This window comes from Bidens hawaiensis, unplaced genomic scaffold, assembly GCF_021521415.1.
Source record: "Bidens hawaiensis isolate Kalapana, Puna unplaced genomic scaffold, B.hawaiensis_p1.1 tig00004722_1, whole genome shotgun sequence".
NCBI classification, from domain to species: domain Eukaryota; kingdom Viridiplantae; phylum Streptophyta; class Magnoliopsida; order Asterales; family Asteraceae; genus Bidens; species Bidens hawaiensis.
Window position 1 is genome coordinate 1,586,008 of NW_027491291.1, and position 144,179 is coordinate 1,730,186.

Genomic DNA, 144,179 nt, shown 5'->3' on the forward strand with positions numbered 1-144,179 from the left:
AATCCCATGGACCTAAGGCCCATTCTCATTTAACCCATCTCAATTATTCCAAGTCCATGATCCGCTCCTTACTCGATATTAATTAATTACGCGAAATCACTAAACATAACTTCCTTTATTCAACATTATAAATTTTAGGATGTTACATATATAATATAAGCAAATTTTATAAAGGCGTTCAACGACAAGAAAACACCAATATTGTTGTCGGTTTTTTAACAAAGTAATGATGGTCTAGTATGATTATACACTTATTATATATATATAAATATATATATATATATATATATATATACGAAAACTAGTATGCGATATTATTTGCCAAGACATGTTAACTAAGTGTGGTTTTTTTAATAAAATAACGTTTATTTAATATTAAATATTATTTATAACAATTTATAATATTATTTAAACATGAAGAAAACAAAAATAAATGATCAAACCGCGTCCAGGGGCACTCGAACCCGCGCCCATGGCCGTTTCATATATTTAAAAATCCCGAATGGTATTTTTCACTCGACCGTATATGTGACTGTCATCATATTACTTATTGGCTAACTCTTTGTCCAATAAGTAATGATATTTGAGTATTGTTTACAAACCCACCCCCCACCCGAAAAAATACCAGTAATAATCATTTCGTAAGTCTACAATGACTTAATCATTGTAATGTGAACATTTGGACTGTTATACTCTGTCATGAGTTATACATGCTTAAAAATCTTAATGACAGTGGGAAAATGGGTTGTCTCATTAATAATGTGATTTTTAAAGAAACTCTAATGTCTCACCTGGAATGTTTACAAATTACGAGGTTCCTGGTGTTAAGCACCTAATTTAATACAATGTAGTATGTATTAGTGTAAACCCAAAACCTTTAACTATAACCATGAGATTGAAAACTCTACATGATTGCACAAAATCTCACCTTGTTCATGCAGAGATTTGGAGTTCGTGTGGCAAAGTCTCAATCGATCGGACAAGGCTTCATTGCGGCGATTAGTGGTGTTATACCAACAATCTATTCTATAAGAGATGGAGAGAGAGAGAGCAAAAGTGAAATGAACGATGAATACATCATTCTTCTCCATCTCTTTATAGCTAACCTTGGAGTCGGTCGCGTATCGAGACGGCCACAAACATAGGGTGTCGCATAGTGCGAGACATTTATAGGCTTGCCGAGTCAGCCCTAGCTATGCCACGTGGCATGAAACGTATTATGGTTACTTAAGCTACACTTGGTGTAGCGCGATGGGCGAGTTAAATAGTTATACGTGGCATAGCATGACAACTGCCAAATTATCAGGATAATTACTAGTCTTCGTGTATCGCTATCAAACTTGTTATTTTTTAGACCAGCTTAAAACTTTTGTATAAGTACGTGAGCTAGTTGTATATTTTTAGCTTTTAAATCTAGGTGTATAGTTTCAATGGTTTGGACTTAATTTATAACATTTTATTTTACGTATAGGAACTGAATTGTAACTAAGAGTATTCTCAGCAGCTCCTTTAAAAGTGTTGTGTGAGAAATCTCTAAATGTTTTAGAGGATTGTAAGTGATTATGATTGGAGGAGACATTTTGAGAAAATTTGGAGGAACACTGTTCATGCTCTACTTATTTTTAAATATATTTTTTGAAAGTAGTTGTGAGTGCAGGATAGAGATTAGATAATAATAAAGAGGTAAAAAATATTATTTAATTATATATAAGAGAGAAAATATAGTGTTTTTAATGTAATTATAGAGATACAAATAAAGAATGTGTTGGGAATGCTACGAGCCATTGTAGTTAACTCTTTTTCTTTTTAATTGATGGGTGTTGCTAATGATATGTTTAAATTTGAATTGATTTGATTGGAATCTGTAATAGAAAGTAAGAGGCAATTCTCATAATCTATAATCTGAGATTATAAAATGAAAGTGTTAGTGACGGGTGCTTCCGGTTACTTAGGCGGCAGACCAAAATTATTAACATACCATAATCAAAATCAAATCTAAACAATTGTGTTGGGTTTCTCATGAGCTTTCCATGCATTTTGTTTCCCCAACTTATTAGCATACCAAAATCAAAACAAATTTGTAAGTTAGCATCCCATGAGCATTGCATGACAATTTGAATGACCCAACTTAATTAACGAATTAATGTATCAATTGAGTTTGTCGGCCCATGAGCGTTACATGGTGATTTAACTGACAAAACTAAATGTATAAACGAACTCAAACATAAGTAGTTGAAACATCTCCTATATCACCACAGATGATAATGTTTCAACAAAATATCGCAAATATAACGAATTGTGCAAATGTACAGTTGGTGTGTCCATGGCGTCCCATGGGTTTTACACACGACTAGTCATTTTAAAAACAATAAAACACAATAAATAGTGTAACCATTTTGTCGATTGCGTTAAACATTTAAAGTGTCGGTTGTATGACAATTTTCACTATGGCAGGGAATCTTGTCACACTCCCTATTTCTAAGTGAAAAAGAGCATAAACCAAGCTAGGAAATTCTCAATAAAATTTCCGACAATAAAAGGCAATTTAATAAAATTAAATAGAAATATTTTGAGATTGATCCGTAGCCTTAAAGTTATAAAAATATTGTGAGAATGAGACGTAGTCTCGAAGTAATAAAATATTTGGAGAGTGAAGCATAGCTTCGGAGTTGTGTGTGTGTGCATGACAAATAAAATAAAAAATTAATTAAATGGTTAAATAAGTATTTAATCTAGCAAGTAATTACGTAAGCTGTAAGCAATCAAATAAAACACATAAGGTGAACAAATAAGTACTTATGGGGCTCCTAAGCATGTTACTAAGGCACCACTAACGACCTATCTTAAACCTTCGGCTCTGATACCAATCTGTCACACCCCAACCTACGGCGGAAATGCCGGGGCGTGAGCTGATTGCTCACAGTTCTCAAGGTACTATCATGCTATATTTAAAAGTGGAAATATCTATTTAATTTGATTAAATGAATCAAAAAAATCAAGTACATAGTAAAAATTCCATAATCAAACAACAATACAACCGATATCAAAAATGATCTTAATTAAAATTTTTCAAACTTAAAATCTTCACTAAGTATTCACCAAATCCTGCAACTAGCCAAACAATAACCTGCATATACGAATAAAATAGAAAGGTTTGTCAACAACACATGTTGAGTGAGTAAAAAACCAGTTTAAGACACAACAATAATAATATATAATAAATAAAGAAAGATGCAAATTGTTCCTGTGAGAATAAAAAGTTAACCAAAAATGAGTTGTCGGTAAGCTCGATGCCAGATAAACTAGACGATGGGTACTACAAAGGTCGTATGATCATACTATAATGAGTATATGTTGGACCTCTCCAAAATGTATTCAAATAAAGCAAGTAAGCACATAGAAACTTAGGCACAAACTGATATTCACACAAGGATTAAACAGTTACGGTTTTGAATACTAGATAATGGATAAATACTAGCAATACCCATATGTCCCCAAAAGATTTAAAATAAGTAAAAAGATGGGAGTGATTTCTCACCTGCTTGGATGAACGAAATATAAGTTATGATGTGAGAGAGATATACCCTTCGGGATATACCGTCAAGGATTCCTAGATAAATAATATAATATTAAATTAATTATAAAAGTTATAACATGATGTGATGAATTAAGATTTCGATGTGATTCGTTAGGTTTGGGATTATAATTTTTATTAATTGATCAATAAATTTCTATAATAAGTATTATTGCAAACATTAATATTATTGTTTCACATTTATTTATTAAAGTCATTATTTTTAATATTTATAGAATTACCCTTGTTTACTTTATATGAAAAATATATAATCAAATTTATAAACTAATAATTTAGATAACTAAATTTGATGTAATATATACTTATAATTATCCGAACAAGTATAATACTAATGTATAAATAAGTAGATAATCATAATAATAATACGTAATTATTTAATTCTAACAGGTGGTAATATATAAATAAATATTGTGTTTGTATATTTTAATAAAAATCTATTTAATACGTTTATTTAATATATATATATATATATATAATACAAGCAAATTTATAAAGGCGTTCAACGACGAGAGAACACCGATATTGATGTCGGGTTTTAATAAAGTAATGATGGTCTAGTATTATTATACACCTATAATACATATATATATATATATCCTTACTACTATATAATGCATATAGGAAGGACTGTTTGGTAATTTTTCACAAAAACTCTTAAGAAATAAGATGTACAACACATTCCAGCCTAATGTACAAGAGTGTTTAGCATGTGTATAGTTTAAGCGGTTAAGAAAACAAATTTCAAATTCAAATCCCAAATAGCAACCAACTGGCGGAGAGAGAGAGAGAGAGCATGCAGAAATCCTAAATCTCATCCACCACAGCACGTTTTCGTCGCCGTCGTGCCTGCTACTCTCCCACCTTCTTCTTTATATTGTTAAGCAGGTAATGTTTAGTTTTTATGTTGTCTTTGTACTTTCTTTTGGTATTTGATTGGTTTTTTTGTATTGGTGGTTCTATGGTCCAATAACAGGTTGTTTGGATTTCACGAAGCCATGGTATTGCTCTCCATCTGAACCTCATACTTTCGTCAACATAGGTAAGTATAACTTAAGGTTTATTTTTGTGTTCTTGAGACTAATTTGTTAAATATTTTCAGAAAATACATATTAACTATGCTTGAGCAGGACGTAAGATGCAACCATAGTTTATGCGTCCAATGCAATTGAGCTTAATTGTAACGAGGTATTGTTCAGCATGAGAAAATTTTGATATTTTTATGATTCTTTATCATTTCGCTTTATCATATGATGTCAAAAATTGTTTGATGTTATGATGAACAATTAAGTGGGTTGTTAAGCTACAAGATGGTACTATGCTCAACAAACAAAAGGCCATGATAATGATGATTCGGAGCCTTTGGAATTCAAGTCAAATAAAGCCATGAAGGTATGTACAAACATAATCTAAAGTTTGTTTTTTAATATGTTTTATGTTATGTAACCTGTTTTATTTAATATACATATTTGTATTGGCATAAAAAGAGCAGCAGGTGAAGTAGCTCTTGTGACAATTGCACCTGAATACACCTTCGGTTCTTCTAATTTTGAGTAAGATTTAGCAGTGGCTCCACCTAATTCCACCGTTATATATGCAGTTGACCTATTTCCACTTATGAAAGTATGTTAGAGGTATTTGCTGTAAACGAGTCGCGCCGAGCCAGGTTGGGATTGGGCTTGGCTTGCTTATTTTAACGAGCTGAAATGTTAAGCTGGAGGTTGGTTTATAAAAAGCTCGAGCTGAAATGCTAAGCTGACTCGTTTATTTAAAAAAAAATTACACACATTGATATGTATGAAAAGAAAAGTTAGGATGCCCTTTAACATTATCGCCTTATGTTACAGTTGTGGTTTGCATCTAATTTTAAAATTTAATATTGATAACCTTTGGCTAATATTTATCACAGTTTTGCTGGAAATATTCATGATTTTGAAACGGCAGGGAAAACGGAAGGAGGTGTCACAGGAGACGGTGATGGCCATACCCGAAGATGACGCCGCCGATGGGGAGAGGGCTTTGGATAAGACGTTCGGGTACCCGAAGAATTTCAGGTCGAAATACGAGCTCGGGAAGGAGGTGGGACAAGGGAATTTTGGTCATACTTGTTGGGCAAAATGTAAAAAGGGTGTTCTTAAAAATTGAACAATTGCAATAAAGATTAGATTATTTCAAAATCAAAGGTTACCTGATTTATAATAATATCAATATTCGAATTTTGAATCTCTTTGTAAATTGATCTAATATTGGTATGTAAATTGTTCATGTAGATGACAACTGCTATATAAATTGAAGATGTGCACCGAGAGATTGAGTTGTTAAAGAGTTTATCGGGTCATCAACACATGGTTCAGTTTCATGATTCTTTTGAAGATAATCAGAATGTATACATAGTTATGGAGTAAGTATTACTTATTTGCTTTTATATAAATAATATTAATAGTTTAGTTTAGTTAGTTATGATATTAATATAAATAAATTTGTGGTATTTGGTTGATTGTGTGAATGGGGAGAACTTCTTGACCGTATTCTAGCAAGGTGATAATATTAACTATTTATGAAATATACGCTAGTTTTTATCTTGAGGTTCGTTTGTTTGTTTTCTGAATTATAGTGATTTTTGTTTTTGCAAAGGTAGAAGATATACAGAAAATGATGCGAAATCTATTGTTGTTCAAATTTTAAGTGTGGCTTCTTTTTGTCATCTTTAGGGTGTTGTGCACCGCGATTTAAAATTTGAGGTGTGTATAGTTTCCTGATTATTTTCGGTTTGATGATAGCAGACGCTAATTAGATGGTATTATTTTTGGGCTGAACTATCTTTTTAGCACGCGACAAGAAGATTCGCCTTTGAAGGTTATAGATTTTGGTTTATTTGATTTTACAAGACCAGGATAATATAATTTCTAAATAGAAGTTTTTAAATCTTGCTGGCAAAATGACAAAAATGAACTGCAATGAAAACCCAAAACCAAACTGTTTCAAAAATCCACAAACTGAAGTTTCAGTTTTTTGTTCGGTTTTATCCTAAAACTGACCCAAAGCGAATAGTTTTATAATAATTTTTAAAATTTTTTATTGTATTTATTTTCTTTTATATAAATATAGTCAATGTTTTAAAACCCGGACCGGGCTAACCGGTAGCCACAGTATTTTTGACCCATACTTATTTTGGCCACACCCGTTCTGATCCAAACAAATCTACCTTTTCTTTTTCAAATGGATCGTTGATCCTAACAAATCGACATGTTCTTAAAAATCAACTCTTTCAAATGGTTCTGACCCGAACTGGGTGAACTTTTCTCAAAAATGGCCCGGTCTGACCAAATGGGTTTGGAGCAAGATATGTCATTTTGTACATTATTTACTCGTGTTATGTGTATATTTATTTCTGGGTGCAGGTCAACAAACACGGAACAAGATTTTTGCAAGTATTGGACAAGAAATATACAGCATTCTATTACTTTCAAAATTTTGTGCCAGTCTTAGCATATTCAAAGGTTTAAAAAGTTCAACAGTTTCTAAATAGTATTGAGTTATGTACCATTTTTACCGACATTTTGCAATTGAATTCATGATTCATACACTAAGCGTAGGACACCAACTTCATTGTAATGAGACAATTGTTGGCATACTAATAATTTATGTTTCTTTAGTATCTGCATAAGGCAATGAATGAAACGATGCTTTTTTTTTGGGTTTAGTCAGATCACATATCTTATTCATCAGTGCTCATTTGTTGTAATTATATTGCTCCACTACGTCCTTCATAAAACCATACATTGAGATTGGCTATTGAATTATATAAAGGCCATGCAATTAAGTTGTAGTAGATAATTATATATTGGATGGTGATTATGAACAAGTCATAATTTTTTCCCCACTAATGTGGCATAACTATGCACAAAAGTAAATAACACGATTGAGCATAATAAGTAGTAATTATACAAAAAACTGAAGTTGTTCGAAATCAAGAAACCCAAAACCAAATATTCTTATTTGGTTTAGTTTTAATTATCTTCCATTAAGTTATACATACAACCTAACATGTTTTAGAGATGGTAACATAAGTTTTTGATGTGATACCATAGCTTGAATTTAGCCACTACATGCTGGTTCTTTTCTCTTTTTTATAACTCTACACATTCTAAATAACCCAATCGATACCGTAACGAACAGACGCAATACCAACCAACATAAAACAAGTACCGTGTTGTAAAATGTCATGTCGCCGCATCGCGTGTTCTTTTACTAGTGTGTGTGTGTGTGTCTCTCTCTATATATATATAGATATGAAAACTAGTATGCGAGATTATTTGCCAAGACACGTTAACTTAATCAGGTCGGTTTAATAAAATAACATTTATTATATATTAAATAATATATATAACAATTTATAATATCATTTAAACTTGAAGAAAACAAAAATAAAATATCAAACCGCGTCCTAGGGGTTGTAACCCACTGTCACACCCCGACCAAAGGCGGCAGAACATGTCGGGGTACAACGGATTGTCCAAGAACACAAGACACCATTAAAGTGACAATATTTAATCGACTCATTAATTTCATAAATCAATACAAACACATCTTGTTCGTACAAAACAAATTTGAATACAAGTAAACAAATATAAATTGTTTATTCGACTAATTAATTAGTGGTCTCAAAACAAACTACGTTACTCAATTCTTCGTTCAAGCAATTATCAAACCTAACATTGCATAAAATAAACTTTGTCAACATGAATGTTGGTGAGCAATTTTCATAGTTTTTGAGTATATGAATACAAAATGAAATCCACAAACTCGTATATGAAACAATAAATAATAGCACACAACTTGGATAAACAACTTGAAAATAAATAAATGTGGCTCTTTTCGAATCGGTAACAACCATTCGTACTCGGAGAAATGAGGCACCTTTCTATATGGTAACAACCAAATATACTCAGAAAATTAGGCCCTATTCTATTAGCACTTAAGCTAAAATAGTTAGGGGAGCGTATGATCATACTTATTAAGGCAAACCAACCGAAAGCGATAAACACGTTAGCAAGTAATCATATAGAGCATATAACACCAAATAGTGCATTTATTTAAGTTAACGTATACTATAGAGTTTTGCGGTTTGAGACACAATGTATAAATCACTTTTGTTTGAAAACGTATGCAATGTCACCCCCAAAACGTAAAGATGAAAACGGGGGATGAAAAGTACTCACATGAAATAAATAACTTTAAGGGTTGTTTGTGATAAACCAGGATAATAAGTTCAACGAGTGAGGTCTAGGTTAAAAGGGGTTTCGGTTTAGAAGATGGTCTTGAAAGACTTTAAAGTAAAATAAAGTGACAATTTAAATAATTAATTAAAGTTTAAGGTTTAAAATGTGAATACTTGAGAAATTAAAGTAACGGTTTTTGAAAAGTACGCTTGCTCGAAATTGGGTCTCGATATTCAACTCATTCGTTTTACTTAACCATTTATAAGTAAATATGTTGGGATTGGTTTAATGCAATCGTGAACGACCCCTTGTTAGATATACCAAAACGTGATTTTAACAAGTGTTCGGTTAGTCGGTTCGGGGCTTGATAAATAGTCAAGTCTGAACCGACATTCCAAAGTGATAAATATCATGAGATAAATTTTTTAAAACAAACACTTAACTAATGTTAGAAGTTCTATTAAAGGAGAAACTCTAAATATCATCTTTAAGCGAGTGTTTGGTTTTTATCGGTCCAAACTTGTTATAAGATCAAGTTTTATTATACATACCAAGTACTTTAAGAAAACAATTAAAAATTAGTTTATAAAATAGTTTTAGAGAAAATATGAGATTTGGTGGCTCAAAACACACTAGTGTGTCTTAAGCGAGTGAACTCTATTTAGTTCGCTCTTGGTTCGGTCTTTGACTCGGAATAATACCGAGGATGGTTGCCACATACCCAATACCATATAACTTATTAAAATGAACATAGAAATTATAATAAACAAATCTAGCTTGTAACATATAAATAAATCATTTTAAATATAAAGCATTTAAACAATAGTTCGGTTTTGGTTCGGTCCTTGACTCGGAATAAAACCGAGGATGGTTGCCACATATCCAATACCATAAAACTCTTAAGATAAACTTAAAATAATAATTCTCAAATCTTTCATAAAATATGTTAACAATAAAGTATTAAACAAAAGTTTGGTTTTGGTTCGGCTTTTGACTCGGGATGAAACCGAAAATGGTGGCCACATACCCAAATACCATTGAACTATTAAAATGATTTGGAAAATAAAATAATTAATAACTAAACAATATTAACAAGCTTAAACAAAACCAAAGCATAAATTAAAGTATTTAAAACAAGGATTGCAATAATCCTCCATGTAGCCTTGCCTTATAAGCATTTCACCTCAACCGACCATGACTGGAGAATTGAAAACCGATGGAAACAAGGGGTATATATTATATATATGTTACAATAACAATTTTTAATTATATGGAGTTAGTTATAAACAAGGAAGTGGTTCTTATTTGATTCTCAGAAGTCAAACCAGAAAGAACTTGAAAGATGCAGCTTGGAGCTTAGGTTGAGAATGTTTGGAGAAGAAGGAACATCCAAAAAATGGGTGAGACGGTATTGTTTATATAGGCAAAGAGTAAGGGTTTGTGGGTAGTGTTTCTTTCAAGAATTTACATGCAAATGGGGAGGTTAATTTGGTCAAACAAACCATAAAACAACAAAAATGAGCTGGGAAATACTGCAGACACCCCTAGGTGCTGCGCGACCACCCTTGCATTTGGTGTCCGCGCGGCGCGAAGCTCTAGGCGCCGCGCGACCACCCTTTACCTTAGTGGCCGAGCGGCGCGGCGCCACTAATGGTTGGGGTTGGTCTCCAACTTTGATCAATTGTCGATTTGGATCCCTAAAGTTCGTTTTAAGTCGTTTTTAGTTATAAAGAGGTGTTTTCGCGATTCAACAAGCGTGAGATGATTATGAAACATAAAATCTATCATTTTAATAATCTTGAAGGGTTCAGGATACAAATCGGGTCGGTTTACAATGCGAACGCAAAAATGAATCGAAAAGGAAAATGATGAGTCACAGTCTTCCCTACTTAAGAAAATTTCGTCTCGAAATTAAAATAAACTTAAGGAAAAGAGGTAATTACTAACGAATGTCATTTTTAGTAAAGCAATTGTAAGAAAAATTTTAAGCAAGAGAATAACGTCAAGTCCTTGCATGACTCGAAAAAAGCCACAAATCATAAACACAATAAAGGCACGTATATATAGGATGTACCCGCGGCGTATCCACCATGCTTTATCATCTTGCATTTATACCATTTATCTGCTATCATTCTCGGGTCCGAGTTATCACACACAAGCGTACTTACAATGGCTTCCATGCGAGGATGTCGATAACTAAGTGTGCACCCATAATTATTTAGATCGTCATATGGTCCACATTGTTCGTCCCATTTTGTGGTTTAAAAGGCATATTTGAAATCTTAAATATTAGAAACGTACATAAAATTTGTTGAATTTTACCAATATTGACAATCCAATACTAGCGGTTGAAAATTTTTGAGGTTGGCTTTTAAATACGTGGAAAAAATGGGATAAATAATTGAAACAACTAAAATCTTAAGATATAAACCAATGTGAAAATAACATTCGGTTTAAATAAGTAAAAACGATGGAACAAATAAAAAAATTAGGGTAAACAATATGAAATGAGATTTGAAGTTAAAAGTCATCAAGATAAATGTCAATGTCTATAAATCGCTGTACTAAATAAAATCGATAAATGAAACCTGATAATGAGGACTGCAATAAGTGAAAAGGAGAAATCCAATAAGTGAGAATGAGAAATAAGTGTAACTGAGAAAAATCCAATAAGTGAGTACATGAGGTTGGGATAAACAACGATACCATTAACAATAACATCGTACGATGAGTTTCATACGTGAACAAACTTGAGGTTATAAGTATTGGAGGATATGATTGCGTGAAATACAATTAAATATCGTGAGGATGAAGTGAGTTCTTTGGGGTGACATATACATGTATAAAACATAAAACAAACAAAAATTTGATTAACTTGACATAATTATCGATGAAATGTGATAAAATGTGAACACGGCTTCTATTGTGAAACCATTTATATAATCATGATTATAGTAACGGTTTCCAATAGGGCCAAAACATGCGGACAGCCACACATATGTCGTTGACTGAGTAAATTAAATGATGTGGAAAAATGCATAGAATTGTGTTTTGCTTGAAAAGCATAATACTCAAACATGAACAAACATAGTCAGGAAAATATCGTTTAAAAATGCAAACGGAATTTTTTTAGCGAAAATGATGTTTTGAAAGTAGTACACAAATTGTTATTGAATAACTTGAATTCGGTAATGAATAATCAAAACACAAAATGAAATCTCATGGCATAAAATTACCATCAAAACATCACATCAAGTGAAAGGAAAATCGTAATAACAGTGAGACTCGGAGTAATGACAAAATATGTAAATCGCGTATCATATACTCTTTTGAAAATATAAAAGAGAAAGTCGAAAATGAAGTCTCAAGTAAATCCGTTCTACCTCCAAGAAAATGTATATAATAACAAAGAATCGCGGTAACGCGTAGTTAGCGAAACATCTAAATTGCTATTAAATGAAAATCTTGTAAGTTAAATTGTTAAAGGAATTTTGCATACGTAAAGCTGTTGGATGATAATAAATCATGAAAGAATTGATGCTCGCGATAATAAGAAGTAATAATTCGCATAAATTGTTATCAAACAAAATTCATGTTACAATATTTAGTGTATGAAGCATTTATGAGTGTGTCCCAAAAAGGATTTGTGAAGCTGTAATCATTGAGTTTATGCAAAATAATGAAAGTTGTAATTTGTTGTTGAATAAATCTCGAATTCAAAATTCAAAATAAAACCTCGTATTTATAAATTTATTATGGGATTATCACCTTAGATGACAATATTTATAATCTTGAAAAAACGTATATAATTGTTTAATAATCTTTGAAAACAAATCCTCATAATAGAATTTTATTTTCATGAAAATATTATATTCTACAAAGATGATTTATAAAATATGAGCATAATACGTAAATCGTTATTATTGAAAGAGTTTAAAAAAATAAAAAATAAAAAAACTATATTTGGGTACATGAGGTCGTTATAAATACACTAGTTGTATATATATAAAAAAACATTTTGGGGAAAAATGAAGCTTGTGTGTATATGGAGAGGTTTAGGCACCGAATAGTGAGTGGTTTGGACATTATGTGTAACGATTCCGACGAAACCCGGTATACCCTAACCGGTAGATAATAGTTACGTCATATTTAATGTCGGATACATGAATTACCATAGTAATTATACGAGGATACAGGGTTCACTGTATTGATTGTACGTGAATATATAATTCATCGTATTGATTATGCGATTAATCGATCAATAGTTATTGAAACCCGAACGAATTGAGGGTTCAATTATAGACGATATCTATGATATTTAGTGATGTTATGAAGCATTAATGCTTCGGGATAAGTAAAGTACGGCACAGAAAAAGAATTTCGATTTAATGGTACGTCGGTACGTTAAACGAAACCTTTAATACCAAACCGAGCAAGAGATGATCGATCAAGCCGAAAAAGATGCGCGATAATTAATGATATGATGTTTTAAGTTAATAAATGTCATGGTTTAAGTTTTTAAAGTTTTTAAATCGGTTTTATATAAATTTCATTTTTAAGCCGAAAAAACGACCGTTTTAGCCTCGTTTTAAGCCGAATTAGACATTTAACCGAAAAACGAACTGGACCAGATTATCCAAAACATTATCCGGATTACGAGAATCCAAATATGTGGCCTAGGATGAAAAGGTGGGTCCCACCCCACCCTCTCAAAATCCCGATCGGATTCAATGGGTTAATCCCATTCCTTTTTTCTTTTTTCACACAAACAATTCAACAATCCATCAATTCTCTCAACAATTTCATCCAAAAACCGAGAGTTCTAGCAAGAAAAACAAGGTAATGATCGAGTTATTCACGTGTTCATCTTCGGTTCTTGAGTTTAATTGCAAGAAAATGAGGTTTCGAAGATGAAAACCGATTCTTGCATGATCAAGTGATGTATACGGGTTATACAAGGGATCTTGGTCCAAGAAAGGAGTTAAACGAACCAAGAACGAATTTTTACGGTTAAATCTTTGTTTTTAAAGCAATAACCGAAACTATAGTGTAAGAGGCTTGATCGTGAGTGTAACTTGCTTGGTATTGTGGTATGTTGTTTCTAGGCTCTGTGTTTAGTGGTAGATAAGGCGGAAAGACGAGTTTGTAGCTTGTAGTGGCGGAAAACGAAAGGTATATTCGGTTTATGTTCGGTGTATGTGTTTTGGGACAGATTGTTTATGGTTTAGAGGTAGGTCATGAAATTTTACAGGGATGTTCTACACATGAAAATAAGAGTTCTGTGAATATTTGGTAATTTTTGGATAAAGGATGAATATTTGGTGAATTTAATGCTCGGTTTTGGCCAAAAATGGTTAAAAATAGTTAAATATCATGAAAAATTCTGGAAAATTTCAGATAAGCTTTTTATATCATGTATAAGTCACACACAAAATTTGCGGTCCGTTGGAGAAGTCTAAGTAGGCTTTTCGGTTAAACGAGTTCTAGGGATTTCTAGCTCGGTTTTAGTGAAAATGGCATGTAAAAGAAGATTTTGGTTCTGGAAAAATTACAGAGGACTATGTGGATGGCAGGGGACATCCAGGAAAAATTTGGGATTTTCTAAGATCGTTTGGTATTTACGACATATTTAGTGTTTAAATGGTGTTTAAAAATAGATAAATAAATTTTAAATATAGAAATTAATTCTGGAAATATTTTTATAAAATTCCCCACTGTCAAAAAGTGATTTGTGCAAAATTTCAAGATCCGAGATCAAAAGGATAATTATTTGTGCAAAAACAAACTTTTAAAGTTTAAAAAGCGTAAACCGGTAAAGTTCGCATAAGCGAGCTGACTGGTGAATAAAAATCCTAAAAATGAACTATCTTCTTATAATGGAGTTAAACAAGTAAAAATAAATCATCCGAAAATAATTCGGATGATTTGGGTAATTTTAAACGATTTAACAGTTTCCGGTACGCTAAAGACGGAAACGGGTCCCGCGGCCAAACGGGGCGTCTAAACCGAGCTTTAATTTCACAACATAAACTAAATTATCAGTCAACCACTACTTTCGGGTCGTGTGTGACCAAACTCATTTTTGAAACGTAAAAACGGATAACCGTGCTAGGCACGTAAAACGAGAAAAACGACTAATAGTAATTGTGACCATGGAACTCTAAACGACATCACAATCTGAGTCCGGAGAAGTGTTTCTGGGTTAACCTTGCCCCCAGAACGGGTACAGTGCTGGGTTAACAGTGTCCCCAGATGTACCGGTTAACTTGGTTAAAGTTATATTAATATGAGTGTATAGTAACGATCGTAAGGGATCATATTACAGATTGGACATGTTAACTGATAATGATTGTTGTTACCTGCTTGCATGTGCTAAGGTGAGTTTCACGAGCCCCTTTTTCTGAATTGTTTTTAAATAGTTTCTCGGGGCGGAAGCATGTTATTACTGAAATGTTTAAATACATACTGAACGCATGGATTTGCGTGGATTTACATATATTTTATTGTACGGGAATCGTACGGAAATGTACTAAGATGGTAATTGTCTGAGTTGCTAACATTCTAAGGCCCCGGAACACGAGTGATTAACTGAAAGCCGGTAGAGTGTGGATAGTACTATTGGTCTGACAAACCCAACTGGTCCGGCATGGATTTGCTGATGTTTCCCAGCCAGTTGCACATGTCTATTTTGGGTTTAATATATATTTTGCTATGTAATGTTAGACATAGCGGTTTGGGGCAGTTCCGTGGGTGGGGGATATGCCACGGGTCCGTGGGCGGGGGATATGCCACGGGGGTTGTGTGTGATAGTCAGAGGTTTCACTTGTGGGCTCAGCATAATTACATCGATAATAATATTATTATATGATAATGATTTATCATGGTTTACTCGAATTGTGAAACTCACCAACTATTCGTAGTTGACCCGTTTTCTCACATGCTTTTCAGGTACAATTAAGATGAAGTGATTGCTTACGTGCTAAGTGCTTGATGTGTGTAAGATTTGCGTGCAGGATGTTAGGATACATTTTAACAAATAGAATTGTGTATCGTATTGTATGATGTGTGTATCACCTAGACGGTAACGAAATACAAGATAATGTAATTTGAAGTATATTAATGTATTCAGTTTTCTTTATAAACAATGTGGTTGATATCAGAGGTGTCTGTTGCATCCCGTTTACGTTTCCGCTGCGGTTGCGGGGTGTTACATTATGTGAAGGGTGAGTGTGTTTCGGGTGTCTTGCGTATGTAACATCCTGTTCTCTCGTTTCGGTTAATAAAATGAAAGTATGAGTTATTACGAGTTGGGCTAGTATTGGGTTAAATGGATATTGGAGTATGGACTTGGGTTATGTAGTAAAGAAGAAAAGACCATGGGCTTAAACCTATGATCCATAATTATATAAACCTTTATTACCAAATAATCCACTCATTTACACATATTCCATACACCACCCAAAACACACACTAAAGCTAACGTGGTCGTCTAGCGCTACGTCGCAAGAATATGGAAGTCATTGCAACAGTGAAGTCATACCAGCTGATTATGAATTCAAGTCTTTTTGAAGAAATCATCAAAGTGCAGTCAGAGGTGTTAGTGGATGAAGGGCTTGATGTATATAAAAATATACATCTTTTGAGCATCAAATCATCTCTAATAACTGCAACTTCTATCATAATATAGTTAAAATAACTACTTATCATGTAAAAATGTATTTTCAGGTGAATACAAGCCTCAAACGAAGAAACCAATGAAAAGCCAAAGAAAAACCAAAGAAAACCGAAGAAAACAGCAAAATATAGGGTTGTGCTTCAGAAAGCATGGGGCTGTGCTTCTGGAAACACGGGGAGGTGCTTTTGAAAGCACGGGCTGTGCTTTTGAAAGCATGGGGCCGTACTTACCTTTCAGAAAAGATAAAAATCTACAAGAAAAGACAAAATAGTAGACAACTAGATACGAGGCCTTGCTTCAATGGACACGGGGCCGTTGTAACACCTAGCTAAAGAGGAATACGCCCGAGTGTGATGTACAAATTGCTCAAAACACATGTGACACTATTAAGTGACAATATTATCTTTAATTAATTTAAACATCAAACACACATGTTTGTAACAAGAAATACAATGGAAATACAAGAACAATTAATAACTTCTCCATTTATTAATATAACCTAAGTTCTAGTGTCTTCTTCACGACAACATACCTCTACATAAGGTACCTGTAGCTTATATATAAAATAAATGTCAACTATATGAATAGTTGATGAGCTTCCACATTTTGATATAAGTACAGAAAAATCATACAATTCTATGAACAAGTGTAAAATGAACAAGTAAGGTCCTTTCCAGTTGGGATTGTGCACCAACGTACTCAGATAAGCGCAAGTAATGTCTTTTCCAATTGGTAAAAACCAATGTACTCGGATCGGGGGGTCCCTATTCCACTCATAACATCGAGGTCCTGAGTGCATAGGGGGGCGTATGATCATATTTATTGAGGAAACCATGAGCAAGTAATATTTGATCAAGTAAGCAAATACACACACAATTCGATGTAACGAATTGTAGTTTGTAAATAATAAATAAACGAAATTGTAATGTTGATAAGATATATATGCTACCCCCAAAATATGTAAAAGCGTTAAAAAGGTGGTGTGAGAAACTCACCTTGATGTTTAAGACAAATTTGAAATAAAACCGAAAGTACGTAAATGAAATCGAAGCAATTGAACGTCACGAACTAGAATTAAAAGCATAAAAATTAATATTAACTGATGACATAATAAAAGTAGATATTCATACAGGCACTATAAGTATTTTCTAAGCGATTCCTAGAATCCTTAGTATCAAAACAATCCCACGGATTATTAAAAGTTTGACCAAAGTTTGACTTTTCGTCGACTTTGACCAAAAGGTCCAAGTTGTTGACCATTGACTAAAAATATTGACCGTTAACCAAAATATTGACCGTTTGCCATAAATGTTAACTGACGACCCGTTGGTGACTTTTGACCAATTATCTAGACTTAAAATAGTCATAAGATATTCATAGTCGCAACCTAAAAATCGATTATGTAATTTGTAGTTAATCATTTTTTTCATGCAACCCTACGACTAAGTCACACTTTTACCAATATAATTTCTCATAAGTAAGACTAACCACTTAGTCAAATAGTTCTAAGTTGACCCATAAAGTCAAAATTCAATTTACCACAATCATTCTATTACAAATTACAATTATTTTTACTAACCAATATGTTGATCATCCTTAACAAGTTTTCAATCATCAAAACTGATTTTTATAACCAACCAAAACTTGTGATTAAATTACCAAATAATTCACACATATTCTTTCAAGTATCATTTATAAAATATATTTTTCTAATAATTTTTCAATTCACACAAATATACAAAATATTCACACTCTACAACAACCTAATTGCAGTCTCTGTTTTTTTCAATTGATGCAAGACCAATTGGATTATATTCCCACTTCAATTTATAACATTCTATAAGTGGAATAACACCAATATATATTTTCAATCTCATGTTATACAATTTATAACACAGCTCAGAAAATTTCTCTTTCAATCATGATTGCAACCCGATTTTATAAATTAATAAACACTAGTCAAACAAAGTCCAAAAATTACGATTCTTGACTTTTTGAAAACTTGATTCAAATTAATTAATCATAGTATCAAAAATCAATCAGAAACACCAACTTATCATCAAGTTATACAATCTACAATCTAAAACATAGAATCTGTCAACAAGAAGATTCAAACCAAAAGTAACAAAAATCATGATCCTTATATCCTTATGATATTTAATCATCAAGGAACAATTTTTTATAACCAAATCTCATATATTTCATTATTTTACTGATTTATGAAATAATATTTATGTACAAAAGGTTTCCATATTTTCTTTATTGACAAGACACACAATTTCTTTTAAAACCATCAAGTTGATCATCTTTTTATTTCTTATGATTACATGTGTTTCGATACTTAATCCCACAATTTCAAATCAAAGAAAAATAAACAAAATATATATTAACCATGCTTACTTACTTTCTTGATCAATGCTATATCACTATTTGTTTCAAGAATCACCCAACTTGGTTATGATATTTTGAGAGTGTTTTAGAAAAATAAAATATGTGTGTGTGTGATGTGATATAGACGGCCAAAAGGAAGAAAAATAAAAGTTATAACCTTATATGTTATTTACTCATCATTAACACAATCATTAAGACATAATTAATTTTATTAAACTTTAGGTTATGTCATATTTTATTACATGTGACATGTTACATTCTATTACAAACATTTTCTAGTAACCATATGTTGTGTACTAGTCTTTTTGTTACTTGTCATGTAATATAACATAGGTTATGTTATTTTAATTATTCACTTCTCCTACAACATATAAGTATACAACAACTAATCATGTTGCATGTAACACAATTTCACCCACCACATATAATACATGTAACATATCATGTAACACAATTTCACCCACCACATATAAAACATGTAACATATCATGTGTGACAAATTTATTATAACCTACCATATATTATAACATGTGTGACAAGTTTATTATTCTAGTTATCAATAACTAGTTACTCTCACTTAGGTCACCAACGACACTACTAACTCAATGTATGCATACATGACACTATATGCATGGGAGTTCATTAACTTAGTTAACAGAACTAACTGGGTTTACTGACACAGCCACGGGATTTAACTGAAAATGCCGGGTGTCACATCGGGGATTAGAAATGTTGAATGTTGAATGTATATTTTATTATGGACTTGAATATTATAATATGTTTTTATACATATATTATAAATAAATACCAAAAATTTAAAACGTGTCGGATTTTCGGGTTTGAAAAGTAAAGAATGTTACAGGACTTACAACTTTTGGAAATTTCGTCCCAAAATTAAAATAAAAATAAAATTTTAAAAGAGAACAACTAATATACGAAGTTGTTAGAAGTTTAAACAATTTTATACATACATAATAAAAAAATAGAATAACGCTGATTTTTAATGACCCAAGAGAACGCCACAAATAGAAAATATGACAAGGAAACTTATATAGAGGATGTACCAGCGGCGTATCCAGCATGCTCTTATCATATTGTGTTTGTCCCGTTCCCCAAAAACATTTCAAGTTCCGAGTTATTTCACACAATAATTACCTCTATCGTCGGATGGTCCATATAATATGCCCATATTGTGTGGTTTTAAGACATAGACCTTAGATATTTAAATAAAATTCTCATATATAATGTTAAAAATAAAAAATAATGAAATAAAAGGGTAAAACATTACAAAACACATTGTTATACCATTCAGGCCAAGGATAACGCGAAAATACTAAGTCAAATAAATGAAATCACCGTAGTCTGAACCAAGTAAACGACGTTGTAAACAAAATAAAAGAGGTAATGAAATTAAAGAATGAAAACATTTGAATTCTGAACATCGTAACATGTAATTGAAATAATGGGGTTGAGAATAACGTGGTAAGTAAACTTAGCATTTAACCAACGAAATATGAACATGTAATTTGTTAACGCATTGGGTTCGAGAATAGTTTAAATGAACGAAACTTTTAAGTATCAAAATACCATGATGTTTAAAAAAAAATGAAAATCTCCAATAGAATATTGACGTGACCAATGGCAGCATTGAGATGAATAAACATTTATATCTTAATAACATGTAAATTGATAATAACTTGAAATGAAATGGATAAACGAAAATGTTAATATTAACTTATTGAAATCGATTAAGTTTTTGAAAAGAAAAATTTTCAATAATAACTTTGTGCTTATCAAGTATATAATTAGAACTTCGAAATTAAAATAAAGTATTTGTCTAGATTTATAAAATCAAGAACAAGAAAATGGTTCAAATAAAACATTGAGTGGAAGAGAAGTACAAGAATAAACAAAACAATTTGTGTAAAAATATAACATCAGATAAACTCGGCATGTACATGAGACACAATCCTGGTTCTAAGTAAACGAATTCGTTTGGAGAGAACCGGTCACCGATAGTAAAATATAGAAATAAAATGAAAATACGGTTTACATTTGGTAACTATGTACACCTACATGTTCATAGTTCCAATTTCCACTTAACGGTTACGTTGATGGGAAATTGGTCATTGATCTTAGAATTCGAAATAACAAAAGTAAACCGATTTAATAAAGCGAATAAGAATAATGTACGAATTTACGTTTCGTAAAATACAAACGAATATGGATCAAAGATCAATGAACAATCAAAATAAACTTCGTAAACAATATTCTAAAGACGTGGATGTAAAATCACTTTGGGTATGTTCGAAAACAATACGTGAATGATAAGTTAAAGAAACGAAAATGTTGCTTGTGACGCTTTTCTTCTCGAATGTCGATTTATTTTGGGCAGGAGAGGTTGACGTGGGAGGTGGTGCCATGATTTCTTAGCCGAAACTCATTGGCGTTAATGAAGGGGAATGAAAAGAGAACTTTAATTTATGAAAATCGGTTGTAAATCGTGATGCTTTTAAATCTAATGGTGAAATAAAATTTATTTAGACCAAAAGTTTTTTTTAGCTATCGCAAAGACTTGCAAATTTTATGAAACTTTCACATAAAAACGAATGTTTTCTTTTGGCCTGCGGCCTAGGTAGAAAGGAAAGAAATGATATGATGAGTTTTGTAAAGATCTAAGTATTGTAACCGGAAAATCATGTAAGGTCGATAAAGGATGCGGTGTTAGGATATTACATGACGGAAACAAGTTAGGCCTTCCAAAGAATGACAGATGTGCTCGGGTCACCCTAATGATGGCAGACTTGAAGCATGTGGTCAAGGATATAATCAGGACAAATGGTTAAGTACATGTCTTGCAATTGGGCGAGTGGCGTTGAGTTTGGGTAAGTTTTAGCAATAAGTGGGTAATTGAATGTACCACAAATTAAAGTCTATCAACGATGCAGGGAAGTAAAGTGGAGGAAAAATTTACACATACTAAACAAAGGTCGTGTTTCTGTACGAGACTTTTCGGTTGGGATTGGTTTAAGTTTCCAAGAATTGGGCTGAGTTTGAATTTGAATTTATCATAGCGATGAAGGTGGGTGCGGTTATATGTGGGGTGATCAGGATCGCGGAGACCAATTTTCTTGATATCTTGGATTGTCATTTTGCGAGTTGAGTGTGATAACTAGGAAAACGAGAAGGTACGATACGAAACGTGAAGAATTCGTGTGACTTGGGACATTAGTATGAAAACGACTAATAGGTACATCAATAAAAACAGGTACAATCGCATGAAACAAATTTGAAATCGAAATTGGAATCCCCATGAAAAGTCATGAGTTTTCACCTTTCAATAAACGAAAAGCTCATAAATTATTGAATAATCATATGGAAAAAGTATTAAACTTAACAATAAATAGAAATATCGAATTGAAAATCGAGTGTTCATGAACCACCATGACTTTTAAATTTCAATTCTAAAACATAAGAGCAAATGAGTATATGTTAGTGCACGAAATTTTTGTCCGTAGCATTCGAATAATGTATATATAGTCTAGATTGTTTATTTATTGTAAAATGGCCATTCGCTATGGATTGTATAGCGAATGCGTCCATTCGTTAGTGATCTAGGCTAGTTAGTTAAGTTTATAAGCCCATTCGTTATGAAATATAACGAATGGAGGCTGGTTCATTAAGTTATCATCATTCGTTATGGAATCATAACGAATGGAGTCTAATTTGTTTATGAAAATATAACGAATTAGACATAAATTAACGAATTGGTGCTTTGGCCTATAAATAGGCATATCCATGCTCATTTGTAGGTGTACATATTTAGAGAGAGATCTAGATCTAAATTATGCTCTCCATAAGTTATTTCCGTCCACCATAATGTATTCATCCATATTTATCAATAAAGTAATAATTTAACGTTTAGATCTTTTACATAATCGATGTATCGTATTAGCGGCTAGATCCTTAACGGGTTTCTACAGTATAGCAATAAGGTAATCGAATTGAAATTCGACTATTCATGTATCACCCTGACCTTTCGAATTTTCAATTCTAAAACGTAGTAGTAAATGAATAAATAATAAAATGATCGAATCGAAATTCAACCATTTATGTATCACCATAACTTTTTAAACTTTCAATTCTAATACGTAATAGTAAAATAACAAATTAATCGTATTGAAATTCGGTTATTACATTTCGAAATTCTAAAATTTTAAACCGTAAATGGATGTATAAATAAAGAAAATGAGTAACAAATTTTATTTTTTTTAAACTTAACTATTGTCGTATCAAAATGCGTAATTAAATCGAACTTAAAGCTGAGTATTCGTGGATCACCACGACTTGACAGACTTTCAGTTAAAACACATTGTAAAACATAGCGAGTCGGACGTCAAACGTCGCATAAACCATCAAAAACTGAAAATCAAAAATCTGATTATTAAAAATCCTCGAGAATCTTTACGTTAGGCATAAGCCTTGGACTTGTGTGTGCTTGTGTAAATGAAGTAATTGAATAATCAGTATAACAGTATTTGCGTACATGAAGCATTAACAAATCATTATTAACCGAATAATGTGCATTGAATATTCAAATAAGGCTCACATAATTTCTAATAATGCAACCTAATTAGAGGTGGCAAATGGGTTGGGTTGGGTCGAACGAGTCATGGGTTGAAATGAGTCATGGGTCGAAACGAGTATGAGTCAAAATGAGTTCGGGTCAAAACGAGTCAATTAAAAAAAGGGTTATTTTGATTTGGGTCAAAATAAGTTAGGGTCAAACCGGGTTTTGAGTTTTTTTTTTTTTTTTTTTTTTTTTTTTTTTTTGTGAGCGAGAATAACGGCGGAAACATTTTAGTTTTTTTAGATTTTTCCTTTTTTACTTATATTTTAAGTTATGATTTTTTAATTATTTTTCTTTGAATTTTTTTAGGGGTTTTCTATTATCAAAAACCCACAAAAAAATATTCAAAAATAATAATAAAAAACTCAAAATATAAATCATAAACAAAAAAAGTAAAAACACTAAAATATTTCATACGTTGTCTTCGTTCCATAAAAAAAATCTAGAATCGCAACGAAACCGAAAGAATCGACGAAAATGAAACAAAGAAACAAAAAGCCAAAATCAGACCACATAAATCGAAATCGAAAAACCAATCAAAACGAAACTAAAAGAATTCAAACAGAACAAAAACAAAACTGAAAAAACGAACAAAAACGAGTCCGGAATCGACCAGAAAGAAACAAAAGAAACCAAAACCCAACACGTCACGGGTGAAAACTCGTGTTGACTTGAAACCTAAACCAAACCCGTTCTGATCAAAAACCCGTTTCGTGCCGAAACCTGTCTTGCGAAAACCCGTTTCGATCTGAAACCTGTCACATTTCCTTAGGACACTAACCCACATCGACCCATTTCTTTGAACTTGTCGACCCATTTTGACCAGAAAATAAAAGGATGAAATTTCAAATGACTCATTTTGACCCATTTATTTGAAACATTTTACCAAACCAACTCATTTAACTTTTAAAACAACTCAAATTGACTCATTTAAAAGGGTTTGGGTCAAGATTGCCACCCCTAAACCTAATCAATAAAGCAAATAAACTATAACCAACTAGAACACCACGTCTAGTGTCCCATCTTATAGTCATGACTCTGATACCAATCTGTAACACCCCGGCTAAAGCGGAATACACCCGAGTGTGACGTAAAAATTGCTCAAAACACATGTGACACTATTAAGTGGCAATATTATCATTAATTAATTTAAACATCAAGTACACAAGTTTGAAACAAGAAATATAAGGGAAATACAAGAACAATTAATGTAAGGCCCCGTTACCGGTGCCCTATTTTAGACGTTGAATTTACTCATAAACACAGTTCATACTATCAGAGTTAATAAAAACATTCGCGGAATATTAAAACATTCAAACCATTATAATACATGACCATTAATCCTTGTCTTAACGAGCATTTCAATTATTTAAACATAAAACTTTGTCGTTTAAATATCATAACATAACACTTCATTGAGATGCCAGTGCCTTCAAATCCATGCCATGTGCTTCCCCTCAAGCAAGTTGCCTCATTCTACTCACCTGCGTGCATACTAAAAGTCAGCTATGCTGAGTGAGTTCTAGTTAATCAGGCGACATACAATACATTCACATACTAACATATGCACCCGAACGTAATACCTTCATATTTACTTACATACTTACTTACATACGTACTTTCATTCTTTCTTTCGTACTTACATACATACTTTCATTCATACATATATGTTTTAAAGAGCATTTCGCCCTATAACCTTCGCTGATATTATTAGGGTCGGTTCCCTACATTCACCGATAATATTAGGGTCGGTTCCTTACATTCGCCGATACTATTAGGGTCGGTTCCCTTTATTCACCGATATTATTAGGGTCGGTTTCCTACATTCGTACTACTATAACATACTTGTCCTTTACATAACTACCTTGACAATATGTGCAATCTCCGAAGAGCGTTCACGTAACATCAACATATCATACATACATTGTTCATACATCATATATATTCATACATACATCATTCATACATCACACATATCAATCATACCTTTAACTACCACTTGACGGCACGTGCAATATCCTAAGATTGTTCACACACCGTCAAGCAATCATCATACATGAATCACACAAGGCATACACTTATCACCTAAGGTAAGTGTATTAACTATAACATCGAGTATTCACACAGCCCCGAAAACATAACAAGGAAGTGGGGCTAGAAACTCACCTGAACTCGATTACATTCACCATTAATTGTTATTCCTTTCCTCAGTTGTGCTCGACTAACTGTATAACAATTACACGTATCAATTAATTATCACTACTCACATCGCGTTTCTAGTCTAGTTATAACCCTCAACGAACAGGGATCCGGGAGCAGCGCCCCTGGCAGCAGGGTCTACGGGCGGCAGCCCCTAGCAGGGTCCAAGGGGCAGAGCCCCTGGCTGGGGTGGAGCTGTCTTATCACATTTTCCATTAGAATTTTGAATCATTAATTAATTTGCTAACTTAAAAGTTTAAGGGCTTCGTTGTAATTAAATCATTCTTTTTCTAAGTCTAGGGACCATTCTGTCATTTTGTCAAACTTTTAATTCTTACTTGGTTCTTAACGAACTGGCTTATCTTAGAGAACTAGTTCTTATAACGAATTGAACCCTTTAATGAACTGGTTTTTAACGAATCAGTTCATGTAGCGAATCAGTCCATGTAACGAACTGGACCTTCCAATTCGTTATCTCCTTTAACGAATGACTATAACGAATCAAGGGTGATTTGTTATCCTTCCCTTAACGAATTGAACACGAACTGAAGCTAGTTCGTTATGCTCTCATTGACGAATCAGCTAACGAATCACCTTTTAATTAGGTAAGTTCCCGTTAGAGAACAAGGGTTAGGTCAGAGAATGTCAGAAACATTTTCTGACATTCCCTTCCTCGTATTACCTTTTCCAGCGCCACCGCCGAAAAACCGTGGATTCGCCGGAAAAACTGGTTTTAAGTCGTTTTTCACCGTTTTTCGTGCCGTTTGATCCAGATCTGAGCTAGGGTGATCCCTAAGCTCATCTTAGGTTCGGTTTATACCCGATTCCATCCGGATCTCGTGACGTAAACGGTTTAACGGTGTCGGCTCGTCGTTTCGTGACCGTAACTAACGAGTTTAACATCATACTATCATTACCTTAGGTCGGTATCGATTCCTCTTCTATGTTCGGCTAGAGAGAGAGAGAGCTTAAGTGTGTGTTTTAGGAGGTGTATGGAATATGTGTAAAATGATATTAAATGGGTATTAATGACTTATATAATTATAGATCATAGGCTTAAGCCCATGGTCATTTCCCTTTTCCTTCATAACCCATGTCCATTTAACCCAACATTAGCCCGACTAATAATAACTCATACTTTCGTTTGTTAACCGAATCCAGAAAACGGGATGTTACAAGTCTTCCCTCCTGAAAGAGGTTTCGCCCTCGAAACCTAACTATTACATAAACAACTTTGGATAAAATTTGCGCATCTCTTCTACAACTTCCAATGTAGCATCCGATACCTTGCGATGCTTCCATATCACTTTAACGAGTGGGATAACTTTATGATGAAGCTGCTTTCCTTGTGGTCAACAATCTCGATTGGTTGCTCAATGTAGTTCAACTATTCATCAACCTCAATGTCCATTAATGGCACGTGCGACGTGTCATCGGCCAGACATTTTATCAGATGAGAAACATGGAAGGTTGAGTGAATTCCTTCTAGCTCTTCAGGCAATTCTAGCTTGTAAGCCACATCACCTACACTATCCATAATCTTAAACGGTCCAATGTACCTCGGACTCAACTTTCCTCTCTTCCGAAAATGAATAATTCATTTCCAAGGCGAGACCTTGAGCATCACATTGTCACTAACGTTAAACTCAATCGGTCGTTGCCGCTTATCAGCATAAGACTTCTGTCTGTCTTGAGCAGCTTTCATTCTTGCCTTAATCTGATCAAACTTTGAAGAAGTTTCTTGAACAACTTCCAAACTTCCCATCTCCTTTTGACCAATCTCTCCCCAACATACCGGAGTCCTACAGCGTCTTCGATATAACATCTCGAATGGTGGCATACCAATACTTGAATGGTAACTATTGTAGGAGAACTCTGCTAGATGTAGATGATCATCCCAACTTCCACCAAAGTCTAAAACACAAGCACGTAGCATATCCTCAAGGGTTTGGATCGTCCTTTCAGACTGTCTATCTATGTGAGGATGATATGAAGTACTGATGTTCAATCTCGTTCCCATGGCTTCATGGAACTGCTTCCAAAACCTCTAAGTAAAACGTGAATCTCTATCAGACACGATCGATAACGGTACTCCATGCTTGGATACAACCTCCTTAATGAACAAGCTTTCCAACGTTTCTGACGAGATTGGATCTTACGTGAGTCACTTCTTTAACTCCTGAAAAGCCTCTTCTTGAAACTTACCCAACTGAATACTATCGACTTTCGGGTCATACCGGTCAACGGTGTGGCTATTTTGGAGAAACTTTCGATGAATCTCTTATAGTAACCAACTAACCCTAGGAAGCTTCGTATTTCAGTCGGATTCTGTGGAGTATTCCAATTAGTTATCGCTTCAATCTTAGCTGGGTCCACGGTAATCCATTCAGAATTAATCACGTGACCTAGAAATTGCACTTCTCGCAACCAAAACGCGCATTTCGAAAAATTAGCGTAAAACTTCTCTATCTTCAGAGTCTCCAATACCTCTCTCAGATGCTCAGCATGATCAGACTCACTTCTGGAATAAATCAATATATCAATGATAAAGACGATAACTGACTTATCCGACATTGGCCGACACACCCTATTCATCATGTCCATAAATGCTGCGGGAGCATTCGTTAGACCGAATGACATTACGAGGAACTCGTAGTGTCCATACCGCGTCTGAAACGCCGTTTTAAGGACGTCTGCCTCTTTCACTTTCAGCTGATGGTACACTGATCTAAGATCTGTTCGTGAGAACCAACTTGAACCTTGCAGTTGGTCAAACAGATCATCAATCCTGGGCAAGGGATATCTATTCTTCACCGTAAGCTTGTTCAACTCGCGATAGTCTATGCACATTCCCATACTTCCATCCTTCTTCTTCACGAACAATACTGGCGCGCCCCAAGAGGAAACGCATGGTCTTATGAAACCTTGTCAAGGAGTTCTTGCAGTTGGGACATCAATTCTTTCATGTCTATCGGCGCTAGTCGCTAAGGTGCTTTCGCGACAGGCTGGGCTCCTAGTATTAAATCTATCTGGAATTCTATCTCTCACTCCGGTGGCAACCCTGGAAGATCCTCTGGGAATACTTATGGGCAATCGCGCACTATAGGGACATCCTTCATTTCTTTTGTCTCGGCCGTTGCGTTGACAACATACGCCAGGTAGGCACTGCACCCTCGCCTTAACAAACCTTCGGCTTTCATCATTGAAATGATGTTAAACCCTGAACTTTCCTAATCACCATAAACCGTCACCGCGTTACCATCTAAAGACTTTATCTTTGTTATTCTACTCTTACATACTATCTAAGCTTCGTATTCAGATAACCAATCCATTCCCAAAACTACATCGAACCCTTCTAAGGTCATAACTTACAAAGTAACAAGGAACTCATGTCCCTTTAACTCTATCTTACAATCCTTAACCATTTTCATTAGTTTCACCGACGTGTCTGTAGCGGTTTCTACTATGAAGGTTACAGACACTAGACAACTTTTCATTCTAGCTAGTTTACTAAACGTCGTAGCTAAAAAACTTCTATTCGCACCCGAATCAAATAATACTTAAGCAGAAATATCGTTTACTAAGAACATACCCGTCACAACATCAGGATTCTGCCTAGCTTATTCCTGGGTCAGCTTGTAAGCTCTAGTTCTCGGCCTCGCTTGATCAGCATCTTTCTTCTCACTCCCTCCAGCTTCACCACTCGTACAAGTCCTCGCCAAGTGACCTATCTGTCCGCACTTATAACACGAGGGCTTCATATAGCAATCTTGAGCAAAGTGCCCCATTTTATCACATTTGTAGCAGGCATTTGACCATGATCTACACTCCCCACCATGGGACTTCCCACACTTGCGGCACACCTCAGACCCAGTGCCCCACTTGCATTCTCTAGCGTGCATCTTTCCGCACATCCTACATGACCTTTTCTCCCACACTATCGGTTGCTTGTTCTTGGGGTTCCACATCTGAGTATCAGGTCGTTTGGTAGGCGCGACCCACTTTTTCTCATTCTTCTCTTCCATAGCCACCTCATCTGTCAAGTCCTCATAAACCGTTTCCGCGACGCCACATCAGAATCAAAAGTACCTGGTCTACCAGTGTGACACCCGACTAAATATTAGCCTAAACCGCGACTAATATAATCTCGATTAGAAATAAAATTTCGTCGTTATGAGAAAAATATTCTTTATTGGTGATCTAGATGTTTCAAAAAGTGTAAAAATCTCCACGAAACGAGCCTGACGTGGAATAACCTCGGGTAACGAGTCAAAAGTAAATAAATCCTTAAAGGGGCTAAATGATCTCAAAAAATTAAATCACACATTAAAGTAGTCGAGACAATGTATAAACTTAGTTTTATAAGACTCGAATCGCAAAAATTGCAAAATAAGTAACCCGAGTGTCGGTGGACGACCCGATAAGGACCCAACGTCAACAATTTCCAAAAATTAGTTTCTTAGTCTTGTATTATCTAGAATCCAACTTCGTTCAAAGTCTGACAAAAATTAATTGAAACAGGTATCGTTTGATTAGCTAAAATTCGTTAGACGTTAAAACGGAAACTAAAGATTATTGTTTAACACCCACATTTTTCACACCGCCATGACACCTCACCCCGACACCTCGCCCCTTCTCCTCCTTTCTCATCCAATAAACATCCAACAACAAAACCCCATAATGATTACCTTAATCATTACTCTCATGTGTTGGCCTAATCATCATCACCCACTTGTCAATCTATCCCTTACATCTCACCACACTCATCTCTCTTTCTCTCTATATCTACGGCTCAAGCACACACACATACACACACTCAAAATTCAAATTATCATAAAAATATTCAATCAATAATCAAAGATCCATGGAGAAGTAATCAAGAAACAAGCAAGATTGGAAGAGATTAGGAAGGAAAACCACCACTCTCACACCTATAACATCAAGAAACACCATTCTCATCTTTCAAATCTCCAAGTAAGTTTTGATTTAAGGTTGATTTTTAGGATTGAAAGTATTAAATTAGGTGTCCTTGAGTTGAAATTGAGCTTGAAAGTTTGAAATTATGAATGGTGATGTATGTATGTATGAATCGTAGGTATGTACGTATGTGTTGGTGGAAGGATTAAACCCACTTACACATGCATACATTCATCTTAAAGATCATACATTGATTGCTAAGTTTGATTAAAAGTATTGTTGGATCTCTAGATTGTTTGTTATAAACTTGAATAAACTTGATATTAGAATAGATTTTGGATGGATTGTTGAATCAAAAAGTGATATTGGATAACCTAATTTAAAGTAAGATAGGTTATATGTTAGAATTAATAGTTGGAACATGAAGATTAACAAAGATTGTGAAAATTAATAAATAAGGAAACTTTAATTTAAGAAAAGTTGAATTTTAATTTTGATGTGGATACTTGTGATGAATGTGATCAATATGTTATTAATATCAACTTTGAACTAAGATAGGGTGCATGATTAAAGAATGGATTAGTTAGTGCATTGATCAAATTAAAAATTACTTACTAAAAATAAAAACTTTGTTACTTAACTAATTGAAAGATCAATACTTGAATTGAGCATTAGGGTGCATGAAACTATATCAAACAAGTTGGATGACATAAACTTGGATCCATACTTAATCAAATTTGAAAGATTGGATTAGATAGAATTATAAAAAAATAAAAGTTACTATAATAGGAAACTTTGTTAGTTAAACACTTAGAAAATTCATATCATGATTGGTAAATGAACTACTTGCACTTATACAAAAATGTTATGATGATTTGAACCTCTACATTTAATTATTAATATGATTTCTTTTTCTATGTAACGATAAGCTTGATTAATAACATTATTAACACACTTAGAATACGAACTAGGAGCTTAAAACTCGAGAAGGTATCTTATGAACATACATGGTCAAAAGTGCTATTTATGGTGAATTGTATGTTATTATATGTGTGTTTAGTTTATAGGATGCTTAGTATATACTTGTGTAATTCATTTGACTCATCGGTAACTTAAACGGTCGAAAAATCGGTTTTTTAAGCAAAACCGACACAACTATTAGGGACTGTTTTAGAACAGCCCCTAAGGTTATAAAATACCCATGTGTAACATAAGTTAATACGAGAAAAGGACAAGATGATAAAACTTAGTCCTAAACGGTTCGTGTCGCGAAAACCGACACAAAAACATTAAAAAGTTGCTATTTTAAGAAATAATTAACAAATATGAAAATAATGTATTTTCACAAGTAAACTTGTAAAACTTAATTAATATTTATGTAACAAGTATTTTTCATAATTTATAAGTTACATTTTAAACGAAAAACCGAATTAACGCATTTTAATCACAAAACCGACGAACCGTCAAGGTTTGTGAAAAATAAAAGATTAATATTTTCTTAAAAATTCCTGCAACTAAAACTTAAAAATATTTTATTATATTATTTAATTAATTAATTAATTTAATTAATTAAATAATAACTAACTGAAAACCGAACTATGTGTATTCGCTATGTGATATGTGCTTATGTGTACATTAGAATAGAACTAATAAATTTAAAGGTATTTTTGTATAAAAACTAAAATCAAGTTTTTATTAACAAAACATGTTCTAATATAGGACACGGGAATTTTGGAAAAGCTACAAGACAGTGAGTTTCTCTATCGAACCCCCTCTTGATTTTTAACTGGAAATGTTTTTAAAACGATATATAATTGTGTTTTGGGGGAAAAACATATTCTTTATTACATATTATTTTCGTTAATATTTTTCTTTAAAAGGCATTTTTTTTACAAATTGGTGTATAATGCGGGATGAGTCTAGTTGGCTAAATAACAGTTAACCCTAGAAAGGGGCACACAAATATTAGTAGATATATTGGGGTGACGCCCCCCACTTCCAATCGCGTTGGGTTAAAAGTGGGAATATTTTGAGTATGGTATGTATCGGGTTATCAACTATGATAGTCATACGTAATTTTGTATTCTTTGCTCGTCTACAACAGCTCAATTTGTTTAAGAAATAAAATACCTATTGTTTTGTGATGTAATTGCGGTGGATCATCACACACGGATTTCTTATATAATGGCGGTAGACCATTATACACGGAATATTTGGATATAATTCGGGGTGTAGTGACGATTACACATGAATTGATATCATATTTAATTATTTAATGGATTGTGTTTTCGATTCATATATATATATATGGACTATTTTTAATATAAAGGGAAACTCATCAACACATTGTGTTTATCGATATTTTAATATGATTTTCAGGTAATAAATGAAGTATTGAATCTTCGCGAAGAGCGCGGGAAAATAGTGGTGTGTGTTTGAATGAAAAATGTTAATTTTATGTTGAACTCGTAATCTGAGTAAAAATCGTGTAATATGACACATGTAATAACTCTGATGGTTTAATCAGGTTCAACTTTTATTTTAAATCTGTTATTGAATGTGATTGCCTGAAACGGCGTATGTCACCACCCGAATGACTTGGTCAAAGTCTTCCGCTGTTTAATTTAAGATTTTAGGTGTGTGACAGAAGTTGGTATCAAAGCCAATGGTTATAGTGAATTAGAAATTTTTGATAAAAATTTCTAAACTATAACCCGTGAAGCAAAGTTATAATCACAAAAGCTTATTATGTTACGTCACTACATTTGTAAAGTTATAACCCGAATGACTTGGTCAAACACACGATTTTCCCTACTCGCGAAGCAAAGTTATAATCAATTAAATGATTATACATATTTTTTTTATATAAATGAAATTGATAATAATAATAATAGGTTAATAAATAAATAAAGTTGTAAAGTTTAAAGTTACAGTTCGAATATATATATATATATATATATATATATATATATATATATATATATATATATATATATATATTATTTACTAGCGATTACTTAGTACGTATTATGTTACGTATCACAAAAGCTTAGTTCACATACTATTATCAAGATTCGCAACATCAACAGGTCGAAGGACCGCCCCCAACGACCTCTGTTGTACCATCAATCGTGCGCTGCGCCAGAGCCTCTTCGGTGAATCTTAATATTCGTTTTAGAAAAATTATTCACACACACTCGTAGAGCCTAGGTCTCACTAACTTTAGGCTATGTTTCATCTTTGTACACTAGATCGTTAAAAATAGTTGCTAATTAGAAAATAAGGATGCGAACCTATCTCTCCAGATTCTCACGATGTGTAACTCTGTTAACGATGTTGTTGTTTTAGTTCTTAGAACCTATCTATGGAATACATGTACTTCTAGTAACTCCCTCTTATTACTCTAGTTAGATATCCTATAACTTAGCTAATCTGGTAAGGAAAATTTGAAAACTTGTGATTGGTGCTGATACGTAGTCACACCTATTTAGTAGTTATTTTAGTAACTTTAAACAAGTACGATAATTTCCATTATCACGATGATCTTTTGGGTTGATTTATTGATTATTATGTGGTTGTGAATATTTCCTATATCTATTCTCACGCATTCAATAATTAATAATGGCCTTGTCAATTTCTGTTATTCAAAAATAATTGTAAACCACCTAAAATAACACAAACCCCTGCCTTTAAAAGATCTAAGTTATCGACCTTCTTTGAAAAATTAGTTCAACAAGTCACACAATACATTAACGTTAAAGTGAAGCAACAATCAAAGACGTAGTGCAAATAAAGACACAAGCAATGGAGCTACTATTTGAAATCCATTTGGAAGAATAAGATTGAAGGTATCTATGATGATTCCAAGAGTTATTATGACCCAATAGTATATTCTGAGTAGAAAATTTGGTAACCAAGAAATTCGATAGATAGCGATAAGCAAACACAATGCTATACACGGAATTCAGTAGCTAGCAATAAGCAAACCCAATGTTGTTTTGATAAATGAGCGACACACCCAAAAAAGGATTGTTCCAAGTTCAAAAATTAGAATGCTAGAGAAAGATTCATGGAAGCTCGTAAGGATTCACTTAGTTGTTACTGAATAACCATTATGTTCTTACACCTATCTATACTAGAGCCGAGTTACGTTCGTCTTCTAAACGATTAGGGTTATTTCTTGCCAGAAGACTAATAAATTTAGATAAAAGGTATTTATTAAGTTTATTTTTGGAAAACCGCTATAGTCATTAGTGGCTTTAACCCTTCAATAGAAACCCATAACCTCGATAATAAGCTATATCCATCAAATTAGACAACCTCAGTATAGGCATAAGCTAATTATATGAAAATCATGCTAAGATCGTGGTTTCGGAAAGGCTAGTACGTTTACCACTCGCTAATGGTGAACTCTATCAATCCGTGGTGATTAGTGTGATACCAAATTAATGATTGTTACCAAGACACGCAAGCTATTGCACGAAGAATACCCTACGTCTTGAGATATGCCTACAATTCAAGTTTATGTAGAAGTTTTTCCCGTATATTTTCCTAGATAATTCCCGTCAAGACACACTAAGTTTTGACTAGATCTTGTACAAGACAATGCACCGATATCTAGATCTCCGTACATATTGACGTAATTAGAAAAACAAAATCTATTCAAACAACTCCAAGAACTGGAACTGAACGACCTGACCATTAAAATTCGTTGCCCATTATCGAGAATTGATGATCTATATGATTAGTTTCAAGGTTGACCAGATCCATACCCGAAGATCGACTTACCAACTAGATATAAATAGAAAAAGACCCTCTAAAGACATTTAGAAACACGATAGGATCATTATAAGTTTGTAAGTCATACCGGTAAGATTGACAAATAAGTTGTAATCTCATGAATAGGATATGCAAATCCTACTTGGATGACATAAGTACATTTATTCACAAACCATTAAAATTCACGAACAACACTTTTTGAGAATAGTTAAAGGTAGAAATTCTCTAATTATGATTTATGAACTTGGGAAACTCATTATGTTGGACACATATTCAGTAAGAAAGGTATACATGTAAAGATTGAAGCAATTGAAGATGTGGAGACACCAAGGTCTCCTACCGAAGTGAGACAATTTATAGGCCCTACTGGGAATTATTGGAGATGCATAGTCAAGATTAGGTTGACCTTCGACTATATTAACCCAAAAGGATAAGAAATATGTCTGAAACAATAAGATAAGAGGAACCTTCTAAATTATTGAGCCAATATTTTGTAATGCACTATCTTGCCCCTCCCAGAAAGAGCACATAGATTTGTAGTGATTGTGATGTTCTACGCTTAGGTCTTGTATGTATGCTTAGGCAGAAAGACAAAAAATGATAGTCCATGCATTCTGATAACTCAATGTGCATAAGAAGCATTATACAACTCACATGTTGAGCTAGGAGTTGACGCTTTTACTCTTAAGACTTGAAGAAACCCCTCTTTTTATAGAACAAAGTATACACCAACTATGAGGGTTTTCTATGTGTTGTAGATCAAATGGAATTCAAAATGGGGCAGCCCATTGAAGTAGAACTACTCCATAATTACAATTGCGATATTTGTTACCATGCTAGTAAAATGAATTTTGTGGCCGAGGATTGAGTATAAAAGAAAAGCCTTCACATATATGTACTTTTTGATTAATGTTAAAAACAAGTCTTACAACTCAGATTGGAAAAGTATAAGGCAAAGCCTTGAAGAAATAGAAATCTAAAACTGATTGAATAAAGTTTAGATGCCTAAATATGAAAATTTATATGAATTATTATTTGACGAACGGATAAGACTAAATGCTCAATTCATCATAGATTTCATAAATGAAGTCCCACAAACACCTAAGTAAGCACGACACTCTCTAGGTAATAGCAAAACGATTAGTTCATTCTCTAACCATTTGGAAAAAGATATGATGGAGAAAATAGTTGATTCCTAACATAAAGAATGCTAGAGTAATCTTGTAAGGTAAATTGAAAATTATGGTCCGGAACATAATTGTGAATTTACAGGTGCATTTGAACTCTAATATGGATTTCTATGTCAAGGATTGGGTTAACTCTCCAAGAATCTGTGAATACTCACCTACCATTGGCATATTTTCTTTAAGCAATTATCTTCTAGCGTTATAATTTCTCAATTGGGAGTCTTATACGGAAATAGAATTTCTCAACCATCACATTACTAAGCTAAGCTAGAGGGAAGTTAAGTCTTCATTATATTGGACTCTTTCTAAATCGCCAATCGAGCTGGTCCAATTGTGTGTAGGCTCGAATGTGACAATCGTCAATTTCAGGTTAACTCCGTTAACTCAACTCCGTCAATTCAAACTTAAGATCACTGAATCTATAATGCACACTTCATTACATTTAAACTAGGGTTTAAATGACGCTTAACACTTACTACATGTGTAGTCTTTTGGGATTTGCACCGAAACGCAAACGAGTTGACGCAAACGATTGATAAATAAACGATAAACGTCAACATAATAATTATGTGATAATTATGTGTTAACATATGTGTTACTTGATTATATTGTGTGTAATGCTAGACAAGAAACAAGAACTAAGTTAGTTAAGTAAGAAAAACAACAATTGAAAGTGGAGGGACTTGAGTGTAACTTGTATGTCTATAAATATATCCTTAACACTTAACCCTAACTTATTATTATTAACCCCAAAGCTCCGATCGGCCTCCCTCCCTTGCTCTCCTTGGCTGCCGTCCACTTCCACACACACATACATCAAGAAATCAAGCGTTTAATCCAAGAACTAGGTGCTAGGAAGGTATAATTGATCATCCTTTACATTCTTGTTGATTGATTTTGATGTTTGTTGGGTTAATAACAAACCCTAGGCTGCCGATTTTGAGTGTATACATAGCTAATATGATTGTTGTTATTTGGATGATGATTTGATAACTAGATTGAATCTTGTTGTATGGTGATTGTTGTGTCTTTGATTTGAGTTCAAACACAAACCCTAATCTTGTATGTAATGTGAAATTGATGTGCATGGATGGTGTTTATGGGTCTAGAGGGTTATATGGATGCATGATAGTTCATAGATTGTTATTATGTTGAGTTTGGATGTAAACAGATTCTGGACAGAATGTGTATACGATGTTTAAGTGACTGTAACGAAGTGTAAACGTGAAAATTGGTTGAGATTGTGGGTACTGCAGTAAACTAGGTTGAGTCTAGTTTCTATAAAGTATAAGTTTGTAATTTTTGGACAAGTAGAAGTTTACTTTTATGATTTTACAAAAACGTTGTGCAAAGCTGAGCTGTTAGACCTGCTGTTAGGTTATGTTGTAAATGTTATATCTCATGAACTACGAGACCAATTGGGTTGGTTCCACTTCTGGAAGTTGACTCATTGAGTTAGGAACTAAACCCAAGTGGTCTTGCATTTATTGGATTTTTCGTTTAACAGGAATTGCAAATAACATTCTGTTGTGCATGAATCTGACTGTTATGAGTTTGCTGTAATGATTTGATGATTGTGAGAAAACTATGAGGAATAAAAAAGTAATAAAATATGTTCTGGAAACCTAAGACATATGTGCTTCTGTGATGATTTTTGGTAAATTAATTGAGATGCTATGATCGGTGAAATAGTACAATCTTTCTAGTAGGATTTCTGTCTCGGTGAAACTAGCTGCTGAGTTGTGTAAAAATGCATGAAATATGATATTTGTTATATAATTGTTATGTTTTGACCAAAATACCCTTGCGGGGAATAGTTGCTAATTGATTGCCATTATTTGACCAAATTGCCCTTATGGGGAATAATGGCTAGTTAATTGTTATTTGTTGACCAAAATGCCCTTACGGGGAATAATTGCTAGTAATGTACGTTATGAATACATGACACGTATATGATTGCTTACACATGTGATGTGTCACAAAAACACTTGTGAAAGTCACACACGATTCACAAACGAAACACGAAACATGTTATGTGCATAGGTATTATGTGCCGGGTCTAGAGACTCGATAATATTCCGACACTTAGAAAAATCTCTTTGTTGTTTTAGAACGTTAGAGAGAGTTTTTCGGTGACGCGTATCTTGGTGATTTATTTTGGGAAATTCTTCGCAAACAGTGAGTTTCACTTTCCCTTCTTTAAACTGTTTTCAAACGCTTTTCACTTGGGGGAGATAACATACTCCACAACGCATTTAAGATTTTGTTATAAATTATATATCACTTGTAAAGGCTAAGTGGCAAACGAAACATTTGAAGTCCTACACATCGAACCGGTTAATATCTTGGATAGCGAGTCACTGTTGAGTAGTACTACTGGGTTTGACAAACCCCACCCAACGCTAAACTCGACTAGAGGTCGAACGGGTGTAATTTTGGCTAACACATACCATGGTCTGGAGGACTTGGTGACAAGGCACTTACTAAACGAGTCAGCTTCGGTGTCGAACACTTAGTAATACTTGTTGTATAGACTAGCTACCTATCGATATATAATATGACATAACACTATCTGGTAACGCAAAACGCCGTAACGAGGTTACGCAAAACGCTTAACGCAAAACGCCGTAACGAGGTTACGCAAAACGCTTAACGCAAAACGCCGTAACGTGGTTACGCAAAACGCTTAACGTAAAACGCTGAACGCAAACGCTAAACGATTTATTTTATATAACTTGTGAACTCACCAACCTTGTGTTGACACTTTTAGTATGTTATTCTCAGGTAGCCGAGGCGGGCGTGCGGTTTAGGAATATGCATTGTGTGATAAACTTTTAACTATGCAAACTTGTTTTAACTGTTATCCTTGGTTTTTAAATCGTCCTGCGTGACGTAACTTTGTTCTATGGTTTTACGCTTCCGCACTTATTTTCATTTAAACGTTTTTTTTATGGTTTGATTATAACTGATGATTCCGATCCTGTTAGTTCACACCCTCTGATGGTAAAACTCCGTTAGTGGATTTTGAGGGTGTGACAGATTGGTATCAGAGCCATTGGTTATAGCGAACTAGAAGCTGCATGCATACTAGACTATAACCGCGACGACCCATTAGTTATAATGATACGCACTGCATAGGTTTGTGTAGTCTTGTAATCTTATCTCTTTACCTCTTTCACTCATACGCGCGCGCATACACGGCTTACCTGTAGGAATGTCGACGCCACCCTCATCATCATCCGATTCGATGACTCATGCTCACAGGAAGGAACCGCAGTTACCTACCGCATCGCCACCCCGAGTAGTCCCGGAACTCGAAGCTCCCGCACCGAAGAGGTACCGCCTATCCGGAGGCATTTATGAAAACGACGTTAGCTGGGATTGGTACCCTAACATGATCAGACGTATGGTCTATCGCGAACAAGTTCCCCCGTTGCCTCACCCGAACCACCCTGCTTATCCCAACACCCTACCACCCATAACCGAAACTGTAGAGAGGGTTCTCGCAGCTGTTGTTTCATGCTTGGAGCGTGACGTGGGTTACATGCGCTATACGAGGGAGAACGTTTCCAGAATGTTAAAAGACGGAACCGAGACTAAGGAGGAGATTGCCTGCATGGCAGCGGCAATGAAAGAAATGCAAGAGACTAGTGATCAGCAGATGAAGGTTATGATGAAGATGCAAGCTGAGATGATAGACTTGAAAGAGCAACTCCAAGAAGCAAGGACCCGAACCGAGATAGCTTTAGAGCGTTGCGATGTCTTACAAATGCAACTTGCTCAGAACGCAGCCGAACCTGAGGCAGAGCCTGAGGCCGAGCCTGAGGCAGAGCCTGAAGAAGAACCTGAGGAAGATCCCGAGGAGGAACCAGAAGAGGAACCGGAGGAAGAACCGGCTGAGCCAGAGGCACACTCAGAGGTGTCCCCAGACGATGTGCAGATGTGCAAATTCTTGGATTGGAACTGGCTAACGTGATGAACTGGGAGGAGTTCAAAAACATGATGCGAGAGGAGTATTGTACGAGAGAAGAGATTTCAAAGTTAGAATCAGAATTTTGGTCGTTGAAGATGGTGGGTTCGGAAATCGAAGCCTACACTACTCGTTCGCACGAGTTGGCTGTGATGTGTCCGCGGATGGTGGATCCGCCGAGCAAGAGGATAGAAATGTACATTGATGGATTAGCACCGCAGATTCAGGGCATGGTGACGTCTTCCAGGCCAGCCACGATCCAACAAGCGATCCGTTTAGCTCACAAACTGACGGATCAGGCTATGACCCAAGGTGCGTTACCACCTAGGGGTTCGACCGTTAAAGCCCGTGACAACCAGAGTAACGACAATAACAGCAACAGCAACCCGAACAGCGGGAAGAGGAAGTTTGACAACACCAAATCTTCATCCTCGAACCTCCCACCGCAACAACACTACCGTAAGCCCGAATTCACTCGGAGCTTTAACACTCAGAATCACAACAACAACAACAACAACGGTAGCGGGCAGGTTTCGAGCGGATATGCTGGGAAATATCCAAAGTGCAACAGGTGCAACTATCATCATGTTGGCCAGTGTGACCGTGTCAAGTGTCAAAGATGCGGAAAGATAGGTCACCAAGCGAAAGAATGTAGAGGAGACCTTGCGGCAAAGGGTGCTCCTAAGCCACCGATGACGACGAAGGGATGTTTTGAATGTGGGCAGGAAGGCCACTTCCGGAAAGATTGCCCCAAGCTGAAACAGAATGACAACAATGGGGGTAATGGAAGTGGCAATAATGGTGGAGGCAATGGCAAGGGAAGAGCGTTTGTGATTGGATCGGGTCAAGCCCGCAATGATCCGCATGTGGTGTCTGGTAAGTTCCCTGTAAACGATTGTTTTGCTTCTGTTTTGTTTGACACTGGAGCTGATAGGAGTTTTGTGTCGAAAGCCTTTAGCTAACTTTTAGACTTAACTCCAACCCCGTTAGATGCTAAGTTTCCTGTTGAATTAGCTGACGGTAAGACTATAATAACGACTCATGTACTTGCGGGATGTATGTTAAAACTGTCAGGTCATGTCTTTGATATCGACCTTATTCCTTTTACGCTTAGTAGTTTCGATGTCGTTGTCGGCATGGACTGGTTATCCGAGAACCGAGCGGAGATTATATGCCATGATAAGATAGTCCATATTACCACCCCTTCCGGCGAGATCATTTTGGTCCGAGGCGAGAGAAGCGGCATGACCACCAGCGTCTTTACCCTTATGAAGGCGCAGAAGTATCTACGAAAGGGTCATCCGGCAATTTTGGCACAGATTGTTGAGAAACCCGCGGAGGAGAAACGAATTGAAGATATACCGGTTGTGCGAGACTTCCCGGAAGTTTTCCCGGAGGATTTGCCCGGACTCCCTCCTATTCGTCAAGTCGAATTTCAAATCGAGTTGATACCCGGTGCAGCACCCATAGCACGAGCCCCGTATCGGCTCGCACCGGCGGAACTTCAGGAGTTGTCCACTCAGTTGCAAGATTTGTTGGATAAGGGTTTTATCCGACTTAGCTCATCGCCATGTGGAGCCCCTGTCTTGTTTGTCCGAAAGAAATACGGGACTTTCCGCATGTGTATCGACTACCAGGAGTTGAACAAGGTGACGGTCAAGAACCATTATCCTTTACCCCGAATTGATGATTTGTTTGACCAGCTTCAAGGATCGAGTTACTACTCGAAGATCGATCTGCGATCTGGTTATCATCAGCTTAGGCGAAATTGAATCAAGTTAGTCAAAGTCAAGTGGAATTCAAGACGTGGTCCTGAATTCACTAAAGAATGTCTACAACAGATGAAAATAATATACCTTCATCTACCTCTTGTAAGATCAGACTCGAGTATTACATCCTAACTTTTCGGGACGAAAATTCTTAAAGGAGGAGAGAATGTGACACCCGGCTAAAAATTAGCCTAAACAGCGACTAATATAATCTCGATTAGCAATAAAATTTCGTCATTATTAGAAAAATATTCTTTATTGGTTATCTAGACGTTTCAAAAAGTGCAAAAATCGCCACGAAACGAGCCTGACGTGGAATAACCTCGGGTAACGAGTCAAAAAGTAAATAAATCCTTAAAGGGGCTAAATGATCTCAAAAAATTAAATCACATATTAAAGTAGTCGAGACAATGTATAAACTTAGTTTTAGAAGACTCGAATCGCAAAAATTGCAAAATAAGTAACCCGAGTCGGTGGACGACCCGGTAAGGACGCATCGTCAACAATTTCCAAAATTAGTTTCTTATACTTGTATTATCTAGAATCCAATTTCGTTCAAAGTCTGACAAAAATTATTAGAAATGGGTATCGTTTGATTAGCTAAAATTCGTTAGACGTTAAAAAGGGAAGTTAAGATTATTATTTAAAAACCCAAATTTTTCCCACCCCCATGACACCTCACCCCAACACCTCACCACTTCACCTCCTTTCTCATACAATCAACATCCAACAACAAAACACCATAATGATTACCCTAATCGTTACTCTCATGTGTTGGCCTAATCATCATCACCCACTTGTCAATCTATCCATTACACCTCACCAACCTCATCTTTCTTTCTCTCTATATCTACGGCTCAAGCACACACACATACACACACCCAAAATTCAAATTATCATAAAAATATTCAATCAATAATCAAAGATCCATGGAGAAGTAATCAAGAAACAAGCAAGACAGGAAGAGATTAAGAAGGAAAAACACTACTCTCACTCCTATAACATCACCATTCTCATCTTTCAAATCTCCAAGTAAGTTTTGATTTAAGGTTGATTTTTAGGATTGAAAGTATTAAATTAGGTGTTCTTGAGTTGAGATTGAGTTTGAAAGTTTGAAATTATGAATGGTGATGTGTGTATGTATGAACCGTAGGTATGTACGTATGTGTTGGTGGAAGGATTAAACCCACTTACACATGTATACATTCATATTAAAGGTCATACATTGGTTGCTAAGTTTGATTAAAAGTATTATTGGATCTCTTGATTGTTTGTTATAAACTTGAATAAATTTGATATTAGGATTCGATATTAGAATAGATTTTGGATGGATTTTTGAATCAAAAAGTGATATTGGATAACCTAATTGAATGTAAGATACGTTGTATGTTAGATTTAATAGTTGGAAGTTGAAGATTAACAAAGATTGTTAAAATTACTAAATAAGGAAACTTTAATTTAAGAAAAGTTGAATCTTTGATTTTGATGTGGATTCTTCTGATGAATGTGATCAATATGTGATTAATAACAACTTTGAACTAAGATAGGGTGCATGATTAAAGAATGGATTAGTTAGTGCATTGATCAAATTATAAATTACTTACTTAAAATAGAAACTTTGTTGCTTAACTAATTGAAAGATCAATACTTGAATAGAGCATTAGGGTGCATGAAACTATATCAAACAAGTTGGATGACATAAACTTGGATCCATACTTAATCAAATTTGAAAGATTGGATTAGATAGAATTATCAAAAAATAAAACTTACTATAATAGGAAACTTTGTTTGTTAAACACTTAGGAAATTCATATTTTGATTGGTTAATGAACTACTTGAACTTATAAATAAATGCTATGATGATTTGAACCTGTAAATTTAATTATTAATATGATTTTTTTTTTCTATGTAACGATAAGCTTAATTAATAACATTATTAACAAACTTAGAATACGAACTAGGAGCTTAAAACTCGATTACGGTATCTTATGAACATACATGGTCAAAACTGCTATTTATGGTGAATTATATGTTATTATATGTGTGTTTAGTTGATATGATGATTAGGATATACTTGTGTAATTCATTTGACTCGTCGGTAACTTAAACGGTGGAAAAATCGGCTTTTTAAGCAAAACCGACACAACTATTAGGGACTGTTTTAGAACAGCCCCTAAAGTGTTAAAATAACCATATGTAACATAAGTTAATACATGAGAAAAGGAAAATATGATAAAACTTAGTCCTAAACGGTTCGTGTCGCGAAAACCGACACAAAAATGTTAAAAGGTTGCAATTTTAAGAAAATATTAACAAAAATGAAAATAATATATTTTCACAAGTAAACTTGTAAAACTTGATTAATATTTAAGTAACAAGTATTTTTCATAATTTATAAGTTACATTTTAAATGAAAAACCGAATTAACGCATTTTAATCACAAAACCGACAAAACCGACGACACCGTCAAATTTTGTGAAAAATAAAAAATTAGTATTTTCTTAAAAATACAAGCAACTAAAACTTAAAAATATTTTATTATATTAATTAATTAATTAATTTTATTAATTAAATAATAACTAACGGAAAACCGAACTATGTGTATTCGTTTATGTTCTATGTGCTTATGTGTACACTAGAATAGGACTAATAAATTTAAAAGGATTTTTGTACAAAAACTAAAATCAAGTTTTTTTTAACAAAACGTGTTCTAATGTAACACACGAGAATTTTGGAAAAGCTACAAGACAGTGAGTTTCTCTATCGAACCCCTCTTGATTTTTAACTGGAAATGTTTTTAAAACGATATATAATTGTGTTTTGGGGGAAAAAGCATATTCTTTATTACATATTATTTTCGTTAATATTTTTCTTTAAAAGGCATTTTGTTTTACAAATTGGTGTATAATGCGGGATGAGTCTAGTTGGCTAAATAACAGTTAACCCTAGAAAGGAGCACAAAAATATTAGTAGATCTATTGGGGTGACGCCCCCCACTTCAAATAGTTATTATTAATTAAATAATAACTATTTTTTGAGTATGGTATGTATCGGATTATCAACTATGATAATAATACGTAATGTTGAATTCTTTGCTCGTCTACAACAGCTCAATTTGTTTAAGAAATAAAATGCCTGTTGTTTTGTGATGTAATGGCGGTGGATCATTACACACGGATTTGTGATATAATGGCGGTAGAGCATAATACAAGGAATATTTGGATATAATTCGGGGTGTAGTTGTAAGTCCCCCCGCGCGGGGCGTTGCCGATCGATATGAGATCCGCACGAGGTCTAGGAGTGCGGAATCCTCCTAGACTCGTTAATGGTGTACAAGACGAAGACACGATTACACACATACACATACACGAACAAAACACGAACGGGATAAACAAATCTGCAGATCTTTTATAATAATAACCATAACTCGTTACATACCAAAACATGAAAACAAAGACGGTCGACCCGAGGTGAGCTCTACCTCGAGCCGTCCCACACGACTCTCCCTCTCGGTTTCTCTGTAGACAAATAAACTGATCACTCAAAACTCTAACTTTCTGCATACACAAACCTAACCAAGACACACACACATATATATATATATATAAACAACTTCACGGGCTTGGGCCTGTAGGCGAAGTTGTTACAACTTCGCCTAAGGCGAAGTTGTTCTAACTTCGCCTATGGCAGAAGTTGTTACAACTTCGCCTATGGCGAAGTTGTTCTAACTTCGCCTATGGCGAAGTTGTCCTAACTTCGTACATCGTTTCCGCTGATCGGAATTGCATAGCGATGGTCACAAAATGCACCAACAGACTCCCCTTTGACCATTGCTCTCAATTCTAACAAACACAAAAGATCATCTGTTACAAAACATGCACAAACAGTAGTGACGATTACACACAAATTGATATCAGATTTAATTATTTAATGGATTGTGTTTTTGATTCATATATATATATATGGACTGTTTTTTATATAAAGGGAAACTCACCAACACATTGTGTTGATCGATATTTTAATATGCTTTTCAGGTAATAAATGAAGTATTGAAGCTTCGCGAAGAGCGCGGGAAAATAGTGGCGTGTGTTTGAATGAAAAATGTTGACTTTATGTTGAACTTGTAATCTGAATAAAAATCGTGTAATATGACAGGTGTAATAACTATGATGGTTAAATCAAGTTAAACTTTCATTTTAAATCTATTATTGAATGTGATTGGCTGAAACGGCGTCTGTCACCACCCGAATGACTTGGTCAAAGTCATTCGCTGTTTAATTTAAGATTTTCGGGGCGTGACAACCAGCCTTGACCAAGACGCGAACATTCTGTGGCAGTTCCCTAAGGTAGCATTTGATCCGCTTGGCCTCAGTATTCACCATAATTTACACCAACCTTGACAGACGGTTGAATTCAGTGAGGTATTCGCGGTGCGTCATATTACCCGCCTTCTCTACCTCTGCATCAGCATAGAATCTTTTCATCACTAACTCCTTCAGATCGTCTCATCTCAAGGCCTTGATCTCTTCTCGACTCTTCCTCTATTCAACTGTCTCCCACCAGTACATCGCCTCCTCACCGAATGATTGGATAGCATGCCCCACAGCTTGGTCGAGACGGCATTCGCTAATTCGGATAATTTTGTCCATCGCGATTATCCATTGGAGAGTAGCAATTGCGTCTCCCAAGCCAGTTAGCTTTGGTGGATCACAGCCTTTGAAATACTTATAGTTGCATCCACCACGGCCCCTTTTCCTATCATCAACCTTTACCGATTTAACCACGCTCGATTTTTTCCTCTCCCCTTCATCATCCTTCTTACCATCACCTTCCACCCTCTCAGCGGTTCCTTCTCGGCCTCCAGAAGACTTATCGGGATTCATGTTTTTCACAGCAGCTGCTATCGCCTGAGTAATGGCAGTTTGAATTGCGGGATCCAGTTGAACTTCCTCGTTGTTACTCTAATTTTGACCAGCTGCACTTCCTTCACCTTCATTGTTAGTGGCTGCCTCTACTGACGGTTCTCGGACAAAACGTGGCCTACCACGACGTCCTGTACGCCCTCCTTTTCCAGCAGCTTTCTTAGCTCCAGCCATTCGTATTCTATAAGGAAACACAGACGTCATCACTTAAGGAACCATTTAGTACAAGGATAGTAAAGCAAACATGTAATAACAGTGGCCAGCTGTGATTAGCTGCTCACGTTACCTTCCATGTCCTATTCACTTCCTCTTATGAGTCTATTTGTGCTATTTCTACTCCTAACACTTAGACACTCAAACAGTTCATCTCTTCACATACTTCTATCCCTAGCCATTATACTAGCATTCATACATTCTATATTTAGAAATTACGCAAACATCCAGTCATCATTATACTTTACACGTGATGTTAATCACATACTTTACCTTTACTTAGCTTGCTTGAGTGACACATGGCATTCTCGTACTGGCATCTTCTTTCTTTTCTTACTTTTATCCCATTCTCTGTTCGAGTCTAACCATGTAGGATGCTTAAATCTCTTGAAATTTGCTCTAATACCAACTTGTAAGGCCCCGTTTCCGGTGCCCTACTTTGGACGTTGGATTTACTCAAACCCAGTTCATACTATCAAAGTTAATAAAAGCATTCGCGGAATATTAAATCATTCTAACCATTACATTACATGACCATTAATCCTTGTCTTAACGAGCATTTCAATTATTTAAACATAAAACATTGTCTTTTAAATATCATAACATAACACTTCATTGAGATGCTAGTGCCTTCAAATCCATGCCATGTGCTTCCCCTCAAGCAAGTTGCCTCATTCTACTCACCTGCGTGCATACTAAAAGTCAGCTACGCTGAGTGAGTTCTAGTTAATCAGGCGACATACAATACATTCACATACTAACATATGCACCCGAACGTACATACCTTCATATTTACATACATACTTACTTACATACGTACTTTCATTCTTTCTTTCGTACTTACATACATACTTTCATTCATACATATATGTTTTAAAGAGCATTTCGCCCTATAACCTTCGCTGATATTATTAGGGTCGGTTCCCTACATTCACCGATAATATTAGGGTCGGTTCCCTACATTCGCCAATACTATTAGGGTCGGTTCCCTTCATTCGCCGATATTATTAGGGTCGGTTTCCTACATTCGTACTACTATAACATACTTGTCCTTTACATAACGACCTTGACAATATGTGCAATCTCCGAAGAGCGTTCACGTACCATCAACATATCATACATACATTGTTCATACATCATATATATTCATACATACATCATTCATACATCACACATATCAATCATACCTTTAACTACCACTTGACGGCACGTGCAATATCCTAAGATTGTTCACACACCGTCAAGCAATCATAAATAAATCACACAAGGCATACACTTATCACCTAAGGTAAGTGTATTAACTATCACCTCGAGTATGCACACGGCCCCAAAAACATAACAAGGAAGTGGGGCTAGAAACTCACCTGAACTCGATTACGTTCACCGTTAATTGTTATTCCTTTCCTTAGCTGTGCTTGACTAACTGTATAACAATTACACGTATCATTAACTATCACTACTCACATAGCTTTTCTAGTCTAGTTATAACCCTCAACGAACGGGGGTCCGGGGGCAGCGCCCCTGGCAGCGAGGTCTAGGGGCGGCAGCCCCCCTCCCCCAAGGGCCAGATCCCCTGGCTGGGGTCGAGCTGTCTTGTCACATTTTCCATTAGAATTTTGAATCATTAATTAATTTGCTAACTTTAAAGTTCAAGGGCTTCGTTGTAATTAAATCATTCTTTTTCTAAGTCTAGGGACCATTCTGTCATTTTGTCAAACTTTTAATTCCTTACTTGGTTCTTAACGAACTGGCTTATCTTTGCGAACTGCTTCTTATAACGAATTGAACCCTTTAACGAACTGGTTATTAAACGAATTAGTTCATGTAGCGAATCAGTCCATGTAACGAATTGGACCTTCCAATTCGTTATCTCCTTTAACGAATGACTATAACGAATAAAGGGTGATTCGTTATCATTTCCCTTAACGAATTGAACACGAAATAAAGCTAGTTCGTTATGCTCCCATAGACGAATCAGCTAACAAATCACCTTTTAATTCGTTAAGTTCCCGTTAGTGAAATAGTTTTAGGTCAGAGAATGTTAGGAACATTCTCTGACATTCCCTTCCTCGTATTACCTTTTCCGGCGCCGCCGCCGGAAAACTGCGGATTCGTCGGAAAAACGGGTTTTAACTCGTTTTTCACCGTTTTTCGTCCCGTTCGATCAAGATCTGAGATAGGGTGATCCCTAAGCTCATCTTAGCATCGGTTTATACCCGATTCCATCCGGATCCAGTGACGTAAACGGTTTAATGGTGTCGGCTCGTTGTTTTGTGATTAACTAACGGGTTTAACATTATACTATCATTACCTTAGGTCGGGATCTATTCTTCTTCTATGTTCGGCTAAAGAGAGAGAGCTTAAGTGTGTGTTTTAGGAGGTGTATGGAATATGTGTGAAATGAAATTAAATGGGTATTAATGACTTATATAATTATAGATCATGGGCTTAAGCCCATGGTCTTTTCCTCTTTCCTTCATAACCCAAGTCCTTTTAACCAAACACTAGCCCGTCTCATTATAACTCATACATTCGTTTATTAACTGAATTCAAAAAACGGGATTTTACAAGTCTTCCCTCCTTAAAGAGGTTTCTTCCTCAAAACCTAACTATTACATAAACAAATTTGGATAAAATTTGCGCATCTCTTCTTCAACTTCCCATGTAGCATCCGATCCCTTGCGATGCTTCCAAATCACTTTCACTAGTGGGATAACTTTATGACAAAGATGCTTTTCCTTGTGGTCAAATATCTCGATTGGCTGCTCAATGTAGTTCAACTGTTCATCAACCTCAATGTCCATTAATGGCACGTGCGACGTGTCATCGTCCAGGAATTTTCTCATATGAGAAACATGGAAGGTTGAGTGAATTCCTTCTAGCTCTTCAAGCAATTCAGTTGTAAGCCACATCACCTACACGATCCATAATCTTAAACGGTCCAATGTACCTCAGACTCAACTTTCCTCTCTTCCTAAAACGAATAATTCCCTTCCAAGGCGAGACCTTAAGTATCACATTGTCACCAATGTTAAACTCAATCGGTTGTCGTTGCTTATCAGCATACAACTTCTGTCTATCTTGAGGAACTTTCATTCCTGCCTTAATCTGATCAAACTTTGAAGAAGTTTCTTGAACAACTTCCAACCTTCCCATCTCCTTTTGACCAATCTCTCCCCAACATACCGGAGTCCTACAGTGTCTTCCATATAACTTCTCGAATGGTGGCATACTAATACTTGAATGGTAACTGTTGTTGTAGGAGAACTCTGCTAGATGCATATGATCATCCCAACTTCTACCAAAGTCTAAAACAGAAGCACGTAGCATATCCTCAAGGTTTTGGATCGTCATTTCAGACTGTCCATCTGTGTGAGGATGACACGCCGTACTGATGTTCAATCTCGTTCCCATGGCTTCATGGAACTTCTTCCAAAACCTCGAAGTAAAACGAGTATCTCTATTACACACGATCGATAACGGTACTCCATGCTTGGATACAACCTCCTTAGTGAACAAGCTTGCCAACGTTTCTGACGAGATAGCCTCTTGTATAGGCAGAAAGTGAGCACCCTTGGTCAAACGGTCAACAACCACCCATATGGTATCATGATGCATAGCTGTACGAGGTAGCTTAGTTATGAAATCCATGGTGATGTGTTCCCATTTCCATTCTGGTATCTCCAAAGGTTGCATCTTCCCATAAGCCTTCTGATGCTCTGCCCTGACTTGTAAACAAGTTAAGCACTTACTGACATAATCTACCACGTCATTCTTCATTCCTGGCCACCAATAGTCTCTTTTCAAATCTTGGTACATCTTCGTAGTTCCTGGATGAATCGAATACCTTGACTTATGAGCTTCATATAAGATTCTACCTCTGAGATCTCCATGGCATGGAAACCACATACGGTCAAACCTAGTCTTAACACCATGCGTGTTTTCCATCAACTCGCCTTGCTGACCGAAAATCCTTTCTTTCTTTACTAGCCCTTCATCTACCAGCACTTCTGACTGCACCTTGATGATTTCTTCAAATAAGCTTGAGTTCATAATTAGCTGATATGACTTTACTATTGCAATGACTTCCTCATTCTTACGGCTTAGCGCATCAGCGACCACGTTAACTTTACCAGGGTAGTACTTAATATCACAGTCTTAATCCTTTATCAATTCTAACCATCTTCTCTGCCTCATGTTCAATTCCTTCTGCCTGAAGAAGTAATTTAAACTCTTATGATCTGTGTAAATGGTACACTTAGTACCATACAGATAGTGTCTACATATCTTGAGAGCATGCACTACTGCTGCTAGCTACAAATCATGCGTCGGATAAATACTCTCATGGACTTTCAACTATCTAGACGCGTAAGCTATCACCTTTCCTCGTTGCATCAACACGCAACCTAACCCACGATGCGAAGCATCAGTACAAACAACCAAATCCTCATCACCATCGGGTAAAGCAAGGATTAGAGCTTGCGTGAGTCTCTTCTTTAACTCCTGAAAAGCCTCTTCTTGAAACTTACCCCAACTGAATACTATCGACTTTCGGGTCATACCGGTCAATGTGGCGGCTATCTTGGAGAAACCTTCGATGAATCTCCTATAGTAGCCAGCTAACCCTAGGAAGCTTCGTATATCAGTCGGATTCTGAGGAGTTTTCCATTTAGTTATAGCTTCAATCTTAGCTGGGTCCACGGTATTCCCTTCAAGATTAATCACGTGACCTAGAAATGGCACTTCTCGGAACCTGAACGCGAATTTCGAAAACTTACCATACAACTTCTCTTTCTTCAGAGTCTCCAATACCTCTCTCAGATGCTCAGCATGATCAGACTCGCTTCTGGAATAAATCAATATATTATCGATGAAGACGATAACTGACTTATCCAACATTGGCCGACACACCCTATTCATCATGTCCATAAATGCTACGGGAGCATTCGTTAGACCGAATGACATTACAAGGAACTCGTTGTGTCCATACCACGTCCGAAACGCTATTTTAGGGATGTCTACCTCTTTCACTTTCAGCTGATGGTACCCTGATCTAAGATCTATTCGTAAGAACCAACTTTAACCTTGCAGTTGGTCAAACAGATCATCAATCCTAGCCAAGGGATATCTATTCTTCACCGTAAGCTTGTTCAACTCGCGATAGTCTATGCACATTCTCATACTTCCATCCTTCTTCTTCACGAACAATACTGGCGCGCCCCATGGGAAACTCTTGGGCTTATGAAACCTATGTCGAGGAGTTCTTGTAGTTGGGACATCAATTCTTTCATCTCTGACATCGCTAGTTGGTAATGTGCTTTCGCGACAGGCTGGGCTCCTGGTATTAAATCTATCTGGAATTCAATCTCTCGCTCCGGTGGCAACCCTGGAAGATCCTCTGGGAATACTTCTGGGTAATCGCGCACTATAGGGACATCATTCATTTATTTTGTCCCGGCCATAGCGTTGACAACATACGCCAGGTAGGAACCACACCCTCGCCTTAACAAACCTTCGGCTTTCATCATTGAAATGATGTTAAACCCTGAACTTTCCTTATCACCATATATCGTCACCGCACTACCATCTAAAGACTTTAGCTTTATTATTCTACTCTTACATACAATCTGAGCTTCGTATTCAGATAACCAATCCATTCCCAAGACTACATCGAACCCTCCTATTGTCATAACATACAATGTAACAGGGAACTCATGTCCCTTTAACTCTATCTTACAATCCTCAACCATTTTCATTATTTTCACCGAGGTGTCACTAGCGGTTTCTACTATGAATGTTTCAGACACTCGGCAACTTTTCATTCTAGCCGGTTTACTAAACATCGTAGCTAAAAAACATCTATTCACACCCGAATCAAATAATACTGAAGCAGATATACCTTTTACTAAGAACGTACCCGTCACAACATCAGGAATCTGCCTAGCTTGTTCCTGCGTCAGCGTGTAAGCTCTAGTTCTCGGCCTCGCTTGATCAGCATCTTTATTGTCACTCCCTCCAGCTTCACCACTCGTACAATTCCTCGCCAAGTTATCAGTCTGTTCGCACTTATAACACGCAAGCTTCGCATAGCAATCTTGAGCAAAGTGCCCCATCTTACCACATTTGTAGCAGGCATTTAACCCTGATCTACACTCCCCACCATGGGACTTACCACACTTGCGACAAAACCTCAGACCCAGTGCCCCAGTTGCATTCTCCAGCGTGCATCTTTCCGCACGTTCTACATGACCTTTTCTCCCACACTCTTGGTTGCTTGTTCTTGGGGTTCCACATCTGAGTACCAGGTCGTTTGGCAGGCGCGACCTTCTTCTTCTCCTTCTTCTCTTCCATAGCCACCTCATCTGTCATGTCCTCATAAACCGTTTCCGCGAGCCCCACAGCGGAATCTAAAGTACCTAGTCTACCAGCCTTGACCAAGACGCGAACATTCTGTGGCAGTCCCCTAAGGTAGCATTTGATACGCTTGGCTCGGTGTTCACCAACTCTGGCACCAACCTTGACAGACGGTTGAATTCAGTGAGGTATTCGCGGTGCGTCATCTTACCCGCCTTCAGACACAAGAACATCATCTCAACCTTCTCTTCCTTTGCATCAGCACATAATCGTTTCATCACTAACTCCTTCAGATCGTCCCATCTCAAGGCCTTGATCTCTTCTCGACTCTTCCTCTGCTCAATTGTCTCCCACCAGTACATCGCCTCCTCACCGAATGATTGGGTAGCATACCCCAAGCTTGGTCGAGACGGCATTCGCTAATTCGGATAATTTTGTCCATCGCAGCTATCCATTGTAGAGTAGCGATTGCGTCTCCCAAGCCAGTTAGCTTTGGTCGATCACAGCCTTTGAAAGACTTATAGTTGCATCCACCACGGCCCCTTTTCCTATCATCAACCTTTACCGATTTAACCACGCTCGATTATTCCCTCTCCCCTTCATCATCCTTCTTACCATCACATTCCGCCCTCTCAGCGGTTCCTTCTCGGCCTCCAGCAGACTTATCGGGATTCATGTTTTTCACAGCAACTGCTACCTCTTGAGCAATGGAAGTTTGAATTGCGGGAACCAGTTGAACTCCCTCATTGTTACTTGGATTTCGACCAGCTGCACTTCCTCAACCTTCATAGTTAGTGGCTACCTCTACTGACGGTTCTCGAAAAACACGTGGCCTACCATGACGTCCAGTACGCCCTCCTTTTCCAGCAGCTTTCTTAGCTCCAGCCATGCGTATTCTATAAGGAAACACAAACGTCATCATTTAAGGAACCATTTAGTACAAGGATAGTAAGGCTAACAGGTAATAATAGTGGCCAGCTGTGATTAGCTACTCACGTTACCTTCCGTGTCCTATGCACTTCCTCTTATGAGTCTATTTATGCTAGTTCTACTCCTTACAGTTAGACACCCAAACAGTTCATATCATCACATACTATCCCTGGCCATTAAGCTAGCATTCATACATTCTTTATTTAGCAATTACGCAAACATCCAGTCATCATTCTTCTTTACATGTGAATTTAATCACATACATTACCTTTACTTAGCTTGCTTGAGTGACACATGGAATTCTCGTACTGGCATCTTCTTTCTTTTCTTACTTTTATCTCATTCTCTGTTCGAGTCTAAGCATGTAGGATGCTTAAATCTCACGAACTTTGATCTAATACCAACTTGTAAGGCCCCGTTACCGGTGCCCTACTTTGGACGTTGGATTTACTCATAAACACAGTTCATACTATCAGAGTTAATAAAAACATTCGCGGAAAATTAAAACATTCAAACCATTACATTACATGACCATTAATCCTTGTCTTAACGAGCATTTCAATTATTTAAACATAAAACTTTGTCTTTTAAATATCATAACATAACACTTTATTGAGATGCCAGTGCCTTCAAATCCATGCCATGTGCTTCCCCTCAAGCAAGTTGCCTCATTCTACTCACATGCGTGCTTACTACAAGTCAGCTACGCTGAGTGAGTTCTAGTTAATCAGGCAACATACAATACATTCACATACTAACATATGCACCCGAAGGTACATACCTTTATATTTACTTACATAAACTACTTTCATTCTTTCTTTCGTACTTACATACATACATTCATTCATACATATATGTTTTAAAGAGCATTCCGCCCAACAACCTTTGCCGATATTATTAGGGTCGGTTCCCTACGTTCGACCATATTATTAGGGTCAGTTCCTTACATTCGCCGATACTATTAGGGTCGGTTCCCTTCATTCGCCGATATTATTAGGTTCGGTTCCCTACATTCGTACTACTATAACATACCTGTCCTTTACATACCTTCCTTGACAATATGTGTAATCTCCGAAGAGCGTTTATGTACCATAAACATATCATACATACATTGTTCATACATCATATATATTCATACATACATCACACATATCAATCATACCTTTAACTACCAGTTGACGGCATGCGCAATATCCGAAGATCGTTCACACACCGTCAAGCAATCATCATACATAAATCATACTAGGCATACACTTGTCACCTAAGGTAAGTGTATTAACTATCACATCGAGTATGCACACGGCCCCAAAAACATAACAAGAAAGTGGGGCTAGAAACTCACCTGAACTCGATTACGTTCACCGTTAATTGTTATTCCTTTCCTCAGCTGTGCTTGATTAACTGTATAACAATTACACGTATCATTAACTATCACTACTCACATAGCTTTTCTAGTCTTGTTATAACCCTCAACGAACGGGGGTCCGGGGGCAGCGCCCCTGGCAGCGGGGTCTAGGGGCGGCAGCCCCTAGTAGGGTCCAAGGGGCAGAGCCCCTGGCTGGGGTCGAGCTGTCTTATCACATTTTCCATTAGAATTTTGAATCATTAATTAATTTGCTAACTTAAAAGTTCAAGGGCTTCTTTGTAATTAAATCATTCTTTTTCTAAGTCCAGGGACCATTCTATCATTTTGTCAAACTTTTAATTCGTTACTTGGTTCTCAACGAACTGGCTTATCTTAGCGAACTGGTTCTCATAACGAATTGAACCCTTTAACGAACTGGTTATTAAACGAATCAGTTCATGTAGCGGATCCGTCCATGTAACGAATTGAACCTTCCAATTCGTTATCTCCTTTAACAAATGACTATAAAAAATCAAGGGTGATTCGTAATCTTTTCCGTTAATGAATTGAACATGAACTGAAGCTAGTTCGTTATGCTCCCATAGACGAATCAGCTAACGAATCACCTTTTAATTCGTTAAGTTCCCGTTAGCGAACTAGGGTTAGGTCAGGGAATGTCAGGAACATTCTCTGACATTCCCTTCCTCGTATTACCTTTTCCGGCAAAGCCTTTCCTGCGCCGCCGTCGAAAAACTGCGGATTCGCCGGAAAAACTGGGGTTAACTCGTTTTTCACTGTTTTTTATCCCGTTCGATCCAGATCTGAGCCAGAGTGATCCCTAAGCTCATCTTAGGTTTGGTTTATACCCGATTCCATCCGGATCTCATGACGTAAACGGTTTAACGGTGTCGGCTCGTCGTTTCGTGACCACAACTAACGGGTTTAACATCATACTATCATTACCTTAGGTCAGGATCGATTCCTTCTACTATGTTTGGCAAGAGAGAGAGAGAGAGAGAGACTAGAGAGAGAGCTTAAGTGTGTGTTTTAGGAGGTGTATGGAATATGTGTGAAATGAAATTAAATGGGTATTAATGACTTATATAATTATAGATCATGGGCTTAAGCCCATGGTCTTTTCCTCTTTCCTTCATAACCCATGTCCATTTTACCCAACACTAGCCCGACTAATAATAACTCATACTTTCGTTTATTAACCGAATCCAGAAAATGGGATGTTACAATTAATACTTCTCCTTTTATTAATATAACCAAAGTTCTGGTGTCTTCTTCACGACAACATATATATAAAATAAAGGTCAACTTTTTTATATGAATAGTTGGTGAGCTTCCACAGTTTGATATAAGTACAGAAAAATCATACAATTCCATGAACAAGTGTAAAATGAACAAGTAAGATCCTTTCCAGTTGGGATTGTGCACCAGCGTACTCAGATAAGCGCAAGTAATGTCTTTTCCAATTGTTAACAACCAATGTACTTGGATCGGGGGTCCCTATTCCACTTATAACATCGAGGTCCTGAGTGCATAGGGGGGCGTATGATCATACTTATTGAGGAACCATGAGCAAGTAATCTTTGAGCAAGTAAGCAAATACACACACAAGTCCATGTAGCGAATTGTAGTTTGTAAATAATAAATAAACGAAATTGTAATGTTGATAAGATATATATGCTACCCCCAAAATATGTAAAAGCGTTAAAAAGGGGGTGTGAGAAACTCACCTTGATGTTGAAGACAAACTTGAAATAAAACCGAAAGTACGTAAATGAAATCGAAGCAATTGAAGGTCACGAACTAGAATTAAAAGTATAAAAATTAATATTAACTGACGACTTATAAAAAATGTAGATATTCATACAAGCACTATAAGTATTTTCTAAGTGATTCCTAGAATCCTTAGTATCCAAACAATCCCACTGATTATTAAAAATTTGACCAAAGTTTGACTTTCCGTTGACTTTGACCAAAAGGTCCAAGTTGTTGACCATTGACTAAAAATAATGACCGTTGACCAAAATATTGACCATTGGCCCTAAATATAAACTGACGACCCGTTGGTGACTTTTGACCAATTATCTAGACTTAAAATAGTCATAAGATATTCATAGTCGCAACCTAATAATCGATCATATAATTTGCAGTTAATCATTTTTTTCATGCAACCCTATGACTAAGTCACACTTTTACCAATATCATTTCTCGTAAGTAAGACTAACCACTTAGTCAAATAGTTCTAAGTTGACCCATAAAGTCAAAATTCAATTTATCACAATCATTCTATTACAAATTACAATTATTTTCACTAACCAATATGTTGATCATCCTTAACAAGTTTTGAATCATCAAAACTGACTTTTACGACCAACCAAAACTTATGATTAAATTACCAAATAATTCACACATATTCATTCAAGTATCATGTGTAACTTATATTTTTCTTATAATTTTCCAATTCACACAAATATACAAAATATTCACACTCTAGTACAACCTAATTGCAATCTCTGTTTTAACACAATAGTACACAAATATTTCCCAAAAATTCTATATTTTTCCAATTGATGCAAGAACAATTGGATTAGATTTCTACTTCAATTTATAAAATTCTAGAAGTGGAATAACACCCATATCTATTTTTAATCTCATGTCATACAATTTACATCACAGCTCAGAAAATTTCTCTTTCAATCAGGATTGCAACCCGATTTTGTAAATTAATCAACACTAGTCAAAAAAAGTCTAAAAATTATGATTCTAGACTTTTTGAAAACTAGATTCAAAGTACTTAATCATAGTATCAGAAATCAATCATAAAAACCAATGTATCATCAACTTATACAATCTACAATCTAAAACATATAATCTGTCAGCAAGAAGATTCAAACCAAAAGTCACAAAAATCATGATTCTTATATCCTTATGATCTTTAATCATCAAGGAACCATTTTTTATAACCAAATCTCATATATATCATTATTTTTCTGATTTAAAAAATAATATTTATGTACAAAAGGTTTCCATATTTTCTTTTATGACAAGACACACAATTTCTTTTAAAACAATCAACTTGATCATATTTTTATTTCTTATGATTACATGTGTTTCGATACTCAATCCCACAATCCCAAATCAAAGAAAAAAAACAAAATATATATTAAACATGCTTACTTACTTGATTGATCAATGCTATATCACTATTTGTTCCAAGAATCACCCAACTTGGTTATGATATTTTGAGTGTGTTTTAGAAAAATAAAATGTATCTGTGTGTGATGTGATATGGACAACCAAAAGAAAGAAAAATAAAAGTTATAAACTTAATTGTTATTTACACATCATTAACACAATTATTAAGACATAATTAATTTTATTAAACTTTAAGCTGTGTCATATTTTAATACATGTGACATGTTACATTGTATTACAAACATTTTCTAGAACGTGCTTAATAAAGCACGGGGTCGTGCTTCTATCTCCAGACAGCCTATAAATAGAGGCTCTTGTGTCTTTTGATAAGTGTGCATTGAAGAGTGTTCTATTCAGTTTTCACTTATAAAAACACCCACTAACACTCATATTGAAGATCTAGTGAAGAGTTTGAAGGCTTGGAGATCATCATCATCAACTATCATCATCATCCATCATCATCATCATCATTAAGAAGGAAGATTCATCCACATTTGGTTAGATTGTTCTAGTTTAATCATGTGTTTGTTATCGTCATCCATTCTAATGTTCATGACTATGCTCATTATGAGCTAAACTCCATTTACCATCTAATATCTATGAAGAAGCTTTATTTTACTTGATAATTATATAAAACATGTGGGTTAGTCTAGTAAAGTACATGGTTATCTTGCAATTATCTTTTGATGAGAAATGTTTCACCATCTTGAATCAACAATTCAAAGTTGGTGATTGTGAATTCTATTGGCAATCATTCATGATCGATTCATGTTCTTGAAACATATAAATACTTTGATAAATTATCGAAACATGGATCCTTATATTTTATTTAGAAATGATGAGATATAAGTTATGATCTGTTTCTCTAAGTCTTGGTAATCCGAAAATGGCTTTGCTTAGGATATCATGCTAGTTAAAGAAATCATATGTTAATGGAATGTGTAAGTATAACCTACTTAAATCAACCAAGGGGAGGTTGTGTGAGTTAACTACAACCACCCGAAGTTGTTAGAATTGGTATTTGAGAAATCAGAGTCAATCCTAATCTTTCTACTTTACGAAACTACTTGCCAACATAAATTGACATTCTCGAGGTAGCATGATATTAGGAAAGGGTCGACTATAAAATACGCATGCTACTCCCTTTTTGTGGTAGATGCTCGCTTAGAAATGAGGAGCTATCTATCATATATTATTACGGCATGTTTTACCATATGTTTACGTATTAATTATCAATGATAAAATGGAGTGGATTCTTGATTTTAGATGGTAACCTTCATACAATTGAATTACTTGTTTAGAATCTCTCGTCTTGGTCACCTATATATTATATTTTAGTAATTATATTTTATAAAAGTTCAGAAATTAACCTAAAAATGATTAAAACCTCCGATTAAAGTAAAACGACGGTTCATTATTACAAACATTTGTGTCCATGGATCGATACTTGGTTCTTACCAATACTATTCTACATATACGATAGGTACACTTGCCTATTTTGTGTGTGTTTAGTCGTTGTAAAAATAATTTTTATAAATTTAAAACACGATCTTGTGCAAAAGCTAAATAATCCAATCCATCCTTTCATAATTTCACCACACTAACGCAGCACACCGCACATCAAGGTTTTGGCGCCTTTGCCGGGGACACGGTACGTTTTTAAGAACGATCCAAGTTTTAATTTAATCATTGTCTATAATTGTACAAATTTTTCTTAGCTTTTATTTTAAAAATTTTACTAAATATTAAACTATAAAATTTTATGGCTAGCCTAATTTTAACGTTTATTTACATAACCTTTACTTTAGTATAACTAGTTTAGACCTTAGTCTAGTTTAAAATAGCTTAGCTTAGCTCGTAGTTTAGCTTAGCCTAACTTTTGTTTAACTTTAACTAACTTTTGCTTTAGTTTTAATTTTGATTAGTCCCATGTATGTCCTCTACTTTTGAGCCTGAGCTTGTTTCTCCAATTTCTGAACCGGAACGACTCTTTCGTCGACGAACGCGTAAACAGACTGGAGGAATCGCCGAAGCAATCAAGGACGAATCAGTAGGTTCCACCACATCAAGAGAAAATCAAACAGAATAAATGATAGCGGCCCAGAACAATGAGCCGAACTTGAGCCAATATGCCAAGCCCACTCTCGAAGGCTACGGTAAAGGAGTGGCTCCACACAAAATCACCGAATATTTCGAAATCAAATCAAGCACCATTCATATGGTGGAAAATTCAGTTCAATTTCATGGTCTCCTCGACGAAGAGCCTCTTTCTCAAATATCTCGAATCCTTCAGATCTGCGGAACCTTTAAAATCCAAAACAGTTCAGAAGATCAAATCAAGCTCAAACTCTTTCCTTTCTCTCTAAGGGGTCAAGCCCTGGAATGGATATAATCTCTTTCCTCTGGTTCCATCACTACTTGGTGTTGGGTTTTATACAAGTTTATCAAAGTCAAGTTAACCACATTTAACTAGAAAACGCAACGGAAGCTTAGATTTTAAATCTTGTTATGAACATACCATTATGTTAAAATCAAAACCCAATGAACAAGGATCAATATTACAAGAACAATATGCTCACAAATGTAAATATACCTTTTCTACCTTTAGAAGAAGATGTAGGTGAATGAAGAAGATGATGACTCGAAATGGCAAGGTTGCAAGGTAGAAACCCTCAAGCTAGTATACCCCAAGCTTTGTAGCAACAACACCAATTAATTGCTAGGATTAGAACACTTGAACAAGCTCAACAAAACCCCTAAAATCTGCCCACTTTGGCCGTGGGTTTTAGAGAGAAAGAGAGAGAGATTGTAACTTGATTCAACACACTTGAAAATTCAAAATGAAAGATTACTTTTGCATGTCTTGGATGTGGAGATAAATAATAAATTCATCACATGGAGACAAGGGATTTTATTGGGTAAAACCACCACCCCACATGGGTGGCCGGTTTTGATGTTATTTATTATTATTTTTTTTTTTTTTTTTTTTTTTTTTTTTTTGTTTTGTTTTGTTTTAACAATTAAAACATCTCCATCTCCATTTATTTTATAAAACTCATTTTTATAAAATGCACATACATTTATGTAATTATTTAACCAATTAAATAATTAATTTATATAAACAAATTATCCAGATAATTTATTTAAATCCTCAAGTGTGTTTGTTTAGAAAACCAATTTTCTAAACACGTAGTGTTCGGTATTCGTTTAAATGATCAAATCATTAAAAGAATACATTTGGTGTTGTCTAGCTTGTTATTGGGTATGACCCGACTTGGATTAAACACAGTTAGCCACATTAATATAAATATGTGTCTCGGGCATACGTAATTCCAACAATCTCCCACTTGTACGAGATACATAGAAAATTAATGCAAGTGGTGAATACCGCCTAACAACAGTTCACCACCCCTAATGTGTTTGACGAAGTGCCATTCAATAACATCATCCCTTCAAGTCCCTTACTTGATATGATTTAGGTGAATCTATCATTATATCCCTTTGTTACTAGATGTCATGTTGGATCTAAGAGACATAGGTGATCATTCTCTTTACAATTCAACTTTATCAGGCCTTAGACATCTAAACTCTCAACACATAAGAGGAACAAATTCCGTCTTGACTGTATACGCCTCTCACTATCACTTTATACTCCACCCGAGCTCATCCTTATGTACCATCTTTTACGAATAGCGAAGGGGAGAGTCAAAGTGTAATACTCGGTGAAAATCAAGACCCAATATACATCTCAGGTCTAAGGATAATATGAAATTCTCCTTTACTCAAGATTACTAATGATCAAGTCAATCGACTCCATGTAGTAATATTGAGAGCGGGTCAGTCCAATATTTGTATCCCATAAATATCTATGAACTTTGGCAGCAAACCTATGCTCCATATTCATTTCTTATGAATATCCACCAAACCTAGTTCATAATAGTCTTGCTTCATATTTGTTCCCACAAATGTGATCGACTACGGACTTTTAGAATAAGATAACTTATTCATGGATTAAACATGCAAAATTAGAATTTAACTCAAGATTCCATAATCATATAAAAGAGTTAAATTACAAAAGTCTTTTAAACTTTAATACAAAATAGATCAAATCCAATTACTAGAATATCGAAGTCCTAAGCCACTCGCATGACGCTCATGTTTAGGTCTTTCTAGGAGCTTCGTGAATGGATCCGCAAGATTTTGATCAGTTCCAACTTTGCGAATACATATCTTTCCCTTTTCAACTTCATCCCTTATGTAGTTGAATCTCCGCTCTATGTGCCTTGTCTTTTGGTGCGAACGAGGTTCCTTGATTTGTGCAATCGCACCCTCGTTGTCACAAAAGATTTCTAGGGGGTCTTGAATGGAAGAGACCACCCCTAGATCAGTAATGAATTTCTTCAACCATGCAGCTTCTTGAGCTGCCAATGAAGCGGCGATGTATTCTGATTCTGTAGTGGACAATGCTACCACTTCCTGTTTTGAGCTCTTCCAAGAGACAGCTCCTCCATTAAGAGTGAACACATACCCAGATTGTGATCGAGAATCATCTCGATCAGTTTGGAAGCTCGCATCTGTGTAACCTTTTATAGCGAGTTCCTCCTCACCAGATCCATATATCAGAAACATATCCTTAGTTCTCCTAAGGTATTTCAATATGCTCTTAACAGCCATCCAATGACTGTCTCCTGGATTCTGTTGGTATCTGCTTGTCATGCTCAAAGCGCATGACACATCCGGTCTAGTACATATCATCGCATACATGATGGATCCTATAGCAGAAGCATATGGGATTTGTTTCATCATGTCTTGCTCACCCTTTGAGCTTGGACATTGAGCTGAACTCAATATGGTCCCTCTTTGAATAGGTACAAAACCTTTCTTGGAGTTTTCCATCTTGAACCTTTTCAAGATTTTATCAATGTATGTACTTTGGTTCAAACCTATCAAGCGCCTTGACCTATCCCTATAGATCTTTATTCCCAAAATATAGGCAGCTTCACCAAGATCCTTGATGGAAAATCTACTTCCAAGCCAAGCCTTAACGCTTTCCATGGTTGGAATGTCATTTCCAAATAGTAGAATGTCATCGACATACAATACTAAGAAGGTAATTATACTCCCACTAGCCTTTTTATACACACAAGCCTCATCAGCGTTCTTGATGAATCCAAAATTTTTGATTTCTTCATCAAAACGATGATTCCAAGTTCTAGATGCTTGTTTCAATCCATAGATTGATTTCTTTAACTTGCATACTTGATTAGGATGTTTCGGATCGACAAAACCTTCAGGCTGAACCATATAGACATCTTCCTCAAGATATCCATTTAGGAAAGCGGTCTTGACATCCATTTGCCAAATTTCATAATCATAATGTGCAGCTATGGCAAATAATATCCTAATAGACTTTAGCATTGCCACAGGCGAAAAAGTTTCATCATAATCAACCCCTTGAGTTTGAGTGAAACCTTTAGCTACAAGTCTTGCTTTATAAGTATCCAAGTTTCCATGCATATCAGTTTTTCTTTTGAAAACCCACTTACTTCCAACAGCTTTGGTGTTAAGTGGTGGTTCAACCAATTCCCAAACTTGGTTGTCATACATGGATTGCATCTCAACGTTCATGGCTTCAAGCCATTTGTCACAATCATTCTTGGACATTGCATCACGGTATGTGGTTGGTTCATCCGAATCTACCACGTAGCAACCTTCTACAAAAAATCCATATCTTTCGGGTGGATTGCTAGCTCTACCAGATCTGCGAACGTTTTGTGTGTTTTGATCAACCACTTGATCACTTTCAACAACCTCTTGTTGAGTGCTAGTATCAACCAATTGTGTATCATCTTGTGATTCTTGATCCTCATCAAATTTCACTGTTCTACTATTAGTTCCTTCCTTAAGGAACTTAGTTTCCAAGAACTTACCCTTTCGAGCAATAATAACATTTTGCTCACTAGGATCGTAAAAGTAATATCCTATATCATCTTTAGGGTAACCAATAAAGATACACTTAGTGGATCGGACTTCTAATTTGTTTGGGGTGTATTGCTTTACATAAGTTTCACAACCCCAAACTTTTAAGAATGATAGCGATGGAGCCTTTCCATGCCATATTTCAAAAGGTGTCTTCTCCACTTTCTTGGTTGGAGCCATATTCAATATGCGAACAGCGGAAAGTAAAGCATAGCCCCAAAATGATAGAGGTAAAGTGCTTCTAGCCATCATCGATCGAACCATATCTAATAGGGTACGATTTCTCCTTTCAGACACACCATTATGTTGTGGTGTTCCAGGTGGAGTAAGTTGTGAAATAATTCCACAACTCTTAAGATGATCTTGAAAAACACCACTTAGGTATTCACCTCCTCTATCACTACGAAGTACTTTGATTGTTGTCTTAAGTTGTCTTTCTACTTCAGTTTTGAAGTCTTTGAACATTTCAAAAGCTTCATCTTTGTGTTTCATTAAGTACACATAACCATATCGACTATAATCGTCAATAAAGGTAATGAAGTATCTTTCACCATTCCTAGTCATTGGTCTAAAAGGACCACATACATCCGAATGTATGATACCCAATAATTCTTTTGACCTTTCAAAAGTCTTATTAAAGGGTTGCTTTGTCATTTTGCCTTGTAAACAAGATTCACATACATCAAATGAATCAAACTCATTGGTTTCTAGAATACCACTCTTGCGAAGAGTTTGCATGCGATTCTTGCTTATATGTCCAAGGCGACAATGCCAAAGATAGGGATCACCCAAGTCCTTCTTGAGTTTCTTGGTGTTGACATTATACATTGAACTACTATGTGACATACCACTTTGATCTATTTCATATATACCATTCATGGGTATAGCTTTAAAATAAAATATGCCATTCATCAAAACATGAATATCATAATCCATAAATTTAAAATCAAAGCCACATTGTTTCAAAAGGGACACGGAAATAATGTTTCTCCTTAACTTAGGAGCATACAAAACATTCTTCAAAATTACTTCCAAACCACTTGGAAGCTTTAACAAGTAGTCTCCTTGAGCTTGGACTTCAACTCTTGCTCCATTGCCCATAAAGAGACTAATGTCCCCTTTGTTGAGTTGTTTATTTCTTTTGAACCCCTGCAACAAATTGCAAATGTGAGTTCCACATCCGGTATCAAGTACCCATGTATTTGAAGAAATAACATTTAGTTCAACATATATAGTAAAGATAGTACCTGAGGTTTGCTCCGCATCCCTCTTATCTTTTAACGCTTTGAGATAGGTCGGACAATTTCTTTTCCAATGACCTATCTCTCCACACTCAAAGCATGGATCTTGCGTCGCAACCTTTTGCTTCTTTTCCTTCGGTTTGTAGGGCGTAATGGCTTTCCTCTTTCCCTTTCCTTGGACGTGGCCCTTGCCCTTAGCAACACTTGCTTTGGGTTTGGAGTTATGTCCCTTTTTGCCTTCATTGATTGTTAGAACGGGTAAAACCCTTTTACCCATTCCCGCTTCGGCCGTTCTTAGCATTGCGTGAAGCTCTCCAATGCTTTTGTCCCACCCATTCATGTTATAGTTCATGACAAAGGTTTCAAACCTTTTGGTCAAAGAGTTGAGGATCAAATCCGTAGCCAACTCATTAGAGACGGGACAATTCAACCTACGAAGTTTTTCAATGTAGCTTTTCATCTTTAGGACATAAGATGAGACGCTTTGGGTTTCCTCCATACGACATGCATGAAACGCTCGAACCGTTTCGAAACGTTCCGCTCTAGCTTGTTGAAGGAACATTTCCTTCAATTGAGTTATCATGTCGTATGCCCCATGATGCTCGAAATCCTTTTGGATTTCGGGAATCATAGTTCCCAACATGAGGCAAGAGGCTTGCACCGAATCTTTGGTGTACTTGACCCAATCGTAATAAGCCTCCTCATCTTCCACGTTAGGCTCGTCGGGAATGGGATCGTCTAAGACATATGATATCTCTTCTTGCTTGAGAACTATTCTCAAGTTGCGATACCAATCCATAAAGTTATTATGGTTTAGACGATCCTTTTCAAGGATGGTTCTTAAGGATAGGTTACGGGTGTTATGGGTAGAGGTGTTTGCATTGTTAGCGGCCATCTACAAAATTTTAACAAAGTTTTATTTAGTATTATAAACAATTTAATTATTAATACCCTTTTATTCCAAATTTTAAAATAATAATTAAATTCTAGAATCCAACGATAAATCAAATTTCGGTTAGGTGACCTTTATCCCGTTATTTGATTTAACAAGGTAGTCAACCTTGACGATTGCAACCCTTTGCAACTTCTAGAGGTATGGGACCATTCGAAATCCTTATTTCGTGTTGGCATGTTTATCCCATCAACACCATTGGACCCCATGCTTAGGTGACCTTTATCACATGGTTTCCAATTCAAGTCGTCCTACTTGTAAAAACATGTAAGATTAACATACAAGTGGTTAGGTGACCTTTATCCCACAAATATGTTAATATTACCTTAAGTATATTAGTTTGCTCTAAAATGGTTAGGTGACCTTTATCCCATTTAAAGTTTCCTAATACGTTAAGTGTCTTACAAAAGGATGGTGTTAGACTTGTTTCCTTGGTAATTATGAAAAAAAGATTTTTAAGTTTTCCAATATTCTAGTTTGAAAAACATTATGCCATATCCTAACATGCATTTAGTAATATGGCGATTTTGAAAACCAATTTTCAAGGTTCTAGTTATAATAAAACCAATTTTATTATATGTGAGTAATCGCTTAGTTTTTAATAAATCCATTTAATTAAACTAATTGACGCGATATTACCAAATATATATTAGAACCCGTTTTATGCTTGTTGTCGTTCCTATGTGACGGTTTGGATATCCTAATATCTATCAACCACACATTACATAAAGTAAAACAAACAACCAAGCATACATGCAAAATATAGTCATAACCGAGAACCGCTAAGTTTGACCATACTTGTTAGCCGAAACAAGTATAGGTCATAAGTCACACCTAAGGGACAAAACATGACACAAGGATGGAATGTTGACTCCCACTTGATCTTGCATCCAAATGCTTCAAGTATCCTTTCAAAGTTGTTGTGTTCTTGTTGGGCTTGTAAATGGGCTCCAAACTTCCAAAAGTCTTCTTGGGCCCAAGAGTGAAATTTATGGGCCTAATGGGCTTGAATCCCATGATGGGCCGGTGAGGCCCAACAAGCCCAAAATTTCGGTCCAAGGCCCAAATCCACCAATTCTTGCATCTTCAATTTTTACAAAATGTATCCTAATACATATTTTTCTAAAAAAAAAATGCAACTAATCTATTTATTACAAACCAATTTATGAATAAATAAATTACACAAGCCTAAGATTATGAATTATTACAACCATATTGAATAATAAACATAATCAACATACACAAACAACAATCAACACATCCAAGGTCTAGGTTTCGGTTATGACACAATCAAACATACCAAATGTTCTAAGCATGCAACCTAAGCAACCAATGCCTAAATACATCAAAAAAAAAGGGCAGCCCCCCCCCCCCCCCAAAGAAGGCTACGGCTCAACCCCCCCCCCCAAAATTTTTGCAATTTTGATATTTTCAACATCCAAATGTTAGTAATGGTTTCCTAAGATCTTTGCATGCATGTCAAGATCTTACAAAACCATGAGGGGTAAAATCCACCAAAATTTCGGACCCCTTTTTCACCCATGAAAAACCCGAAATCTATGAACATGCAAGGAGCATAAGTCCTTGTAACCGGCTCTTGATGCCATTGTTGGGTTTTATACAAGTTTATCAAAGTCAAGTTAACCACATTTAACTAGAAAACGCAACGGAAGCTTAGATTTTAAATCTTGTTATGAACATACCATTATGTTAAAATCAAAACCCAATGAACAAGGATCAATATTACAAGAACAATATGCTCACAAATGTAAATATACCTTTTCTACCTTTAGAAGAAGATGTAGGTGAATGAAGAAGATGATGACTCGAAATGGCAAGGTTGCAAGGTAGAAACCCTCAAGCTAGTATACCCCAAGCTTTGTAGCAACAACACCAATTAATTGCTAGGATTAGAACACTTGAACAAGCTCAACAAAACCCCTAAAATCTGCCCACTTTGGCCGTGGGTTTTAGAGAGAAAGAGAGAGAGATTGTAACTTGATTCAACACACTTGAAAATTCAAAATGAAAGATTACTTTTGCATGTCTTGGATGTGGAGATAAATAATAAATTCATCACATGGAGACAAGGGATTTTATTGGGTAAAACCACCACCCCACATGGGTGGCCGGTTTTGATGTTATTTATTATTTTTTTTTTTTTTTTTATTTTTTTTTTTTTTTTGTTTTGTTTTGTTTTAACAATTAAAACATCTCCATCTCCATTTATTTTATAAAACTCATTTTTATAAAATGCACATACATTTATGTAATTATTTAACCAATTAAATAATTAATTTATATAAACAAATTATCCAGATAATTTATTTAAATCCTCAAGTGTGTTTGTTTAGAAAACCAATTTTCTAAACACGTAGTGTTCGGTATTCGTTTAAATGATCAAATCATTAAAAGAATACATTTGGTGTTGTCTAGCTTGTTATTGGGTATGACCCGACTTGGATTAAACACAGTTAGCCACATTAATATAAATATGTGTCTCGGGCATACGTAATTCCAACACTTGGGACCAGATGGTTGAACAGTTTCTCCTCAAATATTTTCCGCCTGATAAAACTGCCAAATACCGAGCCAGCATTACCGGATTTCGGACCGATGATGATGAGTCATTACACGTAGCATGGGAGAGATACAAAAGTCTTATGAGAAGATGCCCACATCATGGACTGAGCGTATGGTTACAAGTACAAACATTCTTTGACGCACAATCTAGTCAAAACAAACAGGCCATCAACCAAATCGCTAGTGGAAAACTGGGATCCAAATCACCTAACGAAACATTTGAAGTCCTGGAAAAAGCAGCAAAGAAGAGTTTCGCTTACAACCCACCAAGATCTGCACCAACCCATAAAGGAATACGCCACGTTGATTCCAACACTCTTGTCACAGCACAGCTTGAAGCATTTTCTAAAAAAATTCAAACAACTTCAAGCCGGGCTATCAAAAACCAGACTCACCTGTGACACTTGTGGAGGGAATCATAAGACAACTGATTGTAAACAAGTCATCATGGTTATGGAATAAGTCGATTTCATCGCACGACTAAACAACGCTTTCAGCAATAACTACAATCCAGGATGGAGAAACCACCCGAATTTCAGATGGAAAGACGGAAGCAACACTCAAACCCTACCCAGATTCGAAAAAAGACTGATGAATCAACCCTTGAAACCAAAACCTCAATTTCAAGATCAAAGTTCCAGTAGCCATCAGAATCCGAGCTACTAAAAAATCGAAGAAATGTTAATCCAGATTATGACCAAGAAAAATGAAGCAGAAAAGAAGGCCGACTCAAGAGCTGTTGATATAAGCGGAGTATTATTAAAACATGAAGCCGACCTCAAAAGTCAACAAGCATCAATACAGAATCTAGAAACTCAGATCTGACAGATTGCTCGACAATTATCCGAAAGACCACCCAGCGCTCTTCCAAGCAACACAATCACCAACCTGAATGCAACAGCCAACGTTGTTACACTCAGAAGCGGTACAACCACTGTTGCCTCACCAACTTCAGAACCAGTTACAGAAAAGGAATCTACTGATAAAACACGAGAAAGACTGATCCCAACGGGCACCGTACAACCCAAGGATCCAGTCCGAACTTATGTTCCACCTATTCCATACCCAGGAAGGCTGAAGCAGGAATGATAGGAAGCACAGTACGAAAATTTTCTAGAACTCTTCAAACAACTCCATATCAACATCCCTTTTATCGAAGCCATTGCTCAAATGCCGACATATGCAAAGTTTCTCAAAGAAGTGCTAACCAACAAAAGGAAGCTGGAGGAGCTTTCACATGTCACTCTGAGTGAAGAATGTTCAGCAGTCCTCCAAAACAAGCTGCCACCAAAAATGACCGATCCAGGGAGCTTTACTATCCCTTGTCTTATAGGAAATTTGTTTGTTAGAAATTCCCTGGCTGATCTAGGAGCTAATATTAATTTAATGCCTTTTGCGGTCTTTACAAAACTAGGGATAGGAGAACCAAAGCCCACCGATCTGTTAAATATCCTTGAGGCATTGTCGAAAACATGCTTGTAAAAATTGACAAGTTTTTTTTCCCAGTAGATTTTGTAATTCTAGATATGGAAGAAGACAAAAGTGTACCTCTAATTTTAGGAAGACCCTTCTTAGCCACTTCAAAAGCTATTATTGACGTTTGCACCGAAAACTCACTCTCAGGGTCAATGACGAGGCAATCACTTTTGACATAGGAAAATCTATGCAATATCCGCAACATCACGATGACACATTATATTGTGTCGACATTATAGATTTCATCGTGAGTTGCTATATGCGAGATTCCTCCATTGATAAACTGCTAGAAACACAAGTCTTAGACAAAACACTCAACATACCCATTTTAGAAAACGAAATTATTAAAAATGACTATCAGGAAGCATCAGAAGTAATATGTGAAATCACCGAATTTAATGAAAAATCAAAATCATCAATCGAAGAACCACCAGTCTTAGAGTTAAAAGAACTTCCAAACCATCTCGAATATGCCTTTCTAGGAAAAGACTCTCAACAACCAGTAATTATTTCATCTCACCTTTCTAAAGAAGAGAAAGACGAGCTTTTTAAGGTTTTTAAAAACCACAAGAAGGCCATCACATGGAAGATCATGGATATCAAGGGCATCAGTCCTTCCTTTTGTACTCACAAAATTCTCATGGAAGAAGAATACAAACCCGTGGTCCAACATCAAAGATATCTCAATCCCAACATGCAAGATGTGGTGAAGAAGGAAGTAATTAAACTCCTTGATGCCGGATTAATCAACCCGATTTCAGATTCACCTTGGGTTACTCCCGTCCAAATAGTACCCAAGGAATGACAGTTGTAATTAACGAGAATGACGAATTAATACCAATGAGGACCATCACAGGCTGGCGAGTTTGCATTGATTACCTGAAACTTAATGACACCACAAGAAAATATCATTTTCCACTTCCTTTCATCGATCAAATGCTTGAACGATTATCTGGAAAAATGTTCTACTGGTTTCTTGACGGATTTTCCGGATATTTCCAAATTCCCATTGCTCCTAAAGATTAGGTGAAAACCACCTTACATGTCCGTAAGGAATCTTCGCCTACCGAAGAATGCCATTTGGACTATATAATGCTCCAGCCACCTTCCAGTGATGCATGGTGTCCATCTTCCACGTAATGATCAAACACTCTTTGGAAGTATTCATGGACGACTTCTTAGTCTTTGGAGAATCCTTCGATCATTGCCTGAAAAACCTAGACAAAATGTTGGCTAAGTGTGAAGAAGTAAACTTAGTACTCAACTGGGAAAAATGTCATTCTATGGTCAAAGAAGGCATCATTCTTGGTCACTAGATATCCCAAGCAGGACTAGAAGTTGATAGGGCCAAAATAGAAACCATATCCAAACTTCCACCACCAACTTCAGTCAGAGCCATTAAAAGTTTTCTAGGTCAAGCAGGATTCTACCGCCGCTTCATAAAGGACTTTTCCCAATTGCTAGACCAATAACCAAACTTCTGGAGAAAGACTCACCCATCGTCTTCTCATAAGAATGTTTTGAACCATTTAACATATTAAAAGACAAATTTGTCAACGCACCAATCATGACTACACCCAATTGAACCCTTCCATTCGAAATCATGTGCAATGCAAGTGACTTTGCAGTTTGAGCCGTACTCGGACAACGCAAGGAAAAACACTTTCACCCAATTTACTATGCTAGTAAGACTCTAAACGATGCACAAGAAAACTACACCACAACAGAAAAAGAGTTACTAGCAGTAGTCTTTGCCTTTGAAAAATTTAGATCATAGCTCATTCTTTCCAAAACCATAGTTTACACCGATCGTGCCGCCATACGTTACCTCTTCAACAAGCAAGATGCCAAACCTAGACTTTCCGATGGATCCTACTACTCCAAGAATTCAATATAGAATTCAACGACAAGAGAGGAGCAGAGAATGTAGCCGCAGACCATCCCTCACGCTTAGAATGCCCAGCATCAGAGGAACATCACGAGGAAATCATCAATGATAATTTTCCACATGAAGTTCTCATGCATATCCAAGCAATCATACAGGAGAATGACGAAAGTCCTTGGTTTGTCGACTTCGCGAACTATCTAGCTTGTAGAATAAAAAGAAAAGGATTTACTCATCAACAACAGAGGAAATTCTTTTCCGACCTTAAATTTTATTTCTGGGAAGATCCATACTTTTTTAGGATAGGTGCCGATCAGGTTATTCGTAGATGTGTAGCATGAAAGGAAACCTTAGATATTCTCAAACACTGCCATGAAGGACCTACTGGGGGACACCATGGTACCGCCACTACGGTCAGAAAAGTGGATTCTTCTGGCCCGCCATATTCAAAGATACACATGCTTTGATCCAAGCATGCGATGCTTGTAAGAGATCCGAAAACATCTCAGCCAAGAATGAGATGGCTCAGAAAAGCATTCAAATTTGTGACGTCTTTGATGTATGGGGAATAAATTTTATGGGCCCATTTCCTAACTCCTTTGGGAACAAGTACATCCCAGTAGCAATCGATTACGTATCTAAATGGGTAGAAGCACAAGATCTTCGCACCAACAATGCTCGAGTAGTTGTACGATTTCTGAAAAAGTTATTTTCAAGATTCGGTACTCCGAAAGCCCTAATTATTTTCTGAAAAAGTTATTTTCAAGATTCACTTCTGTAACGCCTTAATGGAAAAGGTCTTAGCACGATACGGAGTTCACCACCGATTGGCGACACCATTTCACCCTTAGACCAGTGGGCAGGCAGAGGTCTCAAATCGAGGGATTAAAAGGATCTTAGAAAGAACAATAGGGATGAATCGCAAAAAATTTGGCAGAAAAGTTAGATGACGCTTTGTGGGCCCATAGGACAGCCTACAAAACCCCCATAGGAATAACACCCTTCAAACTTGTTTATGGGAAAGCATGTCATCTACCAGTAGAACTAAAACACAAAGCTTACTGGGCTCTTCGAGTAGTAAACCTTGATCTAATGTCCACAGGTAAAAACCGGAAAGATCAAATTCACAAACTAGAAGAACTAAGAGCACTGGCATATGAAAATTCATGGTCTTACAAAGAAAAGAATAAACGTTTACACGACGCTCATTTAAAAGGAAACAAGAAATTTCAAGTTGGCGATCGTGTACTGTTATATAACACACGTTTACGTCTTTTCCCAGGAAAGCTAAAATCTCGTTGGACATGTCCACACATAGTTGAATAAGTTTTTGACCATGGGACCATTGAGATTTCAAATTCTGACGGCCACAAGTTCAAAGTTAATGGACATCGATTAAAACCATACATCGATGTACCATTTGAGACCGTCTCAGAGGTACTAATCCTCCACCAGAACAAATGAACAAATTGGAAGTAGGGTCTTGTCAAGACCCTGATTAAACTAGGCATTATAATATATATATATAATAAAATAAATAAATAATATTAATAATAATAGGTTTCAGTATTGAAGTGTGGGGAGGGGAATTACATGACCATTTTACCCTCCATACTTCATATGAATCTTATTATTAATCTTTTTTTGAGTCTTTTCACATTGTTGACAATGTGAGATTCAAGTGTGGGGAGGGGAATTACTTGACCAATTGCTTGCTCAACTAATTATAAAATTTTCTAACAAAAGTCTACTATAACCAAAAAAGAGAAAAAGTAAAAAAGAAGTTTTGTAATAATGAGAACAAATTTATGCAAAGTATGGCGTTTATACCCAATCCTTCCGTTACTATGAGATAATCCTCATGCCATATAAATAATTTTTCGGAAGCATTGAGTGAGTCATATGTTTCGTGTGATTTAGAACTTGTCACAATTATTCTTTTCAAGACCACCCAAAGCGTTGTATAAGGAAAAACCTAATATTGTTACAATCCCCTTAAACCATTCTCCAAATTACAAACCCCAAAAAACCTAAACCAAAACCTTACCAGTTTATCCTCTCACCGGTAAAATACAACACTGGTCTTTTACCGACAGACTCTAAAGAACTGGAAATGCATTCTTTCGATTTCAATTTCCTTTATTGCATAAATTTAGCAAAACCTTGGTTGCCTCCAGAACTTAGGGAGAGAATATTTCTCTTTAGCAACGAGGTGAGGAAAAAGTGGCGCCAGACAAATAAAGGCCACCATTTTGTGGAGTTTCCAAAAGTGCAATGAAAAAAAGAGCAAAAAGATATGAACGATGATTAGGCTGTGGAAACTGGTCCCACGAAGGAAGATGTAGAAAAAGTCAAACTCAGTCTCACATGAATATACCGAACTAATGAGGGTGGGGGCTATTAGGCTCAAAGCCGAACGATCCATTAGAGTTGGGAGTTATGTTCAGAGCAGGGTTGAGGAAGAACTGATCCACATCCTCAACAAAACTGGTCTTGACGATCTGACCTTAAAAGAGTCACTAGGTTTGTTTAAAAAAAAGAGTTTAGTAATCGGGAGAAAGGAGCTAACCATTGAAGACATCTTAAGACTCCCGACAATCAGTAGAACTTGTATTTACCATCATCATTAACCTAAGCCCTTGAACCACCACAAAATACCAAGATCCCTACTCACTCAAAACCAACCCAATTACCTTCTGATCTATGCAACCCTTCACAAAGGTGGAGATTTGAACTTTTTACAAGCCTATTTATCACGTGTTACATTTTGGCTAAGAGTGTTCACATATACATCAAAGGTATGATCAGATATAAAACCGAGTGTGAGTGAACATTGTGAGAACATGAAGTTTTGCATAAATAGAAGCTCATAAAAACAAATCACCTTTTTATATATCACTACATATATTCCTATGATTTAAGGTTGGCTATTTTGTTCCCATTTTGTTGGAATTCTTTTGGGATGTTTAAGCTATAGTCCTAACTTGCTATTTTTATAGAAAATTTTGCTTGAGGACAAGCAAGGTTCAAGTGTGGAGATGTTTGATGTATATAAAAATATACATCTTTTGAGCATCAAATAATATTTAAAAACTGCAACTTCTATAATATAGTTAAAATAACTACTTATCATGTTAAAATGTATTTTCAGGTGAATCCAAGCCTCAAACGAAGAAATGAATGAAAGCCAATAAAAAACCAAAGAAAACCCAAGAAAACAGCAAAACATGGGGCTGTGCTTTAGAAAGCATGGGGCTGTGCTTCTGGAAAGCACGGGGCTATGCTTTTGAAATCATGGGGCCGTGCTTATTTTTCAGAAAAGACAAAAATATACAAGAAAAGACAAAATAGCAGACAACTAGACACGGGGCCGTGGTCACCTTTCAGAAACGATAAAAAGAATTAGCACATGTCACTAAAAAGCACGGGGCCGTGCCTCCGGAAACACGGGGTCATTGTCACCATTCAGAAACGAACAAAAAGAATTAGCACATGTCACTAAAAAGCACGGGGCCGTGGTGAGTCATCATGTACGATCTGACAACATGCAACTAGGACACGTAGACACGAGACCGTGCTTAATAAAGCACGGGGCAGTGCTTTTATCTCTAAATAGACTATAAATAGAGGCTCTTGTGTCATTTGAGAAGTATGCCTTGAAGAGAGTTCTATACGGTTTTCACTTATAAAACACCCACTAACACTCATATTGAAGATCTATTGAAGAGTTTGAAGGCTTGGAGATCATCATCATCAACCATCATCATCATCCATCATCATCATCATTAAGAAGGAAGATTCATCAACATTTGGTTAGATTGTTCTAGTTTAATCATGTGTTTGTTATCATCATCCATTCTAATGCTCATAACTATGCTCATTTTGAGCTAAACTCAATTTACCTTCTAATATCTATGAAGAAGCTTTGTTTTACTTGATAATTATATAAAACATGTGGGTTAGCCTAGTAAAGTACATGGTTATCTTGCAATTATCTTTTGATGAGAAATGTTTCACCTTCTTAAATCAACAATTCAAAGTTGGTGATTCTCAATTGTATTGGCAATCATTCCTGATCGATTCATGATCTTGAAAGATAGAAATACTTTGATAAATTATCGAAACCTGGATCCTTATATTGTATTTAGAAATGATGAGATATAAGTTATGATCTGTTTCTCTAAGTCTTGGTAATCCGAAAATGGCTTTGCTTAAGATATCATGCTAGTTAAAGAAATTATATGTTAATGGAATGTGTAAGTATAACCTACTTAAATCAACCAAGGGGAGGTTGTGTGAGTTAACTATAACCACCCGAAAGGTGTTAGAATTGGTATTTTAGAAATCGGAGTCAATCCTAATCTTTCTACTTTACGAAACTACCTGCCAACTTAAATTGACATTCTCGAGGTAGCATGACATTAGGAAAGGGTCGACTTTAAAATGCGCACGCTACTCCCTTTTTGTCATAGATGCTCGCTTAGAAATGAGGAGCTATCTATCATATATTATTACGGCAAGTTTTACCACATGTTTATGTATTAATTATCAATGATAAAATGGAGTGGATTCTTGATCTTAGATGGTAACCTTCATATAATTGACTTACTTGTTTCGAATCTCTCGTCTTGGTCACTTATATATTATATTTAAGTAATAATATTTTATAAAAGTTCAAAAATTAACCTCAAAATGATTAAAACCTCCAATTAAAGTAAAATGGCGGTTCATTATTAGAAACATTTGTGTCCACAGATCGATACTTGGTTCTTACCAATACTATTCTACATAAACGATAGGTACACTTGCCTATTTTGTGTGTGTTTAGTCGTTGTAAACATCATTTTTATAAATTTAAAACTCGATCTTGTACAAAAGCTAAATAATCCAATCCGTCCTTTTATAATTTCACCACACTAACGCAACACACCGCACATCAGGGCTAGTGAAGAAAGAAAGGATTTTCGGTCAGCAAGACTAGTTGATGGAGAACACACATGGAGTTAAGAATAGGTTTAACCGTATGTGGAATCCACACCGTGGAGTTCTTAAAGGTCGAATCTTAGACGAAGCTCATAATTCAAGGTATTCAATTCATACAGGAACTACTAATAAGTATCAGGATTTGAAAAGAGACTACTGGTGGCCAGGAATGAAGAATGATGTGGTAGATTATGTCAGTAAGTGCTTAACTTGTTTACAAGTAAAAGCAGAGCATCAGAAGCCTTACGGAAAGATGCAACCTCTGGAGATACCCGAATGGAAATGGGAACAAATCACCATGGATTTTATAACTAAGCTACGTCGTACAGCTAAGCAACATGATACCATTTGGGTGATAGTGGACCGTTTGACCAAGAGTGCTCACTTTCTTCCTATACGAGAGGCTATCTCATCAGAAACGTTAACAAGCATGTTCATTAAGGAGGTTGTATCAAGCATGGAGTGTCGTTATCGATCGTATCTGATAGAGATACTCGGTTCAATTCGAGATTTTGGAAGAAGTTCCATGAAGCCATGGGAACTAGATTGAACATCAGTACAGCGTATCATCCTCAAATAGATGGACAGTCTGAAAGGACAATCCAACCCCTTGAAGATATGCTACGTGCTTGTGTTTTAGACTTTGGAGGTTGTTGGGACGATCATCTACATCTGGCAGAGTTCTCCTATAACAACAACTACCATTCAAGTATTGGTATGCCGCCGTTTGAGATGCTTTACGGTAGACGATGTAGAACCCCGGTATGTTGGGGAAGTTTGGTCAGAAAGAGATTGGAAGCTTAGAAGTTGTGCAAGAAACTTCTTCAAAGTTCGATCAGATCAAGGGAAGAATGAAAGCTGCTCAAGACAGACAGAAGTCGTATGATGATAAGCGGCGAAGACAGATTGAGTTTAACGTTGGTGACTATGTGATGCTCAAGGTCTCGCCTTGGAAAGGTATCATTCAGTTCAGTAAGAGTGGAAAGTTGAGTCCGAGGTACATTGGACCATTTAAGATTATAGATCGTGTAGGTGAAGTGGCTTATATGCTAGAGTTTCTCGAGGAGTTAGAAGGAATTCACTCAACCTTCCATGTTTCATGTGCCATTAATGGACATTGAGGTTGATGAATAGTTGAACTACATTGAGCAACCAATCGAGATAGTTGATCGCAAGGAAAAGCAACTCCGTCACAAGGTTATACCCTTGGTGAAATTACTATGTAAGCATCGTAAAGATCGGACGCTACATGGGAAGCTGAGGATGAGATGCGCAGGTTTTTTCCAATTTTGTCTATGTAATAGATAGGTTTCAGGGATGTAACCTCTTTAAGGAGGGAAGACTTGTAACATCCCGATCTTTCGTTTCGGTTAATATAATGAAAGATTGAGTTATTATGAGTTGGGCTAGTATTGGGTTAAATGGATATGGGATTATGGACTTAGATTATGTTGGAAAGAAGAAAAAGACCATGGGCTTAAGCCAATGATCCATAATTATATAAACCTTAATTACCAAATAATCCACTCATTTACACATATTCCATTCACCTCCCAAAACACACACTTAAGCTCTCTTTCTAGTTTCTCTCTTTTCTCTAGACGAACCAAGAAGGAAAACCGTTCCCGATCCAAGTTAATGATAGTATGATATTATATGAACTCAAAACCGTTAGATTTAGTCACAAAATGACGAGCCGACACCTTTAAACCGTTAAAGTAACTAGATCCGGGTGGAATAAGGTATAAACCGAACCTAAGATGAGCTTAGGAGTCACCCTAGCTTAGATCTGGATCGAACGGGATGAAAAATGGTTAAAACGGTTGTGAAATAAGTGAGATCTTGCTTCTCCGGCGAGATCCAGGTTTTCAGGCAATGGCGGCGCCGGAAAAGTCAGGTATGAGGTTAAGGCGTCAGGAAATGTTTCTGACATTCTCTGACTTAACCCTAATTCGTTAACGGAGAGTTAACAAACTAGAGGTAATTCGTCAAGTGATTCGTTAACGGAACCTTAACAAACTGGCCTTAGTTCGTATCCAAATTCGTTAAGGAAAAGATAACGAATTAACCCCAATTCGTTATAATAATTCAATAAAAGGAGATAACGAATTAAAAGGTTCAATTAGTTACAGAGGGGTCATACGCTATGAAGTTCAATTCGTCAAAGGAACATTTCGTTATATGGTCCAATTCGTCAAAGGACCAATTCGTTATAATAGTCAATTAGTTATAAAGTAACGAATGGGTCATTCGTTATGAACCCAATTCGTTAAGAACCAAGTAACGAACTAGAAGTTTGATAAATGATAAGAACAGTCCCTCGACTTAGAAAACTATGATATAATTACATTATAGCCCTTGGACTTTGATAATTTATAGAAGTTACCTTAAAGGATTGCGAAGTTAACAATAAAATATTATCATAAATTCCTAATGGAAAGTGTGTTAAGACAGTTAATGAACCCCCCGTTCTCTAATGGTAAGAATTAAACTAGAAACACGATATGGGTTGTGATGGTTAATTGATACGCGTATTTGTTATACAGTAGTCGTGCACAGCTCAAGAAAGGAATAACCATAAACGGTGAACGTAACCGAGTTCAGGTGAGTTTCTAGCCCCACTTCCTTGTTATGTTTTCGGGAAAGTGTGCATACTCGATGTGATAGTTAATACACTTACTTTAAGTGGTAAGTGTATGCCTTATATGATTCTTGTATAGTGAATTCTTGACGGTGCGTGAACGATCTTCGGATATTGCATGTACCGCCAGGTGGTAGTTAAAGATATGAGTGATATATATGATGTATGAATGATGTATGTATGTTATGTTGATAGTACGTGAACGATCTTCGGATATTGCATGTACTGTCAAGGGTTGGTTTAAAGATATGGTTGATATATATATGATGTGTAAGTGATGTTGAACGTACAGAAGTTATAATTATGAAGGGATAGAAAGGTATGGAAGGCAAAGTTAGAAAAGGGAACCGACCCTAATAATACGGGTGAATGTAGGGAACCGACCCTAATAATATCGGCGAATGTAGGGAACCGACCCTAATAATATCGGCGAATGTAGGGAACCGACCCTAATAATATCAGCGAAGGTTATAGGGCGGAATGCTCTTTAAAACGTATATGTATGAATGAAAGTATGTATGTAATTATGAAAGAAAGAATGAAAGTACGTATGTATGTAAGTATATAAGTAAATTTGAAGGTATGTACCTTTGGGTGCATAAGTAAGTATGTGGATGTATTGTACGTCGTTTGATTAACTAGAACTCACTCAGCATAGCTGACTTTTAGTATGCATGTAGGTTAACAAATTGAGACAGCTGGTTTTAGACACATGGCAAGATTGAAGAGGCTGGCATCTGAATAATTTTCATGATGTTTTGATACTATGTTTAAATTATATTTTAAAAAGACAGCTTATGAATATTTGTAGTGAATGGTTGACTATTATTATTATTCCGCGAAAGTTTTAATTAACTCTGATATTTAGAACAGGTAAATCAAACGTTCGAGAGATTTAAGCATCCTACTTGCATAGACTCGAATAGAGGATGGGAATAAATTAAGAAAACAAAGAAGATGCCAGCTTAAGAATGTCATGTGTCACTCAAGCAAGCTCAGTAACGGTAAAGTGTATAATTAAATAATGTATGTTGATGTTAGCTTAACTTCTAGATAAAGGATGTATGAATGCTTGCTTAATTGCTAGGGATAGGAGTATATGATGATATGAACTGTTTGCTTGTCTAACCGTTAGATGTAGAAGCTTAGCACAAATAGACACATAAAGGGAAGTGTATAGGACATGGAAAGTAACGTGATCAGCTAATCACAGATGGCCACTATTATTACCTGTTAGCATTACTATCCTTGTACTAAATGGTTCCTTAAGTGATGACATTCGTGTTTCCTTATAGAATATGAATGGCTGGAGCTAAGAAAGTTGCTGGAAGGGGAGGACGTAAGGGACGTCGTGGTAGGCCACACATGGTCAGAGAACCGTCGGTAGAATCAGCTACTAATACTGAGGGGGAAGGAAGTGCAGCTGGTCAAAATCCAAGTAACAACGAAGGGGTTCAACTAGATTCCGCAATTCAATCTGCCATTGCTCAAGAGGTAGCAACTGCTGTTAGGAACATGAATCCCCAAAAGTCTGCTGGAAGCCAAGCTAGAACTGCTGAGAAGTCTGGAGAAAAGAGTAAGAAAGATGATGAGAAGGAGAAGGAGGAATCAAGTGTAGTTAAATCGGTGAAAGTCAATGATGGGGAGAGTGGCTGCGGTGGATGCAACTATAAGTCTTTCAAAGGTTGTGATCCACCGAAGCTAACTGGCTTGGGACACGCAATCTCTACTCGCCAATGGATAACCACGATGGATAAAGTTAACAGAATTAGCGAATGTCGTCCCGACCAAGCTGTGGGTTATGCTACCCAATCCTTTGGTGATGAGGCAATGTACTAGTGGGAGTCAACAGAAGAGCCCAGAAGCGATCAAAGCAATGAGATGGGATGATCTGAAGGAGCTGGTAATGAAGAGGTTTTGTGCTGATGCGGAGGTTGAGAGGGTTGAAATGAAGTTTTTGAGTCTGAAGGAGGGTAAGATAACACACCGCGAGTACACCACAGAATTCAACCGCATGTCTAGGCTGGTGCCAGACATGGTGAATACTGAAGCCAAACGGATTAAGTGTTACATTAGGGGACTGCTGCAAAATGTTCGCGTCTTGGTCAAGGCTGGTAGACCTGGTACATTTGATTCTGCTGTAGGGCTTGTAGAAATGGTTTACGATGACTTGTCGGCAGATGATGTGGTGGCGGAAGAGAAGAAAGATAAGAAATGGGTCGCTCCTGCTAAACGACCCGGTACTCAAATGTGGAACCCTAAGAACAAGCAGCCGAGAGTGTGGGAGAAGAGGTCATGTAGGACGTGCGGGAAGATGCACACTGGAGAGTGCAAGTGGGGCACTGGGTCTGATGTATACTGTAAGTGTGGAAAGTCCCATGGCGGGGAATGTAGATCAGGGTCAAATGGCTCTTACAAATGTGGAAATATGGGGAACTTTGCTCAAGATTTCCATGCAAAGCCAGCTTGTTATTAGTGCAGGCAGACAGGTCACTTGGCGAGGACATGTACGAGTGGTGAAGCTGGAGGGAGTGAAAAGAAAGATGCTGAACAAGGGAGACCAAGGACTAGGGCCTATATGCAGACTCAAGAACAGGCCTGACAGATTCCTGATGTTGTGACAGGTATGTTTTTAGTAAATGATATTTCCGCTTCTATACTTTTTGATTTGGGCGCGAATAGGAGCTTTGTGGCTAAGACATTTAGTAAGTTAGCAAAAATGAAATGTTATCGTGTGCCTGAAACTTTTAAACTAGAAACTGTGAGCGAGACCTCAGTTCTAATATTGAAGGTGGCTAACGATTGTAAGATAGAGTTAGAGGGACATGAGTTCTTTGTTACGTTGTACGTCATGACCTTAGGAGGGTTTGATGTAGTTTTGGGAATGGATTGGTTGTCCGAGTATGAAGTTTAGATAGTGTGTAAGAATAGGATAGTAAAATTAAAGTCTTTTGATGGTAGTGCGGTGACGGTTTATGGTGATAAAGAAAATTCAGGGCTTAATGTCATTTCGATAATAAAGGCCGAGGGTTTATTAAGGCGAGGGTGCGGTGCCTACCTAGCGTATGTTGTCAATGCTACGGCCAAGACAAAAGTAATGAAAGACGTTCCTATCGTGCACGACTACCCAGAAGTATTTCATGAGGATCTTCCGGGGTTGCCACTGGAGCGGGAGATAGAATCTCAGATAGATCTAATACCAGGAGCCCAGCCCGTTGCAAAAGCACCTTACCGTCTAGCGCCGTCCGAGATGAAAGAATTGATGTCCCAACAGCAAGAACTCCTCGAAAAAGGTTTCATAAGACCTAGTGTGTCCCCGTGGGGCGCACCAGTGTTATTCGTAAAGAAGAAGGATGGAAGTATGAGGACGTGCATAGACTATCATGAGTTGAACAAGCTTACAGTAAAGAATATGTATCCTTTGCCAAGGATTGATGATTTGTTTGACCAATTGCAAGGTTAAAGTTGGTTCTCACGAATAGATCTTAGATCAGGCTATCATCAGCTGCTCCTGCAACATTTATGGATGTGATGAATAGGTTGTGTCAACCGATGTTGGATAAGTAAGTTATCGTTTTCATTTATGATATATTGATTTATTCAAAGAGTGAGTCTTATCATGCCGAGAATCTAAGAGAAGTATTGGAGGTTCTAAAGGAAGAAAAGTTGTACGCTAAGTTTTCGAAAGGCGCATTTTGATTGATAGAAGTGCAATTCCTTGGTCACGTGATTAATCCTGAAGGGATTACCGTGGACCCAGCTAAGATTGAGGCGATAACTTGGAAGACTCCGCAGAATCCTACTGACACACGAAGCTTCTTAGGGTTAGCTGGCTACTACAGGAGATTCATCGAAGGTTTCTCCAAGATAGCCCCACCGTTGACAAGTATGACCTGAAAGTCGGTAGTATTCAGTTGGGGAGAGTTTCAAGAGGATGCTTCTGAGGAATTAAAGAGAAGACTCGCGCAAGCTCCAATCCTTGCTTTACCTGATGGTGACGAGGACTTGGTTGTTTGTACTGATGCTTCGCATCGTTGGTTAGGTTGCGTGTTGATGAAACAAAGAAAGGTGATAACTTCTGCGTCTAGACAGTTGAAACTCCATGAGAGTACTTATCTGACGCATGATTTAGAGCTAGCAGCGGTAGTGCACGATCTCAAGATATGGAGAAACTATCTGTATGGTAGTAAGTGTACCATTTACACAGATCATAAAAGTTTAAAGTACTTCTTCGAGCAGAAGGAATTTAACATGAGACAGAGGAGATGGTTGGAACTGATAAAGGATTACGACTGCGACATTAAATAATATCCTGGTAAAGCTAACGTTGTCGCCAACGCTCTAAGACGTGAGAATGAGGAAGTCATTACAACAGCGAAGTCATACCAGCTGATTATGAATTTAAGTCTTTTTGAAGAAATCATCAAAGTGCAGTCAGAGGTGTTAGTGGATGAAGGGCTAGTGAAGAAAGAAAGGATTTTCAGTCAGCTAGACGAGTTTATGGAGAACACACATGGTGTTAAGACTAGGTTTGTCCGTATGTGGATTCCAGCCATGGAGGCTTTAGAGATCGAATCTTAGACGAAGCTCATAAGTCTAGGTATTCAATTCATCCAGGAACTACTAAGATGTATCAGGATTTGAAAAGAGACTACTGGTGGCCAGGAATGAAGAATGATGTGGTAGATTATGTCAGTATGTGCTTAACTTGTTTACAAATAAAAGCAGAGCATCAGAAGTCTTAAGGAAAGATGCAACCTATGGAGATACCTGAATGGAAATGGGAACACATCACAATGGATTTCATAACTAAGCTACCTCGTACAGCTAAGAAACATGATACCATTTGGGTGATAGTGAACCATTTGACCAAGAGTGCTCACTTTCTGCATATACGAGAGGCTATCTCGTCAGATTCGTTAGCAAGCTTGTTCATTAAGGAGGTTGTATCTAAGCATGGAATGCCGTTATCGATCGTGTCTGATAGAGATTCTCGGTTAACTTCGAGATTCTGGAAGAAGTTCCATGAAGCCATGCGAACAAGATTGAACATCAGTACGACGTATCATCCTCAAACAGATGGACAGTCTGAAAGGACGATCCAAACCCTTGAGGATATGCAACGTGCTTGTGTTTTAGACTTTGGAGGGTGTTGGGACGATCATCTGCATCTGGAAGAGTTCTCCTATAACAACAACTACCATTCAAGTATTGGTATGTCGCCGTTTGAGATGCTTTACGGTAGACGATGTAGAACCCTAGTAAGTTGGGGAGAGATTGGTCAGAAGAGATGGGAAGCTTAGAAGTAGTGCAAGAAACTTCTTCAAACTTTGATCAGATCAAGGGAAGAATGAAAACTGCTCAAGACAGACAGAAGTCGTATGCTGATAAGCGGCGACGACGGATTGAGTTTACCGTTGGTGACTATGTGATGCTCAAGGTCTCGCCTTGGAAAGGAATCATTCGTTTCAGTAAGAGTGGAAAGTTGAGTCTGAGGTACATTGGACCGTTTAAGATTATAGATCGTGTAGGTGAAGTAGCTTATAAGCTGGAGTTGCCCGAGGAGTTAGAAGGAATTCACTCAACCATCCATGTTTCTCAACTGAGAAAATGTCTGGCTGATGACACGTCTCATGTGCCATTAATGGACACTGAGGTTGATGAACAGTTGAACTACATTGAGCAACCAATAAAGATAGTTGGTCGCAAGGAAAAGCAACTCCGTCACAAGGTTATACCCTTGGTGAAAGTAATATGGAAGCATCGCAAATATCCGACGCTACATGGGAAGCTGAGGATGAGATGCGCAAGTTTTATCCGATTTTGTTTATGTAATAGATAGGTTTCTGGGACGAAACCTCTTTAAGGATGGAAGACTTGTAACATCCCTTTCTTTCGTTTCGGTTAATAAAATGAAAGTATGAGTTATTAAGAGTTGGGCTAGTATTGGGTTAAATGGATATGGGATTATGGACTTAGATTATGTTGGAAAGAAGAAAAAGACCATGGGCTTAAGCCCATGATCCATAATTATATAAACCTTAATTACCAAATAATCCACTCATTTACACATATTCCATTCACCTCCCAAAACACACACTTAAGCTCTCTTTCTAGTTTCTCTCTTTTCTCTAGCCGAACCAAGAAGGAAAATCGATCCCGATCCAAGTTAATGATAGTATGATATTGTATGAACTCAAACCCGTTAGATTTGGTCACAAAATGACGAGCCGACACCTTTAAACCGTTAAAGTAACTAGATCCGGGTGGAATAAGGTATAAACCGAACCTAAGATGAGCTTAGGAGTCACCCTAGCTCAGATCTGGATCGAACGGGACGGAAAAAGTTTAAAACGGTGGTGAAATAAGTGAGATCTTGCTTCTCCAGCGAGATCCCGGTTTTCAGGCAATGGCGGCGCCGGAAAAGTCAGGTATGAGGTTAAGGCGTCAGGAAATGTTTCTGACATTCTCTGACTTAACCCTAATTCGTTAATGGAGAGTTAACAAACTAGAGGTAATTCGTCAAGTGATTCGTTAACGGAAGCTTAACGAACTGGCCTTAGTTCGTATCCAAATTCGTTAAGGAAAAGATAACGAATTAACACCCCAATTCGTTATAATAATTCAATAAAAGGAGATAACGAATTAAAAGGTTCAATTAGTTACAGAGGGGTCATACGCTATGAAGTTCAATTCATCAAAGGAACATTTCGTTATATGGTCCAATTCGTCAAAGGACCAATTCGTTATAATAGTCAATTAGTTATAAAGTAACGAATGGGTCATTCGTTATGAACCCAATTCGTTAAGAACCAAGTAACGAACTAGAAGTTTGATAAATAATAAGAACAGTCCCTCGACTTAGAAAAGTATGATATAATTACATAATAGCCCTTGGACTTTGATAATTTATAGAAGATACCTTAAAGGATTGAGAAGTTAACAATAAAATATTCCATACACCACCCAAAACACCATGGGCTTAAGCCCATGATCCATAGATATATAAACCTTAATTACCAAATAATCCACTCATTTACACAAATTCCATACACCACCCAAAACACACACTTAAGATCTGTCTCTAGTTTCTCTCTTTTCTCAAGCCGAACTAAGAAGGAAAACCGATCCCGATCCAAGGTAATGATAGTATGATATCGTATGAACTCAAACCTGTTAGATTAAGTCACAAAACGACGAGGCGACACCATTAAACCGTTAAAGTAACGAGATCCGGGTGGAATCAGGTATAAACCTAGATCAGATTTGGATCGAAAGGGACGAAAAACAGTGGAAACGGTGGTGAAATAAGTGAGATCTCGCTTTTCCGGCGAGATCCCGATTTTCCTGCAATGGCGGCGCTGGAAAAGTCAGGTACGAGGTTAAGGCGTCAGAGAATGTTTCTGACATTCTCTGACCTAACCCTAATCCGTTAACGGAGTGTTAACGAACTAGAGGTAATTCGTCAAGTGTTTCGTTAACGGAAGCTTAACGAACATGCCTTAGTTCATATCCAAATTTTAAAAGGAAAAGATAACAAATTAACCACAATTCGTTATAATAATTCGTTAAAAGGAGATAACGATTTAGAATGTTCAATTCGTTACAGAGGGGTCATTCGCTATGAAGTTCAATTCGTCAAAGGACTAGTTCATAATAAGGTCCAATTCGTCAAAGCACCAGTAACGAATGGGTCATTCGTTAAGAACTAAGTAACGAACTAGAAGTTTGATAAATGATAAGAACAGTCCCTGGACTTAGAAAAGTATGATATATCTACATAATAGCCTTTGGACTTTTATAATTTATAGAAGATACCTTAAAGGATTGAGAGGTTAACAATAAAATATTATCATGAAATCCTAATGGAAAGTGTGTTAAGACAGTTAATGAAAATAAAAGTTTTCCAAGCTGACCTGGCAGCTTAACCCCAGCCAGGGGCTCTGCCCCTTGTCCCCGCTAGGAGTGCCGCCCCTAGAACCCCGCTTCCAGGGGCACTGCCCCCGGACCCCCACTCGTTGAGGGTAAAAATTAAACTAGAAACATGACATGGGTAGTGATAGTTAATTGATACGCGTAATTGTTATACAGTTAGTCATGCATAGCTCAAGAAAGGAATAACCATAAACGGTGAACGTAACTTAGTTCAGGTGAGTTTCTAGCCCCACTTCCTTGTTATGTTTTGGGGCTGTGTGCATACTCGATGTGATAGCTAATACACTTACTTTAAGTGGTAAGTGTATGCCTTGTATGATTCATGCATGGTGAATGCTTGACGGTGCGTGAATGATCTTTGGATATTGCATGTAACGCCACGTGGTAATTAAATATATGATTGATATATATGATGTATGAATGATGTATGTATGTTATATTGATAGTACGTGATAGATCTTCGGATATTGCATGTACTGTCAAGGGATAGTTTAAAGATATGGTTGATATATATATATATATATATATATATATATATATATATATATGACATATAAGTGATGTATGAACGTAGGGAAGTTATAATTATGAATGTATAGAAAGGTATGGAAGGCATAGTTCAAAAAGGGAACTGACCCAAATAATACCGGTGAATGTAGGGAACTGACCCTAATAATATCGGCGAATGTAGGGAACCGACCCTAATAATATCAACGAATGTAGGGAACCGACCCTAATAATATCGGCGATTGTAGGGGAACCGACCCTAATATTATCAACGAAGGTTATAGGGCAGAATGCTCTTTCAAACGTATATGTATGAATGTAAGTGTGTATGTAAGTGTGAAAGAAAGAATGAAAGTACATATGTATGTATGTAAGTAAATATGAAGGTATGTACCTTCGGGTGCATATGTAAGTATGTGGATGTATTGTACGTCGTCTGATTAACTAGAACTCACTCAATGTAGCTGACTTTTAGTATGCACGCAGGTTAGTAGATTGAGACAGCTGGTTTGAGCAGGACAAATGGCAAGATTGAAGAGGATGGCATCTGAATATTTGTCATGATGTTTTGATACTATGTTTTAAATATGGTTTAAAAAGACAAGTTATGAATATTTGTAATGAATGGTCGACGGGGCCTTACAGCGTAGTTATGAATATTTGTATAAAGACAAGTTATGTTTTAATTATGGTTTAAAATCCAACGTCAGATGTGAGGCACCGGTAACGGGGCCTTACAGCGTAGTTGGGTTTTCTTGCATTGGATTGATGGGGTATGTTGAGTTTAGGTTGTTTGAGTGGGTTAGGCTTAGATGACTTGTGTGAGTAGGTTGGGCATTTTATATGAGGTTCACTTATTTGAATTCGGGTTAAGTTAATGGGTTGGATAAGTCAACCTTGACTAGTTTGGATTGAGATTAGGTTTATACATGCATTTTGCAAGGATTGTTTGGGTTACAATTGTGATATCAAACTCTATGGTTGGATGGAAATGGTGTGGTGATATGATTTGTGATTTGACATAGCATGGGTCGAAAGATTTGAGTCATAGTTGGGTAAACTTTGGTTTGTATATGTTCAAGGCATTTGTAGATGTGTTTTTCGGTGTCTTCGAAGTATCAGAATAGTGAGTTTGATAGGTTTTCATGGAGTAAAAGTGTCGGTATTTAGGGCTTTTTGTTGGGTTGATTTTGTACATCTTGGATTTGCATGGTATTTGAGTTGGTGAGGGTATAACTTTTGATGTTAGGTTTCGTTCATTTTGAGGAAAGATTTGATTGTGTGGGAAACTTTTGAAGTAGAAGGATGGTTTGATTTAAGGTGGTAGTGTGAGTTGTAATACGGGTGTTTGAAAACTTGTGGTTGCGTTTAGGGAAATTTTGACTAATAATAAGTTTTCAATTGAGAAAAACATTATTTAAAAATAATGATTGAAACATTCAAAACACTTTTGATAATAAAATTGCAAGTTAAAAATTTTTTTTGTGCGAAAACGGAATTTTCGAGAACCACGTCCGCGTTTTAGAAAACTCATGTTCGTGGAAAGATTGTTATAAAAGTTAAAGAAAGTTATTTCGGAGGTTCCTACAAATGTTTGAAAGGAAAAGATTTTATAAAAATATTAGATTCAAGCTTGTGAATAGCAACAATTTCTTTGCTAAAAATCTTCCACTAAAATGAGAGTTGTTACGATACGTTGGGTCGACTTAAGTTGTAAAATAATTTACGAGAAAATTTGAAATAAACCAACCTGTGTAACGTAAATCGTTCTTGAAATGCTTAAAATTAAGTAGTGGAAAATATGGTAGAAAACTAAGATAATAAGGTTTGTATATTGAAGTTTATTGAAGAAAAAATAAAAATAAAAGCCGATTGTCATGAGGAAGCAAAATAGATTTTTATAATGATTAAAATAAAATTTTCGCTTATGAGAAAATTAAAATAAGTGAATTGAATGTCAAAATTTGTTATAAGGTATCAATATGAATGATGAAAGTTGTTTTGGGAATAAAAATTTGTGAAATGAAAGTTTTTACCAAGTTCGTTATTTAATATCGTGTAATAAAAATATCATGGTAAGTTAAAATTACCGGCATTGTGAATTGAGAAATTGAAATAAACGATTTTTTTTTAAAATAGAATTTCTATGAGGTTTTACACGAGGATTTAAAAACAATTACAAGCTATAAGTTTGTAAATTTCTTGAAAAATTCAAGGTAAAACTATCATAAAAAATTTAAACGAGTTGAATTGTATAATGAGAATTTTATTTGTGAAAAGTTATAATGAACCAAAAATTTCATAATGAAAGTTGTTACGAGAATAAATTTGGGTATATAGTGTAATTAAAATGTCGTGAGAAATTTAAATAATCAATATTGTAAAATGATAGTTCAAAACAAACAAGATTGTTATATATAAAAAAATAAAAAAATTTTATGAAATCTTGTATGAGGACTTGAAAAATCAAGGTAAAATTTACTTGAAAAATAAAATATTTAAAATTTATATAATGGGAATTTACTTGAAAAATCAAGGTAAAATTTATCAATACGATAAAATTTATGTGATAAAATTTTGTTTATAAAAAGTCGTAATGAGCAAAGATGGCATATTAAAGATATGTGAACACCTCAGATCAATCAATACGATAATGATTACCTTAATATATCTAATACCTTAAACGGATCTAGCTCTTGATAATACTCTTAATTAAGTTATATATATGTATTAATGATTAGTTATGTGTGTTAGTAATAGTTTAAGTGAAGAGATGATCGAGAGAGTATTTTGACAGAGGTTCGTTACTTAAAATCAAAACTTAAACTAACAGGGAAGGAAACCCCTATAAATAGACGATGGAACCAATTCGTTTCACATCCCGTAATGAATTGGATCAAGTTCGTTAATTTACAGACTCAAAAGGAAAGCACAACGAATCTTCGATTCGTTATGCCCCCATTCGTCAACATTCCATGACGAATAGGAACATACATAATGAACTAGACATTACATTAGACAAACTGGCTAATTCGTTAAACATCCTTAATGAATTAGCCTTATATTAACGAATTAAATTAAATTACATAAATGCCCTTAATATTAAAATATTAATAAATTACAAACGATAATTACAAAGACTCGAGACGACAAAACCGTGCACTAACAAACACCCCCTCGTCTTGATCTTTTTGTCTTTACTTTACTTGAAGCGCTTTGACACCCAATCTATACAACTATGAATCCTGAACTCGTGACATACACGTACGACATGCTGGAACTGCATAGCTCGGTTATATTCTTCCTGGCGCCCTATCAATATCTTATTCTGGAACAACACGTCATTGTTAGTCTCTGATAAGTTAACGAGCCACATTGGATCGAGAACTCTAATAACTTTTGTCTTCAAACCTTTCCCAAGGACAATGACGGTCTCACCAGTATGATTGTCGTAATACCAACGATTGAACGTTAGGTGAAGACCCTGCGGGAAAGTCTTCACAGGTACGTACTTCATCGTTTTCGGTGGTTTTACCTTAAGCACGATCTTCCTCCATCCCGTACGTGGATCTATCTCGTCAATACGCTTACGGATCAGAATCTGCGGCTTAAAGAACTTAAACCCGCGGTTTACCTCAAAAATGAAATGTTGATGAAACCATTCTGCTTGATGATTTCCACCGCGGTTGATGAAAGGTCGACTCGCGAGGGTACGTACATCCCAACGCGGTATTGAGAGAACGTCAGTGATGTTCCGATAGTATTGAACACCATTCTCCCATTTGATTATACATACTTTAAGCTCAGAATCACGATATCACCATTAACAGTCGACACAGCTTTAAACTTTGTCTTTTGATTGGCTTTAGCGTTTGCTAATGCATCTTGCTTCTACCCGTCATTCATATGCCGATATGCTTCAATAATCTTGCGAGCTCGCTTGCTTTGATACGCGAACCAACCCTAAATATCTTCAACCGACGGATCAGGATTCCAATCAAACTTCTTCCCTTGCCCTTCGAGACTTTCTCTAAATGATCTTCAGCAGCTTTTACATTTTCTTCGTTGAAAGTACGAATTCCCTCATAAACATTGGATTGTTGGTAAAGGCCGGGGTATTCCTCTGCTATCACATATTCTATCTCGATCTCTTCATCTTCAGAAATAACGGATGTGTTTATCTCAAGAATCATCGTATCTTGTAAGACTACTACATAGTTTATCACCTCCACATCTTCCTCAGCTTCTAGCACATCGAGTTCATCATCGTTCAGTCCCAACGATAAAGCAATTTGTTGACGTGTAAGGGACTGTCAACAAACTACCCTTCTTCAATATCGTCAAGGTTGGCAGAACACATAACGATGTCTTTCTTGTTATCCATGAACAGGATGGTGTTGGCTTTGATCGACTCAATTGCTTAAACGTTAGTCTTGTCATAATAAACCACCAACTGTTTATCACCGCCAACACCGCTACTTGTACCAGCACCAGAGGATGAGCCATGAGCTTGTTTCGGCTCATTACCTCCAGCACCCGAGGCATCAGGATCATCGTCATAATTCTTCAGCTTTTTGAGTTGATCGTCTTTGCATATGAGCTAATGAATTAGATCCTCCTATTCCTTACTTTAACCCTCGGAGCCGTGACAATTTCACGCAGCTCTTTTGTCTCCTTCTGGATGTACTAGACAAAACCCATCAAACGTCTTTTATTGTTTAACATCTGCTCTTGAGCTTGACGATTGGCCACCATTTGATTCTTATACAGATGAATCAAACTCAAGAGCATGTTCATTTGAGTTTCCTAGGGCATATCATGAAAAGATGGAGGTATCGGCTGCACAGGTACGTGAGGACGATTAAGCCTCATGAACGAAAAGTTCATAGGTTGTGTCGGCATCATGATCGATGTTGGAGAAACCACTGATGTAGCAGCAGTACACTTACTTAGGATCCTAGGCTTGGTATGATCCTTCAATCTGTTTTATCTACATTACCGAGTTGCTAGTACTAAGCTGCATCGTCGGTCTTTGAGACCCAAACGACCTTTGAACTTGAGGACCAAATGAAACCCCAGCACCTTGTGTTATACGACGTTTGGATGGGTCGCCAGAAGCAATCTCTTTACCCTTTTGTTTATGTGGTGCAGCAGATGAACTTGTCACCACAACCTCAACATGATACTGGTCACCCCCTTGACCACCATCTCCACCATTTCGAAACTATGTTTACATATGGATCCCTACGTCCACCATCATCTCCATCATAACCTTCATCATCGTTCCCACCTAGAGCCTCTTTACGTTCGGAATCAGAATCATCGTGGATCCAACGATCATCATAAGTACAGACATACGCCGAATTTGAAATGCGACCAATCAAGCGTTTGGTCCTCGGCATATCCCGATGATATTGTTGGGTTTTAACAAGATTATCAAAAGTCACATAAACCCATTTATATAAAAAACGCAGCGGATAAATTAGTTTTAAATCTTGTTATTTAGATTAATATAAAACCTATTTTATATTTAAATCCCAAGCCCCGGATCCATATACGAAAGTACATGATTACAAAAATCAACAACCACAGGGGGTTTATGTAACACAACCTTCCAATATGCAAGGAGAATGAAGAAGATGATGGTATGAATGGCTATCCTTCAATGGAGAAGCGCCTCAAGCTTGTATACCCTCCAAGCCTTCAACAAACACCTTGCTTGCTAGGATTTTTATCAAACTTGCACTTGGAAGCTCCTTCCATGTATTTCTTCTTCTTGGCTAACTCCAAGAGAGAAGAGAAAGAGAGAGTGTTCTTGTGTGTGTGAGAGAGAATGTGAGATTCAATATAACTCATCTACCAACAAGATGCATTGCATGTCCTTGATAATAACAAGGTGTAATAAAGTGATGAGAGAAAGGAGGGAAAGGGGAGGGGGACGGCCACCCTTGGGTTCCCACCCAATTTTTCAAACTCAAACTTTATTTTTTGTTACTTATGTATGTTATAATGCAACATAACATAGAAAGGAACATGTATATTGTAACATGTCTTTCATGTTTTTTATTTAACCAACTTAAACAACAACATAAAGTACTTTCTCTCAAAATATAAATTACCCATATAATTTATATGTAACACAAGTGTAAATATCTAGAAACTCATTTCTAAATATTCAAAATTTTGATATTTAATTGTTAGATCATATCTTAAATAAATATCAAGGTGTTTGTCTAGCTTTTTATTGGGTGTAACCCGACTTGGATCATAACGTACTAGCCACATTAACTCGAATATGTTTTCTTGGGCAGACCGATTCCAACAATCTCCCACTTGCACAAGATACATAGAAGACTTATGCAAGTAGTAAATACCGCCTAACAACGGTTTATTACCCCTAATACGTATGACGAAGTGCCATTCAATAACATCATCCCCTTCAAGTCCCTTACTTAAAATGATTTTAGGTTAATCTATCATTTATCCTTTTGCGACAGATGTCATGTCAAATCCAAAGTGTAACGATTCCGACGAAACCAGGTATACCCTAACCGGTAGACGTTAGTTACGTCATATGTAATGTCGGGTACATGAGTTACCATAGTAACTATACGAGAATACAGGGTTCACTGTATTGATTGTGCGTGAATAAATAATTCATCGTATTGAATATGCGATTGATCGATTGATAGTTATTGAAACCCGAACGAATCGAAGGTTCAATTATAGACGAGATATATGATATTTAGTGATTTTATGAAGCATTAATGCTTCGGGATAAGTAAAGTACGGCACAGAAAAAGAATTTCGATTTAATGGTACGACGGTACATTAAACGAAACCTTTAATACCAAACCGAGCAAGAGACAATTGATCAAGCCGAAAAAGATGCGCGATAATTAATAATATGATGTTTTAAGTTAATAAATGTCATGGTTTAAGTTTTTAAATCGGTTTTATATAAATTTCATTTTTAGCCGAAAAACAACCGTTTTGGCCTCGTTTTAAGCCGAATTAAACGTTTAACCGAGAAACGAACTAAACCAGATTATCCAAAACATTATCCGGATTGCGGATATCCAAATGAGTGGCCAAAAATGAACTTGTGGGTCCCACCCCACCCCCACATGAGGGCCGATCGGAATATAGGGGTGTTATACCCCTTACATTTTCATTTTTCTTTACAACTTATCAACAATCCAACAATTTTCTCAATGCTATAAGCCAAAAATCCAGAAAAATATGCAAGAAAACCGAGGTAAAAATCGTGTTAGTTACGTTTCCATCTTCGTTTCTTGAGTTCATTTGCAAGAAAATGAGGTTTCAAGTGAAAAATGGGTGAAAACCCGAGATGAAACCAATTCTTGTATGATCAAGTGATGTATACAAGTTATACAAGGGATCTTGGTCCAAGGAAGGAGTTAAACGAGCCAAAAACGAATTTTTACGGTTAAATCTTTGTTTTGATATCTTAACCGAAGCTATAGTGAAAAAGGCTTGATCGTGAGTGTGACTTGCTTGGTATTGTGGTATGTTGGTTGTAGGCTCTGTGTGTAGTGGTAGATAAGGCGGAAAGGCGAGTTTGTAGCTTGTAGTGGCGGAAAACGAAAGGTATATTCGGTTTATGTTCGGTTTTGGGAAATTTGGACAGATTGTTAATGCTTTAGAGTTAGGTCATGAAATTTTACAGAGGTGTTAAACACATGAAAATATGAGTTCTGTGAATTTTTGGTAATTTTTGGATAAAGGATGAATACTTGGTGAATTTAATGCTCGGTTTTGGCCAAAAATGGTGAAAACTAGTTAAATATCATGAAAAATTCTGAAAAATTGCAGATAAGCTTTTCATATCATGTATAAGTCACACACAAAATTTGAGGTCCGTTGGAGGAGACTAAGTAGGCTTTTCGGTTAAACGAGTTCTAGGGATTTCTAGCTCGGTTTTAGTAAAAAGGCCATGTAAAAGAAGATTTTGGTTCTGGAAAAATTACAGGGGACTATGTGGATGGCAGGGGACATCCAGGAAAATTTGGGATTTTTCTAAGATCGTTTGGTATTTACGACATATTTAGTGTTTAAATGGTGTTTAAAAATAGATAAATAAATTTTAAATATAAGAATTAATTCTGGAAATATTTTTATAAAATTCCCCACTGTTAAAAAGTGATTTGTGCAAAATTTCAAGATCCGAGAGTAAACGGATAATTAATCGTGCTAATTATCAAACTTTTAAAGTTAAAACGCGTAAACCGGAGAAGTTCGCTTAAGCGAGCTGACTGGTGAATAAAAACCCTAAAATGAACTATTTTCATATAAATGAGTTAAACAAGTAAAAATAAATCATCCGAAAATAATTCGGATGATTTGAGTAATTTTAACCTATTTTAACAGTTTCCGGTACGCTAAAGACGGAAACGGGTCCCGCGGCCAAACGGGGCGTCTAAACCGAGCTCAAATTTCACAACTTTACTTAAACTATCAGTCAACGACTATTTTCGGGTCGTGTCTGACCAAACTCATTTTTGAAACATAAAAAAAAAAAAAACGAATAACCGTGCTAGGCACGCAAAACGAGAAAAACGACTAATAGTAATTATGACCATGGAACTCTAAACGACATCACAATCTGAGTCCAGAGAAGTGTTTCTGGGTTAACATTGCCCCCGGAACAGGTACAGTACTGGGTTAACAGTGTCCCCAGATGTACCGATTGATAAGGTTAAAGATTATATAATCAATAATTGTATAATAACGATCGTAGGGATCATATTACAGATTGGACGTGTTAATTGATAATGATTGTTGTTACCTGCTTGCATGTGCTAAGGTGAGTTTCACGAGCCCCTTTTTCTGAATTGTTTTCAAATATTTTCCCGGGGCGGAAAGCATGTTACTATTGAAATGTTTAAATACATACTGAACGCATGGATTTGCGTGTATTTATAAATATTTGATTGTACGGGAATCGTACGGAGTGAGTACAGGACTGGGTTAACAGTGTCCCCAGATGTCTTTGGAAGTGTTTCCGGGTTAACATTGCCCCCGGAGTGAGTACAGTACTGGGTTAACAGTGTCCCCAGGGGTTCCTAGAAGTGTTTCCGAGTTAACATTGCCCCCGGAGTGAGTACAGTACTGGGTTAACAGTGTCCCCAGGGGTTCCTAAAAGTGTTTCTGGGTTAACATTGTCCCCGGAGTGAGTACAGTACTGGGTTAACAGTGTCCCCAGATAATATTATATTCTGATATGGATTTATCATGGTTTACTAAAATTGTGAAACTCACCAACTATTCGTAGTTGACCCGTTTTCTCACATGCTTTTCAGGTACAACTAAGATAAGGTGATTGCTTACGTGCTAAGTGCTTGATGTGTGTAAGATTTGCGTGCGGGATGTTATGATACATTATAACAAATAGAGTTATGTATCGTATGGTATGATGTGTGTATCACCTAGACGGTAATGAAATACGAGATAATGTAATTTTGAAGTATATTAATGCATTCAGTTTTCTTTATAAACAATGTAGTTGATATCAGAGGTGTCTGTCGCTTCCCGTTTACGTTTCCGCTGCGGTTGCGGGGTGTTCCAGAACTTGGTATCTGAGCCATTGGTTATAAAAGAATTAGGATGTCTTTAAAAGATACCTAAAATATAACCAGTAGCTCAAGTATTATAGGATCTGAATATCAACTAATAATTTATAGTGACGAGGTCTGGATGAACTTGGATGGACAAGTGAGTTGTTATGGTCCGGAACATAATAACAGACTTGTCCGCACGAGGGAATTCAGGGGAAGTCACGGGGTACATTAATAGGTAAAAATGGCAACATATGTGTAAAGTATATAATATTATTTATGTGTGCTAATGTGTATATATATATACGTGCATATCTTGTGGGTACATGTATTGAGAAATGGGACCCGGATAAGGAACCGGGGGATGAAATAATATAAGTACCGAGGATGCCGAAATTTCTAAGAGCATCGGTTGATGATGAGTCTGACTTATCGGGTCATAATTATGATAGTACCAAGTTAGATCTCCCGTTTGACATTAACCCGAAATATGTAGTAACCGTCACTCCCAACCAAAATTGATGAATCCCTTACCCTACCAACACCGGTACCGTATATCCTAACAACCCCCTGTGTTCACCCGCACCGCCGACCCTCACGTACAGATGGACCTGTACCTGAACCCATTCTTATTCCATTAAGGTAAAGGAGTAAATAAATAAAATAAAATAAAATAATATATTGAAATATATATATATATGTATTGCTCACTCACAAACATATGAGACAGACCAACTTCAGATCGAGAATTACCGATTTTAGCAAACCTAGAACGCCTGAGGACATTGACTGAGCAAGTGTAGAGTTTCCCATAATAGTAATTAATAATATTTGAAGGCAACCCATGTTGCGCAATTACCTTGAACCTTGCAACTCCCTATGTTATCCTTACATCCGTTAGATGTTTACACCCATGTATGCTCGAATAGAATGATTACCTATATACAAAGAAGTGTTGGAATCATTATAGCATAGTTGGTTGTTCGTTCGTAGGAGGTATACTGTGTATGCCGGATATACGAATAAACACGGATATTATAACTCCGTGGTATATAATCGTTTGGTGCTCACGGTGAGCATGTATCGGTTATGCTGACATGCAGACGGATATTGAAATCAAGCATATTAAACATTGATCTTTGTTGAGAAGATCTCTATGTCAGTTGGTGACAAGGGTTATGAAACGTATTTAAAAGTTAACCGACGTCAGGTTAAGTCCATATGTTATTATACTTGTGGGACATATATACTAGATACTGGTATGTGTAATATGTATGATAATATTTGGTGTGTATGTGTACCTGCTGTTATGATTGAACTGGTAACGAGTTATACGGTGAGATTAGTATTGATTACTGCGTACGGGATGAGTACGGCAGAATGACATAAAAAGAGTAACTCCAATGATGGAGATTGATATGATTCAGTTGATTGCTCAAAGATGGCAGATGATGATACCGAATGTCGTATCATAGATCACTGCTAGTGTTGATGCAAATGTGATCGCAAGATTGTAGATCGAGCAATCACATGAATATGAATATTTCAATTCTTGGTGGTATTACTAAAAGTGATAATGTTCCACCGAATACTATTATGACTACAAGTATTAGTTATAAACTAAACATGAATAGTAGTCGTAATGAATTAGATCCGGTATGAAGGATTTGTCTGTTGATTGTGTTAAGGAAATTATTAATAGTTTACTGATGGTAAAGGGAGGAATAGATTAGTGAGTGGATAGAAAAGATCGAAATGGTTAAGGATATTGGTATGAGTCTAGAACATTGTGTAGTGAAATATGCTACATATATGTTGGTAGATTATGTTGTATCGTGATGGAACACGATGGTACAAAATTATAGTTAGAAAATTGTTACTCAGATGTTATGGTGAGAATTTAAAAATCTTGGGCTAGAACACTTTTATTCGAGTAATTAAGTTCAGAGATTGGAAACTGAGATATGAAAGGTAGAAATGTTGTGTGCTGATCACTTGGAACACGCTAATCGTTTGAAGGAATTGTCATGTCTGGTAACATGGCTAATTACTCCTGAAACTAAGCGAAGTGAGCGCAATATTGGGGACTAACTCCATCGATAAAGAGTATAGTCAATCCTGTAAAATATACAACCTTTCAAAGGGTTGTGTCGCAAGCCAGCATTGATATATTTTACTCTATGGGAAGTGGACTGGAAGGACGTTAGGTGAGACGTCGAGTAATAAAGAAGAGAAATGATAAAGGTATAGTGCAAGATAGGCTTTGAATAAGTAGGTATGTCCTACAACCCAGAATTATACTAAGACTAGTTCTGGTGTGAAAACATGAACCACATGAAGGGTCCTTCCCAAACTGTGGAAAATATGGTTATCGGCAGGAAGAAGAATGTCGAGTGATAGTAGGCCACGGGTGTGGTAAAGATGGACGTAATGCCCCATTTGTAGAACCAACTGAAGCCATGTGAACCGGCAACCCCAACCCATTCATGTACAACCACTCCGAACCCAACAACTTCAATAACAATCCATCCGAAGAAATCAAATTATGCCAAACAGTTTTACTTGCTATGAATGTGGCAGTACAGAACGTTTCAAGAGAGATTGCCCAAAGTTGAACCAAGGTGTCGTGGAAGATGAACCTCATGACAAGCATCAACCTCTGATCAAGCAAGGAGCCGTGCTTTTGTGAGTAATTCAAATAAAGCACGTAATGATCCAAAAGTGGTATTAAGTACGTTGTAGTTTTAAATCAATAGGCTTCAGTGTTATTTTTACGGTCGTCGATAGAAGTTAGTTCCTGCTAACCTCCTACCCTTTGGAAAGATACCGATTAGTGAAACTATAGAACCCTATACTGTAGAATCGCTAACGGTAAATCCATAATGGTTAACTAAATTGTACGGAATTGTCCTATTATTCTGAACGATTAACCTTTCCTTATTGACCTACGACCAGTAAAGCAAAGAAGTTTTGACGTAATAGTTAGCATGGATTGGCTAACTCAACATGAAGCAGAAATCAAATATGAAAAGAAGATGATTAAAAGCTCTCTTTCGGACGATGAAGCGATTAAATACAGAGAAAAGTGTACGGTATTATGTTGCCACTCAAATCTCATCTTGAGATGTTATAATATTTACGACAAGAAGACGTGGTGTATTTAACAAACGTGATTGCCAAAGTATTTAAAAGAAAACATATAGAAGATATCCCGGTGGTACGCAAATTTCCACAAGTTTTCCCAGAAGAACTCCCTGGATTACCGCCAACCCGACAGGTCGAATTCAGAATAGATTTAATGTCTCAAGCTGGCCCTGTTGCTAAAGCACCCTACCGACTTGCACCGTTCGAGATGCAAGAATTATCCAATCAGTTACAAGAATTGTTGGATAAGATTTTATACGACCTAGTTAGTCACAATGGGGTGCACCAGTTTTAATTGGGAAATGAAGGACGGAAGTGTTAGGATATGTGTTGATTAGGGAGAATTGAATAAAGTGACGATCAAGAATAGGTATTCATTTCTTCGAAGTAAATGATCTGTTTAACCAACTGCAAAGGGCGATTTATCTTTACAAAATTGATCTTATATATAGTTATCACCAAATGAAAAATCCAAGAGGAGGACGTTGCAGCAACAGCGTTGCGGACTCGCTACGGCCATTATGAATTCTTATTCATGCCGTTCGGGTTAACAAATGCGCAGGCAGTATTCATGGAACTCATTAATCGAGCCTGTAAACTTTACTTTGACAAATTTGTCATAGCATTCATTGATGATATTTTGATATATTCGCAACGTAAAGAAGAGCACGAACGACGATTAAGGAAAATTGTGGAAGTGTTAAAACAAGAAGAGCTATACGCGAAGTTTTCAAAATGTGATTTTGAATAAAGAAGGCATAATCCCTTGGTCATGTTGTAAAGCAACAAAGATTTCACAAAGATCTAAATAAGATAGAAACCATTAAAATTGTGCCAAGCGCCGATTTTAAGTCTCCCCGATGGAGACGATGGTTTTGTCGCGTATTGTGACGCATCGCGTAAAGGGTTAGGATGCGTGTTGACGCAGTATATTAAGGTTATAGCCTATGCTTCCCGACAGTTAAAAATACACGAGAAAAATTACACTACTCATGACTTAGAACTGGGAGCGGTTATCTACGCACTTAAAATGTGGAGACATTGTCTCTACGATACGAAGTGCACCATCTTCACCGATCATAAAAGTTTGCAGCACATATTTGATCAGAAGGAACTGAATATGAGGCAACGAAGATGGGTCGAGTTGTTAAGCGATTATGACTGTGACATCCGTTATCACCCTGGCAAGGCTAACGTCGTAGCCGATGCCTTGAGTAAGAAAGATCGGGTTAAGCCATTGCGAGTGCGAGTGCTGGGGATGATAGTCCAGTCGAACCTTCGAACCTGATTCGAGTCGCTCAACGTGAGGCGTTGAAAGAGGAACAATTGGAAAAGAAGGAATCTTACGGCAATGAGGAGAATTTCGAACACCGCGTGGACTAAATTCTCTACTTCAAAAATCGGGTTGGATCCCGACCCTCCATGACCTTCGTGAATTAATCATTGACGAAGCGCATAGATCGAAATAATCCATACATCCGGGATCGGATTTGACTATTGATGATACGGATACCTGAAAGGATTTTTATTAATGGTCGAGTTTGGAGAAAGATATGGTTACGTGTGTTGGTGAATATTGAGTTATGCAAGAGATAAGGCTGCACACCGAAAACCCTAGGGAACGCCATAACGACAGAAAATTCGCCAATGATAGTGGGAATAAATTACAATGAATTCTTGCCTAAATTCCTGATGATGAAATGGTAACTCGTCGTGAAGTACCATTTTCAATGATCTCAGATCGAAATAGTCATCCTACTTCCATTATTGGAAGGAGGGGAAGGAAGCATCGAGAGCTGGAAGCTTTCTATGGGTGAAGTAGTTATCACCAATTTGTTAAATTGAAAATGGGCGTCGATCAAGGCATAAGATTTGAATTGATTCGAGAAACAACCAATCGGATTTATAATGTTTAAGAGAAGTTGAAAGTAGCGCGAGGTTGGCAAAGGATTTATGCCAACGTTCAAAGGAAACCATTGTCACTGAATAGAGGTGACAACGCATTTTAAGGCATCACCTTAGAGAGAGGTGATATGAGGTTTGGCAAAACCGAAAATAGCTTCTTAATATATTGGATCCCATGAGAACTATCTCCATGGTTGGTCATTTAGTTTATCGATTAAAGTACTCCAGGGGCTAAGTACTATACATGATATTTTGCCATGTATACGGATTGAAAAGTGCCTAAGCGATGAGGCAACGAAAGTACTAGTAATAGAGGTACTCATAGAAGACATGCTTGATATCATAACTAATTCCGTAGAGATAGTAGACGGGAAAACTAAACAGTTTGGACATACCAAGCTTTATTAATTAAGATTAAGTGGAATTCACAGCGAGGACCAGATTATACTTGGTAACGCGAGGGTGAATTCTGAAGGAAAAACCCCCCACCGTTCTCTCGAAAGGAGATAGTGGGCGTGTAAAATTTCGAGGACGAAATTTCTTAACGGGGGGAGAATGTAACGATTCCGACGAAACCAGGTATACCCTAACCGGTAGACGTTAGTTACGTCATATGTAATGTCGGGTACATGACTTACCATAGTAATTATACGAGAATACATGGTTCACTGTATTGATTGTGCGTGAATAAATAATTCATCGTATTGAATATGCGATTAATCGATTGATAGTTATTGAAACCCGAACGAATCGAGGGTTTAATTATAGACGAGATATATGATATTTAGTGATTTTACGAAGCATTAATGCTTCGGGATAAGTAAAGTACGGCACAGAAAAAGAATTTCGATTTAATGGTACGACGGTACATTAAACGAAACCTTTAATACCAAACCGAGTAAGAGACAATCGATCAAGCCGAAAAAGATGCGCGATAATTAATAATATGATGTTTTGAGTTAATAAATGTCATGGTTTAAGTTTTTAAATCGGTTTTATATAAATTTCATTTTTTAGCCGAAAAACAACCGTTTTGGACTCGTTTTAAGCCGAATTAAACGTTTAACCGAGAAACGAACTGAACCAGATTATCCAAAACATTATCCGGATTGCGGATATCCAAATGAGTAGCCAAAAATGAACTTGTGGGTCCCACCCCACCCCCACATGAGGGCCGATCGGAATATAGGGGTGTTATACCCCTTACATTTTCATTTTTCTTTACAACTTATCAACAATCCAACAATTCTCTCAATGCTATAAGCCAAAAATCCAGAAAAATGTGCAAGAAAACCGAGGTAAAAATCGAGTTAGTTACGTTTCCATCTTCGTTTCTTGAGTTCATTTGCAAGAAAATGAGGTTTTAAGTGAAAAATGGGTGAAAACCAGAGATGAAACCAATTCTTGTATGATCAAGTGATGTATACAAGTTATACAAGGGATCTTGGTCCAAGGAAGGAGTTAAACGAGCCAAAAACGAATTTTTACGGTTAAATCTTTGTTTTGATATCTTAACCGAAGCTATAGTGAAAAAGGCTTGATCGTGAGTGTGACTTGCTTGGTATTGTGGTATGTTGGTTGTAGGCTCTGTGTGTAGTGGTAGATAAGGCGGAAAGGCGAGTTTGTAGCTTGTAGTGGCGGAAAACGAAAGGTATATTCGGTTTATGTTCTGTTTTGGGAAATTTGGACAGATTGTTGATGCTTTAGAGTTAGGTCATGAAATTTTACAGAGGTGTTAAACACATGAAAATATGAGTTCTGTGAATTTTTGGTAATTTTTTGATAAAGGATGAATATTTGGTCAATTTAATGCTCGGTTTTGGCCAAAAATGGTGAAAAATAGTTAAAAATCATAAAAAATTCTGGAAAATTGCAGATAAGCTTTACATATCATGTATAAGTCACAAAAAATATTTGAGGTACGTTAGAGAAGTCTAAGTAGGCTTTTCGGTTAAACGAGTTCTAGGGATTTCTAGCTCGGTTTTAGTAAAAAGGGCATGTAAAAGAAGATTTGGTTCTGGAAAAATTACAGGGGACTATGTGGATGGTAGGGGACATCCAGGAAAAATTTGGGATTTTTCTAAGATCGTTTGGTATTTACGACATATTTAGTGTTTAAATGGTGTTTAAAAATAGATAAATAAATTTTAAATATAAAAATTAATTCTGGAAATATTTTTATAAAATTCCCCACTGTTGAAAAGTGATTTGTGCAAAATTTCAAGATCCGAGAGTAAACGGATAATTAATCGTGCTAATTATCAAACTTTTAAAGTTAAAAAGCGTAAACCGGTGAAGTTCGCTTAAGCGAGCTGACTGGTGTATAAAAACCCTAAAAATGAACTATTTTCATATAAATGAGTTAAACGAGTAAAAATAAATCATCCGAAAATAATTCGGATGATTTGAGTAATTTTAACATATTTTAACAGTTTCCGGTACGCTAAAGACGGAAACGGGTCCCGCGGCCAAACGGGGCGTCTAAACCGAGCTCAAATTTCACAACTTTACTTAAACTATCAGTCAACGACTATTTTCGGGTCGTGTGTGACCAAACTCATTTTTGAAACATAAAAAAAAAAAACGAATAACCGTGCTAGGCACGCAAAACGAGAAAAACAACTAATAGTAATTGTGACCATGGAACTCTAAACGACATCACAATCTGAGTCCGAAGAAGTGTTTTTGGGTTAACATTGGCTCCGGAACAGGTACAGTACTGGGTTAACAGTGTCCCCAGATGTACCGATTGATAAGGTTAAAGATTATATAATCAATAATTGTATAATAACGATCGTAGGGATCTTATTACAGATTGGACGTGTTAATTGATAATGATTGTTGTTACCTGCTTGCATGTGCTAAGGTGAGTTTCACGAGCCCCTTTTTCTGAATTGTTTTCAAATATTTTCCCGGGGCGGAAAGCATGTTACTATTGAAATGTTTAAATACATACTGAACGCATGGATTTGCGTGTATTTATAAATATTTGATTGTACGGGAATCGTACGGAGTGAGTACAGGACTGGGTTAACAGTGTCCCCAGATGTCTTTGGAAGTGTTTCCGGGTTAACATTGCCCCCGTAGTGAGTACAGTACTGGGTTAACAGTGTCCCCAGGGGTTCCTAGAAGTGTTTCTGAGTTAACATTGCCCCCGGAGTGAGTACAGTGCTGGGTTAACAGTGTCCCCAGGGGTTCCTAAAAGTGTTTCTGGGTTAACATTGTCCCCGGAGTGAGTACAGGACTGGGTTAACTGTGTCCCCAGATGTCTTTGGAAGTGTTTCTGGGTTAACATTCCCCCCGGAGTGAGTACAGTACTGGGTTAACAGTGTCCCCAGGGGTTCCTAGAAGTGTTTCCGAGTTAACATTGCCCCCGGAGTGAGTACAGTACTGGGTTAACAGTGTCCCCAGGGGTTCCTAAAAGTATTTCTGGGTTAACATTGTCCCCGGAGTTAGTCCAGTACTGTGTTAATAGTGTCCCCAGATAATATTATATTATGATATGGATTTTTCATGGTTTACTAAAATTGTGAAACTCACCAACTATTCGTAGTTGACCCGTTTTCTCACATGCTTTTCAGGTACAACTAAGATAAAGTGATTGCTTACGTGCTAAGTGCTTGATGTGTGTAAGATTTGCGTGCGGGATGTTAGGATACATTATAACAAATAGAGTTATGTATCGTATGGTATGATGTGTGTATCACCTAGACGGTAATGAAATACGAGATAATGTAATTTTGAAGTATATTAATGCATTCAGTTTTCTTTATAAACAATGTGGTTGATATCAGAGGTGTCTGTCGCATCCCGTTTACGTTTCCGCTGCGGTTGCGGGGTGTTACACAAAGACACAGAGTGATCGTTCTTTGTTGATTTAACTTAACAGACCTTAGACATCTTACTCTTAATGAATAAGAGGGAAAAATCCCCTATTGACTACATACATCTCTCACAATCACCTCGTACCATACATAATATTAGCCTTATGTACCATCATGTTTCAGAGGAGCGAAGAACTAAGTCAAAGAATAATATTTGGTGAATATCAAGACCCAAAATGTATCTCAGGTTGGAGGATACTATGATATTCGCCTTTACTCGAATTTACTTATGATCACCAATCACAAGGATTCCACGTAGTAACATTTGAGGGCCGGTCAGTCCAATATTTATATCCCATAAATATCTATGAACCCTGACAGCAAACCCTTGCTCTATATTCTTACCTTATGAATATCCACCAATCCAAGTTCTTAATAGTCTTACCTTCATATTTGTTCCCACAAATATGAATGACTACGGACATTTAGAATAATTAACTTATTCATGGATTTAATCACGCTAAAATGGAACATAACTCAAAATGTCATAATCATGAACCATAATCATATGAATGAATCAAAATAACAATTGTTCCAATATCCAAATACAAAATTGATCAAATCCAATCACTAGAATATCGAAGTTCTAAGGAGCAAGTATGACCCTCAAGCTTCGGCCTTTCAAGGTGCTTCGTGAGTGGATCCGTAATGTTTTGATCAGTGTGAACTTTGCGAATACATATCTTTCCTTTTTCAACTTCATCCCTTATGTAGTTGAATATCCGCTCAATGTTCCTTGTCGTTTGATGTGCACGGGGTTCCTTGATTTGTGCAACCGCACCCTCGTTGTCACAAAAGATCTCTAGAGGGTCCCGAATGGTATGGACCACCCATAGATCGGCAATGAACTTTCTTATCCACGTAGCTTCTTGAGCTGCTAATGAGGCGGCGATGTATTCCGATTCAGTGGTGGACAATGCTACTACGTCTTGTTTTGCGCACATACAAGACACAGCCCCACCATTCATAACGAAACATATTCCAATTGTGATCGAGAATCATCTCGATCAGTTTAGAAACTCGCATCCGTGTAACCCTTTAAAACGAGTTCCTCCTCACCAGAGCCATATATTAGGAACATATCCTTAGTCTCTTTAAGGTATTTCAATATGCTCTAACCGCCATCCAATAGCTACTTCCCGGATTTTGTTGGTATCGACTTGTCATGCTCAAAGCGCATGACATCCTGTCTAGTGCATATCATGACATACATGATGGATCCTATAGCCGAAGCGTATGGGATTCCTTTCATTTTCTCTTGCTCATCCTTTGATATTGGACATTAAGTCGCACTCAATATCGTTCCTCTTTGAATTGGTACCAAACCTTTCTTAGAGTTCCCCATCTTAAACCTTTTCAAGATTCTATCAATGTATGCACTTTGGTTTAAACCTATCAACCGCCTTGATCTATCCCTATAGATCTTTATTCCTAAAATATAGGCGGCTTCACCAAGATCATTGATGGAAAAACAACTGCCAAGCCAGGCTTTTACACCTTCTATGGTTGGAATGTCATTCCCAAACAATAGTATGTCATCAACATACAATACTAGGAAAGTAATGATGCTCCCACTAGCTTTCTTATACACACAAGCCTCATCAGCGTTCTTGATGAATCCAAATTTCTTGACCTCTTCATCATAACGGTGATTCCAACTTCTAGATGCTTGTTTCAATCCATAGATTGATTTCTTTAACTTGCATACTTTATTAGGATGTTGTGGATCGACAAAAACCCTCGGGCTGAACCATATAGACATCTTCTTCAAAATGTCCATTTAGAAAAGCGGTTTTGACATCCATATTCCAAATCTCATAGTCATAATATGGGGCTATAGCAAATAATATCCTAATAGACTTTTGCATTGACACGGGCGAAAATGTCTCATCATAATCAACCCATTGAGTTTGAGTAAAACCTTTTGCTACAAGTCTTGCTTTATAAGTATCCAAGTTTCCATGCATATCGGTTTTCCTTTTGAAAACCCACTTACTTCCAACCAGTTTGGAGTTAAGAGGTGGTACAACTAAATCCCATACTTGGTTGTCATGCATGGATTGCATCTCAACGTTCTTAGCTTTAGGCCATTTGTCACAATCGGATTGTGACATTGCATCGTGGTATGTGATGGTTTCATCTGAATCTACCACATAGCATCCATCAATGAAAAATCCATATCTTTTGGCTGGATTACTAATTCTACTAGATTTTTGAACGTTTTTTGTGTCTTGATCAACCATATGATCATTTTCAACAACCTCTTGTTGAGTGCTAGTATCAACCAAACGTGTATCGGCTTTTGGTTCTCGATTCTCCTCGAGTTCCACCGTTCTATTATTTCCTTCCATAAGGAACTTAGTTTCCAAGAACTCGGCCTTTCGAGCAATGAACACCTTTTGCTCTGTTGGGTTGTAGAAATAATATCCCATAGAGTCTTTGGGATATCCACAAAGATACACTTAGTGGATCGACTTTCAAGTTTGTTTTGGGTGTTGTGCTTATCATAAGCCTTACAACCCCATACCTTTAAATATGATAATGATGGAACCCTTCCATGCTATATTCAAATGGTGTCTTATCCACTTTCTTGGTTGGTGCCATATTTAGAATACGGGATACCAAGAGCAATGCGAAACCCCAAAATATAGAGGCAATGTGGTTCTAGCCATCATAGATCGAACCACATTCAATATAGTTCGATTCCTCCTTTCGGACACACCATTATGTTGTGGTGTTCCGGGTGGAGTGAGTTGTGAGATGATTCAACAACTCCTAATATGATCTTGAAAAGCATCACTAAGGTATTCACCTCCTCTATCTGAATGAAGTACTTTGATGGTTTTATTGAGTTGATTTTCTACTTCATTTTGGAAGACTTTGTACATTTCAAAAGCTTCATCTTTGTGTCTTAACAAGTACATATACCCATAACGACTACAATGATCAATAAAGGTAATGAAGTATCTTTAACCATTCCTTGTCATTGCCTTAAGAGGACCACATACATCCGAATGTATGATACCTAATAAGTCGTTTGCCCTTTCGTTAGTTCCACTAAATGGTTCCTTGATCATCTTTCCTTGTAAACAAGTTTCAAATTTATTAAATGAATCATCATTTGATTCAAAACACCATTCTTTTGAAGTGTATGTATGCAACCCTTTTTTATGTGACCAAGGCGACAATGCCAAAGATAAGTCTTACTCAAATCCACTTTGAGTTTCTTTGTGCTAGAATGGTACTACATGTTATCAAAGGATTGGTTATAATGAACTAATTCATAAATGCCATTAGACGACATCTCTTTAAAATAAAAGACATCAGTCATGAAAACACAAATACTGTTGTCTACAAACTTCAAATCACAACCACATTGTCTTAAAAGATAAACGGAGATAATATTCCTAGTCAAACTAGGAGTATACAAAATGTTTTTCAAAACAACTTTCAAGCCATTTGGAAGCTTCAAAATATAGTCTCCTTGGGCTTTGACATCAACCTTTGCTTTGTTGCCCATTAAGAGACTTGAATCTCCTTTCTTAAAGTGCTTATTTCTTTTGAACTCCTTCAACAAATTGCAAATATGAGTTCCACATCCGGTATCCAATACCCATGTGTTAAAATAAATAACATAAAGATCAATATGGATCATGAAAGTTGTACCCGAGGTTTGCCCCGCATCCCTCTTTGCTTTCAACTTTTTGAGATAGGTTGGACAATTCTTCATCCAATGTCCTTTCTCACCACAACCAAAGCATGGGTCCTCCGAGCTAACCTTTTGCTTCTTCTCCTTTGGTTTGGTTCGTTCCATTTTATCCTTTCCTTTTAACTTACCTTTGACGTTTCCTTTACCTTTGGCAACCTTTGCCTTAGGTTCTGGGTGATGCCTCTTCTTATTGCCACCTTCATTGATCGTGAGAAGCGGTAAAACCTTTTTACACATTCCCGCTTCGGCCATTTTAAGCATTGCGTGAATCTCACCAATGCTCTTGTCCTATCCAATCATGTTATAACTCATAACAAAAGTCTCAAACCTTTTGGTTAGGCCATTAAAGATCATATTCATGGCTAAATCTTTTGAGACGGGACAATTTAGCCGTTCGAGTTGATCAATGTGGCTTTTCATCTTAAGCACAAAAGATGAAACCGATTGGGTTTCTTCCATACGACATGCATGAATTGCTAGAACCATTTCGAAGTGTTCCTCCCTAGCTTGAGTAAGGAACATTTCCTTAAGTTGGGTGATCATGTCATATGCCCCATGATTTTCAAAATCCTTTTAACACTCGGGAATCATAGTTCCCAGCATGAGGCAAGAAACTTTCACCGAATCTTTGGTGTATTTCAACCAATCGTTATAGGCATCTAAATCGTCAATGTTTGGTTCATCGGGAATAGGATCGTCTAATATGTAGGATTTCTTTTCTTGTTTCAGAACAATTCTCAAATTTCGATACCAATCCATTAAATTGTCACAGTTAAGACGATCCTTATCAAGTATAGCTCTTAGTGATAGGTTATGCACATGTGGGATAATTGTATTTGGTGGATGGTTGACTGCGGACATCTACATAATTTAACAACGCTCAATTTTAGTATTTTCGATATCATTAAACTAATTTTAATCTTTAATACCCTATATGTCTTTAAGACAATTAATGATTAAAATCTAGAACCCAACGTTACATTCACATAGTAGTTAGGTGACCTTTATCCTACTATTGAATCAACAAGGTAGTCAACGTTTGACGATTGCAACCCTTTGCAACTTCTAGTTTTATGGGATCAGTTAAACATCATATGTTTAGTTGGCATGTTTAATCCCATCACTACATTTGTACGCCATGCTTCGGTGACCCTATTCACATGGTTTCCAAATCAAGTCGTCCTACTTACACACACATGTGAATTTGCATATACAAGTGGTTAGGTGACCTTTATCCAACAAATTCGGAAAACCCACCTCAAACTCACAAGTTTTCTCCAATGTGGTTAGGTGACCTTTATCCCACATCGAGTTTCCAAGTGATTCGAGTGTTGTATAAAAGGATGGTGTTAAATTTGTTTTAAAAGGGATTTAAGTTTTCTAAATTCTAGATTGGAACACTATATATGTACCTTGCATTTGCATGTATAATGTATGGTACTTTGTTTGAAAACCAATTTTCAAAGTTCCTTTTAATAAAACCCATTGTTGGAACTTATGTTTTAGACCGATGCATCGAATTAATTTGTGGGTGAAAAATATATTATTTGGTCTCAACCAAGGGTGGATGGGTTGAAGACCAAGTCATGCAAGACAAGTATAAATAGATGTTTTTAATCATTTGTCTAGTATGAGTGTTTGTATTGTGTATGAGGGAGATCTAGGGATTTATCCTTTTGAGAGAGTCTCCGCCTCCAGGATGAGCTCTCCTGGTGGCAGCTGATATTTGTTAATCGATTGTATGTATGAATGTATGAGTGTTTCATCTTAATAAGAATCATTCGGCTAATATTTCATACTACCATATATATCTTTTGTATTTTGATTACAATTGTTCATCCTATTATTGATTGTTAATCAAATCAGGCTCTCTCCCAATACACCTCATCCTTCCAAACATCTTTCAAGAGTGAGTCTGAGTGAGATTCGATCCTAACCCTAGACCCAAGCTCCACACCGTTGTTTAATAACGATTATTCACGCCTCCGCACTGGGGCTCGGTTCTCTCAATTGGTATCAGAGCGGGGTTACCGAATCCTTCAGACTAACCGCTGAACTGCTTCGTTTCGCTCTTGAATCCACTATGGACGTTAAACGATGAAGTTCGTTGAAATTATTTTTGGGGGTTTTGAAATTATTTGATGATTCGGAGAAAATTTTATGGATTGATGTTTGGTTTGATGATTATTTCGGAGATCCAACATCAATTTCATGGTTATTTGGTCAGAACGGTCCAGATCTGATGTAACAGTGTTATTTGGCTCATTTTGGGGCAACTCTGTTCATTTGATGATTTACAGATCTGAAAAGGTTGTGGATAAAGATAGATTTATTTTGTTTATTTCAAGATGACCTGGATACTACTCATCGATTCTTTTTCAGATTTCGGAACTACTTTTTCGATCTGAAAGAATTAGGGTTTTGTTTGCTCGATATTGATTTTGATAAATGTGCTGCACAAACAGGATATGGTTTGTTGAAAAACGTTGTCGTTGGTACAAACTGGTATGAAGAAGGTACAAGTCAAGAATGACCAGGTACTGAAAGCAATATTATCAATGTTTGTTGTAGAAAATGCAAAGTGAATATTCAAGCAGGTTCTGCAAGGGAAAATCAGTGATTGATGTTGTAGAAATGAATTTTTTATGTACCGGGCACACAATGAACATATAAGATTGATCTCGAGTAATGATAATGGTTAAGTGTAGCTCCGGGCACAGTTTGTGTTTTGCCCAAGCACAAATTTTGGTTCGGGCACACTTTATATCAGGCACATCTTATCTCGGGCACATCAAGTTCCAGTGTCGAGTAACCCCTTTGCATATCCTTGGTCTTCTCAAGAAAACTATCTTTAAGTCCCAAGAACACTTTGTGCTAGTGAAGTGCTTCGGGGTACACTTTGTGATAGTGTAAAAATTGAAAAAAATCACAAGTGTTTTGCTTTCCAGGCACACTTGTGCTAGGAAAGTACTCCGGGCACACTTTATGCTAGGAAAGACTCGGGTACACTTTGTGCTAGGAAAGTGCTTCCGAGCACACATTGTGCTAGTGCAAAAATTAAAAAATCACAAGTGTTTTGCTTTCCGGGCACACTTTGTGCTAGGAAAGTGCTTCCGAGTACACTTTGTGCTAGGAAAGTGCTCCGAAGCAGACTTAGTGCTAGGAAAGTTTTCCCAAGCACACTTTGTGCTAGGAAAGTGATCCCAAGCACACTGTGTGCTAGGAAATAGAGTTTGTGAAACATTTCAAAGTTTTAGAGAAACTTTTGAGATTTTTGGTACCGTTGACCGTTTGACCAAGCTGTTCTCTATGGAAGATATATACTCAGGGGTATTTTGGTAATTTTTCTCCAATCATCAACAAGCTTATGGAATTCAAACCTCATCCAATTTCACGACTTCATCAAAAGCTGTACAAGAACAAGTGTTGACCAAGCTTAAGGATTTAATCACTTTTAGTGTCAACCAACATATGAATGTGTTTATTTTCCGATTTTTACAATCTTGATAAGGATGGTCAAGATTGTTTCACCCACCCTTGATTTAAAGACACGTTCTTTAAAGACAATTTCAACGAAATTGGGGGAGTAAAATTCTTTGAATTTCATTGCAAATGGAAGTTTCAAATCAAGTAAAAGACTCAATATAAGGAAAAGCTGACGAAGATCAATAATCCAAGGTTTTATTCAAAAATGTTTCATCATTTGTAAGTTTTCAGTAAGTTTTCAGATTTCCTAGTACGGATGAGAAGATAGAGTCATCTTGAGCAACAATGATTGAAAGGATGATCAGTAGAGTTTAACCTCCTATGAAATAGTCACTTGAACAGTCAAGAATGGGTTATGGTTGACTTGAATGCTATCTTAATTCAGCGAATGGTTTGAAGATGATTTACAAGGGAAGAGACAAATTTAAAGAGTTGAAGATTATTTGATGATCACATTGATTTTATTTCTTTTTGTGATAACCTTATTACTTGAAGTTGATCTTTGAAGTTCAAAGCCTTGTTCATATGCCTATACAACTATATCCAGAAGTGGTATAAGAGTGATAATTCGAAATGAACAATGGGAGAAGCTTAACGTGAGGGGGAGAATTTCAACGAAAGACAACGAGTTATGAGGTGATCATGGAAGAAATTCGATGGCATCGTTCTAAGGGGGAGATTGTTGGAACTTATGTTTTAGACCGATGCATCGAATTAATTTGTGGGTGAAAAATATATTATTTGTTCTCAACCAAGGGTGGATGTCTTGAAGACCAAGTCATGCTAGACTAGTATAAATAGATGTTTTTAATCATTTGTCTAGTATAAGTGTTTGTATTGTGTATGAGGGAGATCTAGGGTTTTATCCCTTTGAGAGAGTCTCCGCCTCCAGGATAAGCTCCCTTGGTGGCGGCTGATATTTGTTAATTGATTGTATGTATGAATGTATGAGTGTTTCATCTAAATGAGAATTATTCGGCTAATATATCATACTACCATTTCTATCTTTTGTGTTTTGATTACAATTGTTCATCCTATTATTGATTGTTAATCAAATCAGGCTAGTTCGTTAATAACGATTATTCACGCTTCCGCACCGGGGCTCGGTTCTCTCACCCATTTTATTGTGAAATCATTAACCTTTAATAAAACCAATTTTATTACCTAATGATTCTAAGGAACCATATTTATGCAAGTTGTTGATATTAAGTTTGTTAATTATCCTTATCCAAATAAGAAAAAAAATATATAAATCAACCATGCAAGCATAAACAACCACAAGTGCAAATATCTAGAAACCCATTTCTAAATATTCTAAGTGTTGATATTTATTTGTTAGATCATATCATAAATAAATATCATGGTATTTTTCTAGCTTGTTATTGGGTGTTAGTGCACGGTTTTACGTCTCTAGTCTTTGTATTTATGTTTTGTATCTATTAATGAAAGAATTATTATTATATAAGCTAGTTCGTTAAGAAGTCTCTAGTTCGTTAAGGATGTTTAACGAACTAGATGTCAAGTTAAGTTTCCTCCTGATTCGTTATGGATGTTTTACGAATCAGGGGATTGTTCGTTAAGGTTTATTACTTGTTTGTAATGTAACGAAGCAGGTGTCTAGTTTGTTATGGAATGTGTAACGAACTAGACATGTCTTCTATATATTGTCGTGCTTCTCCACTATTTAATTTAAGTTTTGAGATTAATTATAGAACCTCTGTCCAATTGTTCTCTCAATCAAAGCTTCAACCAACTAACGTATTACTATTATATATACAACTAATATAATACATAATTAAAGAGTAATCATGAACTAGATCCTCACGGAATTAGATCCAGGCGTTAATCGTTATTAGATCTGATTTAGATCCGTGTCTTTACAAGTGGTATCAGAGCTTTTGGGGTTCGATTGCTCTTGATATATTGATTTAATTTGTTAATTAAATGTTAAATCGTAAAAGTTTTGTTATATTTTGGTTTCGGTTTGATTTCGATAAAATTTTCTGTTGGATTGATCGGATATGGATTGAGTTTGGTTGAATTTTTGTTTGTTAAGGTAATGGGAATGTTTAAGTGACTGGAACTCTGATTTGAATTGGATCTGTTAATCTGGTTTGGATATGAGATTGACCAAAAACAGGGGATTGTTTTTTGGTTAATCGGATTGGTTAGTGATTGATTTGGGATATGAATTGGTACGATTTGGTTTCGCGATGAATTGCCGAGTAATTTAAGCTATTATATGTTTTATTTGGTGTAGTAACGACTTTGAATTACGGATTTGGTGCTTTACATGGTGTTCTTTGTGTTTCTAGAAATCTGGAAAATGATGATGAAGATTTGAATATCTGCATCATCTGTTGAAGATTCTTCTTCGTTAACCTGATTCGTCACAGTGATTCGTTAGTTTTGATCAATTCATTACACAATTCGTTAACAGATCTGATTCGTGTTATCTAATTCTTCAGACACGTGGTCTGATTCGTTAACCTTAAATCTAAAAAACTTTTGCCACGTGGCAAAAGTTGTCAGAGTTTATTATAACCGTTTTTAAAAAACTGACTCGTTATAGTTGATTCGTTATCAACTATAGCAAGTTTGTTATTTTAATTCGCTACCTTGAATCAAAGATTCGTTACTTTGATTCGTTAAGTTGACATTGTGATTCGTTATGATTTCTCTTAGTGATTCGTTACCTTGGTTCGTTATATTGAATTCAGATTCGTTAATCTGATTCGTTAAACTACTTCGTCAATTTGATCTAATTCGTTGACTTAGTTCGTTATAACCTAATTCGTGTGACACTGTTCCTGATTCGTTACTCAGATAACTTTCAATTCGTTAAGATTGATTCGTTATTTTAGTTCGTTAAAACACTGTTCACAGTTCGTTATATTTACTGTTCCAAGTTTGTTAAACATGTTTTCAAGTTTAGTAAGGAAGAAGTCCCTGTTTATTGATCCCTTGGGTCAGCTTGACCGTCTTGTGTGAAGAGTCCTTGCTGTGGAAGTGCTCCTTCTCATTTGGTGCCATGCCTTGAACAAGCCTCTTGAAGATGGCTGGTTTGTACGCGTTAGCTTCCCAAAATGAACTTATGCAGCAAATGTCACAATTAGACACGGAAATTGGATCTCATTCCAAGTGTCCGCGTTTAATTAATTTTAGTGACTTTACTAAGTGGGAACCTCGTTTCCGTGCTCATCTAGGATCGGTTCACCCTGATTGTTCTTATTGCTTGGATGAAGTATATACCATTCCGATGATTGGAGATGTGACTATCGGATTTACACCTAAAGCCATCTCACAAAACTCTCAAGAAGAAAAGAAAGCGTTGGAGATTGAAACAAAAGCATACTCTACTCTTACAACGGTGTTACTGAAAACATCATTCATCAATTCGGTAGCATCAAGATTTGTGCTTCGTTGTTTCAACACATTCGTATGAGGAGTATGGGTAGCACTGTTGAAAGTAAGAAGGTGATGTTAAAGTTTCCACTAAGAAACTTTAACTTACATAAAGGTGAGACTGTCAAAGAGATGACAACACGGTATAATCATCTGATAGCCGAAATAGACAAGATGAAAATCGAACCTTCTGAATCCGATAAGATAGACATAATTAAGGGTGCTTTACCGAGTTCTTACTCGACTTTCTTAATGATGCTGAAAGAGAATAATTACTTCAACAATGAAGATCTGACAGCATCTGAATTCATACAAAAGATCGAAGCACGAGAATATGATCTAAAATGTCAAAATTTTTATAAGGATAGTCAAGATACAGCTTTTTATGGTGGGAATATGCCCTTGAGTTCAACCATCTCTCCAATCACCGCACTTCTTACACAAAATGCAAGTGATAATGTTACAACTATCTATAGTGATCCGTGAGCATGCTTCTACACTGTTGGAAGTTCTGGGTCTCCTGGTGCTTCTAGTTCTTCTGGTGGATCTGGAAAATCATCCACTGCAAATCCATTCTCACCTCCACCGAATGTAAACATGAAGGAGGCTGAACAAAACTTTGCCTTCTTGTCTGCCTTCATGACCTCATATGAGAATCTGGTGAGTAGCAAGATTGCAACGAGTGATTTAACTTATGAAGACTACGATCAAATTGATCCTGATGAGTTAAAGCTCATGGATTTTAAATGGTACATGGTGATGATTGTCTGAAAGGTTAAAAGGTTTATGCAAAGAACTGGCAAAGATCTTCCTGCTTTAAACAAGAAGGTTGGGTTCGATAAACTGAAGGTTAAATGTTATTACTGCCAAGAGTTTGAACATTTTGCAAAGGAGTGTGATAAACCAAAGAAGGAGTATACTGGTTCTCGTAATCAAGATCAAAGTTCTTCAGCAAAACAAGGCAATGATGATGATAAGAAACCATCTGCTTCTGGGTCACAAGCTATGTTAGCTTATGGAAATGATTGGTCCCAAAGACTGTTGTGCAACGATAATCAAGCTAATCTGGTCATGTTCAAGTCAACTAAAAATTTCCAAGAGGCAAGTGGGAGTGATTTTTCTTCTGATAATGATACTGAATCGGATTCTGATGATTCATTTGACAAGCTTCCAACCACTTTCGCTTGCATGGCTAAAATTAATTAGGTTAGTTCTTCTGCTCCTATTTCTCTTAATGTGTCTGCTAATGTGTCTTGTGTTGAATGTGAGAAAAACAAGCCTAAGTTACAGTATTTGAAAACTCACAATCACTGTTTAGTGAGAGAAATTGCTTCACTTAAAGATACTTATCGACAATCATTAGAATCTCAAATGAGATCTAAGGAGAAAATTGAAGCATTGTCGACAAGTAATCATTATCTCAAAACTAAGTTGTCAGTCAAAATGACAATCAACGATCAAAAGTTTCAAGAAATTTTGAAACATCGTTCTAAGATAACTGAGATTGAGAATGTGGTTCTTGAGTTAAAGAACAAGTTGGGCAAATTTATAAACTCTTCCTTTTTGCTAAATGAAATAATCGAAGTATCTGGTAAGGAAAAAGATTCGAAAAAGGGAATAGGTTTTATTGAAATACCACCACCATTTCAAAATAATTATAGAGCAAATCCTTTTGCTAGGAAAGAAGAAGAGGTGATTGTGAATAAACCTATTCTTTCATAAAAGCCTAAATCAATAAACTCTGAAAATGCTAAAGCCCAACCACCAACTCAAAAACATCATGTTGAAAGCAATAAAGTGTTTATAGAAAATGTTGAGAAGGTGATAATTGAGATTGTGTTTGAACCTGAAGTAATACACAAAAACAAGAACATTCCATGTTCTAATCACATTTTATGTGAACCTCATGAATTTGAGGAGGCTGTGTATGGTTCACACACAACTCAAATGATAAAGGAGGAACAAGTGAAGATCAAGCCAGTGACGATCAAGAAACCAGAAAAACCTAAAATTTCTGATGAAGATTTTATGTGTTTTATCAATCCTACTGTTTCCAAGCCATCAGCTGGTCGTGTGTTTAAGTTGAAAGGAATAGACACAATGTTCACAGAGAAAGACATTCCGATTAGCATTATCAAACCTGAACTGATCGAAAGTGTCTTTCACAATGAAACTTCCAAGGTACAAGATCTTGAACGTCAATATGCTTGTGCCAAAACATCAAACACATCATACCAATTGATTAAAGCTAAGCAACTGTTAAAAACTGCTAAAAAGGTTCATTTTGTGAAATCAACAGGAACTGACACATTGCAAAGTTTTTCCAACTATTCTAATCTCGCTTTCTATATGAAAAAGAAAACTTTATCGTCTGATGGTTTGGCCAAGAACTTTATTAGAACTATGAGTCACCAACCTTCTGTTGCATTCGTTTTTACCAAACCTCAACATGATCGTGTGGACATGAGAAGTTGTTTTCTGTGTGGACAACAAGGTCACGTGGTAAGAAACTGTGGACAGAAGAAATCTCAGAATCTTCATCCATTTGTCTAGGACCAATCGAAACCGGTTCCTTTGATAAATGAGATTCTAAAACGACCATTTCCATTTGATGATGAAACTCACATCATGTTTTCAAATGTGAATCCACGGAAGGTGATTCATGTGAATGAAACATATGGTCAAGTAAAACCAAATTTGTTACAACCGAGCCAATCTGTAAGAACGTGAACTCAAATATCGTTCAAGCTGCCTATTTATGACGAAAGTCTAAGAGGCCTATAACTTATTCTCAAGTTGCTGAACAACAATTGAATTCTGTTAAAGTTGATTCTTCTCATGAAACTCAAAAGGTGCCCAAGACTGAGGCCTGGGCTGCTGTTCTGAACTAATCACTTTCATTTGTGTGTAGGGTACATCCAAGACCGTGTCTGGTGAAAATTGGATAATGGACGGCGATGGTATTGTTATATTACTGGAAATCTCAACCCTTTAACAATTGTTAGAAATATTCAAGGAGGGTATGTGGCATTTGCTGAGAATTCTGGGGGTATGATTACACAAGAGGGTGAAGTTTCAAATGGGCATATTACGTTTGTGAAATTCAATTACTGTGATAAAGTCGATCATAGTTTATTAAGTGTGTCGCAAATCTGTGAGAAGAAGTACACAACAATTTTTACTAATAAAGAATGTCTGATTTTGAAACCGGGATAGGTCATTCCCGAGGACATGGTTGTCATGGGATCCCATCGATCGAATGATATTATGTCTTGAATATGTCTTCTAAGGCGTCAACTTCTGTGGAAATGTGTTTCGTTTCTAAAGCAACTGAAAAAGAATTTATTCTATGGCATCGTAGGATGGATCATATTCATGTGAGGAAGATGAATTATATAATGGCAAATGACTTGGTTGAAGGTGTTTCTTTGAAGAATTTTAAAATATCTGACCACTGTGTTACTTCCAAGAAAGGCAAACAGAAGAAAAAGTCACATCCAGCTAAGTTATTAAATTCCATTGATACTCCCCTTGAACGACTTCATATGGATCTTTTTGGTCCGGTGAATCATGCAAGTATCGCTGGAGAATGGTATTGTCTTGTGGTTGCTGATGACTATTCAAGATATTCATGGATCTTATTTAGGAGTTCAAAATATCAAACACCTAGTCTGGTTCAAAAGTTAGTCAATATGATCGAATCACTATACAAGAAAAAAGTGAGGAGAATTCGAAATGATAATGGTACTGAATTTAAAAACACTGTATTGAATTTCTTTTGCATTCAAAAAGGAATTCACCGAGAATAGAGTGCCCCTTATGTACCACAATAGAACGGTGTTACTGAAAGGAAAAACAGAACTTTGATTGAAGCAGCTAGAACTATGCTAGCCGATTTTAAGCTTCCTGTCCAATTTTGGAACGAGGCTGTGAATACTACTTGTTATACACTTAATCGGGTTCTGACAGTTAAGAGACTCCAAAAGACGAGTTATGAGCTTTTGAACAAACGAAAACCTAATTTAAAATACTTGGAAACATTTGGGTGTCCTTGTACGATGTTGAAAATAGATGTGGGTAAATTTGAAGAAAAAGCCGTTGAGGGTTATTTCTTGGGTTACACTTCTCCGAAGTAAAGGGTATTTAACTTTACTTCTGGTTGTGTGGAGGAGTGGAACCATGTGGATTGTCATGGGTACACCACACCTCCTCAAGGAAAAGGTCCCGACTGCATGTTTGATTATGATGGTTTATTTGACTCGTTTACTCCATCAACTGAGCAACCAGATGAAGACATGGTTCATGCATATTTTGAAGATCAATTGCTCATTCCGAGGTTTTCAAGTTCTAATGATGTTGAAGCTCCAACTATAGCTCCAACTGAAGATCCACGTGATGATCCTCCAGCTTCTTCTGATAATATTTCTACTTCTTCTGATGATACTCAAGTTGTTGATCAGGTTATTGAACCTGATGTTGCTGATGCAGTTGAAAGTGATAATTCATATCAGCTGGGAGAACATTACACTAATTTATTTGACAATGTTGTTGTTCCTGAGAATCCCACTCTTAGGATTCATAATTATAATCCAAATGAAAACATCATTAGGGAACTTGATGTGGGAGTACAAACGCGTCATCAAGTTGCCTCTTCCAATGAAAATAATGTATTGTGTGCTTATGCTGATTTACATTCATCTGGAATCGTAAATCTTGCCAAATACACTTGCTTTCTATCCCAAGTTGAGCCGAAGACAACTCGTAAGGCACTTGAAGATCCTTCTTGGGTGGAAGAAATGCAAGAGGAATTGCATCAGTTTAACAGAATGGGTGATATGCATCTTATCGATAAACCTGCTAGAGTCAAGAAGCCTATTCCGACTAAGTGGGTATTTAAATGTAAAAAGGACGATGGTGGGGTGATCGTGAGAAACAAAGCACGGCTAGTGGTGCAAGGTTTCCATCAGCAATAGGGTATTGACTACACTGATGTATATGCTCCGGTTGCAAGATTGGAGGCCGACCATCTGACTGATAATAGCTTCAAGCGAGGGACTGTCGACTGCACTTTATTTTATAAGAATATTGCTGATTAACTTCTCCTCGTTCAGATATATGTCGACGACATTATCATTGGGTCAACAAACGACACATTATGTAAGGATTTCGAAGTCAATGCAAACAAAGTTCGAGATGATCTCGATGGGAGAGATGAACTTCTTTATAGGGTTGCAAGTTCACTAGTCTGCAAAAGGAATCTTTATTCACCAGACTAAGTATGTGAATGATGTCTTGAGCCGATTCAAGATATCAGTCAGAAAAATCCCTTAAACTCCTCTCCCTGTAGGTCACAATTTATCACTGGATGAATTGGAGGATACCATCGATCCTAACCTCTATCGTGCTATGATTGGATCTTTGATGTATCTTACTTCAACCGCTGGCAGTGTGTCTTTGATGTATCTTACTCTCCCCGAGGGTGTCAATTCTTAGGAAGCCGGCTTGTTTCCTGGCAGTGTAAGAAGCAGATGACGGTCTCCACTTCAACCGATGAGGCGGAATATGTTGCAGCTTCGAGTTGTTGTTCCCAAGTTTTGTGGATCCAACAACATCTGCGCGACTATGGTTTGAAGTTTCTTACTACTCCAATTTTAATTGATGACTCTGCTGCCATTAGCATCACCAAAAATCCCGTACAACACTTTAAAACGAAACATATCTAAATTCGATATCATTTCATACGGGATTGTTTTGAAAAGAAATTAATAGATCTTGAGAAAGTACATACCGATTTTCAAAAAGCCGATCTTTCTACCAAAGCCTTTGACAAAACTCGATTTAAATTTTTGCTTGGTTTAAATGGATTGAAAACCCTTGCTGACATCCTGAAACAAGGATAACTATCTTTATTTTCGGTTTAATTTTTCTTTTAAATTTTATTTTGGTTTTAGATTTTATGGGGTGAAAAATAGAAAATGCAAAAATATTGTGCTTTCAGTTTGTATAGGTAAAAACCAAAAACATTTGAAAAATTGAAAAAGACAAAAAAGTTGTGTTTTCTTGTTTTAAAATATTTTGAAAATCCAAAAAAAATTAAAATCTTGAAAAACCAAAAATATTGTGTTTTCAGTCTGTAAAGAAAAATCCGAAAAACCAAAAAGATTTTAAATTTTTTATTATGTTTTATAAGAAAATTGAAAAGACAAAAAAAAACTGTGTTTTATGTATTTAAAGAGAAAAACCAAAAATATTTTTGCATACGTTCGCTGAAAAGTATGTCAATTTTCTCATATTTGAAGGACATATACTTGTATAGGTTTGGTCCTGAGATTTATTCGTAAATATTCTGGATAGCCATTTACCTGATAATGGAAAGTAGTTAGGGCATTAGTTATGCGTTTTACTTTATTTTCTCGCCGAGAATTATGTCGGTTATTTAAGTTTGTGGAGCATGCTTGCATGTCTTGGTCCTATTATTCTCTTGTGAATTGATAGGATAGCCACTAATCTATAGACTAAATGTAACTGTGGCGATTAAATTCTTTTTGTTTTATGCTCCACAAAATTTTGAGTTTTTGAAACAAAAAGAGAAATGATAGTACATTGATCATTTGACCCCATATCCAGCAAGAAGTAAGCTTAAAAGACTGAGTGCTTAATTGCATTGGTGCATTGGTAGGTCTTAAACAAGCTGTTAGAGTAAAGTATGTGATAAAAATTTATAGAAATGTCAAATTGAAAGAGGTGTTAGTCTCTGACAAAAATCTCGGTGAGGATGGCAGAAATGTAATAACATGTCATACTCAAGCCTTATATTTGTTTGATCACCAAAATAAAATAAAGCAAATAACAAGCATTGAGGTTCTAGACACTGTGAGTCATTATGCAGCTTAATCATCTGCGTATTCATATGCATGAATATTTCATTCTCTTTTAGAGCAAACCCAAAGTCATTAAACTTGATCACTGTTGTACTTCGTACAAATTTAAACTACTGACTTGATCAAATCCACTGTTAGTCATACATTTGTTTCTCCCTTGCGCGCGTCTCAATACCAATAAGAAACGAACCCCAGGGGATACAGTGTATGTAAGCCAACAGATGGACTTGTGCATACTCACTCATAGTAAAGGAAAATCATGCATTGCTTACAAATTTCTTTAACATTCAAATTCTGATCAGCAATATAATGGTTTAAGTCAAGTTGGGGTGATATGGCAAAAATAAAATTAAGCTTGAACCGATATTAGAGGCTGATAGTTTCTGATATTCTGTGCTCTAATTGAATATTTAATCATATCATAGAAACGCTTGAAAGTTTGTTATAAGATTTAAGTGGATCAATGACCGACTTAAAGCCAGTCACAATACCGCTGAAATATAAAACTGTGATGGAAGGGCAATTTGGTCAATATGATTCTCTACTCAAACTCACCAAAATCCAAAAATATATACTGCTTTAGAAAAACTAATACAACAACATAAAAAAATAAATAAATAAATTCTGCTTTACATTTTAATTTTCAGATATTTTTTCTTGTAAATATCTTTCATTAAAAATTCAAAATACCAAAAAGATTTTGCTTTCTCATTTACATATTATTTAATTCTTTTTAAGTTAAGTGTTTTAAGCGTGAAACACGTTAAGGTATTTAATCATCGAGATACGGGATTTCTTTGAATGACTTATTTACTCAATTGGTATCAATATTTAATTATTCTTTTAATTTAATTGATTTAATTATTTAATTTAAATTTACAAAAAAGTAATTCGTTAGTATTGTATAACGAATCAGAGTCCTTCATAACGAATTGATTTCTAATTCGTTAACTTATTTTGCTTCCGCCACTCTGTAACGAATGACATATAATTCGTTAAACATGAATTACATCTAATTCGTTATTGTTTCGTCTTAAACTTTAACGAATTAACTCCATTTCGTTATGCCACGTGTAACGAATCACCTAATTCGTTATTTCAAAATTCAAATGAATCAGATGATTCGTTTCCTTGGAAATTGTGCAATGTCAGAGTATATAGGGATTCGTGAACCTCTTTGTTTCCACTATTCACTTTCTTCTTCACATTCCAACTGTTACGCTGCCAAATTTTTCTCTGAAATTTGATCTTCTTTATTCTTGATAATAATCAGTTTTCCAGAATCAGAAGGTAGAGACGATTATAGCGTGATGATTTTCATCACATTTAATGATAATTTGTTGGGTTAATTTGTTGATTAAGTGATCGGGTTTTCAAGTTTTTGATAAACCTTAATTTACCCTAACTATACCACGATTTGGTACAAAAGAGAAATACAATTACATTCCCAACGTGTTTCCGAGATCTCTATGATCATCTGTTCGGCTATACATCGTTGATTATTGTTGAATTGCTTCAGTTTGCAATCTTTGACTGTTGATGTTCTTATTAATTTTGACATTGACTTAACTAGTCAAAGATTAAGCTTAAAGGGGCATTCGTTATATTGTAACGAATTGGAACTGTTTCGTGTCCAATTCGTTACATAAATCACACGAATCAGAATCTAATTCATTAATTATAACGAATCATACTTTAATTCGTTATTTATAACGAATCAGACTATAATTTGTTATACTTTAAATCCTGATTCGTTAGATTTAATTCGCATTATTTACTTGATAGCGAAGTAGCTAATTCGTTATACTGAACTACCAGTTCGTTATAACGAATCAAAATATTTAACGAATGACATTTATAATTTATGTTAAAATTAAAAGTTTATAAATTAGTTTAATTTTAAATCTTTTAGTTACTCATTATCATTAATTCTTGGTTTTTATTTATATAGTATAATGGCTGATAATATGGAGCAAGATCCTCCCGCCGCAGCGCCACAACAACAACAGGCACAAGATACTCCCATATGACAAGACACATAACGTTTGTGCCTTCGTCGGTACAAATTTTGCTGACGAAAATGTGTTTGGAGAGATGTTAGCGTTCATACATCGCTCGCGTATTCATTATGCTGTCACTGCAAATATAGACGTCCTTTTAGCATCTTTCGTCAATTTTGGAATACTGATAGATATGTGGAGACTAAGAACCACATTGCTGCTGAAGTGAATACAAGACCAGTTGTGATATCAACTGAGACTGTTCGAAGGGTGCTGAGGTTCGATGATATTATTGATGACCAGAGTGAGTTCCACAAAGAGCTAATCAAAGGGTTGTTTGGACGATTATTTTATTCTGGTAAGCTTGATGAGTCAATGTATAACAAGGCATACTTGTGTCCCACATACAAGTATTTATTGCAGGTTCTTATACACTGCATTGGTGGACGGAAAGGGGTTCTGAATAATGTCGTATCATGCTTAATTCATTGTTTGTTTCGTTAATACTGAAATAACCGTTCAATTTCTCGGAGATGATCTTTGATCATCTCAAAGAGAATTGTATTGTTGTGAAACGACGCACAAAGTTTTTAATGTATCCTCGATTCATTCAATTGTATGTTCAAGATGCAATCCACGATTTGGTGCTCGATCCAACACGCCTCGATGATAAATTAAATTTGAGAATATGACAGCTGATACTATACGGAGGATGAAGTCATATCATCAAACTCCTTCTCCACGATTCAAACGTTTGATTGGTCACGTATCCAATCCAGATTATGTATGTCCTGACAATGATCGCTGGATCCATGATGACTCGGATTCTGAGCGTGAGGAAGGACCAGATGGGAGCGATGGTGATGAGGGTGTTGATAATGATTGTGGTGATGGTGGTAATGATGGTGATCCAGCTCAACAACAACGTGTTGAGGCTGAGGCAGCTGTTGTTGAAGCTGCTGAACACAAGAGAAAAGGGAAAGCGGTGGCAGGTGAAGGGTCCTCGAAACATCGAGTGACTGTTGTAGCAGGAATTTCATTTGGAGTCCAGCCTCCAAGTTTGTCAATTATTCAACGCCCGGCGGTGCCGCTTACTACTAGCACCCCGGAACTCACGTTAACGACCACTCTTACTTCTGATCCTAGGCTTGGCACGATTCCACAGTCAATTCTATCCACATTGCCAATGCCTACAATTGCTACCTCGGTGGTTTCACCGACACCGATGATGATGCCTCCAACGCCGATGGATATTTCGTTTATGAGGCTCAATCGTCCTCAGGGTCCTGTTCAACCGGTTCCTCCATCATTTCATGCCATGACACAGGATCAACAGACGAATATGCTGTTGAGCTTAATTCATCTGTATGAAAATCAGATGGCTGCTGATCATCTTAATCAATAACGTTTGATGGAGAATCAAAAGAAGTTGTTGAGTAACGTCTCAGGGGTGAAGATAAAAGAACAAGTGGATATAATTTTGCAGCTTACATGCAAAGACGATGAGCTTAAGAAGCTCAGAAACGATGAGGAAGATTTTGACGAGTCTGGTGCTGGAGGTGAGATGAAACAAACTCACGACCCATCATCTGGTGCAGGCACTAGTGCTGGTGCTGGTGATTCGAGTAAGCGTGTGGTTGTTTATCATGATTCGACGAATGTCAAGCCGACTGAGTCGATCAAGGTTGTAACTATTATATTCGTTGATGATAAGGGGGTGATAAGAAGCATTGTTATTGCTGATGAGATCGAGGTTGGGCGGTCCTTAACACGAGAGCATATTTCTATACTACTTGGTCTAAATGAAATGAATTAACCTTGTTAGAGGCTGAGGAGGATGTGTAGGTCGAGAATGATGAAGAGGTCTTTGATGATCTGAACATTCAGATGAACACGTCTTTCATTTATGAAGACGAGGAAGTTGAGGTTGAAGATATAACAGCTGAGGAGTATCCTGACTTATTTCAACACTCAAACGTTGATCAGGGTGCTCCGCTATTTACTGAAGAAACTGTCAAAGCAGCCGAGGATCAGTTGGAGAAGGAATCAAAGGGAAAAACTGTTCATACATGATTTGATTCGAAGACTGATCCATCAATTGAATATATATTTGAGGTTGGTTGGCTTTTAGAGACAAGAGGGCTCGTAAGTTATCGATGCATACAGATATGTCGATCAAGAGTTGAAAGTGGAAGCCGCTGCACGTGCCAAAGCCAATCAGATGACTTCTTTCAAGGTCGTTTCAAAAGTTCGAGGTGATATTATTTCATGGCTTTTTTATTCTGATTTGAAAGTATGTATCATCAAATGGGTGAACGGCGTGCAGTATTATGAAAACATTACTGACGTTCTCACATTTGATGTTTGAGGTGAACCACGGATTTAAATTCTTTAAGCCACAGATCCCAATTCGAAAGCGTATTGATGAGATCGATCCAAGAACGGGTTGTAGGAAACTAGTGCTTAAAGTAAAGCCGCCAAGGACTATGAAGCGTGTACCAGTCAAGACGCTGAATCAACACATGTATTTATCTTTCACCGCTGGTATTATGAAAATTGAACTGGCGAGGCCATTATTGTTTTAGGTAAGGGCTTAAAGACCGAGCTGATAAAGATCATTGATTCGATGTGGCTCGTGAGCTTCACAGAGACCGACAATGACGTGCTATTCAAGAATAAAATATTGATAGAGCGTCGTGAAGACTATGACCAGCAATGCAATTTCAACGTGTTGTTCGTGTGTGTCATGACCAGCTGCAAAGACTGGCAGTCCAAGCATTTCAAATAACTCAAAGACAAAGAGCTCAAGACGAGGGGGTGTCTCTTAGTGCACGGTTTTGCGTCTCGAGTCTTTGTGTTTATGTTTTGTACTTATTAATGAAATAATTATTATTATATAATCTAGTTCGTTAAGAAGTCTCTAGTTCGTTAAGGATGTTTAACGAACTAGATGTTAAGTTAAGTTTCCTCCTGATTCGTTAAGGATGTTAACGAATCAGGGGATAGTTCGTTAAGGTTTATTACTTGTTTGTAATGTAATGAAGTAGGTGTCTAGTTCGTTACGCAATGCCTAACGAACTAGACCTGTCTTCTATATATTGGTGTTTCTCCACTGTTTAATTTAAGTTTTGAGATAAATTATCGAACCTCTGTCCAATTGTTCTCTCAATCAAAGCTTCAACCAATTAACGTATTACAATAATATATACACATAAATACAACCAATATAATACATAATTAAAGAGTAATCATGAACTAGATCCTCATGGAATTAGGTCTAGGTGTTAATCGTTAATAGATATGAGTTAGATCCGTGTCTTTACATTGGGTATGACCCTACTTGGCTCATAACGTACTAGCCACATCAACTCTAATATGTGTGTTGGGCAGACTGATTCCAACAGATGCAACTTCATTCCTCTCATTGTATCAGCTTTCATATGTTCAAGCTTCAACACGTCGTTGCGAAGCATTGGAGAAACCGTGGATACATAAGAAATTTGTTTCGTCGATGCTTGACTAAACAATTTTCTTTGAGATGATAGAAAATCATCTCGGAGAAATTGAACGGCTTGTTCAATATCAATGCAACGAATGCCGACTGAAGCATAATCCGGCACTCGTCAAATCCACATTTTCGTCCACCAGGGCAATGAATGAGTACGTGCAATAAATACTTGCACGTGGGGCACAAGTTTGCCTTGTTATACATGGACTTGTCCAGTTCACCTTCATAAAAGACTCGGCTGAACAGACCACGGATCAATCCTTTATCAAACTCACACAGGTTGTCCATATTGTCACCAGACCTCAACACCCTTCGAATTACCTCGGTTCATATCACAACCGGTATCCTATTCACTTCAGCAACTCTATGATCCTCAGTATCCACGTATCGAGTTGAGTTCCAGAACGGACGGATAATGCTAAAACAAATCTCAGGGTTCGCAGTAACAGCATAGTTAATACGTGAACGACGTGTAAAAGCTAGCATATCCCCAAAAATAACTTCATCAGCAAAATTTGTTCCAACAAAAGAGCAGATGTTATGCTTCCTGTCGAACGGCAGCAACGGGAGTTCCAGCTCTTGTTGTTGTGGTACCGGTTGTTGCTCAGCAGCAGGGATATCTTAAACAATCTCGTCAGCCATAACTGAAAAATATAAACCCGAGATTTAGTAAAACGAAAAACAAATAATATAAATATGATTATAATAATTTTTTTTTGTTTTAAAATATTTAAAATAAATTTAATTATAATTCGTTTTATTTTCCGATTCGCTATAACGAATTAGGTGCTTCATTATAACGAATTGGTTAATTCGTTATCATGATAGAACACGAACTAGATATAACGAATCACAATTGAAGAGATAACGAATTAAAGAACGAATGTGAAGTAATTCGTTATCAATTTTTCACAAAGAAGGTTGATACGTTAAGTTACCGTAACGAATTGAGCATTAATGAGTTTCAATTCATTAGACTATAACGAATTGGCACCAATAATGTTCAGTTTTGACTATCTGGCGTCAAAGTCGAACTTCACAAGAACATTGAAGGTCAAACGTTTCAACCCAGAATCAATTACCCCATAATACACGATGTAAAACCTTACAAATGACCCTAATCATCTCGGAAACACCTTGACAATCGATTTGTGTTTTCCATTTCGATTGGATTTTAGTATAACTTAGGTTAATTGATGTTAATGTTTATAGGTTAAAAACCGATTAGAAAATCGATCAAAAGACCCCTGAAATGGTCATAAGAATTGACGAAAAACATCACGTTATGATCCTCATTACCTTACAAAATGAAAATAATGATAAAAAAACGAATATAGTGAAGGTCGAAATTTCTTGAAAAAATTTGCGAGAGTATTCTTAGTGTGGAAGAAATGAAAACAGTGAATGAAGACGAATCGGTCAACACATTTCCCTATATAGGACGAATTGGCACAGTTTTCAAGGCAACGAATCAGCTGATTCGTTAATTTTGAATTAACGAATTAGCCAATTCATTATCACATTTGTGACACGTGTCAACCAGTGTGGCAAACGAATGAGTGATTCGTTAAGACTTAACACGAATCAGTAACTAACGAGTATTAACTCGTGCTTGATTTGTTATATGATGAATGAAGAATTGGGGTCATTCGTTACAGTGTGGCGGAAGCGAATTAGATTGGTAACAAATTGAAATAATTCGTTATCAAATCCCTATTCGTTAATCATAAATAACGAATCAAGTTTGATATCTTTCTCAAATTTTCTTTTATTTAATTTAAAAATCAAATAAATAATTAAATCAATTAAATATATGAATAAATAAATAAATAACTCACTGAAACCCGTGTCCCAATGATATTATACCTTATGAATCTTATCCAACGAGAGAAGATAAAATACCTTAATGTGTTTCACACTTAAAACACGTAACTTAAAATAACTTAAAAATGATTCAATAATATGGAAAAGTTAAAATATATAAACTTTTTGGTTTTTTTTTTTCCTTTTTTTTCGCATCAAAATATTTACATTCAAATCCATAAAAATAAGCATAAAATATTTTTGTATGTTTTCGAAAGCAGTACATATTTTTGTATTTTTTGTTAGTTTAAGCAGGGAATCATATTGACCAAATTGCCCTTCCATCACAGTTTTATATTTCAGCGATATTATGACTGGCGTTAAGTCGGTCATTGATATTTTTGTCCACTTAAATCTATAACAAGCTTTCAAGCTTTTTTGTGATATGATTAATTGGTTCAATTAAAGCACAGAATATCAGAAACTATCAGCCTCTAATCTAGGTTCAAGCTTAATTTGATTTTTACCGTATCAACCCAACTTGACTTAAACCATTATGTTGTTGATCAAAAATTTTGATTTTATAGATTTTTGTTTGATGAACTAAGATTCTTTTACTATGAGTGAGTATGCATGAGTCCATCTGTCGGCTTACATACATTGTGTCCCCTGGAGTCCGTTTCTTATTGTTATTGAGACACACGCAAGGGATGAACAATGTATGACTAACAGTGGATTTTGATCAAGTCAGTAATTCAAATTGTACAATGTACAGCAGCGATCAAGTTTAATGACTTTGAGTTTGCTCTAAAAACGGTTGAAATATTCATGCATATGAATACCCATATAATTAAGCCGCGTAAGGACTCACAGTGTCCAGAATCCACAAGCCTTTTATCAAACTTATTTTGTTTTTGTCAATCAAACAGACATAAGGCTTGAGTATGACAGACTATTACATTTCTACCATCATTACCGAGACTTTTGGTATATACTAACACCTATTTCAATTTGGCATATCTTTATGTTTATATCACTTACTTTACTCTAACGGCTTGTTTAAGACCTATCCATGCATCAATGCAATTAAGCAATCAACCTTTTAAGCTTATTTCTTTCTGGATATGGGACCAGATGATCAATGTACTGTCATTTTCTCTTTTGCTTCAAAACTCAAAATTTTTTAGGAGCATAAAAAAATCAATTGCCCCAGTTACTTTTAGTCTATAGATTAATGGCTATCCTATCAATCCACAAGTGGATGCCAGGACCAAAACATGCAAACATGTTCCACAAACTTAAATAACAGGCATAATTTTCAGCGAGAGAATTAATTAAAAACACATAACAGTTGCCCCAATCACTTTCCATTATCAGGTAAATGGCTAACCCGAACATTTACAAGAAAATATCAGGACCAAACATATACAAGTATATGTCCTTAAAACATGAGTAAATGGCATAACTTTAAGGGAAAGTTATGCAAAAATCTTTTTGGATTTTCTCTGCACATACTTTAAAATCACATCTTTTTTGTCTTTTCGGATTTTTCTTTACAAACTTAAAAACATAATATTTTTGAATTTTCAAATTTTCAATGTTTTTAGATTTTTCAAAATATTTTAAACACAAATCACAATATTTTTGTATTTTTCAGAATTTTTAATGTTTTTGGATTTTCTCTATACATACTAAAAGCACTTTTTTTGTATTCTATATTTCACCCATGTAACCCAAAACATAAAAAATTAAATGAAAGGAAAATAAACAGAAAATTTAGATAGTTATCCTTGTTTCAGGATATCAGCAGGAGATTTTAATCCATTTAAACCAAGCAGAAATTTAAAAAGTGTTTTATCCAATGCCTTGGTAAACAGATCGGCTTCTTGAAAATCGTTATGCACTTTCTCAATATCATTTAATCTCTTTTCAAAAAAATCTCGTATAAAATGATATCGATATGTTTAGTTTTTGAGTGTTGCGTGGGATTGTTGGTGATACTAATAGCAGCAGAGTTATCAATATAAATGGGAGTAGTAAGAAACTTCAACCCGTAATCCCGCAAGTGTTGCTGGATCCATAAAACCTGTGAACAGCAACTCGAGGTTGCCACGTATTTGGCTTCAACGGTTGAAGTGGAGACCGTTGTCTACTTCTTACACTGCCAGGAAACAAGCTGTCTTCCTAGGAATTGACAACCCGATGTGGTCGATTTAAAGTTGATCTTGCACCCTCCATAATCCGAATCGGAAAACGCAGTGAAATCAAAACTATCGTCCTTGGGGTATCATAACCCGATGTCAGGATTACCCTCAGATATTGAAGTATGCGTTTAACCGTTTCCAGGTGAGTCACTCAGCTACTTTCTTGGTACCTAGCACATATACAAAATGCAAACATTATGTCAGGTCGATAAGTATTTAGATACATTAAAGAACCTATCATCGCTTGATAAAGGGTAGGATTGACGGTATCCTCCAATTCATCTGGTGATAAATTGTGACCCACGGGGAGAGGCGTTGAAGGGATTTTTCGGAAGTTATCTTGAATCGGCTCAAGACATCGTTCACGTACTTCGTCTGATGAATGAAGATTCCTTTGTTAGACTGATGAACCTGCAACTCTAAAAAGAAGTTCATCTCTCCCATCGAGCTCATTTCGAACTTTGTTTGCATTGACTTCTCGAAATCCTTTAAGATAATGTCGTCGACATAAATCTGGACAAGAAGCAGATCATCACCAACATTCTTATAAAATAAGTGTAGTCTACAGTTCCTCGCTTGAAGCCGTTATCAGTAAGATGGTCGGCAAGCATGCCATACCAAGCTCTCGAACGCTTGGTGTAGACCATACTGGGCCTTGTTTAAGCGGTAAACTCAGTCCGGATAATCAAGATCTTCAAAGCCAGGAGGCTGCAAAACAAACACTTCCTCATGTAGTTCTCTGTTGAGAAAAGAACTTTTCACATGCATCTGATAGACTTTAATGTTCTTGTAAGCGGCATAAGCCAGAAATATACGTATGGCTTCCAATCTTACAACCGAAGCATATACTTCAGTGTAGTCTATTCTCTCTTACTGATGGAAACCTTGTACCACTAACCTTGCTTTGTAAAAAGAACGATCACCCCGCGATCGTCCTTTTTACATTTAAATACCCACTTCGTAGGGATCGGCTTCTTAACTCTAGCGGGTTTATCAATGAGATCTCATACACCCAGTGGGTTAAACTGTTGCAATTCCTCTTGCATCGCTTCAACTCAAGAAAGATCTTCAAGAGCCATATGAGTTGTCATTGTCACCACTTGAGATAGAAAGCAAGTGTATTTGGCGAGATTCATGATTCCCAAAGAATGTAAATCCGCATAAGCACACAATATGTTAGACTCACTAGAAGTAGCAACTTGATGATGTGTTTGCATACCTACATCAAGTTCCCCAATGATGTTGTCCTGTGGATGATAATTATGAATCTGAAGGACAGGATTCTCAGGCACAACAACATTGTATATTAAATTATTGAGATTCTCCTCAGCATCATGAGACGATTCACCAATCTCATGTGTTTTAGGAAATGGAGCCAAAGAAGAATCAACAAACTGACTATAATCCGAAGATATAGAAATCACATCGGATACATCAGGGAGATCATCTTGTAGAGCTTATTCATAATTAGAAACAGAAGATCTCAGAGGTAAGTATTGGTCTTCTAAATACACACGCACCAAGTATTCATCTGGTTGGTCAACTATTTGAGTGAATGAATTAGATAAACTCTCGTAGTCGAACATCCAGTCAGGTCCTTTACCCTGGGAAGGTGTGGTATATTTTTAACAATCAACACGGTACCACCCCTATACACAGCCCGAGGTAAAGTTAAATAGACGTTTCTTAGGTGATGCGTAATCTAAGAAGTAGCCTTCAATTGTTTTTTCTTCAAATTTTCCCGCATCTTTCTTCAACATGGTACATGGACACCCAAATGGTTCGAAATACTTTAAATTAGGCTTACGCTTGTTCAGATGTTCATAACTTGTCTTCTAAAGCTTCTTCACAGTCAAAACACGATTGAGCGTGTAGCAAGCAGTATTCACAGCCTCGTTCCAGAATTGAACATGAAGCTTAGAATCTGCAAGCATTGTTCTTGCTGCATCAATTAATGTTCTGTTTTTTTCTTTCAACCACCCCATTCTGTTGTGGTACGTAAGGACCACTGTATTCTCGATGAATACCCTTTTGAACATAAAAGAAATCCAATACAATGTTTTTAAACTCCGTGCCATTATCACTTCGAATATGTCTCACTTTCAATTTGTATAGTGATTCGATCTTAGTGATTAAATTTTGAACCAGAATGGGTGTCTGATCTTTTGAAGTCATAAATAATACCCATGAATATCTTGAATAATCTCAGTGATGACTAGACAATACCAATCACCAGCAATACTTGCATGATTCTTAGGACCAAACAAATCCATATGAAGTAGTTCAAGAGAAGTATCAATGGTATTGATTAACTTAGATGGGTGTGACTTCTTCTTCTGTTTGCCCTTTTTACAAGCAACACAGTTGTTAGATAACTTAAAATGCTTCAAAGAAATACCATCAACCATGTCATTTTCCGTTAAATAATTCATTTTCCTGTCATGAATATGACCCATTTTTCTGTGTCAAAGAATCGTGTCCTTTTCAGTTGCCTTTGAAACAAAACACGTTTCCACATAAGTCGATAGTTTAGAAGACATGTTCAACACATAAATATCATTCGAACGAGGAGATCTCATGACAATCATGTCCTTGAGAATGACGTATCCCGGTTTTAAAATTAGTCACTCTTAAACAGTAAAGATAGTAGCGTATTTCTTATCACATATTTGTGACACACTCAACAGGTTGTGGTAAACTTTGTCAAAATAGTTAACTCTTTCAAATTTGATGCACCCATTTGACACATCACCCTCTTTAGTGATCATACCTCTCGAATTACAAGAAAACGCAACATAACCTCCTTGTATATTTTTGACATTTGTTAAAAGATTGATGTTGCTGGTAATGTGACGAGAGCATCCACTATCCATTATCCGGTTTTCACCATAAATAGTCTTGGATGAACCCTCATATGAAAAGAAAATGATCAATTCAAAATGGCAGCCCAGGCCTCAGTCTTGGGCACCTTTTGAGTTTCTCTCGAAGTTTTAACATTAATTGAATCCAAATGTTGCTTAGCCGCTTTTGAATAAGTGGCAGGACATTTAGACTTTCGTCGTAAGTATGCAGCTTGAACAACATTTTTATTCACATTTTTACAAATAGGTTCCGTAGGAACGAATTTGGGCTTAACGTTACTTACATTTTCATTAACATGAATCACCTTTGGAGGATTCACATCAGAAAACATAATGTGAGTTTCATCATTGAAAGACATTGGTGTTCTCAAAATCTCCTTGATCACATGAACGGGTTTGGGTTGTTCCTTAATGAATGGGTGAAGATTTTTGGATTTCTTTAGACCACAATTTCTGACTACATGACCATGTTCACCACAGAGAAAACATGTTCTCATGTCAACACGTTCATGTGATGGTTTAGCATAAACATGTGCAACCGAAGGTTGATTATAAACTCAAGTAATGGGACCTTTATCCAAGTTATCAAAAGTCACAGATTTCCGTTTCATGTAGAAATCCAAATTTGAACAGTTCGAAAAGCTTTGTAAAGAATCAGTTCCATTTTACTTCACAAACTGAACATTTTTAGCATATTTTAACAAATTTTTATCTTTTATCAACGGATCTACTACTTTTGATGTCTTGGATTTCACAAACTTGTTTTCAAGGTCTTGTATTTTAGAAGTTTCATTGTGAAAGACACTCTCAGTCAATTCGGATTTGATGATATCAAGCGGAAAATCTTTCGCAGTGAACATTGTGCTTATTCCTTTAAGCTTAAAAACGCGACCAGTTGATAGCTTAGAAGCAACAGGATTGATAAAACGCATTAAATCCTCATCAAAAACTTTAGGCTTTGCTAATTTCTTATCCTTCACTAGTTTAACAGCTTTCTCCTTTTTCACCTGATATGTGTTTGAACCATATACCGCCTCCTCAAATTCTTGAGGTTCACATAGAATGTGATTCGAACATGGAATGTTTCTATTTTTGTGTATCACTTTGGATTCAAACACATCCTCAATGATAACCTTCGCAACATTCTCAACAAAGACTTTGTTACTTTCAACGTGATGTTTTTGGGTTGACGATTGGGCTTTAACATTATCAGTTTTTACTGGTTTAGGTTTTCTGTAACAACAGGTTCATTAGCAACCACTTCTTTTCCAGCAAAAGGATTTGCAGTATAGTCATTATGAAAAGGTGGTGGTACTTCAACAAAACCTACACCCTTTTTAGAATCTTTTTGCTTGCGAGTTACTTCAATTATCTCATTTAGCAAAAATGATGAGTTTCTAAATTTGCCCAACTTATTGTTCAACTCAAGAACTTAATTCTCAAGCTCAGTTATCTTAGATCAATGTTTCAAGATTTCTTCAAATTGTTGAACATTAATTGTCATTTTAACCGTTAATTCAGCTTTGAGATCATGGTTTGTAGACAATGCTTCAATTTTCTCCATTGATCTCATTTGAGATTCTAAAGATTCTCTATAAGTATCCTTAAGTGAAGCAAGTTCTTTCACTAAACGGGCATAATGATCTTTCAATGATTCTAACTTAGGCTTAATTTTCTCACAATCAACACAAGGCACATTAGTAGATAGATTAACAGAGTTAGAAACAGAAGACCTAACCTCGTCAATTTTGGCCATACAAGCAAATGTAGTTGGATGCATTTGATATGAATCATCAGAATCAGACTCAGTGTCGTTGTCAGAATATAGCTAATTCCCGCTTTCATCTTGTAAACTCTCATTTAACACGAACATAACCAAGTTAGCTTGATTGTCGTTGCACAACAACCATTGTGTCCAATCAGTTCCATCAAAAGTAGATAACAAAGCTTGTGATCCCGAAGCAGACGGTTTACTTCTAGAAGGCTTATTTACATCATTACTCTTTTTCACAGAAGAACTTCTATCTTGATTTTGAGGTCCTGTATATTCTTTCTTTGGTTTGTCACACTCTTTAGCAAAGTGTCCAAACTCTTGGTAGTTATAACACTTAACGTTCAGCTTATCAAACCCAACCCTCTTGTTCAATGATGGAAGATCTTTACTAGTTCTTTGCATGAACTTCTTCAGTTTTCTTACTATCCTTGCTATGTTCCACTTTAAATCCATGAGCTCCAAATCATCAGGGTCGATTTGGTCATAATCTTCATCGGTTAACTCACTCGTGGCAATTTTACTACCAACCAAGTTCTCAAACGAGTCATGAAAGCACACAAAAAGGAAAAATTTTGTTAAGCTTCTTTCATGTTCCGTTAGATGGTGCTGAGAATTGATTTGCTGTAGCCGAAGTTCCCAAACCTCCAGAAGTTCCAGAACCTCTAGATGCCAAAAAGCAAACACTTGGAGCACTATAAGTTGTTGTTGAACTTTCATTTGCATTCTGAGTAAGAAATGCAGTGATCGGAGATACTATGGTGCTCAAAGGCATACATCCACCATATAAGGATGGATCTTGACTTTCTTTTGATGACTTTTGACACTTCAAATCATATTCCCGATCTTCAATCTTTTGCATAAACTCAAAAGCAGTCAAATCTTTATTTTTGAAATAATTTTTCTCCTTCACACCATCAGGAATGTTGAGTATGAACTAGGTAAAGCATGTTTAACTTTATCAATCTTGTCAGTTTCATAAGGTTCCATTTTTTACTTGTTCATTTCAGCAATTAAATGATTGAAACGACTAGTCATTTCCTCAAAAGTTTCACCTTTGAGTAAGTTAAAGTTTCGGAATTGGAACGTTAACATTACTTTCTTGCTTTCCTCAGTATTACCCATTCTTCTCATATTGATGTGTTGAAACAAAGAAGCATTGATTTTGATACTTCCAACTTGATGGAATACATTATCTTTTAATGCCATAGTAAGAGTCGAATACGATTTTGTCTCGATCTTTAAAGCCTTCTTCTCCTCTTGAGAATATTATGAAACAACTTTAGGGGTAAAGCCAGTAGTCTCATCACCAATCATTGGTACAGTGTAAACATCATCAAGACATCTTGAGCAATCAGGATGCACAGAACCAAGATGTGCTCGAAATCGGGGTTCCCGTTTTGCAAAATCACTGAATTTCATCAGTAGAGGACATTTGGAATGAGATCCAATTTCAGCATCTGAGTGCAACATCTGTTGCATAAGCACGTTCTGAGATGCCAATGCATAAAAACCAGCCATTGTAAATAACAAATTCAAATTTGACCAAAAAGTCAAAATCAATGATCAGTATGGAAACTTTAGTAACGAATCAGATGAGGTAACGAATCAGGTTATACCAAATTAGAGACGAATCAAGGACACGTCCCTAAAGAATCAGTAACAGAATGTTGATGAATCGTTGACTAATTGAAATAACGACTTAAGATGACGAACCAAGTTGATGAATCAAGATGACAAATCAAGATGACTATTCAAGTTGAGGAATCAATTACGAATTCACGAACACAAACTAATTACTGTCGATAACGAATCACCTACAGTAACTAACGAATCAAATTGTTAGAAAGTTATAACAACCTCTAACACGTGGCACGAATAAGTTCAGAAAAAGGTAACGAATCTGTTTAACAGAGGACACATGTATAACGAATTAACTCGTGTCACGAATCAACTATAATGAATTAACACCATTATTGAATCTTCAAATCTTCAAGGTGTTTTTTCCAGAAATCTGGAAAATTTCTAGAATTAAGAACAACCAAAACCAATATCAAATTTGTAATACCAACTCAATACCCAACCAAATCGTCTAAATTATAACTCAAAATGCTCATACACACCTCACGAATCCAAATCAATCAATCTCGTAAACTTTAACCAATCAAACACTCATCAATTGTCACCATAATTATCCCCTATTTCCTACAAAACTTCATCCAAACCAAAACCAATCCAAATCATAATTCAATTCTCGCAGACCTTCCTTAATCCTTACCGAACACCAACCAAATCAAATTCAATCCATAATCAAACAGATTCAACTGTTAATTAACTCAAATTCAAGTAACCTTAACAATACCGAAAACAAATTGGATACACTTCAATTAACGAATCAATAACACTAAATCAAGAGCAATCGAACGACCGAAAGCTCTGATACCACTTATGAACACCTCAGATCTATCAATACGATAACGAACACCTTAATAGATCTAATACCTTAAACGAATCTTGTTGTTGATAATACTCTTAATTAGGTTCTATATATATGTGTGTGTGTGTGTGTATTAATGATTAGTTATGTATATTAGTAATAGTTTAAGTGAAAAGATGATCGAGAGAATATATTAACAGCGGTTCGTTACTCAAAATCAAAACTTAAATTAACAGGGAAGGAAACCCCTATAAATAGACGATGGAACCAATTCGTTGCACATCCTGTAACGAATTGGATCCAGTTAGTTAACTTACAGACTCAAAAGGAAAGCATAACGAATCTTCGATTCGTTATGCCCCCATTAGTCAACCTTCCATGACGAATGGGAATATACATAATGAACTAGACATTACATTAGACGAACTGCCTAATTTGTTAAACATCCTTAATGAATTAGCCTTACATTAACGAACTAAAGTAAATTACATAAATGCCCTTAACATTAAATTATTAATAAATACAAACGATAACTACAAAGACTCAAGACGACAATACCGTGCACTAACAAAATCATTATGAATAGTTCAAAATATTTTTAACTTACATTGAAGAAATCACAATAAAAAAAATTTTGTAATAAGAATCGTGGTGTGAAATCAAAATGAGAAAATTTGTGTAGACACTTTACCATGTGAAATCAAGATATAAACGAATTATTTGCAATGAAAAATAAAATTTATAAATGAGAATTTGTCATGAGAATTAATATGACAAAATAAAAGGAAAAAACTGTTTAAATCCATGAAATTTGTAATAATGTCTTAAGATTTAAAGGCGGAAAAATCATTGATGAACCACCATGACTTGACGTCCCGACGATAAATGTTAAATAAAAATGAGATAAAATGTGGAGTCGAACATGCACACGTATCACCGTGTCTTTCATGTTTTCGACTCAAATCACGATAATAACAACCAATAAAATTTGAGATACAACGAGATGTTAATAACACTAGTCCACGTATCACCGTGGCTTTTATGTCTTAACATCAAAATATAAGGAGGCAATCGGAAAGCTTGCATTCGACAACTTAAAGTGGTCGTTTCATATGAGGCAATCTTAAAGAAGATTGGAAACAACGGGATCCAAGTTAAGCTCGTGATCCATAAAACACAATAAAAACTAATGTTTTTTTGCTGTAAGGTAAGTGAAGAAACACGGACCTAATCCCCTAAGGGCTTATATTCGATGAGTCCACATGGTATGGGTCAAGTATAATCCAACTAACGAGATGAGTCTGATCTCCCAAAGTCCAGTGATGCAAACCTGCAATACAACCACCATGAGCTCGTTACGGGAAGGACAAGAGGGGGGTCTTCCCGTAACCACCCTCCGGCATGAGGATAAGTGCAATTCCGGTAGAGATAAAATACTTAAGTATTTTGAGTAGATATTTGGGAGTGAATATCCATACCTCATGGAAATTGTGAAGTATTTATAGCCTAAGGATGTGGGAATGTGATTGGCCCAGCTATCCCTTTCTAGAAGATGCTCTTGTAACCGTCTAGACACATGTCTTTATATGATAGGTTGAACTATATGGCCCATGCGCACGGTTGTAACAACCTAAACACGTGTCCCTCTATGATAGGATGAGCTAAACTTGGCCATGTGAAAGGTTATAACAACCTGGCTAGTTGTCCTTCTTTTATTGGCTGACGGGTCACGTGCTCTCCCATAAAGGATCTTTGTAAATCTTCTAGAAGAGAGTTAGTTAATTACAGGTGTCCTATGACGTTGACTTCTGGCCATCCTTGCGGGTGGGAACAGTACCCTGTGGATGACTTCTGAGGGCGTCTAGATCCTCCCGCACATAGTCTCCAGGCTATATTGTTGTTCTTCCTTTGTTTTTGAGTTATGCGGGTGATTTTTATGTCCCGCGGGTGACATGTGAGGAGGTCCCCTCTTACCCGCGGGTGGTTTTTAGGGGTATTTGGGTCTTTATGGTACCTACCTCTATAAGTACCCCAGTCCATTGTTTATTCCGCGTGATGTTTTTATGCCGGTGAATATTTGGACTTAGGATATTTTCGGGGATTTTTAAGTTTTCAA